General features: G+C 38.0%; 2 protein-coding genes and 1 pseudogene across 3 annotated transcripts; 1 reads left to right on the top strand and 2 right to left on the bottom strand.

Moving 5' to 3' along the window:
- Positions 1 to 16,279: 16,279 nt before the first annotated feature.
- LOC308418468 (solute carrier organic anion transporter family member 1A6-like) lies at positions 16,280 to 54,464 on the bottom strand (the record flags this gene model as incomplete). The annotated part of the gene is made up of 14 exons (XM_080913839.1): positions 16,280 to 16,499; positions 20,958 to 21,075; positions 22,144 to 22,208; positions 24,596 to 24,768; positions 28,307 to 28,472; positions 32,183 to 32,378; positions 34,018 to 34,182; positions 36,205 to 36,426; positions 39,387 to 39,485; positions 44,105 to 44,251; positions 44,668 to 44,774; positions 48,221 to 48,353; positions 50,796 to 50,937; positions 54,405 to 54,464. The coding sequence occupies 14 exons, from the start codon at positions 54,462 to 54,464 to the stop codon at positions 16,280 to 16,282; spliced, it is 2,013 nt and encodes a 670-aa protein (XP_080769965.1).
- Positions 29,964 to 30,871, bottom strand: LOC308418471 (developmental pluripotency-associated protein 2-like; annotated as a pseudogene). Its single transcript has one exon. The product of its transcript is annotated as a developmental pluripotency-associated protein 2-like (transcript).
- A 21,457-nt stretch (positions 54,465 to 75,921) lies between the features above and the next one.
- On the top strand, positions 75,922 to 117,149 carry LOC308418548 (solute carrier organic anion transporter family member 1A6-like; the record flags this gene model as incomplete). The annotated part of the gene is made up of 14 exons (XM_080913934.1): positions 75,922 to 75,981; positions 79,764 to 79,905; positions 82,348 to 82,480; positions 86,351 to 86,457; positions 86,873 to 87,019; positions 91,642 to 91,740; positions 93,001 to 93,222; positions 95,247 to 95,411; positions 97,061 to 97,256; positions 99,087 to 99,252; positions 102,776 to 102,948; positions 111,258 to 111,322; positions 112,376 to 112,493; positions 116,930 to 117,149. The coding sequence occupies 14 exons, from the start codon at positions 75,922 to 75,924 to the stop codon at positions 117,147 to 117,149; spliced, it is 2,013 nt and encodes a 670-aa protein (XP_080770060.1).
- Positions 117,150 to 128,313: the final 11,164 nt, after the last annotated feature.

Genomic DNA, 128,313 nt, shown 5'->3' with positions numbered 1-128,313 from the left:
GATGGCTTTTTGATGCTCTGGGAAAAGCTACACCCAAGAGCTCAGAGACAGCACAGAGAAGGCACAAGCTGTAGTAGCTGATGAGTTGTACAAAATGGAAAAGGCCCAATTTTGGGTCGGTAAGGAAGTAGGCTTAGGTCAAAATAGTGAATAAGGTCAAAATTTATTGTGTAAGAAAAAAGTATCTGTACTTGGAATCTGGTTGCTTGTTAAGTGTTTCCAAATATTCTGAGTACAGTACCAATGATTGCTCCAACCATCAGCTTCATCATGTCATCTGTGTTTGCTCAGCTATGTATAGACACTGGATACATTGAACTGGGTAAATAGAATCACATAAGAGATCAGCAGAGTGTCTTTCAAATACTAGCTGCCACACCTCCGAGTGTGGTTTAACTACTTTTTCAATACTCCCTGAACTGTTCTGTTTTATAAATTATAAGAGGAGAAGTTGCATCCATGTTTGTAACAAAACAAAGTTTATTACTTGCCTATGATATTCTTCTTCAAGTCAGTATAAATTGGAGCATTTGGAACAGTCTTACTTCAGATGACTATATCAAAAAAAACCTTGGTCGCTTTCACTTGGTGGTGGACTGGACTTGAAAATGTTTGAATTACAGATTGATGCTTCTGGAAGGTGCTGTAAGTTAAAAGATTGAATGGCTTGAGAGACTTGAACATCTCCACCATTTGTCGTAGTTTTGATGCCTTCTCTGGTCGTAACAGAGCATTTGGCATATGGTGTCCTTCAATTAGAGGGTGGAGGAATGCACTCTAGAACATCCCATGAATCTTCTCTTCTCTCAAAGCAACTTTTCCTCCATTCTTTAGAGAAATATGCCAAGGTGTGGAAACTGTCTCAAGTTCAAATCTTCTGTCCCATTAGTTCCGCAGCTATCTTCATCATATTTCTTATCATTCCCCAAAAGACAATAAAAGTTAGACCTGCGTTTAGCTTATGTTTGTAGATACCCGCACTGGGGATTACATTTCTTCATTCTACCACTTCAAGATCTTCAAGATCCTCAGTCTTTTACCAGATCCTCCTTGATAATCTTCAGCCCTTCACTTCCACTGGCTCTATCACAAAGCATTCTCTATTCTCTGCATAACAAACAAACACACACACACACACACACACACACACACACACACACGCACGATTTTATATGGCCCTCAAACCATTTGCATCTTGATTTATGTTTCCATATTTCTCTTAATAATCAAGTACCTCTAAAAGCAATCTGAATTTGGAAGATGTCTCACTCATTGTCTCCCATGTACCATCAGCTGTAATCTCATTGAACTGGCTCTTGAAACAGAATCACCTAACTTATTTTTTAACTCTTGGCTCACTTTACTACTTTTAGATGTCCCATAAAATTCAACATGGCAAATACTAGGCTCCCAACATCACTTGCAAAGCATTGTTTTACACACTCTTTCTTTGAAAGAATAGCTGAACCTTAATCGGATTATTGACTTCATCATCACGTGACTGCCCTTCCTCCTGCCTCAGCCCCATTCACTCAGTATGTTTCCGGAATAACCCTTCTTCTAAAAATAGGATTCTTGCTTGAAAACCTTTAGCTGTTTAAGACCGGGCTTCAGTGTGGCAACAAGGCTCTTCAGAACTAGACATAGGATTCTTTGAGATTATTTTTTATGTTTTTGTTTGTTTTATAGAACAAACTCTCTTCATTCCCACTTTTCTGTCATTGATACCCTCTGCAGTAAACATTACTACTGGTTGTGGGACTCTCAAAAGACCCTTTCATGTCATGGTCCTGAATCATCTAGTGGAGAGTTCCATTTTCCTTTCCATTAGCATATTTCTGAGGGTACCATTCAAAATATAGGTCCTCTAAAGTGCCCCAATGCACGGACTCCATGCTGGGTCAGAGTCCACAAAATGCATGATAATCTCTTTAAAATTATATCAGAAAACCTATCTTAATATAAAAATGATGAATGTGAAATTAAATCCAGTTTTTTTCTTGAACAACTTAATTTTAAAAAAAAGATAAATGTACAAATTTTAAGGATTTTTGCATAAAAGTATACAAATACATTTTTGTCAATGTTTGGCTTTTTTTTTCAAAGGTTTGATAGTGTGCATTAAGGTCTTACTAATTACAATGAGCATAAAGTACATGTAAAACAGGATGTAACCCAGAATTAGTCAACGTTTTCTTGGTGTGTAAGAATTGAGCATAATGATTTTTTTCTTTTCTTTCTTTTCTTTCTTTTTTTTTCTTGAGCTTCACACAGTCTGCGAGTTGTTTCTGGAGTGTTCAGCGCTTTCTGGGGTTAGTATCCCATTATCAGTGACTGCATATTATGTCTGTTCTTTTGTGACTGGGTTATCTCACTCATGATGATATTCTCTAGATGCATCCATTTTCTTAAGAATTTCGTTAAGTCATTGTTTCTCATAGATGAGTAGTACTTCATTGTGTGAATGTACCACAATTTTTGTATCCATTCACCTTCTAAAGGATATCTGGGTTCTTTTAACTAACCAAGACTCTAATGACTTCAAAGGATTTATTTCCAAAATAGCATCAAACAACAATATAGCCCAACAGAAGACAGGAATTTCCAAGTGTTTTCAATACAAACCCAAAATCAAATCGTTTCTTCTCCTTCTTATTCAAATTCATCCTTGTTTTCAAAACTCATACAGAGCCAGAAAAGATTGTTTTGAATGATGGTTAGAAAATTGTTTGTTATATTTGGAAATAATTACCTGTAGTACATTAAAATTATGGAAATTAGATCGCTGCAAATGAGCATGCAGATCTGTTTATCTTCTCTCTTATTCAGTGACAGGTTCAATAGATTTCATGTTTCTGCCTTCTTTTTTTACTCTTCATGCACTAAAAGTAGAAATGTTTTCATAATTTTGTTTTCAGACAGTTCTTTGATAGTGAAGAAAGTAGACTTTTGCTGTAATTTTGAATGCAACAATTCCACAGCAAAATTAGACCACAACTACACAACTATTTTAATCCATGGTATTGCTATCTCTTGTCCTAGTGTCAGTACTAGGCTACTGCTGGCTATGTTGAGTCTGGGACTGTCTCCTCATGATACTTAACCAGATTGAAAAAAGAATAGAGTTATGTCTTAATGGAGCGCTCCCCGGTTCACCACGATAGACAGTGAAATTTTTATTTTTTCTATCACTAGTAGCCTTTCTGGGATAAATAGAATCTTGCCCATAGCTTCTCTGAAAATGTTGGTCATACATTCTATCTGTAGAGAGTCCAGTGGCTGATGACATCACAGAGATATGAGTGAGTATGGAAGAGATCACATGATGAGGCACAAAAGCAAAGGAACCAAGGGACCAGGCTTGATGTGTAGGGTCCTGGTTCCCTAACTGGCTCTTGATTTGGTCAATAAAGGGGGCCAGGAGCCAATTGGGCAGAATTGACATGTGGGAATTCCAACTTCCAGGAGGAAAAGGAGATGCAGAAAAAGAGAGGGGCATTTCAGCCAGGTATTGGAAGGAGAAGCATGCAACGATCATGTAAGGTCTTGAAGAAGATAAAACCTGCAGCCTCCACTACCGGCAGATAGCCAAGGAGGTCAGAGGAGGCTAGCTGATATGAACCATTAAGCTTAGGACAGGAGGAGAGATGGTAACAATAAATTGTTATGAGCACTCATTTCCAGGTGGGAGATATTTGAGCTCAGCAATTGTGCTTGTAGGCCAATTCTAAAGTAATAAAGCTGTCAGAATGTTTTCTATCCACCCCACCAGGAGGAACAAAAGGGAACCTGGAGAAGCCAGAGCTTGGTCTGCAGTTCCCTGGTTGGCCATAGTCTCATACCATGCTGGGAGGAACATAAAAGAAGCCAAGAGTAAGCTGATAGAGTCCAAGATCTCCCTGGCAAGCCTGAAGTGGGGCTAGAGACAGCCAATCTCTGAGCTAAACCAAGGGGGGCAGAGCATAAACCACAGTCCCGAGCAAAGGCAGCCAGTATTTAATTGTTAAAATTAAATACTAAGTTGCTATTTTCTAAAAGTTTAATTTCCCTAGAATTGAGTAGATTTCTCAAAATGACAATGGACTAAAACTCTTAACCATAATCTCATAAGCCCAATTAGTTGTTTTTCTTTATAAATGTTGCAGGTGTCATGGTATCTCCCCACAACAATAAAACACTAACTAAGACACCAATAAATTATAGATACTATAGCCAACTTCTAGCATGGTTATTATTATAAAATTTCTGTTTCTTGGGCATTTGGGAGAATGCTTAATGAGTAAATTATTTGGGATGCAAGTAGGAAAACTTGATATTAGATATGTAACACCTACAGAAAAGCTTGATGTGATCAGAAAATGATTTGTCCTCGTCAGAGACCTTGGAGACAAGAGGATCACTGGGAATGACTGATTGGCCAGTCTAGTTATAATCACTGAGCTCCAGATTCAGTGAAAGACTCTATCACAAACTAGAAAGTGTTAGAGGAAGACATAAATATGAACCATTGGCCTCTATACGTGCATACACAGGGCATGCACCACACTCAGAAATACACATACACATTTCCCATATGCAGACACACACACACACACACACACACACACACACACTAAAAGTTTTAATAGGAAATGTAGGTCTTAAAAACATTAATCAGAAAACCTATTTTAATTATTTTTATATGTTTTATATTATTCTAGTTCCTGAAATTATTTGTTGCTATTTGAATACTTTGGTGGTCTTTTCCTATTTTTTTAAAAGATTTATTTATTTTATGTGTAGGAGTACACTGTTGCTCTCTTCACATACACCAGAAGAGGGCACCAGTTCCCATTACAGATTGTCAGCCACCATATGGTTGTTAGGAAGAGCCATTAGTGTTCTAAACCACTGAGCCATATCTCCAGTCCAGTCTTTTATTTCAAACTCTGATACCGGTCCCATAATTATCATAAAGAAGGCTGTCAGTTGTCTCCCACAATTAATTTGCATTGTAAAAAAACACTGTTTTATTATTATTATTATTTGTTTTTTCAAACACAAAAACATGTCCCTCATTCATTCTTAAGAAGCTACACATCAAATATATTTTGAAATGTGGTCCATAGATGAATATCCTAGCCACATAGTTGGGCCAAGATATCAGCCATATTTTTCTGCTGAGGTCTAATCTCAGCATGAGGGTCCTGAGAAAGGCAAGATGAGAACAGCGCTGATTCAGTAAAAACACAGAGTCACTGGTAGATATAAGTAGCTAGTTCAGGTACTCTCTCTGTTCCCTGACAAGTCTTGGTATTCTGAATTCTTCAACTTCAGTTTAATTGTTCTTCAGCTTAATAACCAGAGAGAGCCTGAAGAAAGTCTTGTATTTGCTATATCATCAAAGCTTTGGACATTGTTAATAATTATCAATAATTTTTAGATTTAAATAAACTCTATGAGTTTTGGATCAATAGTCCCAGCCCCTGTTTCCTTAGAGCAGAACCAAGCACAAAGCCAAAGCACATTTCCATAGAAGTTTCCACGGCCTGTTCTTCATGGGTAGCTGGGCACAGCTCTTTTGGTTTCCTGGTACAGCAGACAGCAGTCTTTAGTAACTATTTTCAGAGCTGTAAAAAGACAGACTACTAATATTAAAATGATTCCTTACAATATTTTGAATTTATGTAAATAAAACTGTAAAGCAGTTATCTCTCTCTAATATCTTTCCAGGCATTGTTATCTCCAATTCTTCAATCAGCAAGAAAAACAAAGCACTAACCTTTACATGCTTCTACATCATCTTTTAATTCTCTAATCTTTGTTTTCTCATCCTAACAATTTCATAGCCTTGTGTATTCTTTTTCTAATACTATGTATTTCTAAATCATATATAATTTCCTCTTTTCAATCCATAACTTTTCTTACCGAGACCAGCCTAACTGTCCTTGATGTCTCCAATTTTTACCCAGGCTAATCAATGCAGCAGTCATTGTACCAGAGGGTACATGTGGTTCCTCATGACTCCAAAATCAAGGCCAAGTCTGGCAATGAACCATTTCCATAAAGGACTACATAGGCTATTATGGCATTTGTAGTTATATTGTCTAGATCCTTTCCCATTACCTTAAGTACCAAGTGGAATTCCTGCTCCTCATCCCCCCACAGCCTCAGGATCCCCTTCATTTCTCATTCCTGAACACTGCATTTGTTTCATTTGCTATGGCATGATTAGCTATGAGTAATTTAGAAAGTATATTCCTAGAAAGAAATATTGAAAATAGAGTAGTAAAGACAGCAGATTAGCTTTGGGGCAACAGCAACCATCAGCACATTTGGGGATCATGGGATCAACAGCCTGGCAATGGGCAGGGGCAGGAACTATGTCACATGCTGGACCCAGCAGTTGTGATATAAGACCTAGGCAGGGCAGAAGAGATCAAGAGAAGTCTGCTGGATGTGGATGACCTACAATCTCGAAAATCCCGTTTAGACAGTGGTCATTTCAAAGGTCATTACATCATCAGGCTACCCAAAGGTTATGGGCATTTTTGTGCTCTTTCTTAGTTCTCCATGGTTTCAACTGAAGACTAAGAAGTATCAGTGTTTTCAGGGGGAGTTAATTAGAAATTAACCACAAGGACACAATCTTCTTGAGTTCTACAATTTCCATATGTCATCTCATGATGTTACAAGACATATATGTTACAAGTCATAGCACATTGCAGGACATCCTTTGGCATATCTTTCTTTCCATACAAAATCAGTGAAACCACAGACAACCAGAATCAGATGTATGTGCCAATAAACTCTGACCCAGTGACACAGTTTGGATTGATTCATAAGGCAGAAGCAGCCGATCTGAATCATTGAGCCAGCTCTAAAGATTCCCCAGTAGTACATTAGAGCTTCCTTTTCAGAGGCCCTTAACTATGTCACATCTGAAAAAAAATGTTCAATTGCCAGTGGAGTCAGTCAATCAAGGCCTGAGTTGTTTGGACACAGATGGGCTTCAGTGAAGATATACTTATTTCTTTTGGAATGATCTTTGTTTTACAGATTGCCTTCAAATCCCTTTATCTTTCAGGTTTACAAATACAATGCTTCATTCTTTCTTTAGTTCTTTATTTGTTTTTTTTTGTTTAGTTGCACATTACTTTTTTATTATACTGATGGGAATGAGACTTATTTGTTATCCCCAAACAAGTTCTGAAATGGTTCTGTCCTTTGTACAAGGCTTTTCTTTGAAAAACGATATCCTAGCATCATATATGCAAGAAACTTTTGAATCCAGTACATCAGCCACACAGGCCAGATGCATAGGACCTTCCATTCACCACAAAGGATCTATCAATATTGTTTCTTGACCTATTTCAAAAGCTTCTTCTCTATATTGGATTTAGACTCACTAGTATGAGGTGCGGAAAATGTTTAGTTTTAGTTTGATCTAATTGCAACTGCAGCTGTGGCCAGATTCAATAGAAGTGGATATAAAAACCACATTTAATCCTAAAACTATATATATATATATATATATACCTTCTCAGCACCACATGGTACCTTCTAACAAACTGACCATATAATCTGTCAAAATACAGGCCTCAGTAGATACAAGAAGATTGAACTATGCATTGCATCAAATCACCACAGATTAAGACTAGTCCAGTAACAACAAAAACTACTGAAAGCCCACATACACATGGAAGCGGAACAGTGTTCTACTCAATAATACCTTGGTCAAGGAAGAAATAAAGAAATAAATCAAAAACTTTTTGAGAATTTAATGAAAATGAAGGCAAAACACATCCAAACTTATGGGACACAATGAATCCAATGTTAAAAGGAACACTATAGCTCTGAGTGCCTAGTGCCTCCAAAAAAAAAAAAAAAAAAAAAAAAAACTGAATAGAACCTACACTAGCAGCTTGACAGAACACATTAAAGCTCCAGAACAAATATACCCAAGAGGAGTAGACAGCAGGAAATAATCAGACTCAGAGCTGAAATCACCAAGAAGAAACAAAAATAACCATACAAAGAATCAACAAAACAAGGAGCTCGTTCTTTGAGAAAATCAACAAGATAGATAAACCCTTAGCCAGAAAACTAGAGGGCACAGAGAGAGTATCCAAATTAACAAGATCAGAAATGGAAAGGGAGATATAACAACAGAAACTGAGAGATTCAAGAAATTATCATATTTCTACAAAAACCTGTATTCAACAAAACTGGAAAACATCCAGAGGAAATGGACAATTTTCTAGACAGATAAAAACTATCTAAGTTAAATCAGGATCATATAAACCAAATAAACAGTCCGATAACTGCTGAAGAAATAGCGATGGTCATTAAATGTGTACTGACCAAAAAAGCCTAGGACCAATAGATTTAGTGCAGAATTCTATCAGACCTTCATAGAAGGCCTAATACTAATATTCTCCAAAACTATTCTACAAAATAGAAAGAGAAGAAATACTATCCAATTCCTTCTATGAAGCCACACTTATGCTTGTACATAAACCACACATAGACACAACAAAGAAAAAGAACTTCAGACCATTTTCCCCTATGAATATTAATGTAAAAATACTCAATAAAATACTCACAGAGAACAAGAACACATCAAAATGACCACTCATTATGATCATGCAGGCTTCATGCCATGGATGCAGGAATGATTCAATGTACAGAAATCTGTCAATGTAATCTACTTTATAAACAAACTCAAAGGGATAAAAAGCCCACATTATCATCTCATTAGATTCTGAGAAAGCATTTGACAAAATTTAACACAAATTCATAATAAAAGTCTTGAAAAGATCAGGAACTCAAAGCCCATGCCTAAACACAATAAGAGCAATATACAGCAAACAAGTAGCCAACAACAAACTAAATAGAGAAAACCTTAAAGCAATCTCACTGAAATCAAGGACTAGACAAGGCTTTCTAGTCAACTCTCCTCCTACCTATTTAATATAATAATTGAAGTTCTAGACAGAGCAATCAGACAACAAAAGTAAGTCAAAGGAATATTAATTGGAAAGGAAGAAGTCAAAATATCACTTTTGCAGAAGATATAATAGTATACTTAAGTGACCCCAAAAATTCCACCAGAGAACTAAAACTGATAAAGAATTTCAGCAACCTGGCTGGATATAAAATTAACTCAAACAAATAAGTAGCCTTCCTCTACTCAAAGGACAAACAGGCTGAGAAAGAAATCAGGGAAACGACACCCTGCACAATAGTCACAAATAATATAAAATACCTTGGTGTCACTGTAACCAAGCAAGTGAAAGATCTGTATGACAAGAACTTTAAGTCTCTGAAGAAAGAAATGAAATAAATTCTTATAAGATGGGAATATCTTCCATATTTTGGCTTGGCAGGATTAATATAGTAAAACTGGCCATGTTGCCAAAAGCAATCTACATGTCCAATGCAATCCCGATCAAAATTCCAAGTCAATTCTTCATACAGTTAGAAAGAGCAATTTGAATACTCCTTTGGATAGCCTGTAACCCAAAATAGCAATAACTATTTTCAACAATAAAAGAACTTCTGGGAAATCACCATCCCTGACCTCAAGGTGTTTTATAGAGCAGTTGTAATAAAATCTCATGATGTTTAGACAAAGACAGGCAGGTAGATCAATGAAATGGAATTGAAGACTCAGAAATAAACCCACACACCTATGGTCACTTGCTCTTTGACAAGGAAGTTAAAACCACCCAATGGAGAAAAATATAGCATTTTTAAAAAATGCCATTGGTCCACCTGATAGTCAGCATGTACAAGAATTCAAATAGATCCATTCTTATTGCCCAGTACAAAGTTCAAGTCCGAGGGAATCAAGGGCTTCCACATAAAACCAGAAGCACTCAAACTAATAGAAGAGAAAATGGAGAAAAGTCTTTAACAATGGGCCTTGTGTAAAATGTCCTTAACAGAATACCAATGGCTTCTGCTCTAGGATGATGACTCCAGAAATGGGACCTCATTAAATTGCAAAGATTCTATAAAGCAAATGACACTGTCATTAGGACAAAATGGCAACTAACAGATTGTGAAAATATCTTTGCCAATCCTACATCTAATACAGGGCTAATGTGCAATATATTCAAAGAACTAAAGAAATTAGATACTAGGCAACCAAATAACGATATTTAAAATGTGGTACTGAGCTAAACAAAAAAATTCTCAACTAAGAAATACCAAATGGATGAGAAGCACCTAAGAAATGTTCAACATCCTTAGTCATCAGGGAAATGTAAATCTCAACCACCCTGAGATTCCACTTCACACCAAGCAGATTGGCTAAGATAAAAATCTCAGGTGATAGTAGATGCTGGTGAGGATATGGATAAAGAGAAACACTCATCTATTTTTATGGTATTGCTAGCTAGAACAACTACTCTGGTAATCAGTCTGGTGGTTCCTCAGAAAACTGGACATGGTACTAATTGAGGACCCAGCTATCCCATTCCTGAGCATATATGCAAAAGATGCTCCAACATGTAACAAGGTCACACACTTCCCTATGTTTGTAGCATCCTTATTTATATTAGCCTGAAGCTGGAAAGTGCCAATCTGTCCTTCAACAGAGGAATGGATATGGAAAATGCAGTACATTTACATAATAGAGTACTAGTAAGCTATTAAAAACAATGATTTCATGAAATTCCTAAGCTAATAAATAAAACTATAAAATATCATCCTGACTGAGGTAAACCAATCACCAAAAGAAAAAAAAAAACAAAAACAAAAACAAAAAACAAAACCACACACGGTATGCACTTACTGATGAATGGATACCTGTCTGAAAGCTTGGATTTCCCTAGACACAGTTCACAGACCACATGAAGCTCATGAAGAAGGCAGACCAAAGCTCAGGTGCTTCAGTCCTTCTTAGTACGGGAAACAAAAAATATTCACAGGAATAAATATGGAGACAAAATTTGAAGCAGAGATTTGTCAGGAGCCATAAGAATACAAGCTAATAATTAGCAGGTTATCATCCTGAGAGGGTCTGCTGGGGATTATTAACTGGTTAGTCCTTGTTCGCAAGGCTGTAAGGAATTAATTTTAGGAAATATTCCTGGTATTAACATATTTCCTGTTAATATTAAACATATATAACAATTATTAAGTAATAGCACACTTTGGAGCAGACCCTCTGCAGATCTACAAAGATATACTGTCTTGTAGTAGTGCTATATAGACACATAAATGACTTCTTAAGTCCTAATGATGACCCATTAAGAATTCTTAAACTTATAACAGTGATTATTAAGCTTTATTATAGTGGAACTGCTATTGGGTTATTTCTGACAGTCAAAACTTCAATGAGAACTCTGCCAGTCTCCCAAGTGTTACCCGTTAATTGCTTTTAGATGACAACCAGACTTTCTCATACCAAGAGTACATTCCAAGAGGTTGTAAAATGATTAACCAAAAGTCACAAAAAGAGAACTAATGATTTATTATAGGTGCTAGGACAGTGGATAAAATATTGACTTGGTTTATCTATACGAAAGTTCACTAATAACATTTGTTATGGCTTTAACCCTTCAGTGAACCTAGGGAGCTGAGACAGGTGAAGGATGTTTGGCCAGATAATTACTACTAAAGGATATGCATGTAAACATTCTCTATTGTGAACGTCTATGTCAATTTACGATTTGATTTTTTTTGTGTGAACTTGTGATGAATTTTGTAACATGAGATCATGTATTCTGAAAGATGTAAAAGTAGTGAGGACACACAGGGAGAAGGGCATTATCCATTCCCATTCAACTCCATTCACACTCCATTCCATTCCTTTTTTTCCCTGAGAACTTTTTCCGCTAAGGAACCTTTTCTCCCCTTTTCCCACTTAGGATCTTTCTAATTTTCCTTTAGATAGTTTTCATCAGACACTTTTTTCTACTTGATTGTAAACATTAAAATCACTCTTCTAGGTGTCCCTTTTTCTTCCTGAGACTTCAGACTAGCAGGCTGAATGTTAGAGCCCAGCAGTTTCAGCTGAGATAGTACAAAGTCTATTTATTTAATATTTTGCTGCTTTAGGAAGAGGTGCTAAGTGCCAGAGACTGCAGGTTCTGGCCTCAGAGGAACACAGAAGGCAGGTAAATTACAGTAGTATAGTAACTTAGACTTAGATAGTAACCTTTTTATTATACAGCAACTCTAAATATCTCCTAAGAAAAACTCTTACCCCCATATCTCTTAAGACCAAGTCTTACCCTTTGACTATGCTCTCCCCGCCCCCCCTTGCCTCAAGAAGAACCAACAAAATGGAAGAACCTATCTCATGCCTAGACTGGACTCAGGCAGAGATGAAGGAAAGGCCATTCAGAGATTGCCTCACCTCGAGATCGAGCCCATATACAGCCTCAAAACCTAGACAATATTAATGATGCCAAAAAGTACATGCTGACAGGAGCCTGATTTAGCTGTCTTTTGAGAAGCTCTGCTAGATCATGAAAAATACAGAGGCAGATGCTCTCAGCCAACCACTAAACTGACAACGGGGTCCCCAATGGGGAAGTTAGAGAAAGAACTAAAAAAGCTGAAGGGTTTTTCAACCCCATAAGAACAAAAAAAAAACAACTAACCAGAGCTCCCAATGAGTAAACCACTATCCAAAGAGTACACATGGACGGACCCATGGCTCCAGCTGCATATGTAACAGAAGATTCTTCTTGGGCACCAATGGTAAGAGAAGCCCTTGGTCCTGCCAAGGTTCATTGCCCGATTGTAGAACAATGTCAGAACGGGGATTTGGGTTGAGGAGGGTGGGTAGTGGAGCACCCTCATAGAAGCAGGGGGAGGGGATATGAAATGGGAGTTTTTCTGTAGGGGAAACTGGTAAAGGAGATAACTTTTGAAATGTAAATAAAATATATTCAATAAGAAAAAAAGAAAAAATATTTTATATATAGATCTTTCTTTATTTTGATTGTGTCTGCAATTTTCCAGACACCAAAAATAAAAATATTTAATATATAATGTGTTAATTTATTTTTGGAATGTCAGAAATAAAGGCATGGAGTGTTTAAACAAAAACCCTGTGGGTGCTCAGGACACACCCACTGAGTTAGGGCATGGGGTTGCAATTTTGCTCATGGAAAGCAGTTGCTTTTTAATTTTTACTTCTTACTTTTTTTTTCTCACTATATCTCCAAAGTACAGAAAGATAGCATCTATAAAGATTACAGTCTGCCGCATATCATATTTACTGCCTTGACCTGGAACTCCAACTGGAACATGACTTTTTAACTTCTTGCAGTGTTAGTTACATTTGGGAGTATAGCTTAACAACTGATAAAATATTTTGTATTCTCTTAATTTTAGACATAGAACAATTCTAAATCGAGAATCAGTTTACTTCCATATTTCTCTGCTTCCTCCCTTGCTTCACTTCTCCACATCTGTCTGCTGAGCCATGAATAGGCCCTGATGAGAATAAAGCTCAGAATAATAACCCACCTCCCCAGAACTCATGGTCACCATGAGGAGATCCCCAAGCTCTCCAGAAAGCCCTTCAGCTATGTTGTTTTCTTTTGGTTTGCTATTGGTGTTGGTTTGGACTAGTCTTTCAATAACCCATGTCTTAAAATCTTAATCTTCATCAAGGTGCTGTTGAAAGCTGGTGGTCTGTCCTTGTAATACATACTAGGCGTCTGGTCCTTTCCATCATTCTCATCTTTCCTTTCCAGATGTCTTAGCTTGGGTTTTATTGCTGTGAAGAGACATCATGACCAAGTCATTTCTTCTAATGGCAAACATTTAGTTGGAGCTGTCTTATAACTTCATAGTGAGAGGTGTGGCACTATGCAGGCTGAAATAATTCAGTAGGAGCCAAAGGTTCAGCATCTTGCTCTGAAGGTAGGCAAGAGGACACTGGTACACCAGGTATAGCTTAGAAAAACTCATACCTACCTTTAGTGACACACTTTCTCCAGAAAGGCCGCAGCTACTCCAACAATACCACTTTCTATGGGTCAAGCATTAAAACATATGAGTCTATTGAGGCCAAAGTTATTCAAACCACTACACTAGATAGTGTGACATCAGCACCTTCATCAATGTGCTAAATAGACATAGGGTCAAAGCAGCAGGGTCAAATCATCATAGCCTGAGACATCTGAAAGAATGAGCAAACTAGATCTTCGTTCTTAGAAGTGTGTTGGCTTCCGTTCATGTAACAGAAAGTTGTCAGCTAACCTGTGTCAAACATTCTCACTCTCTCAAAGAGCTGTTGAAATTGTTCTCACCTTTATTCTGCTCTAACCTGTAGGTACTCTCAATTTATTATGCATAAAAAAGCATAGTATATAGACGTCCACCACTCACCTTTTCTTCCTTCATCTTCCCCATGTTTAGGGATATTCCATTTTTCTGACTCTCTCTCTCTCTCTCTCTCTCTCTCTCTCTCTCTCTCTCTCTCTCTCTCTCTCTCTCTCTCTCTCTCTCTCTCTCTCACACACACACACACACAAACATACTCTCTCTTTATGTAATTTTCACATTATGCACCCCAATCCGCTCAGCTTCTCATACCCTCATACCCTCCTTCAACCCTGCAACCTCCCCAAAAACGAATGGAAAATTGGGAAAATCTTATGGTGTAAGCTGTAGTTCCACAGTGTGTTCTTTCATCTCTACGTCTTTAACTGCAAGTGTTCATGACAATGGCTAGTCAGTCTGATACTAGACATGCCTTTTGCTACTCCATCAATACTGGATCTTGGCTGGGGCTCCTCTCACATAGCTTGTTGTTGTCCTGGGTCATGAAGCTCCTGTAGTTTGAGCCTGTAGAACTGGCTCCCTTCTGTACTCTAGCTGTTCATTGGTGGGTAGATGTTGGAGTGGGCCAATTCAACACTTTGTAGCTGGGCCTAAGAGGTATCTGAACTAGTCAGCCCATTGTCTGACTAACATCTTTGTGAGCCACTCATCTACAATACCCAAAAATAGCTGAGAGGGTAGATATCTGCCCAGATCTAGTGCCTTGAAGGCTTATAATAAACATAAAAGTGATGTATTTTTTTATCTGGGAACCAAATGACCAAAAGTGCATGTACTGGCGGGTTTTGTGTCAACTTGACACAAACTGGAGTTATCACAGAAAAAGGAGCCTCATGGTTGAGGAAATGCCTCTATGAGACCCAGCTGTAAGTCATTCTCTAAACTAATGATTAAGGGGGAGAGCCCAAGCCATTGTGGGTGGTGCCATCCCTAGGCTGGTAGACCTGGGTTCTATAAGAAAGCAGGCTGAGCAAGCCAGGGTAGCCTGCAAGTAAGTAACATCCCTCCATGGCCTCTGCATCAGCTCCTGCTTCCTGACCTGCTTGAGTTCCTGTCTTGACTTCCTTTGGTGATGAACAGCGATATAGAAGTTTAAGCTGAATAAACCCTTTCCTCCCCAACCTGTCTCTTGGTTGTGATGTTTTGTTCAAGAATAGAAACCCTGTCTAAAACAGTGAAGTAGAAACCCCTGTTTGAGTTTCAATATTTTCTACAACACATTGTACCAGTGAAATATGCTCATCTCTTCAAAGCACCTTTGAAAGAACTGGCTATCTCAAATACTTCCTTTTAAGAAAGAGTTTCTTGGCCAGGTTTGAACTTCTTAAAAAAAATGTCATTTTTCTTACATTAATTTTAATAACCTGTTTAAATTTGTCAGTGTTCTAAACAAAATGATCAAGTATGTGACATGAATAATGAAAGATGGACTTGCAAACAAGCGATGACATTAGTGAGAGTCTAATCTCCAAAGCATCAAAAGTCTAGAATGAAAATAAAAAGTTAACTCCTCCTACATGCAGACGCCTTAAACACAGAAAGAAAAATTTTGAACAATTTATTTCAATATGACTCAACCAGAAGTCATCCTTTCAGCTCTAATTATGTCCAATACTGAAATGTTAATGTAATAAAATTAAATAGTGTTTCTGGAATAGGAGCATTTTAAATATATTTGAAGATATGTGAGAAACATTAACTTCTTTTGACTGAGCTTAAAGAGAAAATGCTCTCTTAAAATGAAGGCTGTTTTAAAGTTCAGTGTGGGGGTCACCATAAAAACCTTCAATATTGATTCAATAATATTTCAGTAAAATATTAAGTACTACCCTGAAGACCTGAAAATAATATCAGTAATTATTTTTATAAAGATAAAAATAATTGTTGAGGCCCTTAATGATAAGGATTTCTATTATATTTCTCATGATTCCAAACTAGTGAAACATACATTCTGTTTATAACTTTTCCCAGGGCAGTAGAAAACTCATTACAGTTTAGTTTTCAGTTCTCCATCATTCTCCACCTTAGGACTTCTGTGCACATCAGTGCACTTCCTTTCCTTCTCTGTGAGCTTCATCTCTGCAAGTTCAGTTTCTGAAGAGTCGATGTCCCCAGGGAACGGGAATTTCCTCATACGTCTTAGAATGAGGAAGGCAGGTAGACAGCTGGATCCTCGTCCAGTTACAGTCACTCCAAAGTAAAGGTGCCTATTGAAAAAAACTAATCCGTATTAGATCTTATTGTGTTAAGTGAAAGCTAAATTTTCATATTCTTACAGATCATTTATTTTTCCAAGAAAAGTGTCTGGTGATTATTATGCTCATGCATTTTATATAATCTACTTTGTGTGTTAAAATATTAATAAAAAAACACCATGAAACTTTAGACATAATTTTTCTCATGTTGGTCATGGTTCATTTTTATTATCTGCCTGATGGTACTTAGGATCATTGTGCAAATATTTCTCTAGGTGTGTCTATGAGGATCGTTTTTAGAAAAGTTTAGCTGACATTGAATTTGCCCATGAATGTGGGCACCATCGACTGTGCTTCCATCACTAAGTTCTTTCTCAAACAATGTTCAACATGACCAGCTTCCTCAGACTTAGCCACTATACCTCATCTGCCATTACCACAGACTCTGCCATCATGCCTACCCTGTTATGATCTCCTGTTCTTTGAAATACTGAGCCAAAAACTTTAAATAAGGTTTAAGAAACTTTTCTGTTTGGTTTGCTCAAATTTCGATCCCATGTAAGTAAAGCATCATAAAGTCACTTCTCAATTGTCTCCACTCAGCATTTGTGTTACTGTTACAGCAATTCATTTGTGTGATATTGAAATCTTTGTGTGTATAAAATAAGTCCTATTGGTCATTTCAATATTAGTAGATTCAATTTGCTAATTTCATATATACTTTTGCATGTTCAATGATTGACTTATCAGATACTTATTTTATTATTTCAATTATATATGCAGGTTTGGACTCTATAAAAGCACCTGTTCATGAGTGGTGGGCATTAGTTCCACCTGGGAGTTGGAGTAAGAGGAAGTTGTGAGCTTCCCAATATGGGTCATGTGAATTGAAATCATGTCTTCTGCAAGAGCAATATGTCTTCATATCTCCTTACCCACTTGATCTTTGCTAAAAGGCCTAGAAGCAATCTAACCAATCTCTTTAGCTATTAACCTATTTCATTTGAGAAGATTGCCTGGTTTATGTATGAGAAATATACAAGCTTCCTGAAATGAATTCCCTAATTACCTATTTTAAAGTTTTTAAAAATAACGTGGATGGTATTATAAGCATCTGCTCTTTGTATATTTAATAAAATATGCCTTAAGTTTTTTGGATTTAATACATTTCAGAAATGTGTATTTTTGACATATGTACATTTATAAATAACTATAAAAGTATTCTTTTCTGTTCTCAATATATTTATAGTAAAATCTGGTGTAAGGGTTAGTGTTTTCAACTTCAAACTATGAAGAATCGTCTGGGAAGGAGGTTTCAGTGAAGGTGTTGGGATTATATTGGTCCTGTGAACATGTTAGTGGGATATTATTGTTTTGATTAGAACATGGAGGTAAAACCGGCCCAGCCTAGAGTTTTCGGTTTCATTCCTTAGTCATGAAATCCTGAACGACATTCAGATAGAGAAAAGGGAGTATGGTCTTGGTGGTTCATACTTTTAATCCCAGGCCTGGAGCAGACATATCTCTGTGAATTCAAGGCAAAGCTACTCTACAAAGTGAGTTCCAGGACAATGAGGATCATACACAAAGAAACCATGTTAAAAAAAAAAAACAACAAGAATATGGAAAATTATTCTGGTTATGGAAAGTATAGATTCTCAAAGCATCAGGTGTAAAAGCTTACAAATATAATATTGTTTCTGAATAGATAAGAGATGAACAGATATCTTAGTTTATTTTTCTGACATTATTATAAAAGATTTTGTCAAACCAATTTAAAGATGAGGATGTCAAGGCAACTGGAACTTTCACACCCACAGATATGTTGACGGAAGCTGTTGAGTATTTTCACTCTGTTAAGACTGACACACTAGGTTCAGAGCGTAATCTCAGCCATCCTCAGCCATAAACACACTGGAGAGTGCAAAGTGACAGGAGCCATAGCAGGACAAGCTAATAACCAGCAGATGATCATCCTGAGATGGTCTGCCGCATATTATTACATAATCTGAAACTAGTTAACCCTTATAGAGCAAGGCTATATGGGGTTAATTTTAAGGAAAGATTCCTGCTATAAAAATCTTATCCTGTTATTATCAAACATATATGACAATCATTAAGTCATAGCACACCCTTATGGAGCAGACCTCTGCAGGTCTACAAAGTTGTACTGTCTTGTAGTGATGGTACATAAACATATAAATGACTTCTTAAATCCTGATGATGATCCTATAGATTCCCTAAAATTACAAGTGATTATTAAGCTCTTTTATAGTGAGACTGCCATTAGGTCATTTCTGATAGTCAAAACTGTAATTGGAACTCTGCCAGTCTCCCAAATGTCACCAGTTAATTATTCTTAGATAGTAACCACTCTCTCCTACTCAGAGCACATTCCAAGAGGCTGTAAAACAATTAACCAAAGGTAATGAAAGAGAACTAACGATTTAACATAGGTACTAGAACAGAGGATAAAATATTGACTGGTTTATCTATTTAAAACTTCACTAATAACTTACTTATAGTTTTAAATCTTCAGTGAACCTGTGGAGCTGAGACAGGTGAAGGATGTTTAGCCTGATAATTACTCCTAATGGATCTGCATGTAAACATTATCTGTTGTAAAATTCTATTTCAATTTATGATTTGATTTTTTTGTGTGAACTTGTGATGAATTTTGTAACATGTGATCATGTATTCTGAAAGATGTATAATTTGTAAGGACAGAGAAATGGGTCTTTTCCCCATTAGGAATCCTTTTTCCCCTTAGAAGAATTTTTTTCTCTGAGAATCTTTTTCCCTTAGAGATATTTTTCCCTTTTCCCACTTAGAATCTTTCCACTCTCCCCTTAGAAAGCTTTCTTAGGACACTTTTTAAAACACTGTAATAAACATTATAATCACTTTTCTAAGTGTCCCTTTTTCTTCCTGAGACTTTGGACTAGAAGGCTGAAAGTTAGAGCCCTGCTGTTCCTGCTGAGATAGTACAAAGGCTATTTACTTAATCCTTTGCTGTTTTAAGAAAAGGGACTTAAGTGCCAGAGACTGCAGTTTCTGGCCTCAGATGAACATGGATGGCAGGTCAGATACAGTAGGACAGTGACTTAGACTCAGTAAATTTTTATTATACAGCAGCGCTAAATATCTCCTAAGAGAAGATTTAGCCCCATATCTCCGAAGACAAAGTCTTATCCTCTGCCTATGTTCTTCCCCCTCTCCTGCCTCAAGAAGAGCATCCCCCCCCCAACAGGGCTGGCCCTGGCAGTTAATGCCTGCATTTTTTTTTTCAGTATAATGCTTACCTAGAAACAGAACATGATGGGGTAATAGGTGCAAGTGTCTTTTGGCTGAGAAAGTTGAAGGAGCAAGGAGTAATGTTGCTACACTGAGTTCTATATCAGAAACAGTTCCTCTGTGGGCTGCTTTGAAAACTGTGCCTGGGAGTTCAAGCAAGGTTACAACAAAGTCTCTTCCAAGGGCACCCTAGCATGGCACTGGGGGTGGAACTACAACAGTGAAGCCACCTATCTTTCAGTGTGCTGTTAGTGAAAGATGCCTACTTAGCACTGATAGCAATGGGAACCATGGAACTGCTTGTAGATCAAGTAGCAGCATTACACCACACACAGCTGGCTGTGCCCAAACTTCAAATGATAGTTGAGGGTCATTGCTTCAGTTATTTCCATATGTGGCAAACTTCTCTCCTCATGACACACTCTCAGTGGGTTTGTGCCATGATCACTCTATTGAGCCAAGTTGTATTCACCAGGAAGCGAACAGTAAGTGCAGTGGCATATCTATGTGTTTCCAGAGGCAAGACCATCAGTAACATTAGTAACAGGTCCCTTTTCAATAGAGCCCCTAGCTACAGCACCTGGAAATTTTTGTTAAGGTGCATAGCACTACACAGAGTTGGGGTTCTCATCAAGTCAGGCAGCAACATGCAACTGTCTAAGAGTTGGAATGCCAGAACACATTCTGCCTGGATGTGCTGGGACCCTGCCATCCCAAACCCTGCAGAAGAGAGTCCTTCCTCTCTGTCCACAGATATGGGGAGGTAGGAGCTGAAAGAGTTTGTTTCCACATGCAGCACCATTATTCTAGGTGTCTGGATTTGGCTGTCTTGTTTATACCTAGCATTATGCCATACTTGCTAAACTCAGATGGAGCTTTCTCCTGGTAATCCAGGACTTCTGCTTCCTCTCTAAGGTATTTCTAAAGGTTTTGAAGGGTTCTTAGGAAACCCCCTCAGGCATTAAATTGTGTGTGTGTGTGTGTGTGTGTGTGTGTGTGTGTTTCTGAAATACTTTAGAAATAATGGTTAAGTATTAAAATATATAAATAAGGAAGTTATACCATTCATGTGTGTATTGAAACTGAAGCCATAAATAATCTTATTACTCAAAAAAATATTAGATGTGAATAGGGAAATTTTGTACTACAAAAGTTGGTCTCAAAGGTTATCCTTACCTGAAGTTATGTATATTGTACATCCTACATGCCCCTCGTTCACCACATTTCAGAGTTCCCCAGTGTAAACAGGTTCTGTCTAACAAAGCGCCAAAGTAAATAGGAGCAGGAATGTTAGCTGCAATGAAGAGATAAAAAGACAAAACAAAACAAATCAAAAACAAAATATAACCAAAGGAAAGACTCATTGACAGGAATAAAGGAAAAAAAGAGAGATATGTTATTTTATCTGGAAGTACTTCAATTCTCCAAGTAAAAAAAATAAAAAATTATAAATCATGTGATCTAAACTTATTTTTAGGAATTATAAGTTATTGTAAATTTTTAGACTACATTAAATGACAGTTGTGTATAAAATGCTGAGAAATATTCATGGATTTCATAATCATAACTCTCATGTCTTTTCTGAAATATTTTCTGTTGGTTTACTTACACCCAACTAACAAAACCATTTCCTCCTCATTTTATTCTTAAATCTTCTAAGATATTAAAGGTAAAATTAAGTTTGGTTTAGGTGTTTAAAGAAAAGAGAAAATATTTTTTCATCACTATAGTTAACTTCATTCTCAGACAAATTACAAGTAGCCAGCTCCAAATACAGAAGCTTGTAAAGTGGGCAGAGAACACCTATATCAAATCTCCCACAAGGCCATAGGAACTTCCTGGATATGGGCAGCTTTGATATTGCAGATCCAGGAACACTTAAGTTGTCTTTACCCCCTCTTACTGACCGTTCCTTGCCCCAACCCTGTCTCAGACCATGTATCTGTTTGACTGTTACATGAAGCTTTGGGATATACTGGATTTCAGAAATACCTAAGTCATTACCTTCCACCCACCCAAACACTAAGAATGGCATCAGATAGCATCTGAGCCTATAGCACAGAATTACCTGCTTTGCTGTAATCAACCTACCTGGTATTCCCACAGATATGTTTGAAAAGTACCCTGTTCATGGATTTTTTTCTCTAACTATAAACAACATAAAACTGTCTTCCTGCTGAAACACATTTGGATGACCATATCATGGTCACTCGTGTTTGATTCTAGAATAAACTCTTACTCCCTTTAAGGTGAGATTTGCATCTTGTGTTGACAAGAGAGTTGTATCTTCTTACTCAGGGGAAATTAAGTGGCTAACTAAGGACTTAATATTGATTTGATTATCTTGGGAAATTCTTCATACCAAATATCCTCATGCAAAATGCCTGTAATCCAATTCCAAGTGACTTCTCTTCAGACTTCATACACCTGAAAAATACATACATTAATAAATAAAAGTCCATCATGCAAATTGATATCTGCCCTAGTATCCTTCGGGTGGCAGTGGTAGTTCATGATTCTAGTGATTAGGTTTCTCATCCTGAAGTAGGAATGATACAGTTCTTCCTTTGTAAAGTCCACACAGGATGAGAGAAAGGGCTTCTGAAAGCTGACCTCTGACCTCCCCACATCTAAAGCAGGGCTGTAGATTTATGTTAAGGCATTATGTGATTGGACAGGGTGACGTAGGGGGAAGAAAGGGAGGTAATCGAAAGAAGAGAAAGAAAGAGAAAAAAATATCAAGATGGAGCTGGAAAAAGCAGACCTGGATCCTGGTGGCCATAATAGGCAGTAGGTAGATAGGATTTCAAAGGATTCTATACGTGTATCGCGCAGAAACGCAGTTTGTACCTTTGTCCACGTTATGTCATCTTATTGTGTAGACGGTTTGTGAATTGAGAATCTATTATATAAACCCATTTGAAAAGTTACCAGGCTTTGAAGTGACGTTTGTGACGGGCAGTGGAGGAGAGAAGATGCGGGGAAGGTAATTCCACCCAGGAAGGAGGCAGTAGGGCAGGCAGAACAAACCGCTTGGGAAGGGAATCGTGTGGAGGGAGCTTCATGCCGACCAAGTGACAGAGTCCGTGCGCAGGGCTCCACACTAGTTTGGCATCCGCGGAGTGAGACCACGGGTGCTGATAATAGGTTAAGCCATCAATTAAATATTTACTGCAACACAGGGCTAAGCTCCTTAACAGCTTGATGCTGTCAGTTAATTTAGATGAGTTTATTGGTGACTATGGGAACTACTGTGTCTTACATGCTATGATGGACCAAAACTGTGAAACCATAAACCATATACACATTTCTTCTCTTAAGATGTCTGCCAGGCATTTTCTCACGCTGACAGAAAAAAAAAAAAAAAAAAAAAAAAAACCTAACACATGCCATATAAAAACTCAAAAGATGGTAATTGCAGTCCCACGGATAAAGAGAGAAAGAATCCACTGAGCAGGCAACAGCAATGAGGAAGCTACTTTGTTATGTGGATTTAAAATTTTTAAACACTTGTCTCTCATATGCTGCCTATGAAAATAGATTTGAGGTGGCTGTGAAAACTACATGTGAAGGGAAAACTATAAAGACGGAAAGACAAAAACTGAAAAATGGTCTGATAAATTAAGAATGTGGGAGCCCTTTTCAATGTTGCCTTTCCCCACCAAATCCATCCCTAGATATGAAAATTGTAATATGTATAATCATTGAGATTCTTATTTTGGAAGCAATTCCATGAAAGACTTTGAGAAAACACCACAGACTAAAAGGATAAGGACAGCATCCAAACAGTACAACCCTATTGTCTCTCATTTACATTACAATCATCAAATCACAGGGAAAGATGAGGAAATGTGAGACAAATAACTTGAATACCCTTATTACATCATGAAATCACACATTAGGGCCTATAAGATGGCTCAGTAGGCAATGTCCCTTGCCACTAAATTTGACAAGCTGAGTTCAGTATCTAAAAAAACCAAGTGGTACAAAAATAAACCAACTCCTGTGAGATGTCCTCTCAATAGGCATGACATGCAAACACACACAAACACACTCTCATACACACACATGTACACACACATACATGCACACACACATACACATAACCACACATGCACATACACAGGAAATATTTTAAATTATAATACATTAAAACATCAATTAGCTATGTTTTTACCCCCAGTTGAAGAGATGATGTCAGAATGTAACATAATGGAGAAGCGGAGTGGGACATGGAAGTGGGGGCAGCTGTGGATTAAACATGACAGCCTCTCCCCAGAGCATGTTTGGAAGTTCTAACATGAGAGCTGAGCTGCTCCCATGCTCTTCACCTATGACCATTCCCCTCAATAAGCAAAAGTCATCCTTGTCAACAAAAAATTCAGGTTTGGAACTGAGGCATCTGGAGCAGCCATATCACCAGCATGTGATGAAAATGACAGATGTCACAGACAAATGTCCCTCGCTTGCAAGAATAACTCTTAAGAACTAGCAATACTTGGTGCATTTTTTACAGAAATGAGACAAGGTATGTACCACATTTCTATTTGGTGAATATCAAAATATAACATCTTACAATGGAAAATAAGAAAGTGAGGACATATATATTTAGCCAAATCTGTTGAGTGGTTATGAGGGATAGAAATAGGGAAAAGAAGAAATAAAGGTAAGGGTGAGCAGACAGAGAGTAGAGAGGAGCAGAAAGAAAGGGAGAGAAAGGGGCAAGGGAGGGAAGGAGAAGGGAGAAGAAAAAGAGACTGGAGGGAAGGAGAGGGGAGGGGAGAAGAAAGAAAGATAAAGGAGTTACTTTTTACCTCAGAAATACCATGTACCCAGGTATGACTGCGAACGGGTACACGAAGGAACAAATTGCTGTTATGATTATAAAGTACTGTAGCTTGTTGGCACAGTCAGGGCCCCTTTTACACAGCCCCAGGACTGCGGATGAATTTCCTGAGGAGCCAATGCAGCTGCAATTCTGAAACACCTGTCAAAAAATAAACAATGTCCCATTTAAGGATGAAAAATATTGGGTTTAAAGCTTTATTTTTTGTTTTTACACAGCCAAGTAATAGGATCAAAATGGAGTGTTGAGTCAGTGATAGAACACTCCTCTACTTTAAATGTGGAGCCAAGTTTGGGCACAAAGAGCATAAAGAAAAAATGCTAAATAAATAAAATTGAGATTTTGATTTATCTTTATTCCCATCACTCTTTGTTGCTGTTGTTTTTGTTGTTGTGTTGTTGGTTTGTTTTGTTTTTCTTTGCATATCAGAATTGAGTCATAAAATATAAAGAGCTCCTAAAATAGAAGAAGATGCTCCTAGTCTTATTGCAAATCGATATGTCAAGGCTGGTTCATATCTATGGGAGGCCTCTCCTCTTCTGAGGAGAGAGGCAGGAGGAAGGAACTGGGGAAGGATGTACGAGGTGGGCACTGGGAGGAAAGAGAGGAAGGGAAACTGCCACTGGAACATAAAGTAAATAATTACCTTAATAAAACATATATATATATATATATGTATATATATATATATATATATATATATATATATATATATATATATATATATATATATATATATATATAAAGAACTCGAGTTTTTTACATACTATTTATTTTCTCTATACATGAAATAAATTTATAAAAATTAAATCTTCTTAATGCACACTTCCTATTTTTATATTTATTTGGTTGGTTGTGTTCTTTTTGTAGATGTCTGTGTGTGTGTGTGTGTGTGTGTGTGTGTGCATGTGTGTGTGTTCATGCATGCACATATATGTGAGTATCTATATATGGACATAAGTTTGCCATAGCTACAAGTAGAAATCATTGGAATATGTTATGGAATTTACTTATTATACAACATAGGTCCAAGCACATAATTCTGGCTATAAAGCTTAATGACAAATGTCTTTATGCACTAAGCCAAATTTATGCTCTTTACAAAGATTTTCTGATTTTTTTTTGTAACAGCATTTTTCTGTGTGGCCTTCCTTGGCTGTCCTAAAAGATCTATGTCACTCATAGACCAGGTTGGTCTCAAACTCTGAGATCCTCCTGCCTCCCTTTCCAAGTTCTGGGATTAAAGAAATATATCATCACCATCTGAAAAGGTTTTAAAAGTAAATAAACATGGTTTTGTATTATTTTGATACTAGTACTAAATGCTAAAACAAAATGTATTTCAGAATAATAGTGAAATAATTACATGCTTATTAACAAAAAAGTCACATTATTAAGAAAAAGTCTATTTAAAAAATAAAATTCTTCAGTCTCTGCTCCACACTTTGTCTCAGTATGTCCTCCCCTGAGTGTTTTGTTCCCCTTTATAAGAAAGACTGAAGCATCCGTGCTTTGGTCTTCCTTCTTCTTGAGCTTCCAGAGACTGAAGGAAAGGCCAGTCAGATATTGCCCTACCTGGGGATCTATCTCATACGCAGGCTTTAACCCCAGACACAATTGCAGATGCCAAGGAGTGATGGTTGACAGGAGCCTGATATAGCTGTCTTCTGAGAGACTCTACCAGAGTCTGACAAATACAGAGGCAGATGCATACAGCCAACCATTGGATTGAGCATGGGTTTCCCCAGTGGAGCAGTTAGAGAAAGAACAGAATCAGCTAAAGGGATTTGCAACCCATAGGAAGAACAATAGTATCAACCAACCAGAACTCCCACAAGATCCCAGGGGCTAAACCACCAACCAAAGAGCAAAGAGTCCCCCATGGAGGGACACATGGCTCCAGCTGCATATATAGCAGAGGATGGCCTTGTTGGACATCAATGGGAGGAGAGGCCCTTGGTCCTGGGAAAGCAAAATGCCCCAATGTAGGAAAATGCCAGGGTGGGGAGGAGGAAGCAGGTGGGTTGTTGAAGGAGTGCCCTCATAGAAGCAGGGGGAGGGAGGATGGGATTGGAGTTTCCAGGGGAGAAACCAGGAAAGGGGATGACATTTGAAATATAAATAAATAAAATACTCATTTTTTTTGAAAAGAAGAGAAATTATTGAATTTAATACAACAATGAAAGGATATGACTTCCTCTTGGTTAAAAGAGGAATTAACATTATTGAGTAGCATCCACACCAAATGTATGAATGTCCTCAGGAGCTCAGGTCATGAGAGAAATGAGCAGGGGATGGAGACAATTCTGAATAAGCAGTCACCCCCTTACACTAGTGCAAAATTCAATACTGAGCCACAAGACACTCTGAACACAGAAGAGTTTTCCCAGTGGGTCATATTCAGGGTGGGAATATCTAGTATCTCAGTTTCCACAGTCAGAAAACAAATAAAAAATACTTCAGATAAACTGTGTCCTCAGAATCAAAGGCAACAACAAACATATATTCTCTGTTTTGTGGATCCTAAATATGTTGAAAGTTTAGTGTGTGTTTGTGTGTGTGTGTGTGTGTGTGTGTTTGTGTGTGTGTGTTTGTGTGTGTGTATCAATGTGTGTGTGTTCATCTGTGTATATATATATATACATGTAGGTGTGTATGTATATGATATTTGTATATACATCTGTATGTGTAAGTATGTGTATACATGTATGTATGTGTATATGTGCATGAGATAAAGAGCTTGAGAGAGAAGAGAGATGGGTAGAGAATGAGAGAGATAGACAGAGAATTAGAAGAGGGACTAGAAAACATAATAACAAAAAAGGAAAATGGAATTAGGGATGTTAAGTGGATGTGGATATGGCCAAAGTATATAATATACAAAATGGATATCACACCATGAAACTTGTGTATAATGAACACATATCAATAAAACTTTTAAGGAACAGCATAATGGCTCAGGATGACAAGACTCTTGCTACCTAGATTTATGTCAACTTATTGTCACTAGAACCCACATGGCCAAAAGAGAGAATCAAATTCAAGTTGCCCTCAGACCTCCAAAACACAGAATTGCACATATTTACCTACAGAGAGAAAGAGAGGCAGAGACAGGAGGGAGGAGATAGAGGGGTGAGGAGGAGGGAAAGGGAGAGGGAGGTGCACACATTCACATAAAGTTTAACTAAATACAAGGAATAAATATTGAAAGAGTTTGTAAAAAAATAAATCAAGATAAAGTCAATACTTTTCATTGTTCTAGTTGCAGGTTTGATTAAGAATCAAAGGTTATATTTTATTATGACTGCCAAGTACTATAATATGGTGACATTAAGGAACATTTGTGACTCTTCATCATACTATACTGTCCTGATGAGGCTGGGAGTGATGTAATAGTAAGGTCCTGAGCAAACATGAGGCCCAGAGTTCTCATCCCAGTGCACATGTGAACAATGCATGCAAGAAGATGTGCTTGCAGCATTATGTCTGAAAGTGGGAACAGGTAACTCCATGGGGTTCACTTGTCAGGCAGCCTAACAGAACCAGAAAATTCCAGACCAGTGAGATCCATGCTTATCTGTTTTAAGCATAACCTTTTTATTTTTTAATAAATGTAGGTTTAATTCATAGCACATGTTGATGAAATATACAAACAGCCCAAACACTGAAAGGACATTACCATGTTGGCTCCTGTTCCAACAGACTTCTCACAACCAGCGAGGCAGGGTGACATGTATGCTAGGCCATTGTCACCACACACTGGATCCCATGCCTTCGTTAAGCAGCTACACCTTGTGTTGCAGTCAGCAAGGACGTTGTTCTCCATATTGAAAGACTGCTGAGCTCTGAAATGATTTGAAATAGCGTCACCGATAGAGAAAGCCCACAAAATCACTCTATTTTCTTTCCTTCAGCCCAGCATGCATGCACTCAGATGCACAAAGCCAAGGAAGGAAGGAAGGGATGGATGAATAGAGGAAGATGGATAGAAGAAGGAGGGAATGGGGAGGGACAGTAAGGAGAGGGAGGGAGGGAGGGAGGGAGAAAGGGAGGGAGGGAAGGAGAGAGAGAGAGAGAGAGAGAGAGAGAGAGAGAGAGAGAGAGAGAGAGAGAGAGAGAGAGAGAGATCTCACTTTCTTCCCCAGAACAGAAACAGTAATCATACAAATATCAATGTGGTATCTGTACAACGCTTTGGCATACAAGTTATCTTCTCTACTGGTCCCAGGACTGCTTTCTTCAATTCCTTCAGAATCAAACCTTCAGTCCCTAATCTATGGGAAAGTACTGTGTTGTGAGAGCTAAAATGAAGAGGGTTAATCTCTCTTTAATCTGCATGATGGGAAATAATGAAAGAGGGCTGTCTTGAACAAAATCTGCAATTTCCATTTATCATATAAATGCTGCATTCTGTCCCCAAAACAGACAGGTTTCACTAACCAGACATGATGTTCAGATACAGAAAGTGCTCAGCACTCACTATAAGATTGAAAGACTATAAGGTGGAAGTACAGAGGCTGAATTCAAACCCTGTCCCTTAAATACAGTATAGAGTCAACATAAGTGGGTATTACAGTTCTATTTGGTGATGTTGAAGCCTTTTTATATAACTCAATAATGCCACTTGAGTTTCACTTTCTACATTTTTTTTCAGAGTAGGAAATGTCAAGTAATATATATTTCAAAAACTTAAAATATTCAAGGCCAGCCTGTACTGCAAGAGACCCTGTCTTGAATATGTAAAAACAACTAGGTGTCCACCAGTATAGCATCATTTCATAAGGCCATTTTGGACAATGGAACCTCAGCATTAAAAAAAAAAAAATCAATAGAGGGCATGCATATTTTTAGGTAAAAGCCAATCTGAAGGTAACATATTCTATAATTTCAAATGTATACTCTAGACACTTGTCAACACCTAAAGATTGTTTAGCATAAGCAACGAACCCTATACTGTATTTCAGGCCATTAGAGTTACTATATTATAAAGCCTTAATCAATAAAATAAAAGTACTTTTTGCCTTTCTAATTGGAAACTGCTCCCCAACCCTCCACCCCCAAAAAAGTACAGCAAAACGAACCCACTAAAGCAATATCATTTCTCTGATAGCTAAGCATTTAGCAGATCCAGCCCAAGACCATGAGATACAAGATGTTAAGCTTCAGTGGGGTGTTAGAGCAATGAATGCTGGTTTGTCTGCAGATTCTCCAGTCTGCTGGAAGAGGAGGGGCTTTTGAAGACTGAAGTCCAGGGTTTTTTTAGCCATTATAAAAATCACAGAACGTTTTTCTTTCCTTCCATTCCCTTCAGACCAGAGTAAAAACCTTGATGTTGTCTAAGGCGGCATATTTGGTGGTAGGGAATTTTTCTTTGCACGGCTTCTAATTTTAAAGTTCCTCATCATCTTCTGGTTGCTGTGAACACATTCGGGACAGAGCAAATTATCTTCCACTCCTGGTTCCGGGATAATACAGGCTGGTAGCAGGAAGAGAAAATTCATCCTTTGAGGAGTGTCTGGAACCCAGGTCAGACCAGAATGAAGCTGCAGGCGAACCCAGCCTATCATATCTCCAGGGCGCTGCCTGCCGTGGACAACACACCATCTGGTTCCAGTGGCTTGTGGCAGAAAGGCCTCTGCAGAAGAGGAAAGAGGACAACGAGTCATAGACATTGACTGAGCGGCTCTCATAGCAATTCTTCCCCAGGCTGCAAATGTGGACCCCAAGGTGAAGTTAGAATCTCCAGGACACAACTCTCCTGATTACTACTTTGGCAGTTGCTTGGAGATCCGATTCCTCTAAAGACTATTTTAGGTTTCTTGGGGCCCAGCTTCATTCTGGCCTCACTAGAGGTGGTGGAAATATAACATTCTTGTTTAGAATATGAATGTCTCCGAAGTCTCAAATAAACCTCAACTTCCTTGCCATCCGTACTCCGGTTATGATAGCGGCACCACTCCCAAAGCTTGTTCTGGGACACATCATTGATAGGAGGCAGGGTGGCCGGAGGACAGGGGCTTGGGATGGTTCTTGTTGGGTGTTTGATTCCCTCATACCTCACTACGGAACAGACTGGTGGTTTGCTGTCTATGATTGAAGAAACATTTGATTCAGTAGGATAGTCCATGGCCTCATCAGTAAATGTCTCCTCAGTATATGGGAACAGCGTTAGAACTACACTTTCTTCATCCAGGTCTTCCTCAGATTGGTTCTTGTTGTAAGTCTCCTGGCCGAAGTATGACATTTTTCAGGCAGGCTTGGGAGAAGACAAAGGCAGCAATTGAATGGATGCCGACTTCTTTTATAGGGAAATGACTCCTTCTAGTTCCCATCTTCCAGTTGCCCAGTTGAGCTCTTTCCCCTCCTCCTCTCTCCACTCTCTTCCCTTTGACAGGGATTTTATCAGTTCTCTGAGTCTCGGTCGATAGTTGAAAGCACAGAGCTGAGTTCGTGAGTAAATCCAAAGCCCCACATTCTACATTTACAACATGAATGGAAACATTCTTATCTTAAAAAGAGATTCAAATATGATTATACATTAGTTATGATTTTACATTTGAAATTATTCATATCTTTCAATTCTTAAGGTTTTTTAAATGAAATTTGCTTTTAATCTTGTCTTCATGTGTGTATGTGTGCACACAGGAACCTGTACTTCTGCATAGGCACACAAGTACAATAGCATGTATTGGGAGGTCAGACTATAACCTTCCATCTAGATAGAGACAGAATGATGCTGTTCACTGCGGAAAATGCCAGACTAGCAGGTCCAGGAACTAGGAGTGTTTTTCTGTGGAGGCCACAAGCTCACAGTGGAAATGCTGCTTTACGAATAGTCAACCAGGTCAAGCTTTACACACCTTCTGGGCACCTGAACTCTGGACTATCTGCATACCCAGCAAGCATTTTAAAACTGAATTGTCCCCTCAGCCCTTTGAAGGGAATCTCCAAGTGTATCCTTGATTACATTTTAATGGATTGGTTGATTATATAATTGAATCCGAAATAAAGATTTTAATTTCCCAGGCAAATGCAGAATATAGACAGGAAACACTTGAAGTATAAAATCTAGACTAAAGAGTATGTAAGATATAAATACACCAGTCTCAGTCTCTCTCTCTCTCTCTCTCTCTCTCTCTCTCTCTCTCTCTCTCTCTCTCTCTCACACACACACACACACACACACACACATTGACTTAGCATGTATTAGATTTATTTATGCTAAATCTGAGTTCATTGTAGAGACTTATGAAAAATTTCAGCCTATATAGTCCACTTTTACAACTGATTATGGTACAAGAGCATATATGTATAATTTAGTCTACGAAGCCAAGACTATTTTTTTGCTATCATTTAGTCACTGGTGGTCCCCATATATCTCTAATAAACACATGATTTGTATTGGTTGGTATAGAATTAACAGGTGGAAGAAAGCTACAAGATAACTATAGATCATTACCCTTAAGTTGTAATAAAATTACTTGATCATATATAACCTATAGAAAAATGGACTAGGACTTGTAAAAAATATTTTGATATTAATAAGGAAACATACCCTTCATAAGACATAGTTAAGCCAGCAACTGGAATGTTGTCACAGGTGAACATAAAATAGCAGAGCGATAAAAGGCACTCAGACACGATTATGAAAAATGCTATGTATGCAGCTTTCTTGATAGTAATCTTGAACTTCTTCATAATAAAACCACTAATTAAATATCCAACAGATACTGAAGATAAGAAATAATAACCTATAAATGCAAGTAAAATAATATTTTTAAAAGACAGCAGAAAATAAATGTTATCGATGTATTTAATACATATTACTTAAGAAACTACTTCAAAAAAGGAAATAAAAGAAACTATTTAGTTATGATATTTAGTTCTGATATACAGAGATCATAACTCCTATTTCCTAACAAATTACATAAGAAAAGGATTCCCAAGGCCACTGTAAAGTGACTTTAAAAAGATGATTAGCATGTACTTAATCATCTGCAGAAATCTATAAAAAACTTTTTAACTATAACGCACAAACACACATGCACACATACATATACGCATAATGGATACAAAAATTGTGGTACATTTACACAATGGAGGACTACTCAGCTATCAGAAACAATATCTTTATGAAATACTTAAGAAAATGGATGCATCTAGAAAATATCATCGTGAGTGAGATAACCCAGTCACAAAAGACATAATATGCAGTCACTGATAATTTGATACTAACCCCAGAAAGCTCTGAACACCCCATAAAAAACTCACAGACTATATGAAGTTCAAGAGAAAAACAAAGGCTAAAAGAAAAGAAAGAAAATGAAAAACCATTATACTTAATCTTTACACACCAAGAAAACTTTGACTATTTCCAGGTTACAGCATGTTTTACATGTACTTTATGCTCATTGTAACTAGTAAGACTTTAATGCATACTATAAAACCTTTTAAAAAAATCAAGTACTGACAAAAATGTATTTGCATACTTTTATGCATAAATGCTTAAAATCTGTACATTTATCGTTGTTTTTTAATAAAGTTGTAAAAAAAATTCATATATTTCTTTCCACTCTATTTATTGGGAATTTCATTCAGGTTTGGCTCCAGGTGACTCTGAAGATCACTGCTATGTGAATGGTTATCAAATGTAGAATATTTTGGGTAATGCGTATTGCCTCGCATTCTTCATCCCTGGGTGTCTTTTCACAGTCAAAACCCAAAGGGGAAAAAGATGAAGGAAAGGAAAGAAGTTCCTGGCTAAGTTGCATTCCCACACCATCAGCTCCAGGCTTAGAAGAACTTAATCATCCTTTGCAGCCCCGAGCCACTGCATTTACTTGTACACATCTGAGGGTGAGGACTGAGATCTGGACTTTCAGAGAACCCTAGATAATGTGGACTGTGTCAGCCTGTGACAAACAGTATTCAAGGGAAAAGTAGAAAAGGTAAAAACGGGCACACACTCTTCAGATCACACTAACCAACTAAACTAGGAGTAGCATAGAGAACTGAAGTCCAGAACTGAAATCTGGGAGTAAGACTGAAAATCCCAGTGAGCTAACTCTGAATTCCTCTTTGAATTACCATATTCCCTGTCCAAAAACCGAACTGCATGAACTACCTCCCAAGACTTCCATAAATTCTGATGGTTTCCATTCAAACTGGAGAGAGAACTGTAGGGAATGTCTGGACTATTTGTTTCCCTGTTTTGTTTTTACTTCCCTGGATATTGAAAAAGGAAATTTATAAAAAATCACTCAAAGAGATTTTGGTTACACTGTGATCTACTAGTCATGTTATTTTGCTGTTTATCTTGTCCTTGAGATGCTGTTTAAGAGCAGCCCTCTGGGGGGGGGGTGCTATGAAACAAACAGTAAAACTTCATACCAATGAGGGAGATGGCCTCTCCAGTGGATTTTCCATAGTGATGTTCCAGGTATTTCGGCATGAAGGTAACAATGTTGACAAATCCATTTACCTGGAGCACACTTGTAAGGACACAGAGCATGTAAATTGGATTGCAGGAAAGGCTCTTCATGAATGGCAAGAAATCTGAAACAAGAGAATGTCAAGACAATCAAGGCAACTTGGCATTGTGTTTTGTGACCAGTGTTCCCTTAAAATTTTCTCACAGATCCCATGCTGTGACACAAATGCACTTGATAGATCTTTACCCCTTTAAGGCTAAAGTTCTAGCTCATTGTTTCAGTCATATCTATAAGTTAGTGACACAACAGGTTATGTATGAACCAGAACATAATTGTGTCACCAAGCAAACCTATAAGGAGATGGACTCAAGTCTGTGGCCGCACTCTATTTTATATTTTCTCTCCTATTAATGTTCTCCTCTTATTATTCTCTTCTAGTAATGTCCTGATTTCACTATAGAGTTACTATTCTGTTGTCTGTAATCAGCAAGGAACTCACTTTGATGATGTTTGAGTCCAGACACTGATGCTATCATAAAGATGCTAGAATGGATAAGCTAAGGACTTGGGAATGCTTTGGAGTCAGGCTGTTACCCAGACAACCTCAGCATCTCACCAGCACTTTACAGCAGGCAGTGCACTAGAAGCACCTAGTGATGCTCAGAATCATCTCAACATGAAGGTCTCACTATTCGGAATGCTCATTCAGCTGGTGTATAGCAAGCACTTTGCAAGGGACTGAACCAAAAATATCCTGTGTTTAAGAAGCTGAGAGTCAAGTGTAGAGCCTTATGTAGCAAATGGACTGAATGTAACTCAATATGATTTTGATGAAATTTACACTTAGTTTCTTTCCTTTCCATGTCTTCTTATTTAATGCTTTACTCTCTAATTTTATAATATTCATAACAAATTACCTGTAATTTCATTGACAGAAAACTGTCAAGAAGACACCATTTAGCAGTATGGGCAGGACAGTTTAATAAACAAGAGTTGAATAGGTGGCAAAATCGATCTTTATGAGTGAGATGGTTGTCGTCAGTATTTCTGGAAACTTTAGAATTCACATGTTTGTGGACATCCCTGTCTTCTTAAATGAGTCTTCACAGTTCACAGTTATAATTTGTATGGTTTGTTTTCTGGTAGGCTCATCCCTGGCTTGGAATTTAGGTTGATCTAGCAGGTCACAAAGTCTCCCAGAACAGTCAGCATTTGCCCTTTTGGGAGAATCCTTAACATGCCCATAGTTCTGAGAATGTTCAAGCCTGTGCACAAGCTCCCTAGCCTTGGACTGTAGTGTTTAAAGCAGACCTGTGACTGTTTCATGCACATAATTATTGGGGGCTGTGTGTGTTGGAGGAAATAGCAATAAAGTGCTCCCCACAGTAGTCTGTACCAGAACAAAACAGACACCCAGTAATACAATACTCTCCTACCTTCACTGGAGAGTAAAGTACAGAACCCTTTCATCTTCCAACTCTATTTTTAAGAATTTCAGAGCCTAAGCCAAACCCTTTATACACTAACCCTGATCTCTTGAGAACACTGTACAGCTTTCTACACACACACACAGCTATGGCAGAAAGTTTTTAGAATGTGCACTGTCCTACCTTAGCTCCTCATAGAAGCATCTCTACTCTGCATTGTCAGTTAGAAACATTCCCGTTTACTGTAAAACAGTCTGTTCTAAGGAAACAGTTCCCCTGTAGACTATCACACACCTTCAAATATAGAGACTATATTACTTATCCTGGTTTCCCTTTCAGCTGTGACTTCAAGGATGCTGACAACTAAACTTACATTTTTCGTATTGAATAGATTTTTTTACTCTTTATCTTTAGCTTGGATCTAGTTACTTTTATTTTTAATATTGAGACTGATATTTTCTGAGAAATGGAATTTTCAGACAGTTGGAAAAATATATTTGTTCATTGATTATGCATATAGGCTTTGTGTTTTCATCAGTCTAATCTAAGGTAAGTCAGGTTCCCTATCGGATCAATCATTTTTTAGTGGTGAATCTGGAAGAAGTTTGCCAGGTCTGAGTAGGAACAATTAGTGACAAACTATCTCAACTCAGCACAAGTGACAAGTTCCCACTAACCACACACCCATCTAGACCAGAGTTTAAAGATTTTCTGTTTGCCTTTAGTGAGTCCTCTGTTTTCTTCTTTGGCTTTTTCTCTGTGTTTATCTTCTTCGTCATTTTTAGTTTCTTCTGAATTATCCTCTAATTCCTCCTTTGGAAGTGTTTTGGGAAAGAAGAAAAAGGGGATGCTAGTCAGGATATTTATTCCTGCACAGACCAAAAAGCCGATCCACCAAGCACCGACCCAGCGCGTATCCATAGGAGTTATGGTCAGGTCGTCTGTAAAAGAATGTAGATACTGTATTAGCTTGCGTCATTCTTTCCTGTAGAAACTCTAGAAAACTATTACTCATCATGATTGCATCAGAGCATAAACTTTGTACATCACTTGTTCTTGTTTGGGCCTTGAACGTGTGATCCTCTGCCTCTGCTTCTTAGTGCCAGGTTGACTGGCAACTCCAACTTCACTGGGATAATTCAGACCTTAAGGAAAAGTATCTGAGGTTGATTAATTGAGGAAAGTTAAAACTAAATCAGAAGAGGTTCTAAAGTACCTAATGAAGAAATACTTAAAACAATATTGCAAAAAGGCTTAAACATCAGTTGAGACACATTTAAACAACTTTAAACTTAGTTTTAACCTGATGTAGTCATGTCTGAAAACATAGTGGATGAGAAAAAAGACTGGCTTGACAATTAAGTGGCTAACATGTTATTGTTTATCTTACAGAGGTCCTGAATTCTATTCCAAGGACCCACATGAAAACTCAAAATTCTTGTGACTCTGATTTCAGGACATCTGACACCCTCTTCTGACCCAGCAAGCACCAAAATCCACAGTTCATATACACACACACAGAGAGAGAGAGAGAGAGAGAGAGAGAGAGAGAGAGAGAGAGAGAGAGAGAGAGAGAGAGAGAGAGAAGAGAAGAGAAGAGAAGAGAAGAGAAGAGAAGAGAAGAGAAGAGAAGAGAAGAGTAGACAAAACACATATTATCCAATTATTATTTTCATTTTGTGTGCTCATTAGAAGTTAACTGATTTTATCTAGCATTATGTGGTGATGTTTTCCAGTAGTAAATGAGTATTCTAGTGTCATGTAAAATTTTTATAACTTGTTACTCATCATATAACTAAAACATGTATTGTAATCCATACTTACTATCTCATTGAATTTTATTTTTTTAAAAAAACAAAGATAAATGTACAAATTTTCAGCATTTTTGCATAAAAGTATACAAATACATTTTAAGGTTGTAATTAAGTATTTGTGGGTACATATACATACACATATGTATATATATAACAATAATATAGCAAAAGAGGCTATTAATTTAGGGGATAGGAGAGAAACTTCGAGGGGCTGTAGAGAGGAAAGGGGGATGTAATACAGTTCTGTTTTAATTAAAGTATATTCTTTTTGTTGTTGGTGTTGAACTTCACACAGTCTGTAAGTTGTTTCTGGAGTGTTCAGAGCTTTCTGAGATTAGTATCTCATTATCAGTGACTGCATATTATGTCTGTTCTTTTGTGACTGGGTTATCTCACTCAGGATGATATTCTCTAGATGCATCCATTCTCATAAGAATTTCATTAAGTCATTGTTTCTGATAGCTGAGTAGTACTCCATTGTGTAAATGTTCCAAAATTTTTGTATCCATTTATCTACTGAAGAACATCTGGGTTCTTTCCAGTTTCTGGATATTATAAATAGAGCTGCAATGAACATTGTGGTGCATGTACCTTTGTTGTATGTTGGAGCGTATCTGGGGTAAATGCCCAGAAGTGGAATAGCTGGATCTTCAGGTAGTATACTATGTCCAATCTTCTGAGGAACCTCCAGAATGATTTCCAGAGTGGTTGTATCAGTTTAAAACCCCACCAGCAGAGAAGAAGTGTTTCTCTTTCTCCACATCCTCACCAGCATCTGTTGTCATCTTGGTTTTGGTTCTTGGCCAGTCTGACTGGTGTGAGGTAGAATCTCAGGGTTGTTTTGATTTGCATTTCCCTGATGGCTAAGAATGTTGAGCACTTCCTTAGAAGTTTCTCTGCCATTAGATATTCCTCAATTGAGAACTATTTGTTTAAGTCTGTATCCCATTTTTAATAGGGTTGTTTAATTCTCTGGCATCTTGCTTTTTGAATTTTTTGTATACCTTGGATATTAGGCCTCTATCTCATGTGGGGTTGGTAAAGATCTTTTCCCACTCTCTTGGCTGCCATTTTGTTTTCTTGACAGTGACTTTAGCCTTACAGAAACTTTGCAATCTAATTAATCTACATGGAGAAATACTTAAAACTATATTGCAAAAAGGCTTAAACAGCAGTTGAGACACATTTAAACAACTTTAAACTCAGTTTTAACCTGATGTAGTCATATCTGAAAACATAGTGGATGAGGAAAAAGGCTAGCATGACATTTAAGGGGCTATCGAATTATCGTTGATCTTACAGAGGTCCTGAATTCTATTCCAAGGACCCACATGAAAACTCAAAATTCTTGTGACTCTGATTTCAGGACATCTGACATCCTTTTCTAACCCAGCAAGCACCAACATCCACAGTTCATGCACACACACACACACACACAGAGAGAGAGAGAGAGAGAGAGAGAGAGAGAGAGAGAGAGAGAGAGAGAGAGAGAGAGACAGACAGACAGACAGAGAAGGGAAGGGAAGGGAAGGGAAGGGAAGGGAAGGGAAGGGAAGGGAAGGGAAGGGAAGGGAAGGGAAGGGAAGGGAAGGGAAGAAAAGGGAAGGGAAGAGAAGAGAAGAGAAGAGAAGAGAAGAGAAGAGAGAGAAGACAAAACACATGTTATCCAATTATTATTTTCATTTTGTGTGCACATTAAAAGTTAACTGATTTTATCTAGCAGTATGTGGTGATGTTTTTCAGTAGTAAATGAGTATTCTATTGTCATGTAAAATTTTTATAACTTGTTACTCATCATATAACTAGAACATGTTTTGTAATCCATACTTACAATCTCATTGAATTTTTAAAAAGCCTATTTAAGCAAATTTGTAAAACCAATAGTATGGGTAAAATGTGGTAAGGGAATAAAGACTTTTGGGTCAGAATATGGCATTTTACCCTTACTTCTGCTGCCTTTAGGTATGCCATCTGTAAGCGGTGATAATTTGCTTAATTGGGTATCAAAAGAGACATTGGTATAGAATTCCAGCATGTTCTCTCACACTCTGAGGACTGGGCTTTATAAATAAAATTCATTGTGTTACCTGTATTCACAGACCCTGTGTCTACATAAATGGTCACACAGAAAGATGCCAACCAATATCCAATCATTGAGCCAATTATTTTTCCAACTTCTAAAATCCCTGCAAGCAAACAAAGACAGATCATTACATAATCAGGCTTCTTCCCTATTTTATATATATCTCAGGTATTTTTATATACACAACATATAAATAAATTACACCTGGAATATATGTAGTACGCATATACATATGTTACATATACATATATGTGTTGCATGTACATACATTAGTTCTTGTAAGTACTAAGAAAGAAGCTCCAATTCTTTTAATATAAGATGTTCTTAGAACTCCATCTCTTGCATACTTGTTACCCAGGGGGCACTACTAGAGTATGATTCAAACATTTTCCCTTCTCATTATATTTGCTTCCCAGTCAAAAGATGAATGGTTTTAATTCATGCACTTTTTCACCAATAAACCTGTACCCCCTAGTTACAAGCTCACCCTCTGCCTAAAGACCTTCGATGCAGAGGAGAGCAGAAGTTAAGTTTATGGCATGACTCCCAGAAGCAGACAATTATGTTAAAGACCACAGTAACTTTCCAATTAGTTGCTGGCACACTTTACCCCCCAAACAGTTGCTGCATACTATTAAGCCTTTCCATCATAGACATTTCTCTAGATTTTCCAGTTGTGTTGAGTATAAGCTTTTGTAGTATGCTCAGATTATATTTTTAGTTTCCTCAGTTTCTGTTGTAATGCCTCTATTTTCATTCAGATACTGTCTGTGTTCCCTGTTGCTTGTCTGGCTAAGGATTTAGTACCTTGTTGATTGTCCCAAAGAACCAGATCCTGGTTTTGTTTATTCTCTGTATAGTTCTTTATGTTTCTATTTACTGGATTTCAGTTCTGAATTTAATTATTTCCTGCGGTCTACTCCACTTGGGTGTATTTGATTCTTTTTGCCTTAGATCTTTCAGCTGTGCTGTTAAGCAGATACTGTATGCTCTCTCCAGTTTTTTCTTTTGGAGGAGGGTGTTTGTTTTGTTTTTTGTTTGTATGTTTGTTTGTTTTCTTACAAATTCACTTTAAAAAGGGAGCTATATATCAGATTTTTAAAAGTATTTTGACATAAATTATATGAATATATTTTATGAATATATTTTTTGCCAGTACTTAATTCTTTTAGAGGTTTGATATTATGCATTGAAATCTTACTAGTTACCATAAGCATAAAGTACATGTAGAACAAAACATGACATGGAAACAATCAGAGTTTTCTGGGTGTGTATAGATTAAACATAATAATTTTTGAATAACAAAAATTTCCACAAGGATATATTCTTATCTCTTGAATTACTACTGATTTAAGGTCCAGGTTTACCATACTCTGAGAGGGTACTATATGCTCTTTTTTCTAAGAAGGACTGAGGCTTTCACTTTTTGGCATTTGGATTTTTTTTTTTTTTTTTTTTTTTTTTTTGAGTTTCATATGGCCTGTGAGTTGTTTCTGGGGTATTCAGAGCTTTCTCGGGTTAGTATCCAATTATCAGTGACTGCATATTGTGTCTGTTCTTTAGTGACTGGGTTACCTCACTTAGGATGAAATTCTCTACATGCATCCATTTTCCTAGGAATTTCATAAAGAAGAATGAGTTGGGTAGTGTTCCATCTGATTCTAATTGTGGAATAGTTTGGAGAGTTTTGATATTAGGTCATCAATAATATCTGATGGAATTCTGCACTGAACCCATCTAGTCTTGTGCTTTATTTGGTTGGGAGGATTTTGATGACTGCTTCTATTACTTTAGGTGTCATGGGATTATTGAGATGGCTTACCTGGTCCTGATTTAATTTGGTATCTGGTATCTGTCTAGGAATTCATCCATTTCTTCCAGATTTTCCAGTGTTGTTCAGTATAGGCTTTTGTAGTAGGATCTGATAATTTCTTGAATTTCCTCAATTTAAGTTGGTATGTATCTACTTTCTTTTCTAATTTTGTTAATTTGGATACATTCTCTTTGCCCTCTAATTAGTCTGGCTAACGTTTTACCAATCTTATTAATTATGTCAAAGAACAAGCTCTTGGTTTTGTTGATTCTTTGAATTGTTCTTTTTGTTTCTATTTGGTTAATTTCTGCTCTGAGTTTGATTATTTATAGACATCTACTCCTCTTGGGTGTATCTGCTTGCTTTTGTTCTAGAGCTTTCAACTGTGCTGTCAAGTTGCCAGTGTATGCTCTCTCCAGTTTCTTTCTGCAAGCATTCAGAGCTATCAGTTTTCCTCTTAGTACTGCTTTCATTGCATCCATAGGTTTGGGTATGTTGTGCTTTCATTTTCATTAAATTCTAGAAAATCATTAGTTTCTTTCTTTATTTCTTCTTTGACCATGTTATCATTGAGTAGAGCATTGTTCAACTTCCATGTTTATAAGGGCTTTTGTTGTTTTTGTTGTTGTTGTTGTTATTAAAGACCAGGCTTAGTCCATGGTGATCTGATAAGATGCAAGGGAGTATTTCAAACTTCTTATGTCTATTGAAGCTTGTTTTGTGACTAATTATATAGTCCCATGAGGTGCTGAGAAAAAGGTGTATTCTTTTGTTTAAAAAAAAAAATGTTCTTTAGATGTCTATTAATTCCAATTGGTTCAAAACCTCTGCTAGTTTCACTGTGTCCTTGTTCAGTTTCTCCTTCCATGATCTGTCCATTGATGAGAGTGGTATGCTGAAGTCTCTTATTATTATTGTGCGTGGTGCACTGTATGTTTTAATCTTTATTCGGGTAACTTTTATGACAATGTGTCCTCTTGTATTTGGAGCATATATGTTAAGGATTGAGAATTCATCATGATACATTTTCCTTGTAATGAGTAAAAAATGTGCTTCCTTATCTTTTTGATAGCTTTTGCTTGAAAACCTACTTTATTTGATATTAGAATGGCTACTCCCTCTTGTTTCTTGAGGCCCTTTTCTTGGAAGGCTTTTTGGTTTTTTTTCCCCCAGCCTTTTGCTCTAAGATAGTGTCTGTCTTTGTCTCTGAGATGAGTTTCCTATATGCAGCAAAATGCTTGATTCTGTTTATGTATTTAATCTAATAGTCTATGTCTCTCTCTATTGGGGAAATGATTCCATTTATGTTAGCAGATATTAAGGATTAGTGGTGGCTGTTTCTTGCTATTTTGGCTTTTAGAGGTAGAATTATATCTGTGTGTCTTTCTTCTTTTGGTTTTCTTGCTTAGTTATTTTCTTGCTTTTTGCAGGATGTAGTTTCCTTTCTTATGTTGGGCTTCCTATTTATTATTCTTTGTAGGGTTGGCTTTGTGATCAGATATTGTGTAAATTTAGTTTTGCCTTGGAATATCTTCGTCTCTTCATCTATAGTGATTGACAGTTTTGCTGGGTATAGCAGCTTGGCTTGACACTTGTGTTCATTTAGGGTCTGCATGATGTCTGTCCAGGATCTTCTAGTTTTCATAGTCTCTGTTTAGAAGTAGGGTATAATCCTGATTGGTCTGCCTTTATATGTTACATGACCTTTTTCCCTTACTGCTTTTAGGGGTTTTTTTGTTTGTTTGTTTGTTTGTTATGAACACTTTGTGTTTTGACTACTATTTGTTAGTAAAAAATTCCTTTCTGGTCCAATCTACTTGGAGTTCTGTAGGCTTCTTTTATGCTCATGGTCATCTCATTCTTAAGGGTAGGAATGTTTTCTACTACGATTTTTTGAAGATATTTATTGTGCCTCTTTGTTGATATTTTTCATCCTCTTCTATTCCTATTATCCTTAGGTTTGATTTTCTCATTCTGGATCTGCTGGACATTATGGGTTAGGAGCTTTTTGGTTTTTTATCTTCTCTGAATATTTTGTCTCTGTTTTTAATGTTGTCTTCAGAATCTGAGATTCTCTCTTCCATCTCTTGTAGTGTGTTGGAGATGCTTGTATCTGTGACTCCTGGTTTCTTCTTTAAGTTTTGTATTTCCAAGGTTGTCTCTTTTAGTGTTTTCCTTATTGTTTCTATTTCCATTTTCAATTCCTTCATCTCTTTGGTTATGTTTTCCTGTAGTTCTTTGAGTGATTTTTGTGTTTCATCTTTAAAGGCTTTCATTTGTTTATGTGTGTCCTCCCATGATTGTGAACATTTGGAATTTTGACTACTATGTGTCAGGAGAAATTTCCTTTCTGGTTCAATATATTTAGAGTTCTGTTCCTTCTCTTATGTTTATGGCATCTCTTTCTCTAGGTTAGGTAAGTTTTCTTCTATAATTTTTGGAAGATATTTACTGACTCTCTAAGTTAGGAATCTTTGCATATATGTACACATATAATCCTTATGTTTAGTCTTCTCATTGTGTCCTGGATTTCCTGAATGATTTGGACTAGTAGCTTTTGTAGTTTGTATTTTCATAGAGTGTTGTGTGAATATTTCCTATGGTATCTTCTGCCCCTTAGAGTCTTTCTTCTTTCTCTTATATTCTGTTCGTGATACTTGTGACTATGACTCCTGTTCACTTTCCTATGTTTTCTATCAGAGGACTATAGGGCCAAGATATAAGAGGACTCTTTAACCATGAAAGGCAGCTTGAGGAAGAAGTTTATCTATACCTACCTTTACTTTTCCCCATCAAGAATCTTATAAAGTGCAGTTTTGTTGTGCTTTGCTTATCCTCAAGAAATCATAAAGCATCTAAATCAATAATTGATTTCTACCCTCCTGACAATGGACAATACTCATACTTACCAATGTAAAAGGGAGTGTATTCAGATTTGGCAAAGTCTTCTACATAAGAAATACCCAAAGGCATGGTGGGACTTTCACCAATTCCACGTATAATGTTTCCTAACAGTACATATATCCACATTAATGATTTAATTTTTTCCATACATTCTGCAATAGAACAAGAGAAAACCACATGAATATTTGATGGTCAAGTATAACTGACGATAAATGTTTATAAGCATATTTTAAATCAGTGTTTCATCAAAGCAAGAGAAAACAAACTAGACCAACACCCATATATTAGATTATATTGCTAAATCTATTCGTCCACATCAACTTCATTCTTCCTTATAGAAATAAATATATAATGTTGGTTGGGTATAAAGGGTTCCTAATAAGTATATTCAAACTCATTAGGAAGAATATTCTTAGTTATTAAATATCTCCTTTCCCTGAAGAGGGAAATAAATTGTGTTCATTTGTCTTAAATGACTACTAATCTCGGTATTGTATTAAAGCCCTTCATAAAAGAGAATTTTGTGGTTGAGTCTCTGTGCTAAAAGCAATAAGAAGCATGAGTCAACCTGCTGGATCTTGCATTGGATTTAAGGTCTGGGTTCTGTTTTCCACACACAAGAAGCTGTTTGAGGACAAGTTGCTTGTAGTTGAAATTGTCGTTTCATATTCGTATCTGTGTGAACACAGAAAGCATTGACTGTGAGGAGTTGGGTGCAATGAAAGCATCTGCAGATTACTGACTCCTGATTCCAAGAAAAAGGGCATCTAGAGCAGGTAAAGACATTTCCACAGCTATCAGTCTAACATCATGAATTCTGCGGTGTGGCCAGTGAGAGGATGCAGCAGGCATAGCACTTGCTGCACAAGCTTGAAGTCCTGAGTTCAGTTCCTGAAACCCACATGAAGTTATAAGATGAAATAGAAGAATGACTCCATAAAGTCGTCATCTGATATCCACATGTACACATAGACAGGAATTCATTATGTAGGAAGGCAGGTCCAGGATAAAGCATAGCCTATCATTAAACAACAAGGAAGGGTAGGTTTAGAAAAGTTTTGGAAAAACAGAGGAAGAAAAGTAGTGGGGAAAATCAAGATGAAGCCTAAAAAGAAGAATATATATACAAGTGGTCTTAATTGGTGGTAGGTAGATATGAATATTTTTAAGGACTTCTATAGTTCAGTTTGTCTTATATAGGTGAGCAGTTTACATCTTTGTGAATTCATTGTCAGTGTATTGTGGATTGAAATTTTAACATATAAATCTTTACTGGCTGGTTCTGAGTCAACTTGACACAAGTTGGAGTTGTCCCAGAGAAAAAAGCCTCAGTTGAAGAAATGCTTCCATGAGATCCAGCTGTAAAGCATTTTCTCAACTACTGATCAAGAGTGGAGGGCCTGGACCATTGTGGGTGATGCCATCCCTGGGCTGGTAGACCTGGGTTCTATAATAAAACAAGCATAGTAAACCAGAGGAAGCAAGCCAATAAACATCATCCTTCCATGGCCTCTGCATCAGCTCCTGCTTGCTGACCTGCTTGAGTCCAAGTCCTGACTTCCATTGGTGATGAACAGCAATGTGGAAGTATAAGCTGAATAAACCCTTTCCTCCACAACTTGCTTCTTGGTCATGATGTTTGTGTAGTATCAGAAACCCTGACTAAGACAAACTATGATTGATAAATTACAAGTTTCTGGAGCTTTGATTTTACCAACTATGGGGACTGTGAGCAAAGCTCCCTGTTGGCAGAGAGACAGCGGGGAGAGAGGCAGCTAGAGAATAAAAGTGGCTAGCACGGTTCAGTTCCGTGCTGGAGCAGCCCAGAATGCTATATATATGTCAGGCATTGTAACAACCCGACAATGGCACAGTGTGAAAGAGGTATGGCAGAAAAGCAGCCAAAGTGAGAATGCAGAGGGGAACCTGTAGATGCCACCTAACATACAGATCTTGTCATCAATCCCTCAAGTGGAAAGACTCACAGGTGTAAGAGGATCCAAAAAGGTACACTGAGACCCAGAGGTAAAGAAGGAAGATTTTTAGATGTTTTTAAATTTTCTATAATAAACAATGATCTCCACATTCCTTCAGGGAACATGTAGATCATTTCCCTCCATTACAAGAGCAGAGAATTCTTTCTGAGAATTGCAAGTTGAGCACACTTTGGAGAGAGCTCAAAATCATCCAGTCCCTGCTCTATCACCTGTTACTTCATTGTACTGTAAAGCTTGTCAGGGAAATGCAAATCAAAATTACTCTTAAATTCCATCCTAAACCCATGAGAACAGCTAAGATCAAAAACTCAAGCAATAGCACATGCTGGTGAGGATTTGGAGAAAGGAGAACACTTCGCCATTGCTGATGGGAGAACAATCTTATACCACAACTCTGGAAATCAATCTAGAAGTTTCTCAAAAAATCAGAAATAGTTCTACCAAAAGAGCAAGATCCTGGGCATATTCCCCCAAAATACTCAGTACCAAAGGTTACATGTTCCAGTATATTCTTAGCAGCTTTATTTGTAATATCCAGAAACTAGAAACAACTCAGATCTCCCTCAACTGAAGAATGAATAGGGAAAATGGGATTCATTTACACATTGGGATAATATTCAGCTAAATAAAAACAAGGACATCATAATTTTTGCAGGAAAATGGAGATGCCACTAGAAAATATCATCCTGAGTGAAGTAACCTAGACTCAAAAAGACAAGCACAGTATGTACTCACTTAAAAGTGGATATTTTCCATAACGCAAAGGATGTCCACATTACAGTCTGAAGAGCCAAAGAAGCTAAACTGGAAAGATGGCCCAAGTGAGGATGCTTGAATCTCATTCATAAAGGGGAATAAGGAAGTCATAGGAGAGAGAGGAAGGGAGAAATAGTAGGATCCGGAGAGGGAGGGTGAGGAGAAGGGGAAGGGGGAAAGATCAGGTACAAAGGAATGAATCCCAGGAGAATGAAGAGAAATATGCAGAGGTGTTGGGTAGGGGCACAGGCAACCACTAGCAAATCCTAGACAACAGGGATGTGAGAGGCTTTCAGGTACAGTGGGGATGATCTTAGCAGAAATGCCCAAGTGGAGAAATGAAACCTTAAGAGACCACCACCAGTAATTAAATATGGCCACCATTTGAGGCATATATCCACTCACCCAAAATTGTTCCTACTTAAACGGATTACAGAGACAAAAATGGAGCAGAAACTGAAGGAAAGAATATTCAGAGACAGGCTTAACTTGTGATATATCCCATGCATAAGCACCAAACCCAGACTTTATTACTGGTGCCCTGTTGTAGTTGCAGACAGAAGCCTAGTATGGCTGTCCTCTGAGGGGTTCTTCAAGAAGCTGACTGAGACAGATGCTGGTACTTACAACCAGCCATTTCAAAGGTTGGGGACCCCTTTGAAAAAGTTGGGGGAAGGACTGAAGGAGCTGAGGGGATTGAAATCCTTCAGGAAGAATAACTTTATCAACAAGCCCATATCTCCCTGAGAACTCAAAGATTAAGCCACCAACCAAAGAGTACACATGGGCTGGTCTATGAACCCCACTACATATGTAGCAGAGCTTTCACTTGTCTGTGCACAGTGGGAAGGGATGGGCTTAATCCTGAAGAAACTTGATGACCCAGGGAAGAGTGCTGCTGGTACTTGAGGTGGAAATGGATGGGTGGAGGAACACATTCTCAGAAGGAAGAATTAGGGAGTAGGGGATGAAGAACTTGTAGAGGGGGGACTAGAAAGGGAGCAATATTTGCAATGTAAAGAAATAAAATTGTTAATAAAAAAGGAATAATTTGGAGAAGCCATTTCAAAATAACTCAGGGGAAAATAATCCAGGAGAAAAGTCCAAGTTTAGGCCGGGAGGTAAAAGATGGAAAGCAGAAAGCTGATGAAGATTTAATTGAAAGAGGGAGTCATCTTCCAGCCCAGCCAGCAGCAGAACTTGTCAGCTTTAGCCATGTGGTTCTGAATTTGCAGTCAAAGATGGAAGAAGTAATGGAATTTTTCTCTGCAAGTAAAAGAAGCCTTGCTCCTCCCAGAGAGGATAGTCTGAGCTCCATTTCCAGAAGGTTAAAGTTGAATCTAAAATATCAAGGGGAAGAATACTCACCGGCCCATGAGGAAATGGGGTAGTGATATAATCAAACACCCTAGGCCCATAATTGCACATCCTACTCCAATCATGATAGATCTGTGAAGTTTACTTCCAAAATAACTCACGAATATAATCAACATAAGGTTTCCTGAAAGAGGGGAATGAGAATGTTTGTTGCAGTAAAACATTAGCAACGCTCAGCCAACAGACTCTCCAGCATTTAGACTCTAGGGCCCATTGTTTAACAACCACCTTAACAATATAGAGACTGGGGCTTAGGCTGTTTTTTGTATTGTTCTGAAATGTATAGCAATTGGGATCCTGAAGGAAGCTTGTCTTCCAGGCTGAAAAATCCTAAATCTTGATTCTATTTTGTGATACTTGGATCACAAAAAAGGGGGGAGTTGAAAAGAACCAAATATATAAGTAAATTATCTACAAACTACATTAATTTAATTAGATGAAAATGTCTACCCTGTTTATATTCTACATAAAGGAAAAAGAAATCAGAAAAATCCAACATTCTACTTTCATGACTTAACATACCTCTGAGTGATCTTAAATACTTGAAAGATATATGAAGACTTTTTTTCCAATGCTGTCTCATCTTCTACAGCTAAATAAAAGAGATTTTGCCGTATTTTGAATGTGCCCCTTCTTGTTATTATAACCTATCTCTGTCATTCAGCCTGTCATGCAGAATGCAGTCTCCTAGGATACCTACTGTTTGAACTCTTTGTGCATCTTTCTAGTATATGGCTATACCCCCTGAATGTACAAATCCTGTCTGAAATACAGATTGTGTGGAAAGTAAAAGGAACTCACATTATGCTAAGTTCACCTCCTACATTGCCTTGCTGTGTTCCTCAAATAATCTATGGGAAGGCATGGGGAGAGAAGCAGAGTTTATCCATTTTAAGGAAAGGTTGCTGGCAGAAGTGCTTTGGAAATGCCCACCAAACACTGCTTTCACTGGCCACTGGGAATTGCTTCCTCTCACAGTTCTTTCTACTTAACAGTTCACCTTAAGTCACATGTCACAGCCAGTGTTGTTATTAATAGTTAATGTATTCTACTTTAGACAGAAACCTTTAACATTTAACCCAAAGTCCATGACATTTCCAAAAATTAGAGTTCTGTAAGAAATAAAGTTTTCCATTAACTTGGTTAAAAATTATTTTCAACAATCATTAACTGGACACTAACATTTCTGTTAACAGTGAAGTAGGAAGCAATAGTGACATGAACAGAAATGATTCTGTCACCAATGGAAGTATAAATATGACATTGACATTGTGGCATTATGAATGACAGTGTGATTGTTTGTAGATACTACAAAATGTCATGGAGCCAATAATTACTTAAAAAACAGATCTAAACTATATTTATATTGTTGTTAAAAAGCACAAATATTCCTGCCTAACAGGTCACTTAAGGTTCTGATGATTTTTTAATTCCACATAAATGGCTTTCTTTTCACCTAAACACTTTAATTGCATTTTTTGTGGTGAGTCCTCCACATAGAAAGACTAATAGCCACTTCTAAACTTATGCAGGTACTCTGCCACATGAGAGGCAAAAGACATACTCAAGAGTAAGCCACAGTCTCCACTCATTTCTCTTTCCTGCACATCTCTCCAGGCTCATGTTCTAGCAACATCCAACTTCCCATAAATCTTGGCTGACTCCATCTCCACTGAAAATGATTTGATGCTTCATTGTCGGTCCAAATCTCCCCTCCACATTACTCTTTCTTCCCGAGTACAATGTGTCCTGTAGAATCTTGGATAACCAATAAAATATACTTGCTGAATCTAATTCACAGAACACTAAAAAAAATTGCATAAGGTGAACTCATCCTGACTTCACTGACAGCCTAAGACATGAATGCAATCCATAAGCACTGAAGAGCTTGATTCTGGGAAACAAGAGAGGTCATTTTCAGTGTGGGCAACCTCCTCAACTCTAATTATCCTTGCCATTTCTAACAAATACATTAAAGACAATTCTACTTGAAAAGATATTAAAAAGTAAGATTAAACTTGTAGGTCACTTGGTTTATAGATGGAATCATCCCTTCCTTCATCTTTTGTACTCTTATATCACAGTTCATCAGCCAAAAGCAGGAGTTGAAGCCCATGAAATTTTTTAGAAATTGTGCCTGACAAACTCAAACACAGGAGAGTTCCCTTATCATTCCTAGGAACTATGAGTGAAGAGCTGTCACCTAGAGATACAGCAGGGTAAGAAAACCATCTGCCCTTTCCTTTAGAACATCAGTTTCTCTGAAGTCACAAAGCAAATTTCTAAAATGCCAAAGAAAAGGCATTAGCTTCTCCTTGAGTATCTGAAAGATAGAACTAGTTATAAACGTGGTTCACCTATTACCCTCTCCCAAGAAACAGAATCATGTCACCATAAGTGGCAATAATGAACTGTCATCATGAGGTTATTTAAATTAGTATCTTCTTCACACCAAACCAGGCTATACAAGGAACGCCAAGAAACATGTAACTCAGTTATATTATGTGGTCTAATGCAGGGAATAAAGACAAATTTTCAATATATAAAAATAACTGTAAGAACTCACCCATCTCAAAGCTCCCATTGATAAGCCCAACTATGGATGTGGAAATATTGAATTGTCTCTCTATTTGTGTGAGCATAGAATTCATGTAAGATCCTGATACTGTTTTTGATATATTTGCCCATATTAATGCAAACACAAACACCTAAGAAGAAAAAAGATTTAAAAAAAGAGGAAAGAAAACTTAATTTTCCAATTACATATCTGTCATTTACTGAGAAAACAGCCTCCACCCTATGGTGGACTATTATACCCAACTTAAACAGCCTTAGCATCTGAGCACCTTCTCTCTCTATCACCATGTGTGCACTCTGGAAGCACAGTTAGAGTAGTTGCTTACCATTTGGTACGTTTTCTAAATAGTTAAGGCTTTGCTCTCTTATCTGTGTACCTTACTCATACAGAAAGACAGGGAGTTGTTCCTTGTAAGAAACAGCTATTCATGGATCTTCCTCACTAGACCATTGTCTGAAGGACAAGTGCTGCTCAGGACAGGAATGGAGAGAACAGAAGCACACCGAGGCACTGCGTGTGGAGCAGGTCTCCTGTGCTTTCCCTATAGGAATGACAGGTCACTGGATGTCCTTGGGCAGTTGAATACTTAGTCCTCTTCTTCTGCATTCTCTACAACAACACAGGACACCACTGTCACAGCAAAGTGACCTGTGGGGTTGTTTATTTCCCTTGTATAATATTCCCTATAACACATTATCTAAGCACTGCAAGCAGTGTTCAAGTAATTGAACACAGGGTAGAAGATGGTGGGTTCCCTCAGGTGCAGGATGAATGATGGCTTGCTCTAAAGAGAACACTGCCAACTACTTGCCTATGACTAATTAATACACTCTGAGTGATGTGATGAATGAGATTTTTGTTTCTGTTAACTTATCTTTCACCATCTGATTGATGGAAAATTGTACCATCCAAGTTTCTGGAACTTCTGTACGGCTGCCTACCCGAAATTATATTCAAACATTATTGTGTGAGTTTTTTTATCCAATGCTTATAACTTTACTGTCACAAGTATCAATTCATAACCAAAGGAGAAGCATGAAAAAACAGAAAAACGAATTCCGGAATTAGAGTACCAAGTTTAGCATATCTCAAAGGTACTCTTTATCTGCAATATAGTATAATTACACCTCTAGACATTTCTCTCCACAATTCTAATGCTGTTTGTGTGGATGTTCACTCTTTCCATCTTTCAGAGGATATGGGTGACATTTTATACTTTTCATTGAGTTTTATAATTCAGATCCTTTATTTAAAACCAAGGTCTACCAAATTACAAAAATAATTAGACTCAGTAAGATCATTTAAATAGTCAATGAGCCTAATTGGTTCTTTTTCTAAAATATTTTGTTCTGTGAAGAAGAAAAAGGACCCAATGGCCATGCACATTCAAATCTCCCACTATATAACACCTGTATTCATGAAGCTAATCCCACTGACTTCTTACCCCAGCACTCTAGAGTCTACAGCAAACCCCTGTGGAGCAGTCTTTTCATGCTTCCAAGGGTGGTTTTCTTTTTTTCTCTTAAGTTCTTTCATCATTTTTGCATAAACGTGTATATGTTTGTGTGGGATGAGTTCATGTGTGCATATGTACACAGGGAGAACAGAAGACAGTTTCAGATGCAATACCCCAGAATTGTAGCTATTTTATAAAGAAGGAGAGAGAGACTCTAAACTGCCTGGAATGCATCCAGGAGGCAAGGCTAGCTAATCAGTGAGACACATGTGTCAGCAAGACTCCATCTCTTCATGCTGAAATTATACCCAGATGTCGCCCTGACTAGTTGTTATGTAGGTTTTGAGGACTGAACTGCAGATCTCCTGTTATCTAAGCAAGTGCTTTACTGACTGAGGCATCTCCTTGGCCCCCTTGAAAAATTATCTTCTATGAATAATTTGTATTGATTAAGTATATTGTTTACTACATGGAATGTTCTGATTATTATCTTCTTTCCCTCTTTTTCTCCTTTATTCCCCAGAGGCACCCTGGCTCCTAACAAGTGTTTCTTTTCCAGGATTCGTGAATCTTTGATTAATTTTCTTTGACCCATGGAGCTTAACCAGAGCCATCCATGTAGCCACTCAGTTGGAACTACCTATGGGTGGGAAGTCACAAATGCGTGCAGGATAGAAGGCCAATATGGCTATCATTCTCCTGTTCTGGAGACTTTTCTTAGTGATAATATTCTCAATTTAGAAAGCAGGACCTTTGCTCGGTCTGCCAATGTAAGCCATTTGACCACCTAAACACTCACATAGTTCGAAATTCAGGGAAGAAGAGACATCTGATTAATTCTAAACAATTACTTCTAGATTTTATCTTGTAAAGTCATGAATTTAACAGTATTTTTTTCCATAACATTAACACCAATATCTACTCTTATTAAACTCTAACTGTGGTGGTTTGAATAGGATTGGCCCATAGACACATAGGCATGAAGGCTTGACCACCACGGAGCAGTACTATTAGAGGGGCAGCTTTGTAAGAGGCAGTGTCTAACTGGGCTGGGCTCTGGGCATTCAGAAGACCCTTCAGTTCCATAGTCACCCTATTCCTGCTCCCTGATGGTCTGGATGTATATATAATAGCTCCTTCTCCTGTACCATATCTGCCTTTGCACTACCATAATTCCTTCCACCACCAAACCTATGAGTCTTTAAACTGGTCCAAATTACTGGCTTTTCTTTATTAAAGTTACAGTGGTCATGATATCACACTGCAGTAATAGAAACCTTAATTATGACATTTACCAGAAACAAACAGTGAAAAGTAGGGTTAAAGATACCTCATGACTTTTCTCAACAAATTCTACTGAGCCTAGTAACAGAATGAAAACACTCATTATTACCCTAATATATGAAGCTGGAGATGCAGCTCAGTGCATAAGAGCACTGGATGTATTTGTTGAGGACGAGAATTCAGTATTCAGCATCCACCTGATTGTTGAATAGCATCTGAGGAAGGTTAGGAGCCGAAGGATATGGGCTGCTCAGATGAATGTGAGAACTGGGGGATAACCAGAGGAGCTTTGGGTTCCAATGATTCATATGTCATAACATTGCAAGTAAAAGTACTTTACGGAGTCTCAGTCTGATGTCTCTTTTTTATGTTAAAAAAAGAGACATCAGACTTAGAAAATCTTCCATCAGGGAACTTTTTCCCAGCTGTGACCTCTGACCTTCTACCAGGAATCCCTGAAGGCTGAGCACTGGATTGACCTCTGACCTCAGGCTAAAAGCTACCACAACCTAATACATACCTAAAACATGTTAAACCCTGTTCTTTTTCTAAAAGGAAGAGGCTGCAATAGAAATGTAATGTTAATTTTAAAATAGAAATTAAGAAGAAAAAAAATTTTCCCTTTTATTCTGGAAAAATAATCCTGCTTAGATATCCCTAATTATAAAATAATATTTTTAAGTCTAGGAATTAACAACACAGAGGATAAAATGTCATTTGTGTTGCAAAACTTCATGTAAGCTGAACAATATTATAATGATTTTCGTACTTCTGTTACACACTGCTGTGTCTGTATGCATGTGTGTGTGTGTGTGTGTGTGTGTGTGTGTGTGTGCATATGTCTAAAAAATTCATACCTTGATCTTGGCAAAGCATCTGAAGCCATGGATTCCAACCCTTTTCTCAGGTTCTCCCATTTTGTTCTTCTGATTGTTTAAGAATGTCTCTGCTTTCAAAGTCCTACAACTGTCTTTTAATAAGACAGTAGTTAAATTATTTGCTGAACTGTAACAAGTCAGTTTTATCATTTGTGATGTGGAATTTTCTTATTTGTGTAAATTTTTCTCTTACATATTACATCTCAACCATATCCCTTCTCTGTACTATTCCAAAGTCTTTCCCCCATTCCTTACTTTCGCGGAAACCAACTCTCCTCTTCACCCCCTTCCAAAAAAAAAAAACAGCTAGCCTTCCAGAGAAAGAACAGAACATAAACTGACAAGTTACAATGAAATTAGCCCAAACCCTAGCATAGGGATAGAGAGACAACTCAGTAGGGGAGTAGTTGTTAAAGATAAAGCAGAGAGTTAAATTATTTACTGAACTATATAAAGACCAGCTTCCACATCTGCTACAAAAGTGTTTAGGGCCTAGGCCCAGCCCCTGAATGCCTTTTGGTTGGTAGTTCATTCTCTGTGAGCACCCATGCACTGAGATTACTTTACTATGTCTTCTTGTGGTGTCCTTGACACCTCTGGCTGGCTCAGTTCTATTCCCCACTGTTCCACAAGACTCTCCAAGCTCCACCTCATGTTTGTCAATGGGTTCCTACATTTGTGTTCATCCTATTCCATACGTCTGTGGTTATAAGAAAAGAAAGTTGTGGTCAAGTCTTGATCAGTCATCGAAAGCAGTGCATCTATAAATCCCTGATTCTCCTGACAAAACAGAGGATGTCCTGGAAACACTTAATCATATCTATCTGGCTGGTCCAGAGAGAACAACTTTAATTGCAGTATCTATAGCCAACCCCTGGTACCCCCAGGCTACAATGAAACTACATTTTCTCAGGTGAGATTGTCCTTCTCAGCCATATTTGTTTAGGCTGTTTCTGCCACACATAAGGTATTGCCTGTTAATTCTAGTGGCTTGTCATTCTCCAACTCTGTTATAGAAATTTTGCATAGGGCTACTTTGGTGCTCAAGAGATCTAGAGAATTTGTTGCAGACTTAATGCTGGAGATCACAGGATTAATAGATGTGATTTCTAGTTTTTCTTTAACCACTCCATCCTTGATTAAAGAGATTCACACAACACATCATGTAGAGCAATTTTTCAAAATGTGTGCTGGCTGGTTTTGTGTCAATTGACACAAGCTGGAGTTGTCACAGACAAAGGTGCCTCAGTTGAGGAAATGCCTCCATGAGATCCAGCTGTAAGGCATTTTCTCAGCTAGTGCTCAAGAAAGAGGGCCCAGCCCATTGTGGGTGGAGCCATCCCTGGCCCAGCCCATTGTGGGTGGTGCCATCCCAGGGCTGGTAGACCTGGGTTCTATAAGAAAGCAAGCTGAGCAAGCCAGGGGAAGCAAGACAGTAAGTTACAAACTTGCATGGCCTCTGCACCAGCTCCTCCTTCCTGACTTGTTTAAGTTCTAGTCCTGACTTCCTTTGTTGATAAACAGTGATATGGAAGTGTAAGGTGACTAAACCCGTTCCTCCACAACTTGCTTCTTAGTCACGATGTTTTGTGCAAGAATAGAAACTTTGATTAAGACAAAGTGATAACAGCACAGTGGTGGATTCCTGTGACAATCTGACCAAAATTTGGGGAGGACTGTAGAAGGACTTTGGAGCATTGACCTAAAAGAGCAATTGGGATACTAAGAACTCTGGGGTGTACAGAATGAGCTTAGAGGATAATGTTGATGAGAACAATGCAGAAGATGGAGACCTGGCTTGTGAAAATGTAGAGAAAAGATTAAAGACTCTTATCAGGGCTGTTGTGATTATGAAGATTCTGTGGTTTTTGGTTAGCTGGAGCTTAAAAATCAGCTGTCATTAACAAGATACCAGAACTACTAAAGCAAAACCTTTGCACTACTAGGATTATTGATGTTGGTCAGAAGAGCTAAGAATATTGTGGTGATTAATATAGACCAGCAATATTGAGGTAAAATCTTCTCAGAAGTGTTTTCTGAGAGCACAAAGAAGCTGTGTTCCAGAGATAGCCAAGGCTGTACCTCATACTGTGGCTGGAGTTGGTAATATGTAAGAGTTATCCAGATGGTAGTGGTTTTGAAGGACTGAAGGGGTCATGAAGAATACCTGAGGCTCGGCACAATGAGAGACCATGAAAGGCCATTGGTGAAGGTGCAGCCTCAGTTGCAATTGGTGGCCCAGGACTGAAGGGGTCATGCAAAGGAGTTGAGACTTGGCACCATGTAGAGAGCCTATGAGAGGCTATTGATGAAGCCTAGTTGCAGAGGATGACAGCAGTGTTTTAGAGATGCCAGTACCATGAGATGACCACCAAGAACAGCAGCGGCAGTGGAGAACAGGCAGCTGGAACCTAGAAGACAAGGTATGTGCTACAAAGGGCAGAGCTGGATAATTGACTCAAGCCCTTGGAGGAGCCCAGAACTTAGTGAATAGATCCCAACATTGGATGTTTAGAATCTGATTTTGCTTTTGATTGTGACTGTGCCCTGATATCTTTCCCTCTTGAACAAAGAAGTGGAACCCATAATTTAGAGACTTTTAATTGTAAAAAGACTGATTTTTGAAAGAGATTAGATATTTTAAAGGGATTGTAATTTTAATATGTAAAAAATTGTAAATACTGGAACTTTTAAGGTTATTTAGATAATGGAGATAAATAAGAAAGTGGAGGTTGAGGCTTAATTAGTGTTGTTGTTGTATGCATCAAGTTGACAAGGGGTCAATTTTACTGGCTGATTTTATGTCAACTTGACACAAACTAGAGTTATTCACAGAGAAAGGAGCCTCAGTTGAGGAAATTCCTCTATGAGATCTATCTGTAAAGTATTTTCACAACTTGTGATCAAGGCTAAGAGGGACCAGCCCATTGTGGGTGGTTCCATCCCTGAGCTGGTTTTAATAAGAAAGCAAGTTGAGCAAACCAGGGGAAGCAATCCATTAAGTAACTTCCCTCTATGTCTTCTGCATCAGCCCTGTTTCCTGACCTGTTTGAGTTCCAGTCCTTACACTTCCAGATTACTGTTCATCACCAAAGGAAGTAAGCTGAATCAATCCTTTCCTCCCCAATTTGATTTTTGCTCATGATGTTTTGTGCAGAAATAGAAACCCTGATTAAGACAATGTGGCAATAGCACTCATGATCCAGGAGAGTATTGACAGGCAACTCTATAATAGTTTTAATGTTTTAGAGGAAACAGTTCTACTCATCAGACACCAAATTAGAAACACTAAGATTAGGCTCTCAGTGAAATACCACTCACTCTTTTGTTGGGTCTGTGTAATCCTCTTGGAGTATAATTTCTATGAACATGACTGGTTTAAAATCCAGTCTTACTTTAAAGGGCTTCGGAACAATTCTAATTTGGATTGAATACTAACTCCCTACATCATATGATTATGGATATTAATAACTCTAGAGTGGGATCCACTTCTATTGAGGAAGAATCTGCAGCTTTTGCTTCTGCTATGTATGAGTTTACTTCTTCATCTTCCTGAAGGACCATGCTGATAAATGAAGGAACTGCAGTTGGTATATTCTGACTAATTCTTTCAGTCTGTATCAAACAATTCGTGTGCTCAGTAACCACACTCACAGTCCATGATTGCACTCTTGAATTAAAACAGGAATGGAAAGATGCCAAATCCTGCATGGCTATGGATGAGATAGTATGACATGGAATCCCACTCCTGGGGATGATTCAGCAGGATGTGGGTCTCCAGAAGTGCTGACAGTTGCTGTAAGCATGGGGCTGGTTTGTATTTTAAAGTATATATTTTACTTTATTTTCCTTCTTTAAGAAATGTTCTCGCTGCCAAGGTTAATGGCTCCATGTGTGGTTTAGGAATGAGGGCTATTGTAGTCTCAAAAAATGAGTTAGATGGTATTCCAACTGATTCTAGCTTGTGGAATAGTTTGGAGAGTATTGGTATTATGTCTTCAGTAAATGTCTGATAAAATTCTGCACTGAACCCATCTGGACAGGTGCTTTTTTTGGTTGGGAGGCTTTTGATGACTGCTTCTATTTCTTTAGGTGTTATGGGATTATTTATATGGTTTACCTGGTCCTGGTTTAATTTCAGTACCTTGTATCTGTCTAGGAATTCATTCATTTCCTCCAGATTTTCCAGCTTTGTTGAGTATAGGCTTTTGTAGTAGGATCTGATGATTTCTTGAATTTCCTCAGTTTCAGTCATTATTTCTCCACTTTCCTTTCTGATTTTGTTAATTTAATACTCTCTCTTTGCCTTCTAGTTAGTTTGTCTAAGGGTTTATCAATCTTCTTAATTTTCTCAAAGAACCAGCTATTGGTTTTGTTGATTCCTTGGATGGTTCTTTTTGTTTCTAATTGGTCTATTTCTGCCCTAAGTTTGATTATTTCTCGCCGTCTACTCCTCTTGGGTGTATCTTCTTCCTTTTGTTCTAGAGCTTTCAATTGTTCTGTCACATTTCTAGTGTATTCTCTCTTCAGTTTCTTTTTGGAAGCACTCAGACCTATGAGTTTTCCTCTCTGTACTGCTTTCATTGCATCCCATAGGTTTGGGTATGTCGTGTTTTCATTTTCATTGAACTCTAAAATCCTTAATTTCTTTCTTTATTTCTTCTTTGACCCTGCTATTGTTTAATAGAGCATTGTTTAGTTTCCATGTGTATATGGGCTTTTTCTTGTCTTTGTAGTTATTAAAGACCAGCCTTAGACCATGGTGATCTGACAGGATGCATGGGAGTATTTCAATCTTCTTATATCAACTGAGGCCCATTCTCTGTCCAATTATGTGGTCGATTTTCGCGAAGTTGCCGTGAGGTGCTGAGAAGATGTATTCTTTTGTTTTAGGATGATATGTTCTGTAGATATCTATTAATTACAGTTAGTTCATAGTCTCTGCTAGTTTTACAGTGCCCTTGTTCAGTTTCTGTTTCCATGATCTGTCCATTGGTGAGAGTGGGGTATTAAAATCTCCCACTATTATTGTGTGGGGTGAAATATATTTTTTAAGCTTCAGTAGGGTTTCTTTTATGAATACTGATGCTTTTGTATTTGGAGCATATATGTTAAGGATTGAGAGTTCCTCCGGACAGATTTCCCCTGTAATGAGTAAAAAGTGTCCTTTCTTATCTTTATGATAACTTTTGGTTGGAAATTTACTTAATTCGATATTAGAATAGCCACTCCAGCTTGCTTCTTGGGGCCGTTTGCTTGGAACTTTTTCCCCAACCTTTTACTCTGAGATAGTGTCTGTCTTTGTCTCTAAGATGAGTTTCCTCTATGCAGGAAAATACTTGGTTTTGTTTATGTATCTAATCTGATAGCCTATATCTTTTTATTGGGAATTGAGTCCATTTATGTTAATAGATATCAAGGAATAGTGGTTGCTGTTTCCTGCTATTATTGCTTTTGTAGGTTGAATTGTGCCTGTGTGTCTTTCTCCATTTGGTTTTCTTGCTTAGTTATTTTCTTGCTTTTTCCAGGATGTAGTTTCCCTCCTTGTGTTGGGTTTTCCACCTATAATTTGTTGTAGTGCTGGGTTTGTGGTCAGATATTGTGTAAATTTGTTTTGTCTTGGAATATCTTCATCTCTCCATCTATGGTGATTGATAATTTTGCTGGGTATAACAGCTTGGGCTGACACTTGTGCTCTCTTAGGGTGTGCATGATGTCTGTCCAGGCTCTTCTAGCTTTCATAGTCTCTGTTGAGAAATCGGGTGTGATTCTGATTGGTCTGCCTTTATATGTTACATAACCTTTTTCCCTTACTGCTTTTAGTATTCTTTCTTCGCTTTGGGCACTTGGTGTTTTGACTCTTATGTGTCGGGAGGAATTTCTTTTCTGGTCCAACCTATTTGGAGTTCTGAAGGCTTCTTTTATGCTCGTGGTCATCTCATACTTAAGGGTAGAGAAGTTTTCTTCTACAATTTTGTTGAAGATATTTACTGTAACCCTTAGTTGATATTTTTTGCCCTCTTCTATTCCTATTATCTTTTGGTTTGTTCTTCTCATTGTGTCCTGGATCTCCTGGACATTTTGGGTTAGGAGTTTTTTGGTTTTTGCATCTTCTCTGACTGGTTTGTCTATGTTTTCAATGTTGTCTTCAGCCCCTGAGATTCTCTCTTCCATCTCTTGTCGTCTGTTGGAAATGCTTGCATCTGTGCCTCCTGATTTCTTTTTTAGGTTTTCTACCTCTAGGGTTGTCTCTTTTCTGTGTTTTCCTTATTTTGTCCATTTCTGTTTTGAATTCCTTCTGCCATTCCTTTATCTCTTTGGTTCTGTTTACTTCTAGTTCTTTGAGTTCTTTGAGTGTTTTTCTTGTTTCTTTAAAAGCTTCTGATTCTTCATGCTTTTCCTTCCGTTCTTGTTGAAGGATCTCTATCATCATCTTGAGGTAGGATTTCATGTCTGAGTCTTCTTTTTTCTGGACTGTTTGGCATTCCGCTGTTTGCTGTGATGGGAGAGCTGGGTTCTAGCCTTGCCAGGTTGTCTTGGTTTCCCTGGGGTAAGCTCTTTCGCTTTCCTCTTGCCATCTTGTTGTCAGTGACTGGTTCTTGCCTTTCCCTTGTACCTGGCCTGTGTCTCTGGATCTCTGCTGTTCCTGATGTCGGATGGTCCGAGCCCTGCTCTGGGCCCCAAAGCTGCAAGCTGGGAAGAGAGGGCCCAATGCTGGGTTCCTGGTACCTGGAACAGGCAGGGCTTGGGCGCGCTTTCCATGCATGCTTGGCAGAGATCTCTCTGCCCCCTGGCAAGTCGGGACCCCTTCTCACCAGGCCAAACATAACATATCTTATAAATAAATTTACACTGAGATAGAATGGGGCCCTGTAGACTGAGGTATAACAGACTTGTGATGTAAATAGGGAAGAAAATTCATAGGCTATAGAGGAAAATTATAGGAATCTTTACTGATCGGTTAACTGCACTTATTAATATTCATTCATTACACAAATATTCATCAAGGCTCCACTATATTCTCAGCACAGTATTTGGTATTGGGGGTCTCAATATGTGTAGTTTGTGCTTGCTCTCAAGAGGACTCAGAGGCTATTGGGAGAGATAGATCATTACATGGTGATGGACTGCAATGACGCAGCCAGTACCAGAGGGGAAAGTCATTAGTGAAAACTATTCTCCTGTGACATTTGGGTGGCATATAATTGTGAACTTCCTGCTGAGGTAATTTAAAAATAACCACAAACCCTTGCTAGTTGGCATCTATGAGCCATATGGCAATTAGTGGGGTAATTCATAAAGCAAACTAAACACCTATGAATTTCAATACCAATAAGTAAGCAACTTATCAAACCAGGACTTTAACCCAAAATATATCAATCTGTCAAGCTATTTAGAGCATCAAATTTTTATTTATTAATAACTTCCATAATACATGTCTGTATTTACTCTGCTTGGTGTACAGACTTCTATTTTTAATAATCTAATTAACTTGCAAATATAACCATAAGCTACTTGGAGCCAGACTAGATTTTTCTATCTTAGTTCTGAACCAAGGGTGAAAATCAGTACGTGATTCGAGTAAACTCTGCACTCTTTTCTTCTAACTATAAAAACAAAAATTTCTTTTAATGCCTGTCATTAAGAAACAAGCAGCTTGGTCTTCAGGGAGTACTATATCCAATTTTCTGAGGTATCGCCAGACAGATTTCCAGAGTGGTTGTATTAGCTTGCAACCCCACCAACAGTGGAGAAGTGTTCCTCTTTCTCCGCAGCCTCGCCAGCATCTGCTGTCATCTGAGTTTTGGATCTTGGCCAATCTGACTGGTGTGAGGTGGAATCTCAGGGTTGTTTTGATTTGCATTTCCCTGATGGCTAAGGATGTCGAGCACTTCCTGAGATGTTTCTCGGCCATTCGGTGTTCCTCAACTGAAAACGTTTTGTTTAGCTCTGTACCCTATTTTTTAATAGGGTTATTTGATTCTCTGGTGTCTAGCTTTTTGAGTTCCTTGTACACCTTGGATATTAGGCCTCTATCTGATGTGGTGTTGGTAAAGACCTTTTCCCATTCTGGGCATATACCCCAGAGACACTTTAATACACAACAAAGATATATGCACCACAATGTTCATAGCGGCTCTATTTATAATAGCTAGAAGCTGGAAAGAACCCAGATGTCCTTCAGAAGATGAATGGATACAAAAATTGTGGTACATATACACAATGGAATACTACTCTGCCACCAGAAACAATGACTTAACCAAATTCTTAAGAAAATGTCTGCATCTAGAGAATATCATCCTGAGTGAGATAACCCAGTCACAAAAGAACAGACATAATATGCAGTCACTGATAGTGGGATGCTAACCCCAGAGGCTTGCACTCCCCCAGAAACAACTCACAGACAGTATGAAGTCCAAGAAATAAAGAAAACAAAACAAAACAAAAAAATATTTACAAAACAAGAAAACTTTAACTATTTCGATGTTACATTTTGTTTTACATGTACTTTAGCTCATTGTAACTATTAAGTTTTCAAGGCATACAATCAAACCTTGAAAAAAATCAAGTACTGACTAAAAAATATATTCATATAGTTTTATGTAAAAATTATGTTAAAATCTGAAAAAAGTACTGACAAAAATGTATAATTTTAAGCAAAAAATGTTTAAAATCTGTACATTTATCTTTGTTTTGTAAAATAAAGCTGTTTAAAAAAAAATAAAAGAAACAAGCAGCTTATCTAACCAGGATTTAAACCCAAAATTCCCATGGGGCCCACTTTAGACAGAGTAAGGGTGATCCAGTAAGATTTGAGGATTAAATTTTTATACCATCTTTAAAACAAATAAACAAGCTTTTTAATACCATCTCTAAACAAATTTTGTTAAAGAATCATGCAACTTCTAATCTCTAACTCTCTGTGTTTCTTTTGTTTAAGCCTCCAACCCCCGCCATGCTTGAGACACCACATGACTCAACATGGAGCTTGCCTCCTGTTACTTAGAAAATAAAATTCTCTCAGGCTGTATATCTGAAATTTCTAGTGACTTCTTGTCTAACACAGTGGTTTGCCACCTGTTTCAAACCAACATATCACATGCCCCATCAGTTTCATGTTTGTTTTGTTTTTTATTGGATTACACTTCAAATGTTATCCCCTTTCCCAGTTCCCCTGTCTCACATCATTTCTATGTTATATGAAGCATATCCCTATGCTTCTATGTGGATGCCACCCCTCCCACCCACTCCTACCTCAAGCCCTGTCATTCTCCTACACTGGGGAAACAAGCCTTTACAGAACCAAGGGCTTCCCCTCCTACTGATGCTAGACAATGCTTTCCTCTTCTAAAGGTGTGGCTGGAACTATGGGTCCCTCCATGTGTACTCTTTGGTTAGTGGTTTAGTCCCTGGGAGCTCTGGTGGGTCTTGTTTGTTGATATTTTTGTTCTTTCTATGGGGTTTCAACACCCTTCAGTTCCTTCAGTCATTTCTCTACCTCCTCCATTAGGATCCCCATGCTAAGTCTGATTTTTAGCTGCAAGCATCTTCATCTGTGTCAGTATGGTTCTGGCAGAGCCTCTCAAGAGACATCCATATCAGGCTCTTGTCAGCAACCATTTCTTGGCATCACCAATAGTAACTGGGTTTGTTTTAATAGAGGATTTACAATCATCCATTTTCTATTCAGTCCTTTTGATTTTCTTGCCCTCCTGTCTGTAGCCAAGACCTTTAAAAGCTCTCCTGCTTTTAATCTAACCCTAATAGTTTTAGATGGACTCCAAAGCCTTTTTTCCTTTTCGGATGACACAAACATAAAGCCTCTCTCCCAATATAATGCTCTTTTTATCCAGCAGTTCGAATATATAATAAATATAGACTGATCCAATCTAGCATCCCATTTTCAACCCATTCATTTTGACCTCTCTCAAAGAGGATGTACAATATCACCATTGAACATATAACAATGTTCATGTTGGTAAATAAAAATGAAAATATATGGAGCTTAAATATACTGTTTTCCAGCAATATATTTATTATTAATTATTGGGACATGATTTATCTGTGTAGCCTAGGCTATCTTAGATTTGCTCAGGCTGGCTTCTAACTCACAAAGAACTTATCTCTCTGTGTCTTTGTCTACCAAGTGTTGGGATCAAACCCTGGAGTTTATTTAGTAGCTCTCTACCCTTGAAAATATTTATAACAATATTTATCTCCTTTTCCTTTTTCTATAGATTACTTTTTATGTGACTATATCTATCCTTCCATTTTTCTCTTTGAATGTAACATTCTTCCTGTATTTGACATTATTTAAACTCCTTTCTTATGTCTTTATATAAATTTAACATTGATGTGCATTTATCTTTTAGATCATTTTTATCAACCTATTTATAACCTTTATTTCTGAAATTTACCTTTTATTATCTTTAGATGTTTCTACAGTCCAGTTTTTAGCCCACTCCCATCCTTCCTTCTGACAGTTCCTCATCTTATTCCTCCTTCCCCCATCTCCAAGAGGCTGTCCCCATACCTACACCACTCTACACCCTACCAGGGCTTTGCACTTCCTGGGGCCTCAAGACTCTCAGGGGTTAGGTGTATCTTCTCTCCTTGAGGCCAGACCAGGCAGTCCTCTGCTGTGTATGTGTTGGGAGCCTCAGACTCTGTATGCTCAGATGTATGCTGCCTGGCTGGTGACACAGTGTCTGAGAGCTCTCAGGAATCTAGGTTAGTTGAGACTGCTGGTCTTCCCATGGAGTCACCCTCCTTGCACAGCCTTTCCCTAATTCAAACACAGGGGTTCCCTGCTTCTGTCCATTAGTTGGCTGTATGTGCATCTGACGTTTTCAGCTGTTGTTGGGCCTCTAAGAGGGCAGCCATGCTAGGCTCCTGTCTATAAGTACATCATAGCATCAGTAATACTGTCAGGCCTTGGAGCTTTCCCTTTAGATGGGTCCCAGGTTGGGCCAGTGACTGGACCTCCTTTCCCCCAGTCTCTTCTCCAGTTTTGACTCTGCAGTTCATTTAGACAGAAACTATTCTGAGTCAGAGTTTTTGACTGTGAGATGGCATTCACATCCCTCATTTGATGCACTGTCTTTCTGCTGGAGGTAGATTCTATCAGTTCCTTCTCCCCAGTGTTGGGCATGTCTTCTAAGGTCCTTCCCTTTGAGTCTTGAGATTCTCTCACCTCTGGTACATTCTAGAGGATCTATACTACTCCCACCTCCTGAGGTTGTATATTTTCTTTCATTCTGCTGGCCCTCAGGGCTTCACTCCTTCCCCACCCCCATAGTAGATCATGCTCTCCTTTTCTGCTGTCCCTCCACCTCCCTTCTCTAATCCAGTTTCCTACTTCCTTATGCCTTCTGGTTTCTTCTCCTTCCCTAGAGGGATTGAAGCATCTTCATTTGTGCCCTACAGCTTGTTAACTTTTTTGAGTTCTGTGGATTGTATCCTGGGTATTCTGTGCTTTATTTATTTATTTGTTTGCTTGCTTGCTTGTTTATTTATTTTAGCGAATATCCACTTATTAGTAAGTGCATAACATGTACATTCTTTTGGTTCTGAGATACCTCACTCAGGATATTTCCATCTATTTACCTGCAAAACTCATGATGTCCTGGTTCTGAATAGCTAAATAGTATTCCATTGTGTAAATGAACCACATTTTCTTTATCTATTCTTCTGCTGTGGGACATCTGCATTGTTTCTACCTTCTGGCTATCACAAATAAGGCTGCTGTGAACATAGTAGAGCATTTGCCCTTGAGGCATGGTGAGGCATCTTTTGGGTATATGCTCAGGCATGGTATAGCTGGGTCTTCAGGTAGATCTATTTTCAATTTTCTGAGAAACTTCCAGATTGATTTCCCACGTGATTGTACCAGTTTGCAATCATATTAGCAATGGAGGAGTGTTCCTTTCTCTGCATTCTCAGCAACATGTGCTGTCACCAAGAACTTTGAACATTTCCTTCAAATGCTTCTCAGTCACTCAAGATTTTTCTGTTGGGAATTCTCTGTTTAGTTCTATCCCCCATTTTTTTAATTGGGTTTGTTTGGGTTTTTTTTTTTTTTTTTTTTTTTTTTTTTTTTTTTGTATTCTTTCTTTGATTCAGGCACTTGGTGTTTTGAATATTATGTGTCGGGAGGAATTGCTTTTCTGTTCCAACCTATTTGGACTTCTGTAGGCTTCTTTTATGCTCATGGTCATCACATTCTTAAGGGTAGCGAAGTTTTCTTCTACAATTTTGTTGAAGATATTTACTGTACCCCTTAGTTGATATTCTTTGCCCTCTTCTATTCCTATTATCCTTAGATTTGGTCTTCTTATTGTGTCCTGGATCTCCTGGACATTTTGGGTTAGGAGCTTTTTGGTTTTTGCATCTTCTCTGACTGTTTTTTCTATGTTTCCAATGTTGTCTTTGGCTCCCGAGATTTTCTCTTCCATCTCTTGCAGTCTATTGTAAATGCTTGCTTCTGTGACTCCTGATTTTTTTTTAGGATTTCTACCTCTAGTGTTGTCTCTTTTAGTGTTTTCTTTATTGTGTCCATTTCCATTTTAAATTCCTTCTTTCATTCCATCATCTCTTTGGTTCTGTTTTCTTTTAGTTCTTTGAGTTCTTTGAGTGTTTTTCTTGTTTCTTCTTTAAAAGCTTCTAATTCTTTATGTTTTTCCTCCCGTTCTTGTTTAAGGATCTCTATCATCATCTTGAGGTATGATTTCGGTCTGAGTCTTCTTTTTCTGGAGTGTTTGGCATTCTGTTATTTGTTGTGATGGTAGAGCTGGGTTGTTGTCTGTGATTCATTCTTACCTTTACCTTGTACCTGGTCTGTGTCCCTGGATCTCTGCTGTTCCTGCTGGCGGATGGTCCAAGCACCTGTTGTGCACCCCAAAAGCTGCTGGCTGGGAACAGAGGGCCCGATGCTGGATTCCTGGGTCCCTGGATCAATCAGGGCAGGCACACACTTTCCTAGTGCTCTGCTGAGATCTCTCTGCCCCCTGGCTAGTTGGAATCCGTTCTCACCTGGTTCTCACCAGTCCTGTGTGTCTGGGTCTCTGCTCTACCTGGTGGTGGATATTCCAATCGCCTGATTTGCACCCCAGAAGCCACTGACTGGGAAGAGGGTCCAATGCCACCGGGTTCCTGGGTTCCTGAATCAAGCAGGTCAGGCACACAGTTTCTGTGTGCTAAGCTGAGATCTCTCCGCCCCCTGGCTAGTAGGAATCTGTTCTCACCCGGATCTCGCCAGTCTGGTGTGTCTGGGTCTCCACTCTTCCTGGTGGCGGATGTCCCACTTTTTCATAGAAAGACATAGCTTATCTTATTCTTTCTTGATTCTTGGTGCTTCATGCTAATCCTGGCACACACTAGGATTTCAGTAAGTATTTGTTGTAACTGGAAAGTAGTAAATACAAATAGGGCCATTCAAAGTTCTTCAGTGCTTACTGGGATTGAGAACTTCATTAAAAGATTTAAATGTTTTATAAACAAAGGAGGGAAAACCTGGATAATTGTTAAATGAACATTGTCCAGAGGGATTTTCTAAATCAGTGCTCTGAATCCTCCTAAGAAATAATACCAGTATGTTGAAATATAGTTTTTAGAAAAAAGTAGGAAATTAAAATATAAATGAAGGGCTAGAGAGATGGCTCAGCTGTTATAGGCTAGGCTCACAACCAAAAATATAAATGAAAAGTGTTTTACTTTCAAGACAGAAAACAGCTTAATGAGGCTAGTTAGACAGAATAGAGATCAAGTCACCTTTTTGTTTTGCACCTAAATGCTTGTATGTAAATGTCATTTTTGATTGGGACATGCTCATCCATGTGTAATATGTATCTCAAAATAACCACATATATAGATGTCTGTTTATGTGTGTGGTCTTCTCCTAGACCCTATAGTTTTAAACTTGGAATTATTGGATTCTTCCCCATATCATAGAGCTATTTGTGGTTTTTACTTATGTTATTTTTGTGATTAAAATTTCACACCTCCTCAGTTGTCTGTGAATCTACTATGCCCCAGAAAGTGTTTATTCTTGAAATTCTAGGGAAATTTTGGAATTCAAAGACCTCATGAAGAAAGCCTGCTCAGTGAGGCAAATGTTTAGTACAAATACAACAAATGTCTTCCTATTCTGTTTTTTTCTCTCTTAATGTATATATTATTTATTTACATTTCAAATGTTATCCCATTTCCTAGTCTCCCCTCCAGGAACCCCCTGTCACATCTTCCCTCCCCCTACTTCTATGAGGGTGCTATCCCACCCACCCACTTCCTCCCACCTCCGTGCCCTGGCATTCCCCTACACTGAGGCATCAAGTCTTCACAAGACCCAGGGCCTCTCTTCCCACTGATGTCGGACAAGGCTGTCCTCTGCTCCATATGCAGCTAGAACTATGGGTCACTCCATGTGTACTCTTTGATTGGTAGTTTAGACCCTGGGAGATCTGGGGTGTCTGGTTGGTTGATATTGTTGCTCTTCCTATGGGTTGGAAACCCCTTCAGCTCCTTCAGTTATTTCTCTTACTTTTCCATTGGGGACCCTATTCTCAGTCCAATGGCTGGCTGGAAGCATCTGCCTCTGTATCTGTCAAGGCTCTCCAGAGCCTCTCAGGACACAGTTATATCAGGCTCTTATCAGCATGCACTTGATGGCATCAGCAATATTGTCTATGTTTGGTGGCTTGGAATGGAATGAACCCCCAGGTAGGGCAGTCTCTGGATGGTCTTTCCTTCATGTCTTCCCATTCTTAGAGGCAGCAGCCCTCAAGTGAGTTCAAACATAATCTATGTTTCATCTGCTTTGTCTAAAGAAATAAAAACCTCTATTTTATCCACATTGTCATTAGCTTAATGTCAGTGCCCAAAAAGCAATGAGGCTATCTTTAATACCACTAAAAAATAAGTAAAAAAATAAGTATAGTTATTTGCATGGGATTTTCCAATAGAAATCACACAAAGCCAATCTTTTATGTTTTATTATTTTAAGGTTATTCTGAATACACTAACCTTCCTAGATAATATTATAATATTCAACATACTGGTTAAATTGTTTCTATTCAAGGGATTGTCTTGACACAGTTGTGAGCAAGAAGGGGGGCATGTCTGCATGCAGTTTATATGCATATACATGTTTATTATGTGTATGGGTTTGTTTGTATACATGGGGTGTGTTCAGGTGCAGGCCTCTTATGGCAGGAAGCATGGTGGATTGCAGGTGCACATAAACAGGTGTGCATATTATAAAGGCTAGAAGTCAGTGCTGAATGTCTTCTTCTAGAGTACTCAGACTTATGGTTTTTGATGGTGGTCTTGGCTTAGGTATATTCTGCTGTAAAGAAACACCATGACCACTAAGGTAACACTTATAAAGGAAAACATTTAATCAAGGTTGTTTTATAGTTTCAGAGGTTCAGTCTCTTATCATCATGGCCGGAAGCATGGTGGATTACAGATAGGCATAGTGCTTAAGAAGGAGCTGAGAGTTCTCTGTATTGATCTGAAGAAAGCAGAATTAGACTATGTTTCACACTGTGCTTATATTGAGCATAGGGGACCTCAAAGCCTGCCCCTATAGTGATACACTTCCTTTCAAAAAGGCCACAGTTCCTAATAGTGCCTTTTTAATGGGCCATTCCTTAAAATACATGGCTCTGTTAGGGCTATACCTATTTAAACCATTATAGGTCTCTTCAGGTAACCTGTTGGTAGTTCATTTCTTTAGAGTGACAGGCTGGCATACTGTTCTGATCTTGCTGTCTGGGTTCTCCCAGTATTGAGGTTATAGCCAGGTGCAAAGAAACTCAGCTCTTTACTTGGTTGCTAAGAATTCAAACTCATATCTTCATGATTAGAAATCAAATATCTTGCCCACTGAACTTCCTCCTCAGCTGTTCTGGACAGTGTTATGTCAACTTGAAATGAGCTAAAATCTTATGTGTACCAATGGTCTAGCCAGTGGTACATTTTATTAATTGGTGATTGATATGAGGGTGCTAGCTCACAGTAGGTGATGCTATGCCTTGGTAGAAAGTCCTGCGTTCTATAAAACAACAAGATTAGCAATACATAAGGAACAGAAGTGTAAGTAATATTCCTGTATGGCTTCTGCATTACTTCCTGCATCCAGATTCCTGCCCAAAGTATCTATCCTGACTTCCTTCAGTAATAAACTGTGACATAGAACTATATGTTAACAGTAAAAAAACAAACAAACAAACATTGATTTAGAGATTGATGTGGCCAACATCCTGGTGTTAGGCAGTATTTCCAGTAAAAGAAGAAGAGCATCAACCCACCCACAAAAATTTCAACTCAAAATTTGTCCTGCCTACAAGATACACAGGGATAAAGATGGAGCAGAGACTGGAGGAACGGCCAACCAATAACACTATTTAATGATAGTATACTATACTTGCAGACAGGAACCTAGCATAACTGTCTCCTAAGAGGTGTTGGCAAGGACCAGCCTTGTCTTGGAGTGAGGGTCCTGAGGAAGGCTATTTGGGAGCAGCATAGAACTCTATGTTCTGTTTGAGCTGGCTTTCCAGATAGCTGTGTGGATATCTGAGTTCTTGCAGATCAAAGAGCAGTCTTTTATTTGCATATCAATTCAATCATTCACCCCAGATTCCCTTTTGATTATTCTGTGAATCAGCATTTTTGACTTTAGGCCATTAAAAGACATCAAGTACATTTTTTTTTAACATAGCAAATAAACTTAGAGATCTATCTGCCTTTGAAAGCACAAACAGTAAGTTTAGATGGGCAGGATCCCATCCTGAGATCATCACTCCCATTATGTCTAGACCTAAACTCACTCTGTCCCAGAATGACCTTGAATCCACAAATCTGCCTGCATTTGTACAACAAGTACAAACAAGGTTAGTGGGTGGAATTCTGCTATGGGATCACCACTTCCTAAAACTCATTTATTCTTTCTTAATATCTTTCTGACAGACAAGCTGACTCAGTTAAGGTTTATGATCTTTTAGGTCCATGAAGTTTCTCATACAGTTTATATTGCATCCTTATAATTTGCTTAGTTGAGAAATTATATATTTGTGAACTCATGTTTCCCCACAGTTCTTTCCCACAGTTTTAAGGGCTGTCCTGCAGGTGACATCATTTACCATTTGGCTGGGGAATATTAGACACATTCTCACGCCCCAGATTCATTCTGTTTCTACTTATCAAGGAGCCATTAACCTTGGCAGCGAGAACATTTCTGAAAGAAGGAAAATAAAGTAAAATATATACTTTAAAATATAAACTAGCCCCATGCTCACAGCAACTGTCAGCACTTCTAGAGACTCACAACCTGCTGAATCTTCCCCAGGAGTGGGATTCTATGTCACACTATCTCATCCATAACCATGCAGGATTTGGCACCTTTCCCTTTCGGTTTTAATTCAAGAGTACAAACATTTACTGTGAGTGTGGTTACTGAGCACATGACTTGTTTGATACAGACTGAAAGAATTAGTCAGAATAAACCAACTGCAGTTCCTCCATTACCAGCAAGGTCCTTCAGGAAGATGAAAAAGTGAACTCATACACAGCAGAGGCAAAAGCTGCAGATTCTTCCTCAATATAAGTGGATCCCACTCTAGAGTTCTTAATATCCATAATCATATGATGTAGGGAGTTAGTATTCGATCCAAATTAGAATTGTTCAAAGCCTCTTTAAGTAAGACTGGATTGGAGACCAGAAATATTCGTAGAAATTATACTCAAAGGGAATTACACAGACCCAACTAAGCAGTGAGTGGTATTTCACTGAGAGCCTGATCTTAGTGTTTCTAATTTGGTGTCTGATGAGTAGAACTGTTTCCTCTAATGCATTAAACTTATTATAGAGCTGCCTGTCAATACTCTCCTGGATCATGAGTGCTATTGCCACATTGTCTTAATCAGGGTTTCTATTTCTGCACAAAACATCACGATTAAGAAGCAAATTGGGGAGAAAGGGGTTGATTCAGCTTACTTCCTTTGATGATGAACAGTAATATGGAAGTGTAAGGACTGGAACTCAAGCAGGTCAGGAAACAGGGCTGATAGAGAAGACATAGAGGGATGTTACTTAATGGATTGCTTCCCCTGGCTTGCTCAACTTGCTTTCTTATGAAAACCAGCTCAGGGATGGCACCACCCACAATAGGCTGGTCCATCCTAGCCTTGATCACAAGTTGTGAAAATGCCTTACAGATAGATCTCATAGAGGAATTTCCTCAACTGAGGCTCCTTTCTCTGTAAATAACTCCAGTTTGTGTCAAGTTGACATAAAACCAGCCAGTAAAATTGACCCTTTGTCAACTTGACACACAACAACAACACTTATTAAGCCTCAACCTCCACTTTCTTATGTATCTCCATTAACTAAATAACCTTAAAAGTTCCAGTATTTACAATTTCTTACATATTAAAATTACAATCCCTTTAAAATATCTAATCTCTTTCAAAAATCAGTCTTTTTACAATTAAAAGTCTCTTAATTATGGGTTCCACTTCTTTGTTCAAGAGGGAAAGATGTCAGGGCACAGTCACAATCAAAAGCAAAATCAGATTCTAACCATCCAATGTTGGGATCTATTCACTAAGTTTTGAGCTCCTCCAAGGGCTTGAGTCAATTATCCAGCTCTGCCCTTTGTAGCACCTTGTCTTCTAGGTTTAAGCTGCCTGTTCTCCACTGCCACTGCTGTTCTTGGTGGTCATCTCATGGTACTGGCATCTCTAAAACACTGCTGTCATCCTCTGCAACTAGGCTTCACCAATAGCCTCTCATAGGCTCTCTACATGGTGCCAAGTCTCAACTCCTTTTCATGACCCCTTCAGTCCTGGGCCACCAATTGCAACTGAGGCTGCACCTTCACCAATGGCCTTCCATGGTCTCTCACAGTGCCAAGCCTCAGGTATTCTTCATGACCCCTTCAGTCCTTCAAAACCACTACCATCTGGATAACTCTTACATATTACCAACTCCAGCCACAGTATGAGGTACAGCCTTGGCTATCTCTGGAACACAGCTTCTTTGTGTGCTCAGAAAACACTTCTGAGTAGATTTCACCCAATAATGCTGGTCTATATTAATCACCACTAATTTCTTAGCTCTAGCTGACCAGCATCAATAGTCCTAGTAGTGCAAAGGTTTTGCTTTAGTAGTTCTGGTATCTTGTTAATGACAGCTGATTTTTAAGCTCCAGCTAACCATAAACCACAGAATCTTCATAATCACAACAACAGCCCTGATAAGAGTCTTTAATCTTTTCTCTACATTTTCACAAGCCAGGTCTCCATCTTCTGCATTGTTCTCATCAACATTATCCTCTAAGCTCATTCTGTACACCCCAGAGTTCTTAGTATCCCAATTGCTCTTTTAGGTCAATGCTCCAAAGTCCTTCTACAGTCCTCCCCAAATTTTGGTCAGATTGTCACAGGAATCCACCACTGTGCTGTTATCACTTTGTCTTAATCAAAGTTTCTATTCTTGCACAAAACATCGTGACTAAGAAGCAAGTTGTGGAGGAACGGGTTTAGTCACCTTACACTTCCATATCACTGTTTATCAACAAAGGAAGTCAGGACTAGAACTTAAACAGGTCAGGAAGGAGGAGCTGGTGCAGAGGCCATGCAAGTTTGTAACTTACTGTCTTGCTTCCCCTGGCTTGCTCAGCTTGCTTTCTTATAGAACCCAGGTCTACCAGCCCTGGGATGGCACCACCCACAATGGGCTGGGCCCTCCCTCTTGAGCACTAGCTGAGAAAATGCCTTACAGCTGGATCTCATGGAGGCATTTCCTCAACTGAGGCACCTTTGTCTGTGACAACTCCAGCTTGTGTCAATTGACACAAAACCAGCCAGCACACATTTTTGAAAAATTGCTCTACATGATGTGTTGTGTGAATCTCTTTAATCAAGGATGGAGTGGTTAAAGAAAAACTAGAAATCACATCTATTAATCCTGTGATCTCCAGCATTAAGTCTGCAACAAATTCTCTAGATCTCTTGAGCACCAAAGTAGCCCTATGCAAAATTTCTATAACAGAGTTGGAGAATGATAAGCCACTAGAATTAACAGGCAATACCTTATGTGTGGCAGAAACAGCCTAAACAAATATGGCTGAGAAGGACAATCTCACCTGAGAAAATGTAGTTTCCTTGTAGCCTGGGGGTACCAGGGGTTGGCTATAGATACTGCAATTAAAGTTGTTCTCTCTGGACCAGCCAGATAGATATGATTAAGTGTTTCCAGGACATCCTCTGTTTTGTCAGGAGAATCAGGGATTTATCGATGCACTGCTTTCGATGACTGATCAAGACTTGACCACAACTTTCTTTTCTTATAACCACAGACATGTGGAATAGGATGAACACAAATGTAGGAACCCATTGACAAACATGAGGTGGAGCTTGGAGAGTCTTGTGGAACAGTGGGGAATAGAACTGAGCCAGCCAGAGGTGTCAAGGACACCACAAGAAGACATAGTAAAGTAATCTCAGTGCATGGGTGCTCACAGGGAATGAACTACCAACCAAAAGGCATGCAGGGGCTGGGCCTAGGCCCTAAACACTTTTGTAGCATATGTGGAAGCTGGTCTTCATATGGGTCCCCTAACAATTGAAGCAGGGATGTCTGCCATTGGATTCCCTTCCCCTACCTGGCCTGCCAGATCCAGCGTCAGTGAGAGAAGTCCTGCAGGGACTATATGTGTCAGGGTGAGGATTGTGTTCAGGGGGGGTTTCTCTCTCTGAGAAGAAATATAGGGAGCAATGTGGGGAGGGATTTGTGAGCTCAGGACTAGGGCCTGCAATTGGGATGTTATGCTAATTAAAAACAGGAAATTAAAGAATGAAAAAAAGCAAAGCAAGCATGAAAGGAAGGAAGGAAGGAAGGTAGGAAGAAAGGAAGGAAGGAAGAAAGAAAGGAAAAAACAAACATACAAAGGCCTCCTTCTCCTCTCTGTTGCTTTGGTCCTAGTAGTTTATCATAGCTAGAGAAACCCTGATTAAGCAGCCTGACCCTGAGATAATTTTCATTTTGGCATGTGTTGATTTTCAGTATTACTTTATATAGTTCTATAAATAATTTAACTCTCTGCTTTATCTTTAACAACTGCTCCCCTACTGAGTTGTCTCTTTATCCAGATCCCAGGGCTTGGGCTAATTTCATTGTAACTTGTCAGTCTCTACTCTGTTGTATCCCTGGAAGGCTATTCTTTTTTTTTTTTTTTGGAAGGCGATGAAGAGGACAGTTGGTCTCAGGGAAAATCCGGAATGGGGGAAGGACTTTGGAAGAGTACAAAGAAGGGAAATTGGTTGAGATGTAATATGTAAGAGAAAAATTTTTAAAAATTAAGAAAAGTCCACATCACAAATGAACAAACTGACTTGTTACAGTTCAGCAAATAATTTAACTGCTGTCTTATGAAAAGACAGTTGTGGGATTTTGAAAGCAGAGACATCCTTAAACAATCAGAAGAACAAAATGGGAGAACCTGAGAAAAGGGTTGGAATCCATGGCTTCAGATGCTTTGCCAAGATTAAGGTATGGATTGTTTAGACATATGCACACAGACACACACAAACACACACACACACACACACACACACACACACACATACACACACACACACACACTAATGCATACAGGCAGAGCAGTGTGTAACAGAAGTATCAAAATCATTGTAATATTGTTCAGCTTACATGAAGTTTTGCAACAAAAATGACATTTTATCCTATGTGTAGTTAATTCCTAGACTTAAAAACATTATTTTATAATTAGGGATATCTAAGCAGGATTATTTATCCAGGATAAAAGGGAATGTTTTTTTTCTCCCTTATTTCTATTTTAAAATTAACATTACATTTCAATTGCAGCCTCCTTCCTTTTAGAAAAAGAACAGGGTTTAACATGTTTTAGGTACATATTAGGTTGTGGTGGCTTTTAGCCTGAGGCCAGAGGTCAGTCCAGTGCTCAGCCTTCAGGGATTCCTGGCAGAAGGTCAGAGGTCACAGCTGGGAAACAGTTCCCTGATAGAAGCATTGTGTTAATTACCATGCAAACAAAACTTTATGATCCAGTCAGACAAATATTTTCTTCATGTATTGGAAGTACAACTGTCATTCTTAGTTAAGAAGGAATTGTTAGCTGGTTTGGTGGTTTTCCATATTCTAGAGATAACAACTGTTTTTATAGCTCTCAAATCAGCTTTACATCACAAAACGTAAACTTATTTGACCCAGAAAATGTGAGCACTGGCCTAGTTTCTGAAGAATCCCTTAGGTATTCCTCTCCAATTTCTGTATTCTCAATCATCATATTCCATGACCGTTTTACTGTGAGTCACCTGTACTAGTTGGTTAACATAAAAAAGAGACATCATACTGAGACTCCGTATAGTACTTTTACTTGCAATGTTATGACATATGAATCATTGGAACCCAAAGCTCTTCTGGTTATCCCTCAGTTCTCACAATCATCTGAGCAGCCCATATCCTTTGGCTCCTAACTTTCCCCAGAAACTATTCACAATCCGGTGGGTGCTAAATACTGAATTCTCGTCCTCAACAAATACATCCAGTGCTCTTATCCACTGAGCTGCATCTCCAGCTTCCTATATTAGGGTAATAATGAGTGTTTTCATTCTGTTACTAGGCTCAGTAGAATTTGTTGAGAAAAGTCATGAGGTATCTTTAACCCTACTTTTCAGAGTTTGTTTCTGGTAAATGTCATAATTAAGATTTCTATTACTGCAGTGTGATATCATGACCACTGTAACTTTAATAAAGAAAAGCCAGTAATTTGGACCAGTTTAAAGACTCATAGGTTTGGTGGTGGAAGGAATTATGGTAGTGCAAAGGCAGATATGGTACAGGAGAAGGAGCTATTATATATACATCCAGACCATCAGGGAGCAGGAATAGGGTGACTATGGAACTGAAGGGTCTTCTGAATGCCCAGAGCCCAGCCCAGTTAGACACTGCCTCTTACAAAGCTGCCCCTCTAATAGTACTGCTCCGTGGTGGTCAAGCCTTCATGCCTATGTGTCTATGGGCCAATCCTATTCAAACCACCACAGTTAGAGTTTAATAAGAGTAGATATTGGTGTTAATGTTATGGAAAAAAATACTGTTAAATTCATGACTTTACAAGATAAAATCTAGAAGTAATTGTTTAGAATTAATCAGATGTCTCTTCTTCCCTGAATTTCGAACTATGTGAGTGTTAGGTGCTTACATTGGCAGACAGAGCAAAGGTCCTGCTTTCTAAATTGAGAATATTATCACTAAGAAAAGTCTCCAGAACAGGAGAATGATAGCCATATTGGCCTTCTATCCTGCACGCATTTGTGACTTCCCACCCATAGGTAGTTCCAACTCAGTGGCTACATGGATGGCTCTGGTTAAGCTCCATGGGTCAAAGAAAATTAATCAAAGATTCACGAATCCTGGAAAAGAAACACTTGTTAGGAGCCAGGGTGCCTCTGGTGAATAAAGGAGAAAAAGAGGGAAAGAAGATAATAATCAGAATATTCCATGTAGTAAACAATATACTTAAACAATACAAATTATTCATAGAAGATAATTTTTCAAGGGGGCCAAGGAGATGCCTCAGTCAGTAAAGCACTTGCTTAGAAAACAGGAGATCTGCAGTTCAGTCCTCAAATCCTACATAACAACTAGTCAGGGTGACATCTGGGTATAATTTCAGCATGAAGAGATGGAGTCTTGCTGACACATGTGTCTCACTGATGAGCTAGCCTTGCCTCCTGGATGCATTCCAGGCAGTTGAGAGTCTCTATCTCCTCCTTTATAAAATAGCTACAATTATGGGGTATTGCATCTGAAACTGTCTTCTGTTCTCCCTGTGTACATATGCACACATGAACTCATCCCACACAAACATATACACATTTATGCAAAAATGATGAAAGAACTTAAGAGAAAAAAAGAAAACCACCCTTGGAAGCATGAAAAGACTGCTCCACAGGGGTTTGCTGTAGACTCTAGAGTGCTGGGGTAAGAAGTCAGTGGGATTAGCTTCATGAATACAGGTGTTATATAGTGGGAGATTTGAATGTGCATGGCCATTGGGTCCTTTTTCTTCTTCACAGAACAAAATATTTTAGAAAAAGAACCAATTAGGCTCATTGACTATTTAAATGATCTTACTGAGTCTAATTATTTTTGTAATTTGGTAGACCTTGGTTTTAAATAAAGGATCTGAATTATAAAACTCAATGAAAAGTATAAAGTGTCACCCATATCCTCTGAAAGATGGAAAGAGTGAACATCTACACAAACAGCATTAGAATTGTGGAGAGAAATGTCTAGAGGTGTAATTATACTATATTGCAGATAAAGAGTACCTTTGAGATATGCTAAACTTGGTACTCTAATTCCGGAATTCGTTTTTCTGTTTTTTCATGCTTCTGCTTTGGTTATGAATTGATACTTGTGACAGTAAAGTTATAAGCATTGGATAAAAAAACTCACACAATAATGTTTGAATATAATTTTGGGTAGGCAGCAGTACAGAAGTTCCAGAAACTTGGATGGTACAATTTTCCATCAATCAGATGGTGGAAGATAAGTTAACAGAAACAAAAATCTCATTCATCACATCACTCAGAGTGTATTAATTAGTCATAGGCAAGTAGTTGGCAGTGTTCTCTTTAGAGCAAGCCATCATTCATCCTGCACCTGAGGGAACCCACCATCTTCTACCCTGTGTTCAATTACATGAACACTGCTTGCAGTGCTTAGATAATGTGTTATAGGGAATATTATACAAGGGAAATAAACAACCCCACAGGTCACTTTGCTGTGACAGTGGTGTCCTGTGTTGTTGTAGAGAACGCAGAAAAAGAGGACTAAGTATTCAACTGCCCAGGGACATCCAGTGACCTGTCATTCCTGTAGAGAAAACACAGGAAACCTGCTCCACACGCAATGCCTCGGTGTGATTCTCTTCTCTCCATTCCTGTCTGAGCAGCACTTGTCCTTCAGACAATAGTCTAGTGATGAAGATTCATGAATAGCTGTTTCTTACAAGGAACAACTCCCTGTCTTTCTGTATGAGTAAGGTACACAGATAAGAGAGCAAAGCCTTAACTATTTAGAAAACGTACCAAATGGTAAGCAACTACTCTAACTGTGCTTCCAGAGTGCACACATGGTGATAGAGAGAGAAGGTGCTCAGATGCTAAGGGCTGTTTAAGTTGGGAATAATAGTCCACCATATGGTAGAGACTGTTTTCTCAGTAAGTGGCAGATATGTAATTGAAAAACTAAGTTTTTTTTTTCTTAATCTCTTTTCTTCCTAGGTGTTTGTGTTGGCATTAATATGGGTAAATATATCAAAAACACTATCAGGAATTTACATGAATTCCATGCTCACACAAATAGAGAGACAATTCGATATTTCCACATATATAGTTGGGCTTATCAATGGGAGCTTTGAGATGGGTGAGTTCTTACAGTTATTTTTATATATTGAAAATTTGTCTTTATTCCCTGCATTAGACCACATAATATAACTGAGTTACATGTTTCTTGGTGTTCCTTGTATAGCCTGGTTTGGTGTGAAGAAGATACTAATTTAAATAACCTCATGATGACAGTTCATTATTGCCACTTATGGTGACATGATTCTGTTTCTTGGGAGAGGGTAATAGGTGAACCACATTAATAACTAGTTCTATCTTTCAGATACTCAAGGAGAAGCTAATGCCCTTTCTTTGGCATTTTAGAAATTTGCTTTGTGACTTCAGAGAAACTGATGTTCTAAAGGAAAGGGCAGATGGTTTTCTTACCCTGCTGTATCTCTAGGTGACAGCTCTTCACTCATAGTTCCTAGGAATGATAAGGGAACTCTCCTGTGTTTGAGTTTGTCAGGCACAATTTCTAAAAAATTTCATGGGCTTCAACTCCTGCTTTTGGCTGATGAACTGTGATATAAGAGTACAAAAGATGAAGGAAGGGATAATTCCATCTATAAACCAAGTGACCTACAAGTTTAATCTTAGTTTTTAGTATCTTTTCAAGTAGAATTGTCTTTAATGTATTTGTTAGAAATGGCAAGGATAATTAGAGTTGAGGAGGTTGCCCACACTGAAAATGACCCCTCTTGTTTCCCAGAATCAAGCTCCTCAGTGCTTATGAGTGCATTCATGTCTTAGGCTGTCAGTGAAGTCAGGATGAGTTCATCTTATGCAATTTTTTTAGTGTTCTGTGAATTAGATTCAGCAAGTATATTTTATTGGTTATCCAAGAATCTACAGGACACAGCTGTACTCAGGAAGAAAGACTAATGTGCAGGGGAGATTTGGACCGACGATGAAGCATCAAATCATTTTCAGTGGAGATGGAGTCAGCCCAGTTTTATGGGAAGTTGGATGTTGCTAGAACATGAGCCTGGAGAGATGTGCAGGAAAGAGAAATGAGTGGAGACTGTGGCTTACTCTTGAGTATGTCTTTTGCCTCTCATGTGGCAGAGTACCTGCATAAGTTTAGAAGTGGATATTAGTCTTTCTATGTGGAGGACTCACCACAAAAAATGCAATTAAAGTGTTTAGGTGAAAAGAAAGCCATTTATGTGGAATTAAAAAATCATCAGAACCTTAAGTGACCTGTTAGGCAGGAATATTTGTGCTTTTTAACAACAATATAAATATAGTTTAGATCTGTTTTTTAAGTAATTATTGGCTCCATTACATTTTGTAGTATCTACAAACAATCACACTGTCATTCATAATGCCACAATGTCAATGTCATATTTATACTTCCATTGGTGACAGAATCATTTCTGTTCATGTCACTATTGCTTCCTACTTCACTGTTAACAGAAATGTTAGTGTCCAGTTAATGATTGTTGAAAATAATTTTTAACCAAGTTAATGGAAAACTTTATTTCTTACAGAACTCTAATTTTTGGAAATGTCATGGACTTTGGGTTAAATGTTAAAGGTTTCTGTCTAAAGTAGGATACATTAACTATTAATAACAACACTGGCTGTGACATGTGACTTAAGGTGAACTGTTAAGTAGAAAGAACTGTGAGAGGAAGCAATTCCCAGTGGCCAGTGAAAGCAGTGTTTGGTGGGCATTTCCAAAGCACTTCTGCCAGCAACCTTTCCTTAAAATGGATAAACTCTGCTTCTCTCCCCATGCCTTCCCATAGATTATTTGAGGAACACAGCAAGGCAATGTAGGAGGTGAACTTAGCATAATGTGAGTTCCTTTTACTTTCCACACAATCTGTATTTCAGACAGGATTTGTACATTCAGGGGGTATAGCCATATACTAGAAAGATGCACAAAGAGTTCAAACAGTAGGTATCCTAGGAGACTGCATTCTGCATGACAGGCTGAATGACAGAGATAGGTTATAATAACAAGAAGGGGCACATTCAAAATATGGCAAAATCTCTTTTATTTAGCTGTAGAAGATGAGACAGCATTGGAAAAAAAAGTCTTCATATATCTTTCAAGTATTTAAGATCACTCAGAGGTATGTTAAGTCATGAAAGTAGAATGTTGGATTTTTCTGATTTCTTTTTCCTTTATGTAGAATATGAACAGGGTAGACATTTTCATCAAATTAAATTTATGTAGTTTGTAGATAATTTACTTATATATTTGGTTCTTTTCAACTCCTCCCTTATTTGTGATCCAAGTATCACAAAATAGAATCAAGATTTAGGATTTTTCAGCCTGAAAGACAAGCTTCCTTCAAGATCCCAATTGCTTTACATTTCAGAACAATACACAACACAGCCTAAGCCCCAGTCCCTATATTGTTAAGGTGGTTGTTAAACAATGGGCCCTAGAGTCTAAATGCTGGAGAGTCTGTTGGCTGAGCGTTGCTAATGTTTTACTGCAAGAAACATTCTCATTCCCCTCTTTCAGGAAACCTTATGTTGATTATATTCGTGAGTTATTTTGGAAGTAAACTGCACAGATCTATCATGATTGGAGTAGGATGTGCAATTATGGGCCTAGGGTGTTTTATTATATCACTACCCCATTTCCTCATGGGCCGGTGAGTATTCTTCCCCTTGATATTTTAGATTCAACTTTAACCTACTGGAAATGGAGCTCAGACTATCCTCTCTGGGAGGAGCAAGGCTTCTTATAGTTTCAGAGAAAAATTCCAAAACTCCTTCCATCTTTGACTACAATTTCAGAACCACATGGCTAAAACTGCCAAATCCTGCTGCTGGCTGGGCTGGAAGATGACTCCCTCTTTCAATTAAATCTTCATCAGCTTTCTGCTTTCCATCTTTTACCTCACGGCCTAAACTTTGATTTTTCCTGGATTATTTTCCCCTGAGTTATTTTGAAATGGCTTCTCCAAATTATTCCTTTTTATTAACAATTTTATTTCTTTATATTGCAAATATTCCTCCCCTTTCTAGTCCCCCCTCTACAAGTTCTTCACCCCCTACTCCCTAATCCTTCCTTCTGAGAGAGTGCTCCCCCACCCATCTATTTCCACCTCAAGTAACAGCCGCACTCTTCCCTGGGTCATCAAGTTTCTACAGGATTAAGCCCATCCCTTCCCACTGTGCATAGACAAGTGAACGCTCTGCTACATATGTAGTGGGGTTCATAGACCAGCCCATGTGTACTCTTTGGTTGGTGGCTTAATCTTTGAGTTCTCAGGGAGATATGGGCTTGTTGATAATGTTATTCTTCCTGAAGGATTACAATCCCCTCAGCTCCTTCAGTACTTCCCCCAACTTTTTCAAAGGGGTCCCCAATCTTGGAAATAGCTGGTTGCAAATACCAGCAAATGTCTCAGTCAGCTTCTGGAAGAGCCTCTCAGAGGACAGCCATACTAGGCTCCTGTCTGCAACTACAACAGGGCACCAGTAAGAAAGTCTGGGTTTGGTGCTTATGCATGGGATATATTACAAGTTAGGCCTGTCTCTGGATGTTCTTTCCTTCAGTTTCTGCTCCAGTTTTGTCTCTGTAATCCCTTTAAGTAGGAACAATTCTGGGTGAGTGGATATATGCCTCAAATAGGTGCCATGTTTAACTACTGGTGGTGGTCTCTTAAGGTTCCATTTCTCCACTTGGGCATTTCTGCTGAGATCATCCCCACTGAGTCTGAAAGCTTCTGACATCCCTGTTGTGTAGGATTTTCTAGTGGTTTCCTGTGCCCCTACCCCACACCTCTGCATATTTCTCTTCATTCTCCTGGGATTTATTCCTTTGTACTTGACCTTGCCCCCTTCTGCTTCTCCTCGCCCTCCCACTCAGGTTCCTACCACTCTCTCACTTCATCTGTATCATATGACTACTTTATTTCCCTTTCTGAATGAGATTCAAGCATCCTCACTTGGGCCATATTTCCAGTTTAGCTTCTTTGATTCTTCAGACTGTAATGTGGACATCCTTTGCGTTATGGAAAATATTCACTTTTAACTGAGTACATACCATGCTTGTCCTTTTGAGTCTGGGTTTCTTCACTCAGGATTATATTTTCTAGTGGCATCTATCTTCCTGAAAAAATTATGATGTCATTGTTTTTATTTAGCTGAATAGTATCCCAGTGTAAATGAATCCCATTTTCCCTATTCATTCTTCAGGTGAGGGAGTTCTGAGTTGTTTCTAGTTTCTGGATATTACAAATAAAGCTGCTAAGAATATACTGGAACATGTAACCTTTGGTATTGAGTATTTTGGGGGAATATGCCCAGGATCTTGCTCTGTTGGTAGAACTATTTCTGATTTTTTGAGAAACTTCTAGATTGATTTCCAGAGTTGTGGTATAAGATTGTTCTCCCATCAGCAATGGCGAAGTGTTCTCTTTTCTCCAAATCCTCATCAGCATGTGCTATTGCTTGAGTTTTTGATCTTAGCTGTTCTCATGGGTTTAGGATGGAATTTAAGAGTAATTTTGATTTGCATTTCCCTGACAAGCTTTACAGTACAATGAAGTAACAGGTGATAGAGCAGGGACTGGATGATTTTGAGCTCTCTCCAAAGTGTGCTCAACTTGCAATTCTCAGAAAGAGTTCTCTGCTCTTGTAAAGGAGGGAAATGATCTACAAGTTCCCTGAAGGAATGTGGAGATCATTGTTTATTATAGAAAATTTAAAAACATCTAAAAATTCTTCCTTCTTTACCTCTGGGTCTCAGTGTACCTTTTTGGATCCTCTTACACCTGTGAGTCTTTCCACTTGAGGGATTGATGACAAGATCTCTATGTTAGGTGGTCTCTACAGGTTCCTCTCTGCATTCTCACTTTGGCTGCTTTTCTGCCATACCTCTTTCACACTGTGCCATTGTTGGGTTGTTACAAAGCCTGACATATATATAGCATTCTGGGCTGCTCCAGCACGGAACTGAACCGTGCTAGCCACTTTTATTCTCTAGCTGCCTCTCTCCCAGCTGTCTCTCTGCCAACAGGGAGCTTTGCTCACAGTCCCCATAGTTGGTAAAATCAAAGCTCCAGAAACTTGTGATTTTCAATGATATTTTGTTTTAGTCAGGTTTTCTATTCCTACACAAACATCATGACCAAGAAGCAAGTTGTGGAGGAAAGGGTTTATTCAGCTTACACTTCCACATTGCTGTTTATCACCAATGGAAGTCAGGACTTGGACTCAAGCATATCAGGAAGCAGGAGCTGATGCATAAGCCATGGAAAAATTTTGTTTAGTGGTTTGCTTCCTCTGGTTTACTAAGCTTGTTTTCTTATAGAACCCAGGTCTACCAGCCCAGGGATGGCATCGCCCACAATGGTCCAGGCCCTCCACTCTTGATCAGTAGTTGAGAAAATGCTCTACAGCTGGATCTCATGGAAGCATTTCTTCAACTGAGGCTTTTTTCCCTTTGTTAACTCCAACTTGTATCCAGTTGACTCAAAACCAGCCAGTAAAGATTTATATGTTAAATTTTTAATCCACAATACACTTACAACCAATACTCAGAGATATAAACTGCTCACCTAGATAAGACAAACTGAACTATAGAAGCCCTTAAAAATATTCATATCTACCTATCATCAATTAAGACCACCTGGATATAAATCCTTCTTTTTCGGCTTCATCTTGATTTTCCCCACTACTCTTCTTCCTCTCTCCTGCCAAAACTTTTCCACACCTACCCCTCCTTGTTGTTTAATGATAGGCTATGCTTTATCCTGGACCTGCCTTCCTGCATAATGACGTCATCCTCAAACTTTAAAGAAAATTCATGGTTTTCTGTTTTGTTTTATTTTTTGTTTGATTGGCTTTTTAAACTTCCATTCATTCAGGTTTTTTTCTAGTTTTATTTTATTTTATTTTTGGGAGAGGCTTGAACGAAGATCAGGCTTACTTAAAGCTGTGTATCTGAGGGTAGCCTTGAGATTCTCATTCTCCTTTTACTATTTCTCAACTGGTTTGGTGACATTCATTGGACACCATGCTGTATAAGTTACTGATACTTATACAGTGTAAGTTTATTTACTTCTGGAACTTAAACCCAGACCTACATATTCAGCCTAACAATTTATTTTCTTTACATCTGCGTGTCTCTCTATCTATCTATCTATCTATCATCTATTATCATCATCTATTTCTCTATCTGTGTGGTGTACGCACACATGTGTTTATCTCTGTGACTGTGTGTACATGTGGATATCAGATGACGACTTTATGGAGTCATTCTTCTATTTCATCTTATAACTTCATGTGGGTTTCAGAAACTGAACTCAGGACTTCAAGCTTGTGCAGCAAGTGCTATGCCTGCTGCATCCTCTCACTGGCCACACCGCAGAATTCATGACGTTAGACTGATAGCTGTGGAAATGTCTTTACCTGCTCTAGATGCCCTTTTTCTTGGATTCAGGAGTCAGTAATCTGCAGATGCTTTCATTGCACCCAACTCCTCACAGTCAATGCTTTCTGTGTTCACACAGACATGAATATGAAACGACAATTTCAACTACAAGCAACTTGTCCTCAAACAGCTTCTTGTGTGTGGAAAACAGGACCCAGACCTTAAATCCAATGCAAGATCCAGCAGGTTGACTCATGCTTCTTATTGCTTTTAGCTCAGAGACTCAACCACAAAATTCTCTTTTATGAAGGGCTTTAATACAATACTGAGTTTAGTAGTCATTTAATACAAATGAACACAATTTATTTCCCTCTTCAGGAAAAGGAGATATCTAATAACTAAGAATACTCTTCCTTATGAGTTTGAATATACTTATTAGGAACCCTTTATACTTAACCAACATTATATATTTATTTCCATAAGGAAGAATGATGTTGATGTGGAAGGATATATTTAGCAATATAATCTAATATATGGGATTGGTCTAGTTTGTTTTCTCTTGCTTTGATGAAACACTGACCTAAAATATGCTGATAAAGATTTATTGTCAGTTATAATTGACCATCAAATAATCATGTGGTTTTCTCTTGTTTTATTGCAGAATGTGTGGGAAAAATGAAATCATTAATGTGGATATATGTACTGTTAGGAAACATTATACGTGGAATTGGTGAAACTCCCACCATGCCTTTGGGTATGTCTTACATAGAAGACTTTGCCAAATCTGAAAACACTCCCTTTTACATTGGTAAGTATGAGAATTGTCCATCATCAGGAGGATAGAAATCAATTATTGATTTAGATGCTTTATAATTTCTTGAGAATAAGCAAAGCACAACAAAATTGCAGGTCATAAGATTGCTCGATGGGGAAAAGTAAAGGTATATCCAGATGAACTTCTTCATCAAGCTGCTTCTCATGATTGAAGAGCCCGCTTATCTCTTTATCCTATAGTCCTCTGATAGAAAACCAAGGAAAGTGGACAGGAGTCATAGTCACAAGCATCACCAACAGAATATAAAAGATAGAAGAGAGACACTAAGAGGCAGAAGATATCATAGGAAATATTCACACAACACTCTAAGAAAATGCAAACTACAAAAGCTCCTAATCCAAAACATTCAAGAAATCCAGGACACAATGAGAAGACTAAATATAAGAATTATGTATATATATGCAACGATTCCTAACTTAAAGAGTCAGTAAATATCTTCAAAAAATTATACAAGAAAACTTCCCTAACCTAAAGAAAGAGATGTCCATAAACATAAGAGAAGCTATAGAACTCTAAATATATTGAGCCAGAAAAGAAATTCCTCCTGACACATAGTAGTCAAAATACCAAATGTTCACAAGCCTGCGAGGACACACGTAATCAAATTGAAGCCTTTAAAGAGGAAACACGAAAATCACTCAAAGAACTACATGAAAACATAACCAAAGAGATGAAGGAATTGAAAATGCAAATAGAAACAATAAGGAAAACACTAAAAGAGACAACCCTGGAAATACAAAACTTAAAAAAGAAATCAGAAGTCAAAGAGGCAAGTGTCTCCAACACACTACAAGAGATGGAAGACAGAATCTCAAATTCTGAGGACAATGTTAAAAGCAGAGGCAAAATATTCAGACAAGATGAAAAACCAAAAGGCTCCTAACCTAAAATGTCCAGGAGATCCAGAACATAATGAGAAAACCAAACCAAAGGATAATAGGAATAGAAGAGGGTGAAGAATATCAACAAAGAGGCACAGTAAATATATTTAAAAAATCATAGAAGAAAACTTTCCTACCCTTAGAATGAGATGACCATAGGCATAAAAGAAGACTACAGAACTCCATATAGATTGGACCAGAAAGGAAATTCTTCCTTACAAATAATAGTCAGAACGCCAAGTGTTCAAAACAAACAAACAAAAAAAAAGAATACTAAAAGCAGTAAGGGAAACAGGTCATGTAACATATAAAGGCAGATCAACCAGAATTATACCCTACTTCTCAACAGAGATTATGAAAACTAGAAGATCCTAGACAGACATCATACAGACCCTAAGAGAACACAAATGTCAGCCCAGGTTAATATACACAGCAAAAGTCTCAATCACCATAGATGGAGAGACCATGATATTCCAGGAAAAACCTAAATTTACACAATATCTGATCACAAATCCACCCTATAAAGAATAATAGAAAGAAAACCAAACACAAAGAGGGAAACTACATCCTGGAAAAGGCAAGAAAATAACTAAGCAAGAAAACCAAAATAAGACAGACACACAGACATAATTCTACTTCTAAAAGCAAAAATAGCAAGAAACAGCTACCACTGTTCCTTAATATCTGTTAACATAAATGGAATCAATTCCCCAATAAAGAGACATAGACTATTAGACTGAATACATAAACAGAATCCAGCATTTTGCTGCATATAGGAAACTCATCTAAGAGACAAAGACAGACACTACCTAAGAGTAAAAGACTAGGGAAAAAAAAAAAAAAAAAAAGAAAACCTTCCAAGCAAAGAGCCTCAGAAACAAGAGGGAGTATCCATCTAATATCAAATAAAGTAGGTTTTCAAGCAAAAGTTATCAAGAAAGATAAGGAAAGACATTTTTTACTCATTACAGGGAAAATGTATCAAGATGAATTCTCAATCCTTAACATATATGCTCCAATTACAAGAGCATGCATAGTCAAAACAGTTACCCTACTAAAGATTAAAACATACATTGCACCACAGACAATACTAGTGGAAGACTTCAGCATACCACTTTCATCAATGGACAGATCATGGAAGGAGAAACTGAACAAGGACACAGTGAAACTAGCAGAGGCTATGAACCAATTGGAATTAATAGACATGTAAAGAACATTTAATCCTAAAACAAAACAATACACCTTCTTCTAAGCACCTCATGGGACCCTACAGAGTCACAAAACAAGCCTCAATAGACATAAGAAGATTGAAATACTCCCTTATCAGATCACTATGGACTAAGGCTGGTCTTTAATAACAACAACAACAACAAAAACAACAAAAGCCCTTATAAACATGGAAGTTGAACAATGCTCTACTCAATGATAACATGGGCTAAGAAGAAATAAAGAAAGAAATTAATGAATTTCTAGAATTTAATGAAAATGAAAGCACAACATACCCAAACCTATGGATGCAATGAAAGCAGTACTAAGAGGAAAACTCATAGCTCTGAGTGCTTCCGAAAAGAAACTGAAGAGAACATACATGGACAACTTGACAGCACAGTTGAAAGCTCTAGAACAAAAGCAAACAGATACATCCAAGAGGAGTAGATGGCTATAAATAATCAAACCCAGAGCAGAAATTAACCAAATAAAACAAAAAGAACAATACAAAGAATCAACAAAACCAAGAGCTGGTTCTTTGACAAAATTAATAAGATTGATAAAACCTTAGCGAGACTAACTAGAGGGCAAAGAGAATGTATCCAAATTAACAAAATCAGAAATGAAAGTGGATACATACCAAATGAAATTGAGGAAATTCAAGAAATCATCAGATCCTACTACAAAAGCCTATACTGAACAAAACAGGAAAGTCTAGAAGAAGTGGATGAATTCCTAGACAGATACCAGATACCAAATTAAATCAGGACCAGGTAAGCCATCTAAATAATCCCATGACACCTAAAGTAATAGAAGCAGTCATCAAAATCCTCCCAACCAAATAAAGCCCAAGACTAGATGGGTTCAGTGCAGAATTCCATCAGATATTATTGATGACCTAATATCAATACTCTCCAAACTATTCCACAATTAGAATCAGATGGAACACTACCCAACTCATTCTTCTTTATGAAATTCCTAGGAAAATGGATGCATGTAGAGAATTTCATCCTAAGTGAGGTAACCCAGTCACTAAAGAACAGACACAATATGCAGTCACTGATAATTGGATACTAACCCGAGAAAGCTCTGAATACCCCAGAAACAACTCACAGGCCATATGAAACTCAAAAAAAAAAAAAAAAAAAAAAAAAAAAAAAAAAAAAAACTCCAAATGCCAAAAAGTGAAAGCCTCAGTCCTTCTTAGAAAAAAGAGCATATAGCACCCTCTGAGAGTATGGTAAACCTGGACCTTAAATCAGTAGTAATTCAAGAGATAAGAATATATCCTTGTGGAAATTTTTGTTATTCAAAAATTATTATGTTTAATCTATACATACCCAGAAAACTCTGATTGTTTCCATGTTATGTTCCGTTCTACATGTACTTTATGCTTATGGTAACTAGTAAGATTTCAATGCATAATATCAAAACTCTAAAAGAATTAAGTACTGGCAAAAATATATTCATAAAATATATTCATACAATTTATGCCAAAATGCTTTTAAAAATCTGATATATAGCTCTCTTTTTAAAGTGAATTTGTAAAAAAACAAACAAACATACAAAAAAAACAAAACAAACACCCTCCCCCAAAAGAAAAAACTGGAGAGAGCATACAGTATCTGCTTAACAGCACAGCTGAAAGATCTAAGGCATAAAGAATCAAATACACCAAGGTGGAATAGACCGCAGGAAATAATTAAACTCAGAACTGAAATCCAGTAAATAGAAACATAAAGAACTATACAGAGAATCAACAAAACCAGGATCTGGTTCTTTGGGACAATCAACAAGGTACTAAATCCTTAGCCAGACAAGCAACAGGGAACACAGCCAGTATCTGAATGAAAATAGAGGCATTACAACAGAAACTGAGGAAACTAAAAATATAATCTGAGCATGCTACAAAAGCTTATACTCAACACAACTGGAAAATCTAGAAGAATGTCTATGATGGAAAGGCTTAATAGTATGCAGCAACTGTTTGGGGGGTAAAGTGTGCCAGCAACTAATTGGAAAGTTACTGTGGTCTTTAACATAATTGTGTGCTTCTGGGAGTCATGCCATAAACTTAACTTCTGCTCTCCTCTGCATCGATGGTCTTTAGGCAGAGGGTGAGCTTGTAACTAGGGGGTACAGGTTTATTGGTGAAAAAGCGCATGAATTAAAACCATTCATCTTTTGACTGGGAAGCAAATATAATGAGAAGGGGAAATGTTTGAATCATACTCTAGTAGTGCCCCCTGGGTAACAAGTATGCAAGAGATGGAGTTCTGAGGACATCTTATATTAAAAGAATTGGAGCTTCTTTCTTAGTACTTACAAGAACTAATGTATGTACATGCAACACATATATGTACATGTAACATATGTATATGTGTACTACATATATTCCAGGTGTAATTTATTTATATGTTGTGTATATAAAAATACCTGAGATATATATATATAAAATAGGGAAGAAGCCTGATTATGTAATGATCTGTCTTTGTTTGCTTGCAGGGATTTTAGAAGTTGGAAAAATAATTGGCTCAATGATTGGATATTGGTTGGCATCTTTCTGTGCAACCATTTATGTAGACACAGGGTCTGTGAATACAGGTAACACAATGAATTTTATTTATGAAGCCCAGTCCACCGAGGGTGAGAGAACGTGCTAGAATTCTATACCAATGTTGGAATAGAATGTTGATCCCCAATTAAGAAAATTATCACCGCTTACAGATGGCATACCTAAAGGCAGCAGAAGTAAGGGTAAAATGCCATATTCTGACCCACAAGTCTTCATTCCCTTACCATATTTAACCCATACTATTGGTTTTAAAAATTTGCTCAAATGGGCTTTTTAAAAATTCAATGAGATAGTAAGTATGGATTACAAAACATGTTTTAGTTATATGATGAGTAACAAGTTATAAAAATTTTACATGACAAATGAGAATACTCACTTACTACTGGAAAACATCACCACATACTGCTAGATAAAATCAGTTAACTTTCAGTGAGCGCACAAAATGAAACTAATAATTGGATAACGTGTGTTTTGTCTTCTCTCTCTTCTCCTCTTACCTCTTTTCCTCTTCTCTCTCTCTCTCTCTCTCTCTCTCTCTCTCTCTCTCTCTCTCTCTCTCTCTCTCTCTCTCTCTCTCTCTCTCTCTGTCTCTCTCTCTCTCTCTTGCTCTCTCTCTGTCTCTCTCTCTCTCTCTTGCTCTCTCTCTCTCTCTCTCTCTCTCTCTCTCTCTCTCTCTCTCTGTGTGTGTGTGTGTGTGTGTGTGTGTGTGTGTGTGTTTGTGTGTATGAACTGTGGTTGTTGGTGCTTGCTGGGTTAGAAGAGGGTGTCAGATGTCCTGAAATCAGAGTCACAAGAATTGTGAGTTTTCAGGTGGGTCCTTGGAATAGAATTCAGGACCTCTGTAAGATAAACAATAACACGTTAGCCACTTAACTGTCACACCAGCCTTTTTCTCATCCACCATGTTTTCAGACATGACTACATCAGGTTAAAACTAAGTTTAAAGTTGTTTAAATGTGTCTCAACTGCAGTTTAAGCCTTTTTGCAATATTGTTTTAAGTATTTCTCCATTAGGTACTCTAGAACCTCTTCTGATTTAGTTTTAACTTTCCTCAATTAATCAACCTCAGATGCTTTTCCTAAAGGTCTGAATTATCCCAGTGGGGTTGGAGTTGCCAGTCATCCCTGCACTAAGAAGCAGAGGCAGAGGATCACACGTTCAAGGCCCAAACAAGAACAAGTGATGTACGAAGTTTATGCTCAGATGCAATCATGATGAGTAATAGTTTTCTAGAGTTTCTACAGGAAAGAATGATGCAAACTATTACAGTATCTACATTTTTTTACAGAGGACCTGACCATAACTCCTATGGATACGCGCTGGGTCGGTGCTTGGTGGATCGGCTTTTTGGTCTGTGCAGGAATAAATATCCTGACTAGCATCCCCTTTTTCTTCTTTCCCAAAACACTTCCAAAGGAGGAATTAGAGGATAATTCAGAAGAAACTAAAAATGGCGAAGAAGATAAACACAGAGAAAAAGCCAAAGAAGAAAACAGAGGACTCACTAAAGGCAAACAGGAAATCTTTAAACTCTGGTCTAGATGGGTGTGTGGTTAGTGGGCACTTGTCACTTATGCTGAGTTGAGATAGTTTGTCACTAATTGTCCCTACTCAGACCTGGCAAACTTCTTCCAGATTCACCACTGGAAAATGACTGATCTGATAGGGAACCTAACTTACCTTAGATTAGACTGATAAAAACACAAAGCCTATATGCATAATCAATGAACAAATATATTTTTCCAACTGTCTGAAAATTCCATTTCTCAGAAAATATCAGTCTCAAAATTAAAAAATAAAAGTAACTAGAAATCCAAGCTAAAGATAAAGAGTAAAAAAGTCTATGTAATACGAAAAATGTAAGTTTAGTTGTGAGCATTTTTGAAGTCACAGGTGAAATGGAAACTAGGATAAGTAATATAGTCTCTATATTTGAAAGTTTGTGATAGTCTACAGGGGAACTGTTTCCTTAGAACAAACTATTTTACAGTAAATGGGAATGTTTCTAACTGACAATGCAGAGTAGAGATGCTTCTATGAGGAGCTAAGGTAGGACAATGCACATTCTCAAAACTTTCTGCCATAGCTGTGTGTGTGTAGAAAGCTGTACAGTGTTCTCAAGAGATCAGGGTTAGTGCATAAAGGGTTTCGCTTAGGCTCTGAAATTCTTAAAAATAGAGTTGGCAGATGAGAGGGTTCTATGCTTTACTCTCCAGTGAAGGTAGGAGAGTATTGTATTACTGGGTGTCTGTTTTGTTCTGGTACAGACTACTGTGGGGAGCTCTTTATTGTTATTTCCTCCAACACACACAGCCCCCAATAATTATGTGCATGAAACAGTCATAGGTCTGCTTTAAACACTACAGTACAAGGCTAGGGTGCTTTTTCACAGGCTTAAACATTCTCAGAACTATGGGCATGTTAAGGATCCTCCCAAAAGGGCAAATGCTGACTGTTCTGGGAGACTTTGTGATCTGCTAGATCAAACTAAATTCCAAGCTAGGAAAGAGCCTACCAGAGAACAAACCATACAAATTATAATTGTGAACTCTGGAAATTCATTTAAGAAGACAGGGATGTCCACAAACATGTGAATTCTAAAGTTTCAATAAATACTGACGACAACCATCTCACTCATAAAGATCGATTTTGCCACTAATTCAACTCTTGTTTATTAAACTGTCCTGCCCGTATTTCTAAATGGTCTCTTCTTGACAGTTTTCTGTCAATGAAATTACAGGTAACTTGTTATGAATACTATAAAATTATAGAGTAAAGCATTAAATATGAAGACATGGAAATGAAAGAAACTAAGTGTAAATTTCATCGAAATCATATTCAGTTACATTCAGTCCATTTCCTACAGAAGGGATCTAAACTTGACTCTCAGCTTCTTAAACATGGGATATTTTTGGTTCAGTCCCTTGGAAAGTGCTTGCTATACACCAGCTGAATGAGCATTCCGAATAGTGAGACCTTCATGTTGAGATGATTCTGAGCATCACTAGGTGCTTCTAGTGCACTGCCTGCTGTAAAGTGCTGGTGAGATGCTGAGGTTGTCTGGGTAACAGCCTGACTCCAAAGCATTCCCAAGTCCTTAGCTTATCCATTCTAGCATCTTTATGATAGCATCAGTGTCTGGACTCAAACATCATCAAAGTGAATTCCTTGCTGATTGCAGAGAACATACTAGTCACTCTCTAGTGAAATCAGGACATTAATAGAAGAGAATAATAATAGGTCAACTTTAATAGGAGAGAAAAAATAAAATAGAGTGCAGCCACAGACTTGAGTCCATCTCCTCATAGGTTTTCTTGGTGGCACAATTATGTTCTGGTTCATACATAACTTGTTATGTCACTAACTTATAGATATGACTGAAACAATGAGCTAGAACTTTAGCCCTAAAGGGGTAAAGATCTATCAAGTGCATTTGTGTCACAGCATGGGATCTGTGAGAAAATTTTAAGGGAACACTGGTCACAAAACACAATGCCAAGTTACCTTGATGATCTTGACATTCTCTTGTTTCAGATTTCCTGCCATTCATGAAGAGCCTTTCCAGCAATCCAATTTACATGCTCTGCGTCCTTACAAGTGTGTTCCAGGTAAATGGATTTGTCAACATTGTTACCTTCAAGCCTAAATACCTGGAGCATCACTATGGAAAATCCACTGGAGAGGCCCTCTCCCTCATTGGTATGAAGTTTCACTGTTTGTTTCATAGCACTCCCCTCCCCCCCAGAGGGCTGCACTTAAACAACATCTCAAGGACAAGATAAACAGCAAAATAACATGACTAGTAGATCACACTGTAACCAAAATCTCTTCGAGTGATTTTTTTATAAATTCCCTTTTTCAATATCCAGGGACATAAATACAAAACAGGGAAACAAATAGTCCAAAAATTCCCTACAGTTCTCTTTCCAGTTTGAATGGAAACCATCAGAGTTTATGGAAGTCTTGGGAGGTAGTTCATGCAGTTCGGTTTTTGGACAGGGAATATGGTAATTCAAAGAGGAATCCAGAGTTAGCTCACTGAGATTTTCAGTCTTACTCCCAGATTTCAGTTCAGGACTTCAGTTCTCCATGTTACTCCTAGTTTAGTTGCTTGTTGTGATCTGAAGAGTGTGTGCCCATTTTTACCTTTCCTACTTTTCCCTTGAAAACTGTCTGTCACAGGCTGGCACAGTCCACATTATCTAGGGTTCTCTGAAAGTCCAGATCTCAGTCCTCACCCTCAGATGTGTACAAGTAAATGCAGTGGCTCAGGGCTGCAAAGGATGGTTAAGTTCTTCTAAGCCTGGTGCTGAGGGTGTGGGAATACAACTTAGCCAGGAACTTCTCTTTCCTTTCCTTCATCTTTTTCCCCTTTGGTTTTTGACTGTGAAAAGACACCCAGGGATGAAGAATGCGAGACAATACGCATTACCCAAAATATTCTACATTTGATAACCATTCACATAGCAGTGACCTTCAGAGTCACATCACCTGGAGCCAAACCTGAATCAAATTCCCAATAAACAGAGTGGAAAGAAATATATGAATTTTTTACAACTTTATTTGAAAAACAAAGATAAATGTACAGATTTTAAGCATTTATGCATAAAAGTATGGAAATACATTGTTGTCAGTTCTTGATTTTTTTAAAGGTTTGATAGTATGCACTAAAATCTTACTAGTTACAATGAGTATAAAGTACATGTAAAACAGGATGTAACCTGGAAATAGTCAAAGTTTTCTTGGTGTGTAAAGATTAAGCATAATGGTTTTTCATTTTCTTTCTTTTCTTTTGGCCTTTGTTTTTCTCTTGAACTTCCTATAGTCTGTGAGTTATTTCTGGGGTGTTCAGAGCTTTCTGGGGTTAGTATCCAATTATCAGTGACTGCATATTATGTCTGTTCTTTTGTGACTGTGTTATCTCATTCAGGATAATATTCTCTAGATGCATCCATTTTCTTAAGAATTTCATAATGTCATTGTTTCTGATAGCTGAGTAGTACTCCATTGTGTAAATATACCACAATTTTTGTATCCATTATGTATATATGTATGTGTGCATGTTTGTGTGTTATAGTTAAAAAGTTTATTATAGCTTTCTGCAAATGATTAAATAAATGCTAATCATCTTTTTAAAGTAACTTACAGGGGCCTTGGGAAACCTCTTCACATGTAATTTGTTAGGAGATTGGAGTTATGATCACTGTATATCAGAACTAAATATCAGAACTAAACAGTTTCTTTTATTTCCTTTTTTGAAGTAGTTTCTTAAGTAATATGTATTAGATACATCAATAACATTTATTTTCTGCTGTCTTTTAAAAATACTATTTTACTTACATTTATAGGTCGTTATTCCTTACCTTTAGTAACTGTTGGATATTTAATTAGTGGTTTTATTATGAAGAAGTTCAAGATTACTATCAAGAAAGCTGCATTCATAGCATTTTGCATAATCATGTCTGAGTGCCTTTTATCCCTCTGTAACCTGATGCTCACCTGTGACAACATTCCAGTTGCTGGCTTAACTATCTCTTATGAAGGGTATGTTTCCTTATGAATATCATAATATTTTTACAAGTGCTAGTCCATTTTCCTATAGGTTATATATGATCAAGTAATTTTATTACAACTTAAGTGTAATGATCTATGGTTATCTTGTAGCTTCCTTCCACCTGTTAATTCTATACCAACCAATACAAATCATGTGCTTATTAAAGATGTATGGGGACCACCAGTGACTAAGTGTGATAGCAAAAAATAGTCTAGGCTTTGTAGACTAAATTATACATATATTCTCTACGGGCTGCAATCCTTGATAAGTCTCTTAATGAACTCAGATTTAGCATAAATGAATCTAATACATGCTGAGTCAACCTGTTTGTGTGTGTGTGTGTGTGTGTGTGTGTGTGTGTGTGTGTGCGTGAGAGAGAGAGAGAGAGAGAGAGAGAGAGAGAGAGAGAGACTGGTGTATTTATATCTTACATACTCTTTAGTCTAGATTTTATATTTCAAGTGATTCCTGTCTATATTCTGCATTTGCCTGGAAAATTAAAAAAAAAAAAAACTTTGTTTAGGATTCAGTTATATAATTAACCAATCTATTAAAATGTAATAAAGGATACACTTAGAGATTCTCTTCAAAGGGCTGAGGGCACAACTCAGTTGTAAAATGCTTGCTGGGTAGGCAGAAAGTCCAGAGTTCAGGTGCCCAGAAGGTGTGTAAAGATTGACCTGGTTGACTATTCGTAAAGCAGCATTCCCACTGTGAGCTTGTGGCCTCCACAGAAAAACACTCCAAGTTCCTGGATCTGCTAGTCTGGCATTTTCAGCAGTGAACAGCATGATTCTGTCTCTATCTAGATGGAAGGTTATAGTCTGACCTCCCAACACATGCTATTGTACTTGTGTGCCTATGCAGAAGTACAGGTTCCTGTGTGCACACATGCACACATGAAGACAAGATTAAAAGCAAATTTTGTTTAAATAATCTTAAGAATTGAAAGATATAAATAATTTCAAATGTAAAATCATAACTAATATATAATCGGATTTGAATCTCTTTTTAAGATAAGTATGTTTCCAATCATGTTGTAAATGTAGAAAGTGAAACTCGGGGCATTATTGAGTTACAGAAAAAGGCTTCAACATCACCAAATAGAACTGTAATACCCACTTATGTTGACTCTATACTGTATAAGGGACAGGGTTTGAATTCAGCTTCTGTACATCCACCTTATAGTCTTTCAATCCTATAGTGAGTGCTGAGCACTTTCTGTATCTTAACATCATGTCTGGTTAGTGAAACCTGTCTGTTTTGGGGACAGAATGCAGCATTTATATGATAAATGGAAACTGCAGATTTTATTCAAGACAGCCCTCTTTCATTATTTCCCATCATGCAGATTAAAGAGATTAGCCTTCTTCATTTTAGCTCTGACAGCAAAGTACTTTCTCAAAAATTAGGCACTGAACTCTTGTTTCTGAAGGAATTGAAGAAAGCAGTCCTGGGACCAGTAGAGAAGATAACTTTTATGCCAAAACCTTGTACAGATACCACATTGATATTTGCATGATTCCTGTTTCTGTTCTGGGGAAGAAAGTGAGATCTCTCTCTCTCTCTCTCTCTCTCTCTCTCTCTCTCTCTCTCTCTCTCTCTCTCTCTCTCTCTCTCTCTCTCTCTCCCTCTCTCCTCCCTCTTCTTACTGCCTCTCCCACTTCCCTCCTTCTTCTATCCATCTTCCTCTATCCATCCATCCCTCCCTTCCTTCTTGGTTTTGTGCATCTGAGTGCATGCATGCAGGGCTGAAGGGAAGAAAATAAAGTGATTTTGTAGGATTTCTCTATACGTGATGCTATTTCAAATCATTTCAGAGCTCAGCAGTCTTTCGATATGGAGAACAAGTTCCTTGCTGACTGCAACACACAGTGTAGCTGTTCAACAAAAACGTGGGATCCAGTGTGTGGTGACAATGGCCTAACATACATGTCAGCCTGTCTTGCGGGCTGTGAGAAGTCTGTCGGACAAGGAGCCAACATGGTAACGTCCTTTCAATGCTTGGAGTGTTTGTATACTTCATCAACATGTGCTATGAACTAAACCTACATTTACTAAAAAAAAAAAAAAAATGTCATGCTTAAAATAGATAAGCATAGATATCACTGGTCTGGAATTTTCTCGTTCTGTTAGGCTGCCTGACAAGTGAACCCCATGGAGTTACCTGTTCCCACTTTCAGACATAATGCTGCAAGCACATCTTCTTGCATGCATTGTTCACATGTGCACTGGGATGAGAACTCAGGGCCTCATGTTTGTGCAGGACCTTAATGACTGTTACATCTCTCCCAGCCTCATCATGACAGTATAGTATGATGAAGAGTCACAAATGTTCCTTAATGTCACCATATTATAGTACTTGGCAGTCATATTAAAATATAACCTTTGATGCTTAATCAAACCTGCAAGTACAACAATGAAAAGTATTGACTTTATTTATTTTTTCACAAACTCTTAATATTTATTCCTTGTATTTAGTTAATCTTTATGTGGATGTGTGCACCTCCCTCTCCCTTTCCCTCCTCTTCACCCCTCCATCTCCTCCCCCCTGTCTCTGCCTCTCTTTCTCTCTGTAGGTGAATATGTGCAATTCTGTGTTTTGGAGGTCTGAGAGCAACTTGAATTTGATTCCCTCTTTTGGCCATGTGGGTTCTAGTGACAATAAGTTGACATCAGTCTAGGTAGCAAGTGTCTTTGAATCCTGAGTCATTATGCTGTCCCTTAAAATTTTTATTGATATGTGTTCATTATACACAAGTTTCATGGTGTGATATCCATCTAGTATATTATATACTTTGGCCATATCCACATCCACTAAACATCCCTAATTCCATTTTCCTTTTTTGTTATTATGTTTTCTAGTCCCTCTTCTAATTCTCTGTCTATCTCTCTCATTCTCTACCCATCTCTCTTCTCTCAAGCTCTTCATCTCATGCACATATACACATACATACATATATACACATACTTACACATACAGATGTATATACAAATATCATACACATACACACCTACATGTATATATATATATATATATATATATATATATATATATATATATATACACACAGATGAACACACACACATTGATACACACACACACACACAAGCACACACACACACACACACACACACACACACACACATACAGATGAACTAAACGTTCAACATATTTAGGATCCACAAAACAGAGAATATATGTTTGTTGTTGCCTTTGATTCTGAGGACACAATCCATCTGAAGTATTTTTATCTGTTTTCTGACTGTGGAAACTGAGATTCTAGATATTCCCACCCTGAATATGACCCACTGGAACAACTCTTCTATTTTTAGAGTGTCTTGTTGGCTCAGTATTGAATTTTGCACTAGTGTAAGGGGGTGACTGCTTATTCAGAATTGTCTCCATCCCCTGCTCATTTCTCCCATGACCTGAGCTCCTGAGGACATTCATACATTTGGTGCGGATGCTACTCAATAGTGTTAATTCCTCTTTTAACCAAGAAAAAGTCATATCCTTTCATTGTTGTATTAAATTCAATAATTTCTCTTCTTTTCAAAAAAAATGAGTATTTAATTTATTTATATTTCAAATGTCATTCCCTTTCCTGGTTTTTCCCCTGGAAACTCCAATCCCATCCTCCCTCCCCCTGCTTCTATGAGGGCACTCCTTCAAAACCCACCTGCTTCCTCCTCCCCACCCTGGCATTTTCCTACATTGGGGCATTGAGCTTTCCCAGGACCAAGGGCCTCTCCTCCCATTGATGTCCAACAAGGCCATCCTCTGCTATATATGCAGCTGGAGCCATGTGTCCCTCCATGGGGGACTCTTTGCTCTTTGGTTGGTGGTTTAGCCCCTGGGATCTTGGGGGAGTTCTGGTTGGTTGATACTATTGTTCTTCCTATGGGTTGCAAATCCCTTTAGCTGATTCTGTTCTTTCTCTAACCTCTCCACTGGGGAAACCCATGCTCAATCCAATGGTTTGCTGTATGCATCTGCCTCTGTATTTGTCAGACTCTGGTAGAGTCTCTCAGAAGACAGCTATATCAGGCTCCTGTCAACCATCACTCCTTGGCATCTGCAATTGTGTCTGGGGTTAAAGCCTGCGTATGAGATATATCCCCAGGTAGGGCAATATCTGACTGGCCTTTCCTTCAGTCTCTGGAAACTCAAGAAGAAAGAAGACCAAAGTGTGGATGCTTCAGTCTTTCTTATAAGGGGGAACAAAACACTCAGGGGAGGACATACTGAGACAAAGTGTGGAGCAGAGACTGAAGAATTTTATTTTTTAAATAAACTTTTTCTTAATAACATGACTTTGTTAATAAGCAGGTAATTATTTCACTATTATTCTGAAATACATTTTGTTTTAGCACTTAGTACTAGTATCAAAATAATACAAAACCATATTTATTTACTTTTAAAACCTTGTCAGATGGTGATTACATATTTCTTTAATCCCAGAATTTGGAAAGGGAGGCAGGAGGATCTCAGAATTTGAGACCAACCTGGTCTATGAGTGACATATATCTTTGAGGACAGCCAAGGAAGGCCACACAGAAAAATGCTGTTAAAAAAAAAAAAAATCAGAAAGTCTTTGTGAAGAGTATAAATTTGGCTTAGTGCATAAAGACAATTGTCATTAAGTTTTATAGCCAGAATTATATGCTTGGACATATGTTGTATAATAAGTAAATTCCATAACATATTCCAATGATTTCTACTTGTATGCTATGGCAAACACATGTCCATATATAGATACTCACATGTATGTGCGTGCATGAACACACATACTCACACACACAGACATCTACAAAAAAAACACAACCAACCAAATAAATATGAAAATAAGAAGTGTCTATTAAGGAAATTCAATTTTTATAAATTTATTTTATGTATTTAGAAAATAAATAGTATGTAAAAACTCCAGTATTTATATATATATATATATATATATATATATATATATATATATATATATATATATATATATGTTATATTAAGGTGATTATTTACTTTATGTTCCAGTGGCAATTTCCTTTCTCCATCTCATCCCAGTGCCCACCTATTACATCCTTCCCCAGTTCCTTCCTCCTGCCTTTCTCCTTAGAAGAGGAGAGGCCTCCCATAAATATGAACCAGCCTTGACATATGGATTTGCAATAAGACTAGGAGTATCTTCTTCTATTTTAAGAGCTCTTTATATTTTATGACTCAATTCTTATATACAAAGAAAAACAAAACAAACCAACAACCCAACAACAAAAACAACAGCAACAAAGAGTGATGGGAATAAAGATAAATCAAAATCTCAATTTTATTTATTTAGCATTTTTTCTTTATGCTCTTTGTGCCCAAACTTGGCTCCACATTTAAACTAGAGGAGTGTTCTATCACTGACTCAACACTCCATTTCGATCCTACTACCTGGCTGTGTAAAAACAAAAACTTAAGCTTTAAGCCCAATATTTTTCATCCTTAAATGGGACATTGTTTATTTTTTGACAGGTGTTTCAGAATTGCAGCTGCATTGGCTCCTCAGGAAACTCATCCGCAGTCCTGGGGCTGTGTAAAAGGAGCCCTGACTGTGCCAACAAGCTACAGTACTTTTTAATCATAACTGCAATTTCTTCCTTCGTGTACCCGTTCACAGTCATACCTGGGTACATGGTATTTCTGAGGTAAAAAGTAACTCCTTTATCTTTTTCTCTTCTCCCCTCCCCTCTCCTCCTCTCCAGTTTTTTTCTTCTCCCTTCTCCTTCCCTCCCTTGCCCCTTTCTCTCCCTATCTCTCTGCTCTTCTCTCTTCTATGTCTGTTCACCCTTGCCTTTATTTCTTCTTTTCCCTACTTCTACCCCTCATAACCACTCAACAAAATCGGCTACATATATATGTCCTCACTTATTTATTTTCCATTGTAAGATGTTATATTTTTATATTCACCAAATGGAAATGTGGTACATACCTTGTCTCATTTCTGGAAAAAAAAAATGTACCAAGTATTTCTAGTTCTTAAGAGTTATTCTTGCAAGCGAGGGACATTTGTCTGTGACATCTGTCATTCTCATCACATGCTGGTGATATGGCTGCTCCAGATGCCTCAGTTCCAAACCTGCATGTTTTGTTGACAAGGATGACTTTTGCTTATTGAGGGGAATGGTCATAGGTGAAGAGCACGGGAGCAGCTCAGCTCTCATGTTAGAACTTCCAAACATGCTCTGGGGAGAGGCTGTCATGTTTAATCCACAGCTGCCCCCACTTCCATGTCCCACTCCGCTTCTCCATTATGTTACATTCTGACATCATCTCTTCAACTGGGGGTAAAAACATAGCTAATTGATGTTTTAATGTATTATAATTTAAAATATTTCCTGTGTATGTGCATGTGTGGTTATGTGTACGTGTGTGTGCATGTATGTGTGTGTACATGTGGTGTATGAGAGTGTGTTTGTGTGTGTTTGCATGTCATGCCTATTGAGAGGACATCTCACAGGAGTTGGTTTATTTTTGTACGACTTGGGTTTTTAGATACTGAACTCAGTTTGTCAAATTTAGTGGCAAAGGACATTGCCTACTGAGCCATCTTATAGACCCTAATGTGTGATTTCATGATGTAATAAGGGTATTCGAGGTATTTGTCTCACATTTCCTCATCTTTCCCGCTGAATTTGATGATTGTAATGTAAATGAGAGACAATAGGGTTGTACTGTTTGGATGCTGTCCTTATCCTTTTAGTCTGTGGTGTTTTCTCAAAGTCTTTCATGGAATTGCTTCCAAAATAAGAATCTCAACGATTGGCAGAGCGGAGCCTGGCCCAACTGCCACCCGGAAAGGCGGCTCGTACAGGCTGAGCAACTGCAACCTGGAACAGATCTTAGGAACTTCTGTTCCCACCCGGAGATGACTTCAGGACGAAGAGCAGAGCCTGGCCCAACCGCCAGCCGGAAAGGTGGCTCGTACAGGCTGAGCAACTGTGACCTGGAACAGATCTTAGGAACTACTGTTCCCACCCGGAGACGACTTCAGGACGAAGAGCGGAGCCTGGCCCAACTGCCACCCGGAAAGGCGGCTCGTACAGGCTGAGAAACTGGTGAGTGGGAGACCTAGGCTTCGGGGGAGCAGAGGGATCTCTGCGGAGTGCACACCGAAAGGGCACCCCCTGCCCTGACCTGCCCTGTCCTCCCCGATCCAGTGACCGGGAACAGATCTTAGGAACTTCTGTTCCCACCCGGAGACGACTTCAGGACACAGAGCAGAGCCTGGCCCACCTGCCAGCCGGAACCTGGGCTGCTGGGGAGTAGAGAGATCTCTTCGGAGTGCACACGGAAAGTGTACCAGGGACACAGACCAGATACAAGGGAAAGGCAAGAACATATCACTGACAACAAAATGGCAAGAGGAAAGAGAAAGAGTATATCCCAAGGAAACCAAGACAATCTAGCAACACCAGAACCCAGCTCTCCGATAGTAGCAAACATCGGAATTCCAAACACTCCAGAGAATAAAGACACAGACCTGAAATCATGCCTCAAGACGCTGATAGAGTTACTTAAACAAGAAAGGGAGGAAAAGCAAAAAGATTCAGAAGCTTTTAAAGAAGAAACAAGAAAAACACTCAAAGAACTCAAAGAACGAGACGAAAACAGAACCAAAGAAATAAAGGAATGGAAGAGGGAAATTAAAACAGAAATTGACACAATAAAGAAAGCGCTAAAAGAGATAACCCTAGAGTCAGAACACCAAAAAAAGAAATCAGGAGTCACAGAAGCAAGCATTTCCAAAAGATTACAAGAGATCGAGGAGAGAATCTCGGGGGCAGAAGACAACATTGCAAACATAGACAAAACAGCCAGAGAAGATGCAAAAAACAAAAAGCTCCTAACCCAAAATGTCCAGGAAATACAAGACACAATGAGAAGACCGAACCTAAGGATAATAGGAATAGAAGAGGGAGAAGAGTATCAACTAAGAGGCACAGTAAATATCTTCAACAAAATCATAGAAGAAAACTTCCCTACCCTCAAGAATGAGATGACCACGAGCATAAAAGAAGCCTTCAGAACTCCAAATAGGTTGGACCAGAAAAGAAATACCTCCCGACACATAATAGTAAAAACATCAAGTGCCCAAAGTAAAGAAAGAATACTAAAAGCAGTAAGGGAAAAGGGTCAGGTAACATATAAAGGCAGACCAATCAGACTCACACCCGATTTCTCAACAGAGACTATGAAAGCTAGAAGAGCCTGGACAGACATCATGCACTCCTTAAGAGAGCAAAAGTGCCAGCCCAAGCTGCTATACCCAGCAAAACTATCAATCACCATCGATGGAGAGACAAAGATATTTCAAGACAAATCAAAATTCACACAATATCTGACCACAAACCCAGCAGTACAAGTAATTATAGGTGAAAAACCCAATACAAGGAGAAAAAATACGGCCTAGTAAAAACAAGAAAACTCCTAAACAAGAAAACTAAAAGAAGAAAAAAACACAGACACAACTCAACCCAAAAAAGCAAAAATGGCAGGAAACAGAAACAATTATTCCTTGATATCTATTAACATAAATGGTCTCAACTCCCCAATAAAGAGACATAGACTATCAGACTGGATACATAAACAAAATCCAGCCTTTTGCTGCATACAGGAAACTCATCTCAGAGACAGAGAGAGACACTATCTCAGAGTAAAAGGGTGGGAAAAAAACTTCCAAGCCAACAGCTTTAAGAAGCAAGCTGGAGTGGCTATTCTAATATCAAATAAAGTAAATTTCCAACCAAAAGTTATCAAAAAAGTTAAAGAAGGACACCTTTTACTCATTACCGGGGAAATCTGTCAGGAGGAACTCTCAATCCTTAACATATATGCTCCAAATAAAAAATCACCCACATTCATAAAAGAAACTCTACTAAAGCTCAAAAAATACATTTCACCCCACACAATAATAGTGGGAGACTTTAACACCCCACTCTCACCAATGGACAGATCAGGGAAACAGAAACTGAACAAGGACACTGCAAAACTAGCAGAGACTTTGAAACAACTAGAATTAATAGATATATACAGAACATACTATCCTAAAGTAAAAGAATACACCTTCTTCTCACCACCCCATGGCACCTTCTCGAAAATTGACCACATAATTGGACACAGAACGAGCCTTCATCGATATAAGAACATTGAAATACTCCCATGCATCCTCTCAGATCACCATGGTCTACGGCTGGTCTTTAACAACAACAAAGACAACAAAATGCCCACATACACATGGAAACTTAACAACGCTCTGTTAAAGGATAGCAGGGTCAAAGAAGAAGTAAAGAAAGAAATTAAGGACTTTCTAGAATTCAACGAAAATGATAACACAACATACCCAAATCTATGGGATGCACTGAAAGCAGTATTGAGAGGAAAACTCATTGCCCTAAGTGCTTCCAAGAAGAAACTGGAGAGAGCTCACATCAGCAACCTGACAGCACAGCCAAAAGCCCTACAACAAAAGGAAGCAGATATATGCAAAAAGAGTAGACGGCAAGAAATAATCAAAATTAGGGCAGAAATAGACCAAATAGAAACAAAAAAAAAAAAAAAAAAAAAACATTGAAAAAATCAACAAAACAAAGAGTTGGTTCTTTGAGAAAATCAACAAGATTGATAAACCCCTAGCCAGACTAACTAAAGGGCAAAGAGAGAGTATCCAAATTAACAAAATCAGAAAGGAAAGTGGTGACATAACAACTGAAACTAAGGAAATTCAAGAAATCATCAGATCCTACTACAAAAACTTATACTCCACAAAATTGGAAAATCTGGAGGAAATGGACAAATTCCTAGACAGATACAAGGTCCCAAAGTTTAACCAGGACCAAGTAAACCATCTAAATAACCCTATAACACCTAAAGAAATAGAAGAAGTCATCAAAAGCCTCCCAACCAAAAAAAGCCCAGGTCCAGACAGGTTCAGTGCAGAATTTTATCAGACATTTATTGGGGATATAACACCAATATTCGCCAAACTATTCCAAAAGATAGAATCAGATGGAATATTACCCAACACATTTTTTGAGGCTACAATAACCCTTGTACCTAAGCCACACAAAGACCCTACAAGGAAAGAGAACTTCAGACCAATCTCACTTATGAACATTGATGCAAAAATACTCAACAAAATCCTTGCAAACCGAATCCAAGAACACATCAAAACCATCATTCATCATGACCAAGTAGGCTTCATCCCTGGGATGCAGGGATGGTTTAACATAAGGAAATCCATCAATGTAATCCACCATATAAACAAACTTAAAGACCAAAATCACATGGTCATCTCACTAGACGCTGAGAAAGCATTCGACAAAATCCAACACCCCTTCATGTTAAAAGTCCTGGAAAGAACAGGAATCCAAGGCCCATATTTAAACATAATAAAAGCAATATACAGCAAACCAACAGCCAACATCAAACTTAATGGCGAGAAACTTGAAGCAATCCCACTAAAATCAGGGACTCGACAAGGCTGCCCACTCTCTCCCTACCTATTCAACATAGTACTGGAAGTCCTGGCTGGAGCAATTAGACAGCAAAAGGAGATCAAGGGGATACAAATCGGAAAGGAAGAGATAAAAACATCACTCTTTGCCGATGACATGATAGTGTACTTGAGTGACCCCAAAAATTCCACCAGAGAACTCCTACAGCTGATAAACAAGTTCAGCAAAGTGGCCGGATACAAAATTAACTCAAACAAATCAGTATCCTTCCTATACTCAAAGGACAAACATGGAGAAAGAAATTAGGGAAAAGGTACCCTTCACAATAGTTACAAAAACTATGAAATACCTTGGTGTGACTCTAACTAAGGAAGTGAAGGACCTGTATGACAAGAACTTCAAACCTCTAAAGAAAGAAATTGAGGAGGATCTCAGAAAATGGAAAGATCTCCCATGCTCATGGATTGGAAAGATCAACATCTTAAAAATGGCCATCCTACCAAAAGCAATCTACAGATTCAATGCAATCCCCATCAAAATTTCAACCCAGTTATTCATGGAATTGGAAACATCAATGTGCAATTTCATATGGAATAACAAAAGACCTAGAATAGCGAAATCCATCCTCAACAACAAAAAAACATCTGCGGGAATCAATATCCCTGACCTCCAGCTATATTACAAGGCAATTGTGCTGAAAACTGCATGGTACTGGTACAGAAATAGGCAAGTGGATCAATGGAATAGAATAGAAGATCCAGAAATGAGCCCTCATGTATATGGTCACCAGATTTTTGACAAAGAAGCAGTAAACATTCAATGGAAAAAGGACAGCCTATTCAACAAATGGTGCTGGTCCAACTGGCACTCAACATGCAAAAGAATGAAAATAGACCCTTTCTTATCTCCTTGTACAAAGCTCAAGTTTAAGTGGATTAAAGATCTCCACATTAAACCAGATACACTGGAACTATTAGATGAGAAAGTAGGGAAAACCTTAGAACACATAGGCACAGGAGAAAATTTCCTGAACAAAACACCAATGGCTCAAGCTCTAAGGTCAAAGATTAACAAATGGGACTTAATGAGATTGCAAAGTTTCTGTAAGGGTAAGGACATCGTGAAGAAAACAAAACGGCAACCAACAGAATGGGAAAAGATCTTTACCAATACCACATCAGATAAAGGCCTAATATCCAAGGTGTACAAGGAACTCAAAAAGCTAGACCAGAGAATCAAATAACCCTATTAAAAAAATGGGGTACAGGGCTAAACAAATCATTTTCAGTTGAGGAACACCGAATGGCCGAAAAACATCTGAGGAAGTGCTCGACATCCTTAGCCATCAGGGAAATGCAAATCAAAACAACCCTAAGATTCCACCTCACACCAGTCAGATTGGCCAAGATCCAAAACTCAGATGACAGCAGATGCTGGCGAGGCTGCGGAGAAATAGGAACACTTCTTTACTGTTGGTGGGGTTGCAAGCTAATACAACCACTCTGGAAATCTGTCTGGCGATACCTCAGAAAATTGGATATAGTACTACCTGAAGACCCAGCTATTCCACTCTGGGCATATACCCCAGAGACACTTTAATACACAACAAAGATATATGCACCACAATGTTCATAGCGGCTCTATTTATAATAGCCAGAAGCTGGAAGGAACCCAGATGTCCTTCAGAAGACGAATGGATACAAAAATTGTGGTACATATACACAATGGAATACTACTCAGCAAACAGAAACAATGACTTAACCAAATTCTTAAGAAAATGGCTGCATCTAGAGAAGATCATCCTGAGTGAGATAACCCAGTCACAAAAGAACAGACATAATATGCAGTCACTGATAGTGGGATGCTAACCCCAGAGGCTTGCACTCCCCCAGAAACAACTCACAGACTGTATGAAGTCCAAGAAATAAAGAAAACAAAAAATATACATATATTCACAAAACAAGAAGACTTTGACTATTTCCATGTTGCGTTTTGTTTAGCATGTACTTTACGCTTATTGCAACTAGTACGATTTCAATGCATACTGTCAAGCACTTGAAAAAAATCAAGTACTGACTAAAAAACATATTCACATGGTTTTATGCAAAATTTATTTTAATGTCTGAAAAACAGTACTGACAAAAATGTATAATTTTAAGCAAAAAATGTTTAAAATCTTTACATTTATCTTTGTTTTGCAAAATAAAGTCGTTTAAAAAAAAGAATCTCAACGATTATACATATTACAATTTTCATATCTAGGGATGGATTTGGTGGGGAAAGGCAACATTGAAAAGTGCTCCCACATTCTTAATTTATCAGACCATATTTCAGTTTTTATCTTTCCGTCTTTATAGTTTTTCCATCGCATGTAGTTTTCACAGCCACCTCAAATCTATTTTCATAGGCAGCATATGAGAGACAAGTGTTTAAAAATTTTAAATCCACATAACAAAGTAGCTTCCTCATTGCTGTTGCCTGCTCAGTGGATTCTTTCTCTCTTTATCCGTGGAACTGCAATTACCATCTTTTGAGTTTTTATATGGCATGTGTTAGGTTTTTTTTTTTTTTTTTCTGTCAGTATGAGAAAATGCCTGGCAGACATCTTAAGATATGTTTATGTGTATATGGTTTATGGTTTCACAGTTTTGGGTCCATCATAGCATGTAAGACACAGTAGTTCCCATAGTCACCAATAAACTCATCTAAATTAACTGACAGCATCAAGCTGTTAAGGAGCTTAGCCCTGTGTTGCAGTAAATATTTAATTGATGGCTTAACCTATTATCAGCACCCGTGGTCTCACTCCGCGGATGCCAAACTAGTGTGGAGCCCTGCGCACGGACTCTGTCACTTGGTCGGCATGAAGCTCCCTCCACACGATTCCCTTCCCAAGCGGTTCATTCTGCCTGCCCTACTGCCTCCTTCCTGGGTGGAATTACCTTCCCCGCATCTTCTCTCCTCCACTGCCCGTCACAAACGTCACTTCAAAGCCTGGTAACTTTTCAAACGGGTTTATATAATAGATTCTCAATTCACAAACCGTCTACACAATAAGATGACATAACATGGACAAAGGTACAAACTGCGTTTCTGCGCGATACACGTATAGAATCCTTTGAAATCCTATCTACCTACTGCCTATTATGGCCACCAGGATCCAGGTCTGCTTTCTCCAGCTCCATCTTGATATTTTTTCTCTCTCTTTCTCTTCTTCTGATTTCCTCCCTTTCTTCCCCCTACGTCACCCTGTCCAATCACATAATGCCTTAACATAAATCTACAGCCCTGCTTTAGATGTGGGGAGGTCAGAGGTCAGCTTTCAGAAGCCCTTTCTCTCATCCTGTGTGGACTTTACAAAGAAAGAGCTGTATCATTCCTACTTCAGGATGAGAAACCTAATCACTAGAATCATGAACTACCACTGCCACCCGAAGGATACTACGGCAGATATCAATTTTCATGATGGACTTTTATTTATTAATGTATGTATTTTTCAGGTGTATGAAGTCTGAAGAGAAGTCACTTGGAATTGGATTACAGGCATTTTGCATGAGGATATTTGGTATGAAGAATTTCCCAAGATAATCAAATCAATATTAAGTCCTTAGTTAGCCACTTAATTTCCCCTGAGTAAAAAGATACAACTCTCTTGTCAACACAAAATGCAAATCTCACCTTAAAGAGAAATAGAGATTATTCTAGAATCAAACACGAGTGACCATGATATGGTCATCCAAATATGTTTCAGCAGGAAGACAGTTTTATGTTGTTTATAGTTAGAGAAAAAAATCCATGAACAGGGTACTTTTCAAACATATCTGTGGGAATACCAGGTAGGTTGATTACAGCAAAGCAGGTAATTCTGTGCTGTAGGCTCAGATGCTATCTGATGGCATTCTTAGTGTTTGGGTGGGTGGAAGGTAGTGACCTAAGCCAGTATATTTCAAAGCTTCACTTGACAGTCAAAGAGATACATGGTCTGAGACAGGGTTAGGGCAAGGAATGGTCAGTAAGAGGGGGTAAAGATAACTTAAGTGTTCCTGGATCTGCAATATCACAGTTGCCCATATGCAGGAAGTTCCTAAGGCCTTGCGGGATATTTGATATAGGTGTTCTCTGCCCACTTTACAAGCTTCTATATTTGGAACTGGCTACTTGTAATTCATCTGTAATGAATGAAGTTAACTATAGAGATGAAAAATATTTTCTCTTTCCTTTAAAGACCTAAACCAAACTTGATTTTACCTTTCATATCTTAGAAGATTCAAGAATAAAATGAGGGGGAAATGGTTTTGTTAGTTGGGTGTACAGTAAACCAACTGAAAATATTTCAGAAAAGACATGACAGTTATGATTATGAAATCCATGAATATTTCTAAGCATTTTATACAGAACTGTCATTTACTGTAGTCTAAAATTTTACAATAACTTATAATTCCTAAAATAAGTTTAGAACACATGATTCATAATTTTTTTTTTAACTTGGAGAATTGAAGTACTTCCAGATAAAATAACATATCTCTCTTTTTTCCTTTATTCCTGTCAATGAGACTTTCCTTTGGTTATATTTTGTTCTTGATTTGTTTTGTTTTGTCTTTTTATCTCTTCATTGCAGCTAACATTCCTGCTCCTATTTACTTTGGCGCTTTGTTAGACAGAACCTGTTTACACTGGGGAACTCTGAAATGTGGTGAACGAGGGGCATGCAGGATGTACAATATACATAACTTCAGGTAAGGATGACCTTTGAGACCAACTTTTGTAGTACAAAATTTCCCTATTCACATCTAATATTTTTTTGAGTAATAAGATTATATATGGCTTCAGTTTCAAAACACACATGGATTGTATAACTTCCCTAATTATATATTTTCATACTTACCCATTATTTCTAAAGTATTTCAGACACACACACACACACACACACACACACACACAATCAATGCCTGAGTGGGTTTCCTAAGAACCCTTCAAAACCTTTAGAAATACTTAGAGAGGAAGCAGAAGTCCTGGATAACCAGGAGAGAGCTCCATCTGAGTTTAGCAAGTATGGCATAATGCTAGGTATAAACAAGACAGCCAAATCCAGACACCTAGAATAATGGTGCTGCATGTGGAAACAAAATCTTTCAGCTGCTACCACCCCATATCTGTGGACAGAGAGGAAGGACTCTCTTCTGCAGGGTTTGGGATGGCAGGGTCCCAGCACATCCAGGCAGAATGTGTTCTGGCATTCCAACTCTTAGACAGTTGCATGTTGCTGCCTGACTTGATGAGAACCCCAACTCTGTGTAGTGCTATGCAGCTTAACAAAAATTTCCAGGTGCTGTAGCTAGGGGCTCTATTGAAAAGGGACCTGTTACTAATGTATCTGATGGTCTTGCCTCTGGAAACACATAGATATGCCACTGCACTTATGTTCACTTCCTGGTGAATACAACTTGGCTCAATAGAGTGATCGTGGCACAAACCCACTGAGAGTGTGTCATGAGGAGAGAAGGTTGCCACACATGGAAATAACTGAAGCCATTACCCTCAACTATCATTTGAAGTTTGGGCTCAGCCAGCTGTGTGTGGTGTAATGCTGCTACAAGCAGTTCCATGGTTCCCATTGCTATCAGTGCTAAGCAGTCATCTGTCACTAACAGCACACTGAAAGAATGGTGGCTTCACTGTTGTAGTTCCACCCCCAGTGCCATGCCAGGGTGCCCTTGGAAGAGATTTTGTTGTCACCTTGCTTGAACTCCCAGGCACAGTTTTCAAAGCAGCCCACAGAGGAACTGTTTCTGATATAGAACTCAGTGTAGCAACATTACTCCTTGCTCCTTCAACTTCCTCAGCCAAAAAAAACTTGCACCTATGACCCCATCATGCTTTGTTTCTAGGTAAGCATTATACTGAAAAAAAGTGCAGGCATTTACTGCCAGGGCCAGCCCTGGGGGGGGGGGGTCTCTTCTTGAGGCAGCAGAGTGGGAAGAACATAGGCAGAGGATAAGACTTGGTCTTCGGAGATATGGGGCTAAAACTTCTCTTAGGAGATATTTAGGGCTGCTGTATAATAAAAGTTTAATAAAAGAGTCTAAGTCACTGTGCTACTGTAGCTGACCTGCCATCCATTTTCAACTGAGGCCAGAAACTGCAGTCTCTGGCAAATAGTCCCTTTTCTTAAAACAGCAAAGGATTAAGTAAATAGCCTTTGTACTATCTCAGCAGGAACAGCAGGGCTCTAACTTTCAGCCTGCTAGTCCAAAGTCTCAGGAAGAAAAAGGGACACTTAGAAAAGTGATTATAATGTTTATTACAGTGTTTTAAAAAGTGTCCTAAGAAAGCTTTCTAAGGGGAGAGTGGAAAGATTCTAAGTGGGGAAAGGGAAAAATATATCTAAGGGAAAAAGATTCTCAGAGAAAAAAATTCTTCTAAGGGGAAAAAGGATTCCTAATGGGGAAAAGACCCATTTCTCTGTCCTCACTACTTATACATCTTTCAGAATACATGATCACATGTTACAAAATTCATCACAAGTTCACACAAAAAAATCAAATCATAAATTGAAATAGAATTTTACAACAGAGAATGTTTACATGCAGATCCATTAGGAGTAATTATCAGGCTAAACACCATCACCTGTCTCAGCTCCACAGGTTCACTGAAGATTTAAAACTATAAGTTATTAGTGAAGTTTTGAAGAGATAAACCCAGTCAATATTTTATCCTCTGTTCTAGTACCTATGTTAAATCCTTAGTTCTCTTTCATTACCTTTGGTTAATTGTTTTATAACCTCTTGGAATGTGCTCTGAGGAGAAGAGAGTCTGGTTACTATCTTAGAATAATTAACTGGTGACTCTTGGGAGACTGGCAGAGTTCTAATTACAGTTTTGACTATCAGAAATGACCTAATGGCAGTCTTACTATAAGAGAACTTAATAATCACTTGTAATTTTAGGGAATCTATAGGATCATCATCAGGATTTAAGAAGTCATTTATGTGTCTATGTAGCATCACTACAAGACAATACATCTTTGTAGACCTGCAGATGTCTGCTCCAAAAAGGTGTGCTATGACCTAATGATTGTCATATATGTTTGATAATAACAGAATAAGGATTTTTATAGCAGGAATATTTCCTAAAATTAACCCCATGTAGCCTTGATCTATAAGGGTTAACCAGTTTCAGATTATGTAATAATATGCAGCAGGCCATCTCAGGATGATCACCTGCTGGTTACTAGTTTGTCCTGTTATGGCTCCTGTCACTTTGCACTCTCCAGAGAGTTTATGGCTGAGGATGGCTGAGATTGCGCTCTGAACCTAGTGTGTCAGTCTTAACAGAGTGAAACTACTCAACAGTTTCTGTCAGCATATCTGTGTGTGTGAAAGTTCCAGTTGCCTTGACATCCCCATCTTTAAATTGGTTTTGACAAGATCTTTTATAATAATGTCAGAAAAATAAACTAAGATATCTGTTCATCTATTATCTATTCAGAAACAATATTATATTTGTAAGCTTTTACACCTGATGCTTTGAGAATCTATACTTTCCATAGCCACAATAATTTTCCATATTCTTGTTGTTTTATTTTTAACATGGTTTCTCTGTGTATGATTCTCATTGTCCTGGAACTCACTTTGTAGACTAGCTTTGCCTTGAGTTCACAGAGATATGTCTGCTCCAGGCCTGGGATTAAAAGTATGAACCACCAAGACCATACTTCCTTTTCTCTATCTGAATGTCATTCAGGATTTCATGACTAAGGAATGAAACCAAAAACTCTAGGCTGGGCCGGTTTTACCTCCATGTTCTAATCAAAACAATAATATCCCACTAACATGTTCACAGGACCAATATAATACCAACACCTTCACTGAAACTTCCTTCCCAGACGATTCTTCATAGTTTGAAGTTGAAAACACTAACCCTTACACCAGATTTTACTATAAATATATTGAGAACAGAAAAGAATACTTTTATAGTTATTTATAAATGTACATATGTCAAAAATACACATTTCTGAAATGTATTAAATCCAAAAAACTTAAGGCATATTTTATTAAATATACAAAGAGCAGATGCTTATAATAGCATCCACGTTATTTTTAAAAACTTTAAAATAGGTAATTAGGGAATTCATTTCAGGAAGCTTGTATATTTCTCATACATAAACCAGGCAATCTTCTCAAATGAAATGGGTTAATAGTTACAGAGATGGGTAAGATTGCTTCTAGGCCTTTTAGCAAAGATCAAGTGGGTAAGGAGATATGAAGACATATTGCTCTTGCAGAAGACATGATTTCAATTCACATAACCCATATTGGGAAGCTCACAACTTCCTCTTACTCCAACTCCCAGGTGGAACTAATGCCCACCACTCATGAACAGGTGCTTTTATAGAGTCCAAACCTGCATATATAATTGAAATAATAAAATAAGTATCTGATAAGTCAATCATTGAACATGCAAAAGTATATATGAAATTAGCAAATTGAATCTACTAATATTGAAATGACCAATAGGACTTATTTTATACACACAAAGATTTCAATATCACACAAATGAATTGCTGTAACAGTAACACAAATGCTGAGTGGAGACAATTGAGAAGTGACTTTATGATGCTTTACTTACATGGGATCGAAATTTGAGCAAACCAAACAGAAAAGTTTCTTAAACCTTATTTAAAGTTTTTGGCTCAGTATTTCAAAGAACAGGAGATCATAACAGGGTAGGCATGATGGCAGAGTCTGTGGTAATGGCAGATGAGGTATAGTGGCTAAGTCTGAGGAAGCTGGTCATGTTGAACATTGTTTCAGAAAGAACTTAGTGATGGAAGCACAGTCGATGGTGCCCACATTCATGGGGAAAATTCAGTGTCAGCTAAACTTTTCTAAAACGATCCTCATAGACACACCTAGAGAAATATTTGCACAACGATCCTAAGTACCATCAGGCAGATAATAGAAATGAACCATGACCAACATGAGAAAAAGTATGTCTAAAGTTTCATGGTGTTTTTTTATTAATATTTTAACACACAAAGTAGATTATATAAAATGCATGAGTATAATAATCACCAGACACTTTTCATGGAAATAAATGATCTGTAAGAATATGAAAATTTAGCTTTTACTTAACACAATAAGATCTAATACGGATTAGTTATTTTCAATAGGCACCTTTACTTTGGAGTGACTGCAACTGGTCGAGGATGCGGCTGTCTCCCTGCCTTCTTCATTCTAAGACGTATGAGGAAATTCCCGTTCCCTGGGGACATCGACTCTTCAGAATCTGAACTTGCAGAGATGAAGCTCACAGAGAAGGAAAGGAAGTGCACTGATGTGCACAGAAGTCCTAAGGTCGAGAATGATGGAGAACTGAAAACTAAACTGTAATGAGTTTTCTACTGCCCTGGGAAAAGTTATAAACAGAATGTATGTTTCAATAGTTTGGAATCATGAGAAATATAATAGAAATCCTTATCATTAAGGACCTCAACAATTATTTTTATCTTTATAAATATAATTACTGATATTATTTTCAGAACTTCGGGGTAATACTTAATATTTTACTGAAATATTATTGAATCAAATTGAAGGCTCTTATGGTGACTCCCACACTGAACTTTAAAACAGCCTTCATTTTAAAAGAGCATTTTCTCTTTAAGCCCAGTCAAAGGAAGTGCGTGTTTCTCACATATCTTCAAATATATTTAAAATGTTCCTATTCCATAAACACTATTTAATTTTATTGAATTGACATTGCAGTATTGGACATAATTAGAGCTGAAAGTATGCCTTCTGGTTGTGTCATATTGAAATAAATTGTTCAAATTTATTCTTTCTATGTTCAAGGTGTCTGCATGTAGGAGTTGTTAAATTTTTTTTCATTCTACACTTTTGATGCTTTGGAGATTAGACTCTCACTAATGTCATCGCTTGTTTTCAAATCCATATTTCATTATTCATGTCACATATTTGATAATTTTGTTTAGAACACTGACAAATTTAAACAGGTTATTAAAATTATTGTGAGAAAAATGACGTTTTTTTTCTAGAAGCTCAAACCTGTTGAAAAAACTCTTTCTTAAAAGCAAGTATTTGAGATAGCCAGTTCTTTCAAAGGTGCTTTGAAGAGATGAGCATATTTCACTGGTACAATTTGTTGTAGAAAATATTGAAACTCAAACAGGGGTTTCTACCCCACTGTTTTAGACAGGGTTTCTATTCTTGAACAAAACATCACAACCAAGAGACAGGTTGGGGAGGAAAGGGTTTATTCAGCTTAAACTTCCATATTGCTGTTCATCACCAAAGGAAGTCAGGACTGGAACTCAAGCAGGTCAGGAAGCAGGAGCTGATGCAGAGGCCATGGAGGGATGTCACTTACTGGCTTGCTTCCCCTGGCTTGATCAGCCTGCTTTCTTATAGAACCCAGGTTTACCAGCCCAGGGATGGCACCACCCACAATGGTATGGACCATCCCATTGATCACTAGTTGAGAGAATGACTTACAGCTGGGTCTCATGGAGGCATTTCCTCAATTGTGAGGCTCCTTTTTCTGTGATAACTCCAGCTTGTGTAAAGTTGACACAAAACCAGCCAGTACATGCACCTTTGGTCATTTGGTTCCCAGGTAAAAAATACATCACTTTTATGTTTATAATAAGCCCTCAAGGCACTAGAGCTGGGCGGATATCTACCCTCTCAGCTATTTTTGGGTATAGACCACCAGCTTTCAACAGCACCTTGATGAAGATTAAGATTTTAAGACATGGGCTATTGGAAGACTAGTCCAAACCAACACCAATAGCAAACCAAAAGAAAACAACATAGCTGAAGGGCTTTCTGGAGAGCTTGGGGATCTCCTCATGGTGACCATGAGTTCTGGGGAGGTGGGTTATTATTCTGAGCTTTATTCTCACCAGGGCCTATTCATGGCTCAGCAGACAGATGTGGAGAAGTGAAGCAAGGGAGGAAGCAGAGAAATATGGAAGTAAACTGATTCTCGATTTAGAATTGTTCTATGTCTAAAATTAAGAGAATACAAAATATTTTATCAGTTGTTAAGCTATACTCCCAAATGTAACTAACACTGCAAGAAGTTAAAAAGTCATGTTCCAGTTGGAGTTCCAGGTCAAGGCAGTAAATATGTGGCAGACTGTAATCTTTATAGACGCTATCTTTCTTTACTTTGGAGATATAGTGAGAAAAAAAAGAATTAAGAAGTAAAAATTAAAAAGCAACTGCTTTCCATGAGCAAAATTGCAGCCCCATGCCCTAACTCAGTGGGTGTGTCCTGAGTACCCACAGGGTTTTTGTTTAAACACTCCATGCCTTTATTTCTGACATCCCAAAAATAAATTAACACATTATATCTTAAATATTTTTATTTTTGGTGTCTGGAAAATTGCAGACACAATCAAAATAAAGAAAGATCTATATATAAAATATTTTTTCTTTTTTTCTTATTGAATATATTTTATTTACATTTCAAATGTTATCCCCTTTACCAGTTTCCCCTCCATGAAAACCCCCATTTCATATCCCCTCCCCCTGCTTCTATGAGGGTGCTCCCCTACCCACCCTCCTCCACCCAGATCCACATTCTGTCATTATTCTACACTCGGGTATTGAACCTTGGCAGGACCAAGGGCTTCTCTTTTCATTGGTGCCCAAGAAGGCCATCTTCTGTTACTTGTGCAGCTAGAGCCATGGGTCTGTCCATGTGTTGATTGGTGGTTTAGTCCCTGGGAGCTCTGGTTGGTTGTTTTTGTTGTTCTTATGGGATTAAAAACCCCTTCAGCTCCTTTAGTTCTTTCTCTAAATTCTCCATTGGGTACCCCGTTGTCAGTTCTGTGGTTGGCTGAGAGCATCCGCCTCTGTATTTTTCATGATCTAGCAGAGCTTCTCAAGAGGCAGCTATATCAGGCTCTTGTCAGCATGTACTTTTTGGCATCAGTAATTTTGTTTAGGTTTTGAGGCTGCTTATTGGCTGGATCTCCAGGTGAGGCAGTCTCTGGATGGCTTTTCCTTCATCTCTGCCTGAGGCCAGTCCAGGCATGGGGTAGGTTCTTCCATTTTGTTGGTTCTTCTTGAGGCAATGGTGCGGGGGAGAGCATAGGCAAAGGGTAAGGCTTGGTCTTAAGAGATATGGGGGTAAGAATTTATCTTAGGAGATATTTAGGGCTGCTGTATAATAAAAAGGTTACTATCTAAGTCTAAGTTACTATACTACTGTAATTTACCAGCCTTCTGTGTTCCTCTGAGGTCAGGAACTGCAGTCTCTGGCACTTAGCACCTCTTCCTAAAACAGCAAAATATTAAGTAAATAGATTTGTACTATCTCAGCTGAAACTGCTGGGCTTCTACCTTTCAGCTTGCTAGTCTGAAGTCACAGGAAGAAAAAGGGACACCTAGAAAAGTGATTTTAATGTTTACTATCAAGTAGTGAAAAATGTCTTATAAAAGCTACTAAAGGAAAAGCAGAAAGATCCCAAGTGTGGAAAGGGAAGAAAAGGTTCCTTAGGGGAAAACGTTCTCAGGGAAAAAAAAAGAAATGGAATGGAGTGTGAATGGAGTTGAATGGGAATAGATAATGCCCTTCTCTCTGTGTGTCCTCACTACTTTTACATCTTTCAGAATACATGATCACATGTTACAAAATTCATCACAAGTTCACACAAAAAATCAAATCATAACTTGAAATAGACATTCACAACAGAGAATGTTTACATGCATATCCTTGAGGAGTAATTATCTGGCCAAACATCCTTCACCCGTCTCAGCTCCATAGGTTCACTGAAGGGTTAAAGCCATAACAATGTTATTAGTGAACTTTTGTATAGATAAACCAAGTCAATATTTTATCCACTGTCATAGCACCTATAATATATCATTAGTTCCCTTTTAATGACCTTTGGTTAATTGTTTTACAACCTCTTGGAATGTGCCCTTGGTATGAGAAAGTCTGGTTGTCATCTAAGAGCAATTAACGGGTAACACTTGGGAGACTGGCAGAGTTCTCATTGAAGTTTTGACTGTCAGAAATGACCCAATATCAGTTTCACTATAATAAAGCTTAATAATCACTGTTATAAGTTTAAGAATTCTTATAGGATCATCATTAGGACTTAAGAACTCATTTATGTGTCTATATAGCACTACTACAAGACAGTATATCTTTGTAGATCTGCAGAGGTCTGCTCCAAAGGGGTGTGCTATTACTTAATAATTGTTATATATGTTTAATATTAACAGAAAATATGTTAATACCAGGAATATTTCCTAAAATGAATTCCTTACAGCCTTGCGAACAAGGACTAACCAGTTAATAATCCGCAGCAGGCCATCTCAGGATGATAACCTGCTAATCATTAGCTTGTCTTCTTATGGCTCCTGACAAATCTCTGCTTCAAATTTTGTCTCCATATTTCTTCCTGTGCATATTTTTTTTCCCGAACTAAGAAGAACTAAAGCATCTGAGCTTTGGTCTGCATTATTTGTTAGCCTCATGTGGTATGAGAACTGTGTTTTGTGTAATACAAGCTTTTAGACTAGTATCCACTCAACAGTAAGTGCATACCATGTATGGTTTTGTTTTGTTGGGTTTTTTTTTTTTTTTTTGGTGATTGGGTTACCTCAGTCAGGATGATATTTTATAGCTTTATTTATTAGACTAAGAATTTCATGAAATCGTTGTTTTTAATAGCTTACTAGTACTCTATTATGTAAATGTACCGCATTTTCCATATCCATTCCTCTGTTGAAGGACAGATTGGCACTTTCCAGCTTCAGGCTAATATAAATAAGGATGCTATGAACTTAGTGAAGCATGTGATCTTGTTACATGTTGGAGCATCTTTTGGGTATATGCTCAGGAATGGTATAGCTGGGTCCTCAATTAGTACCATGTCCAGTTTTCTGAAGAACCACAAGACTGATTTCCAGAGTAGTTGTTCTAGCTAGCAATACCATACAAAATGGATGAGTGTTTCTCTTTATCCATATACTCACCAGCATCTACTATCACCTGAGATTTTTATATTAGACAATCTGCCTGGTGTGAGGTGGAATCTCAGGGCGGTTGAGATTTACATTTCCCTGATGACTAAGGATGTTGAACATTTCTTTAGGTGCTTCTCATCCACTTGGTATTCCTTAGTTGAGAATTTTTTTGTTTAGCTTAGTATCACATTTTTAATATGGTTATTTGTTTGTCTATAATCTAATTTCTTTAGTTCTTTGAATATATTGCACATTAGCCCTGTATCAGATGTAGGATTGGCAAAGATATTTTCACAATCTGTTAGTTGCCATTTTGTCCCAATGACAGTGTCATTTGCTTTATAGAATCTTTGCAATTTTATGAGGTCCCATTTATGGAGTCATTATCCTAGAGCAGAAGCCATTGGTATTCTGTTAAGGACATTTTAAACAAGGCCCAGTGTTAGAGGCTTTTCTCCATTTCCTCTTCTATTAGTTTGAGTGCTTCTGGTTTTATGTGGAAGTCCTTGATTCCCTTGGACTAGAACTTTGGACTGGGCAATAAGAATGGATCTATTTGAATTCTTGTACATGCTGACTACCAGATGGACCAATGCCATTTGCTAAAAATGCTATCTTTTCTCCATTGGATGGTTTTAGCTTCTTTTTTAAAGAACAAGTGACCATAGGTGTGTGGGTTCATTTCTGAGTCTTCAATTCCATTCCATTGATCTACCTTCCTGGCTTTGTCTAAATATCATGAGTTTTTTATTACTACTGCTCTATAAAACACCTTGAGGTCGGGGATGGTGATTTCCAAGAAGTTCTTTTATTGATGAAAATAGTTACTGCTATTTTGGGTTATTGGCTATCCAAATGAGTATTCAAATTGCTCTTTCTAACTGTATGAAGAATTGCCTTGGAATTTTGATGGGGATTGCATTGGACATGTAGATTGCTTTTGGCAACATGGCCAGTTTTACTATATTAATCCTGCCAAGCCAAAATATGGGAGATATTTTCATCTTCTAAGAACTTCTTTCATTTCTTTCTTCAGAGACTTAAAGTTCTTGTCATACAGATCTTTCACTTGCTTGGTTACAGTGACACCAAGGTATTTTATATTATTTGTGACTATTATGCAGGGTGTCGTTTCCCTGATTTCTTTCTCAGCCTGTTTGTCCTTTGAGTAGAGGAAGGCTACTTATTTGTTTGAGTTAATTTTATATCTAGCCAGGTTGCTGAAATTCTTTATCAGTTTTAGTTCTCGGGTGGAATTTTTGGGGTCACTTAAGTATACTATTATATCTTCTGCAAAAAGTGATATTTTGAATTCTCCCTTTCCAATTAATATTCCTTTGACTTACTTTTGTTGTCTGATTGCTCTGTCTAGAACTTCAATTATTATATTAAATAGGTAGGAGGAGAGTTGACTAGAAAGCCTTGTCTAGTCCTTGATTTCAGTGAGATTGCTTCAAGTTTTTCTCCATTTAGTTTGTTGCTGGCTACTGGTTTTCTGTATATTCCCTTTACTATGCTTAGGAATGGGCCTTGAGTTCCTGATCTTTCCAAGAATTTTATTATGAAAATGTGTTAAATTTTGTCAAATGCTTTCTCAGAATATAATGAGATGATAATGTGGGCTTTTTTCCCTTTGAGTTTGTTTATTAGGTGGATTACATTGACAGATTTCTGTACATTGAACCATTCCTGCATCCATGGGATGAAGCCTTCATGATCATAATGGAAGGTCATTTTGATGTGTTCTTGTTCTCTGTTTGTGAGTATTTTATTGAGTATTTTTACATTTTATTCATAGGGGAAAATGGTCTGAAGTTCTTTTTCTTTGTTGTGTCTATGTGTGGTTTATGTAAAAACATAAGTGTGGCTTCGTAGAAGGAATTGGGTAGTGTTTCTTCTCTTTCTATTTTGTAGAATAGTTTTGGAGAATATTGGAATTAGGTCTTCTATGAAGGTCTGATAGAATTCTACACTAAATCCATTGGCCCTGGGCTTTTCTGGTTGGTACACTTTTAATGACCATCGCTATTTCTTCAGCAGTTATGGGACTGTTTAGTTGGTTTATATGAACCTGATTTAACTTAGATAGCTTGTATCTGTCTAGAAAATTGTCCATTTCCTCCGGATGTTTTCCAGTTTTGTTCAATATAGGTTTTCACAGTAGGATCTGATGATTTCTTGAATTTCCTCAGTTTTTGTTGTTATATCTTTCTTTCCTTTTGTGACCTTGTTAATTTGGATACTCTTTCTGTGCCCTCTAGTTAGTCTGGCTAAGGGTTTATCTATCTTGTTGATTTTCTCAAAGAACCAGCTCCTTGTTTTGTTGATTCTTTGTATGGTTATTTTTGTTTCTTCTTGGTGATTTCATCTCTGAGTTTGATTATTTCCTGCTGTCTACTCCTCTTGGGTATATTTGTTCTAGAGCTTTTATGTGTTCTGTCAAGCTGCTAGTGTAGGTTCTATTCAGTTTTGTTTTTTTTTTTTTTTTTTTTTTTTTTTTTTTTTTTTTTTTGGAGGCACTAGGCACTTAGAGCTATAGTGTTCCTTTTAACACTGGATTCATTGTGTCCCATAAGTTTGGATGTGTTTTGCCTTCATTTTCATTAAATTTTCAAAAAGTTTTTGATTTCTTTCTTTATTTCTTCCTTGACCAAGGTATTATTGAGTAGAACACTGTTCAGCTTCCATATGTATGTGGGCTTTCAGTAGTTTTTGTTGTTATAGGACTAGACATAATCTGTGGTGATCTGATACAATGCATTGGATTAGTTCAATCTTCTTGTATCTACTGAGGCCTGTATTTTGACTGATTATATAGTCAGTTTTGAAGAAGGTACCAGGTGGAGCTGAGAAGGTATTATTTTTTTGTTTTAGGATGAAATGTGGTTTTTATATCCACTTCTATTGAATCTGGCCACAGCTGCAGTTGCAATTAGATCAAACTAAAACTCAACATTTTCCACACCTCATACTAGTGAAACTAAATACAATATAGAGAAGATGCTTTCGAAATAGGTCAAGAAACAGTATTGATAGATCCTTTGTGGTGAATGGAAGGTCCTATGCATCTGGCCTGTGTGGCTGATGTACTTGACTCAAAGGTTTCCTGCAGATATGACACTAGGATATCCTCTTTAAAAGTAAAGCCTTGTACAAAGGACAGAACCATTTCAGAACTTGTTTGGGCTTAACAAATAAGTCTCTTTCCCATCAGTATAATAAAAGAGTAATGCGCAACTAAAAAAAAAAAAAGCAAATGAAGAACTAAAGAAAGAAAGAAGCATTGTATTTGTAAACATGAAAGATGAAGGGATTTGAAGGCAATCTGTAAAACAAAGACCATTCCAAAAGAAATAAGTATATCTTCACTGAAGCCCATCTGTGTCCAAACAACTCAGGCCTTGATTGACTGTCTCCATTGGCAAGGGAACATTTTTTTTTTCAGATGTGACATGATTAAGGGCCTCTGAAAAGGAAGCTCTAATGTACTACTGGGAAATCTTTAGAGCTGGCTCAATGATTCAGATCGGCTGCTTCTGCCTTATGAATCAATCCAAACTGTGTCACTGGGTCAGAGTTTATTGGCACATACATCTGATTCTGGTTGTCTGTGGTTTCACTGATTTTGTATGGAAAGAAAGATATGCCAAAGGATGTCCTGGAAAGTGCTATATCTTGTAACATATATGTCTTATAACATCATGAGATGACATATGGAAATTGTAGAACTCAAGAAGATTGTGTCCTTTTGGTTAATTTCTAATTAACTCCCCCTGAAAACACTGATACTTCTTAGTCTTCAGTTGAAACCATGGAGAATTAAGAAGGAGCACAAAAATGCCCATAACCTTTGGGTAGCCTGATGACGTAATGACCTTTGAAGTAACCACTGTCTAAACGGGCTATTAGAGCTTGTAGGTCATCCACATCCAGCAGACTTCTCTTGATCTCTTCTGCCCTGCCTAGGTCTTATATCACAACTGCTGGGTCCAGCATGTGACATAGTTCCTGCCCCTGCCCCATTGCCAGGCTGTTGATCCGATGATCCCCAAATGTGCTGATGGTTGCTGTTGCCCCAAAGCTAATCTGCTGTCTTTACTACTCTATTTTCAATAATTCTTTCCAGGAATATACTTTCTAAATTACTCATAGCTAATCATGCCATAGCAAATGAAACAGATGCAGTGTTCAGGAATGAGAAATGAAGGGGATCCTGAGGCTGTGGGGGGATGAGGAGCAGGAATTCCACTTGGTACTTAAGGGAATGGGAAAGGGTCTAGACAATATAACTACAAGTGCCATAAATGCCTACATAGTCCTTTTTGGAAATGGTTCATTGCCAGACTTGGCCTTGGTTTTGGAATCATGAGGAACCATACGTACCCTCTGGTACAATGACTGCTGCATTGATTAGCCTGGGTAAAAATTGGAAACATCAAGGACAGTTAGGGTAGTGTCGGTAAGAAAAGTTATGAATTGAAAAAAGAGGAAATTATATATGATTTAGGAATAAATAGTATTAGAAAAAGAATACACAAGGCTATGAAATTGTTAGGATGAGGAAACAAAGATTAGAGAATTAAAAGATGATGTAGAAGCATGTAAAGGTTAGTGCTTTGTTTTTCTAGCTGATTGAACAATTGGAGATAACAATGCCTGAAAAGATATTAGAGAGAGAAAACTGCTTTACAGTTTTATTTACATAAATTCAAAATATTGTAAGGAATCATTTTAATATTAGTAGTCTGTCATTTTTCTGCTCTGAAAATAGTTAATAAAGACTACTGTCTGCTGTACCAGGAAACCGAAAGAGCTGTGCCCAGCTACCCATGAAGAACAGGCTGTGGAAACTTCTATGGAAATGTGCTTTTGCTTTGTGCTTGGTTCTGCTCTAAGGAAACAGGGGCTGGGACTATTGATCCAAAACTCATAGAGTTTATTTAAATCTAAAAATTATTGATAATTATCAACAATGTCCAAAGCTTTGATGATATAGCTAATAAAAGACTTTCTTCAGGCTCTCTCTGGTTATTAAGCTGAAGAACAATTAAACTGAAGTTGAAGAATACAGAACACTGAGACTTATCAGGGAACAGAGAGAGTACCTGAACTAGCTACTTGTATCTACCAGTGACTCTGTGTCCTTACTGAATCAGCGCTTTTCCCATTCTTGCCTTTCTCAGGACCCTCATGCTGAGATTAGACCTCAGCAGAAAATCATGACTGATATCTTGGCCCAACTATGTGGCTAGGATATTCACCTATGGACCACATTTCAAAATATATTTATTTGAGTTGTAACTTCTTAGAATAAATGAGGGACACGTTTTTGTGTTTGAAGGAACAAATAATCCAAAAACCAGTGTTTTATTCACAATGCAAATTAATTGTGGGAGCCAACTGACAGCCTTCTTTATGATAATTATGGGGCCAGTATCAGAGTTTGAAATAAAAGACTGGGCTGGAGATATGGCTCAGTGGTTTAGAACACTAATGGCTCTTCCTAACAACCATATGGTGGCTGACAATCTGTAATGGGAACTGGTGCCCTCCTCTGGTGTATGTGAAGAGAGCTACAGTGTACTCCTACACATAAAATAAATAAATCTTTAAAAAATAAATTAAAAAGTAAAAGACCACCAAAGTATTCAAATAGCAACAAATAATTTCGGGAACTAGAAAAATAAAAAACACATAAAAAATAATTAAAATAAGTTCTCTTTTTAATGCTTTTAAGACCTATATTTCTTATTAAAACTTTTCGTGTGTGTGTGGGTCTGCATATGGGAAATGTGTATGTATATTTATGAGTGTGGTGGATGCCCTGTGTATGCATGTATGGAGGCCAATGGTTTCATATTTATGTCTTCCTCTAACACTTTCTAGTTTGTGATAGAGTCTTTCACTAAATCTGGAGCTCAGTGATTATAACTAGACTGGCTGGTCAGTCATTTCTAGTGATCCTCTTGTCTCCAAGGCCTCAGACAAGGACAAATCATTTTAATCACATCAAGCTTTTCTGTAGGTGCTGCATATCTAAAATAAGGTTTTCCTACTTGCATCCCAAATAATTTACCCATTAAGCATTCTCCCAAATGCCCAAGAAACAGATATAGTCAACTGAAGTAAGACTGTTCCAAATGCCCCAATTTATATTTAAGAAGAATATCATAGGCAAGTAATAAATTTTGTTTTGTTACAAACATTGATACAACCTCTCCTCTTACAATTTCTAAAACAGAACAGTCCAGGAACTATTGGAAGAGTAGTTAAACCACACTCGGCGGTATGGCAGCTGGTATTTGAAAGACACTCTGCTGGTCTCTTATGAGATTCTATTTACTCAGGTCAATGTATCCAGTGTCTATACATATCTGAGAAAACACAGATGACATGATGAAGATGGTGGTTGGAGCAATCATTGGTACTGTATTCAGAATATTTGGAAACACTTAACAAACAACCAGATTCCAAGTACAGATACTTTTTTGTCACACAACAAATTTTGATCTTATTCACCATTTGACCTAAGCCAACTTCCTTACCCACCCAA

The sequence above is a fragment of the Micromys minutus genome (assembly GCF_963924665.1).
Source record: "Micromys minutus genome assembly, chromosome: 3".
Taxonomy (NCBI): Eukaryota; Metazoa; Chordata; class Mammalia; order Rodentia; family Muridae; genus Micromys; species Micromys minutus.
This window is presented reverse-complemented; position numbering and strand designations above follow the sequence as displayed.